This window comes from Dreissena polymorpha, chromosome 5, assembly GCF_020536995.1.
Source record: "Dreissena polymorpha isolate Duluth1 chromosome 5, UMN_Dpol_1.0, whole genome shotgun sequence".
NCBI classification, from domain to species: Eukaryota; Metazoa; Mollusca; class Bivalvia; order Myida; family Dreissenidae; genus Dreissena; species Dreissena polymorpha.
Window position 1 is genome coordinate 47,547,685 of NC_068359.1, and position 143,983 is coordinate 47,691,667.

Below are 143,983 nucleotides of genomic sequence, written 5' to 3' on the forward strand. Positions count from 1 at the left end.
TCTTATCATTTTTGCGCGGGGTATTACACAGTATATTACTAATGAAAATTTAATCGTGCCGAGAAGTTAAGATTTTATTCGAGAACTTATTAATATTCATCCAAACCACTTATGTGGTTACAGGTTGGGGAATATAACTGTGCATTTATAGCTAGGAGTAACATATATTACAATTATAAGACGTTCATTTAAAGGAACAAATTTTCACAAATAACACTTGTCTCAAATATCCTCAAATGTTTTTTATTATATAGAAATAGCAAATTCGGGAAACATTGACGAAATAAAGGAACATTTAAAGTTTTGAAGTTATGTGTTGCGTCATCATAACATGTGTATGAGATTAAAAGTGGGTATTCGCTGATGTGTTTATTGACTTATGTTAATTTTTAACATTAATGTTTCGGGTCAAGCCAGTACATCAAAGCTGCCGGTACAAACAGCTGCCTGCTTGAAAATGATAAGTAGTAGTAGTGTAATGTTTAATCTTACCCTCCAGAATTAGGGACGTTTAAACCCAGCTGTTAAATGTGTCCAAAGGACGCGGATGACCCCAATATCTGTTACTGGACACTTAACAAAGTATAATATGATAGACATAATGTGTATAGTTAACACAGCACATTTGTACATCTGTTAAATAGCCTACTACACAATTAATTACATGGACCTTCAAGCGAGCGGAATCCCATCATGCACAATACAAAAAGTAGACTTGAAGGTCTAACGAACATATTATATCAGTAAAATCATATAAGGACTATAAACAATCCTAAAGTGAACTTGGGGACCATGACCTTTAAGTGACAACAGAGTGGCTAGGGGCAACACACTGTCTTAATAAGAAGATATTTAATGCCAATCAATACGGAAATCCCGTCATGCATGATAAATGGGTAAAATACGCACATCACCGGTCCCTAAAGCGATACATAAATTTACCAAGACCTCTACAGTGCAGTGTGACGTTGACTTCAATCAACATTTTTATTGCGAAATAAATTTAAACGTTTCCTTCGTATGATAATTTATCAATAATGTATCCAGCAGTCACAATAAATTTAGTAATTGATCGGATACTAATATCTAATTCAAATATATCCAAATAAGGAATATGCATAAACTTAAAATATGTCTACTGATATGTCACTTAACCATTAACCGAGAGACATGTTTACATGTGATGATTATGTGTGCTATTTCGTTGCAAAAACCAAAGATGTTCAAGAAATTATTCGAATGGTCTGGGAATGTACGTTCACTATATACATATACGGAATATAAAAAGTGTCCACTGTGACCTTTAACTTCAAGTTAGAAACTTTTTGCAAAGAGCGACATGTCATCTTGATATTATAATCATTTGTGCCAATTTATTTAGAATTTTTTTTATGATCGAGAAAGTTTTGACACGGACACAAAACGTCTCAAACAAACACAGATATATTGACACATACGCAAGTACACATGGGTAACACTATGTATCCCTTCGGGGAAATGAAAAAGCTAGAATATTGTTTGTGTCTATTTGTGATTTAGTTACATAGATTAAAATATTTATTAATGATTATCAACGTGTTTTTGTGTTTTAAATGGGGTGATGCAAATAAGCAATACACCAAAATGTATATAACCCCTGTGATTTAAACACGGTCGAAACATAGTACCCATATTTCAACATGGTCAACGATGTTTGATAAACCATGAGTAACCTTAAAAGGACTGTTTGTATCAATGTTCAGCCATGTGTTATGACCCTGTCAGTGCCCGGTGTCCATTCCCATGGTTAACCGTGATACTTTTGGCCAGGATTGTTCATTGCCATGATTGTGATTAATTTTCAGCTCAAACTTGTTTCATAGGCTACTTTAGTGCCATGGTAATCCCTGGTTTGATTATTACTTTGAGACAAGGATTAATCAAGATAATTTTTAAAGTGCACTAAGGAATTTATATTTTATAATATCAACTAAAAACAACAACAATATTAAATATAATAATTTGGAAGATGATAATAATTCTGGTATTTGTAGTGGTTATGATAATGAGGTTGACAATTTTCATATACAATGTAATGATCATGTTATAAAATCTCAGATGTATGTAAAATATCTTGGTTCTATTCTAGATGCTGATTTGTCCGGTACTTCTATTGTAAATAATATCGTCAAGAAGGTTAACTCTAGACTTAAATTTTTATATAGACAACGTGATTTTTTAAATAAAAGTCTTAGAAAAAGCTTATGTAATTCTTTAATACAATGTCATTTAGATTATGTATCCTCTTCGTGGTATTGTGGACTCACGAAACAGCTTAAGCACAAGTTACAAATAGTCCAAAATAAAATGGTTCGTTTTATTAACAATTCCCATTGTAGGACATCACTTGTTGTATCGCATTTTGAAGAACTTGGTTTATTGAACGTTGAACAAAGATGCAAGCAACTTCAGCTTAACCACATCCATAAGATTTTCTACAATAAATGTCCAAGCTATATGAAAGACAATTTTGTCAAATGTACAGATGTCCATCAGTATGGGAATAGATCCCGATTTAATTTTTATGTACCTCAAGTTGATGGCTTTACTAGTTCTTCATTTTACTACAATGGTATTACGGATTGGAATGCATTACCCGATAATATAAAGTCCATCGAATCGAAATTTACTTTTAAGAAACTTGTTAAGACACATCTATTAAATGATATGAAGGTAGACGAGAATTCCATGTATTTTTACTTTTAGATTTGTTTTATTTTTATGTAATTCATTATTTTTATGTTTTTTATTCGTGTAAGTGTATTATCATGTCAACTTTTGAAAGATTCACTTCATTCGTAGAAGAAATCATGTGTAGGATCATGTCGATTATATATTAAGAACTGAAAAAAACAATATATTTATAGTCACGTATAAGATCTGTTCGACTAAATCCAGGGACCCCGTTGGAAATAAGCTTTTTCATGTTTACATGTCTAAGCTTTACGGGTTATCCTGTGTATACATCATGTCGTAATCTTATTTGGATCTGTGATAAATGGCACCACTCATGTAATGCATGTTTCTGAATATGATAATAATGCAATCTATATGTTACTTATTGCCTTGATTGCATTGAATTGTAAATTGCTTGACATGTATGCACAAATAAAACAAACAAAAAGATTATTATCACACAGCTGTTGTTGTATTTATGATGATAATGATAATGCCTCTTCCAAATTGTTAATTAGCAATATTCAGCTGTATACATTTTGACATCAGACTATGTTTAACCTGTAATATATGCAACTAGTAGTAAAATGTCAACTATGAATTGTGTAACTTATGAACCGCGCACTGCTTGGTTTGTATTTTATATGGTATAACTGAAAATCCTGTTAATGCATATGTTTCTGTTGATACACTCATGCGTTAGGATATCGATATATTACACGCCCATTATCAGCATAATGTGCTTGTTATGATGATGAAACAAATCATTTAAATTTTAAAATTACGAAACAAACAAATACATGAACTTATATATCTTTAAACTTGCAAAGACTCATGAACAAGATTGGTGAGCATGACGCGAACTAAGAAGGCGAGACATTTTGTGAAGTTGTCCTTTTTTTAGGAACGGTTATCAAGAAAACAATCCAAACAAGTGCCCTTTTAATTTTTAGTGTTCAAATAAAGGACCATGTAGGAAAGTGTTATAAGTTAATTTTTTTACATTTCTTTCATTGTTGAAACAATTATTTATGTTATTGGAACAAAGCAACAAACCCAAATATGTTAATAGAGATATGAGGGAACATTTTTACAAGACGTTATGAGGTTATTGATCTGCATACATAGTTTTATGTCAGTAGCCTGACAGTACAGCAATTAAATAAATGCCAAATTTCAGCTGCATCAACCTTGTTGTAGCAAGCGGTCCTTTATTTGTAGCGAAGAACCTATTGCCAATCAGTTTGCTTAAATAAAATTACTAGACACGACCCAAATATTGATAAATACACAACAGACACATAAGCAAACACAATTGTGGCCACCAACTTGGAACGGCCAATGCAAACCATTGTGGTTTGAAACCTGTTCTACAGGATTTTGTATTTGACAAGAAATTAAATTGAGTATGTTAACAGACGAAACCTTTTCTGTAACATAACTTCGACACAGTTTGGGCAAGTGCATCTGCACTTAGAAAAATGTCAATGTCTACGGGTTCCTTGTTTGCTTCTGGGCTCTTTCAACCTTCGATATTATATTCCATTTTATACAAATAGATTCCACATAATACGTTCGGCAAACCAAATGTAGTTGATGATTTATTATGAACAGGCATACATTGTTTAGAAACTGCCTTTAAAAAAGTGTAATGCTTCATCAGCTCGATTCAAGAAACTCTCAACCTATCACCGCGTGGCTTTCAATCTCATGTTATAGTAAGAATCTGTTAATTTATGTTAATTCAAATTATGTGTTCCCATTATCAAAACTGTGTGTATTCAAATGTATTCATAGGTTTATGGGGAAATAGGTTTATTAGCATTATATGAAGATTTGAAAAACCGCTTTAAATTATCAGTTTACATTGACAGATTTAAATACTAAAAGTATCAATTGAATTTATCACAACTAAGACTGTAATCTTAAAAGTTAAAAAGTGAAAGCTATTGGGCAAACACATATGCAAAAAAATGAACGAAAGAAATAGAATGTTTCAATGGTTGAGATGCTTTATTTTATACCTACTATCAGTAACATTCAGTTTTTCTGTTAGCCCCACTTGTATCCACAATAGCCGCAAGCTACTCAAGTCACTAATTGGATTTTTTTGAGTCTTCGATATAAGTAGAGTTTTTAGACAAAAGAGCAGTTTATGACATACTTGTTCTTTAAGCACATTTCTAGTTTTAAAAATGGCGACTTATTTAGATGTATGTGCACCAACAACTTACTTGTATGGCCTGATCGGTTTCCAACTATTCCCATGGTAACAAATTTGGGCTCCATTTCAATTTGAAACGATTGACCTTCCGTTTTAGCACCTCTCACATGGTAACAAAAGAAGTCCTTGTGGCGCTGGTAGCCATGGCAACGTGGGTGTTCATTCAGCTTAGCTGCGCTACCTACGGCAACGTAAGCCTCACTGCGGCAGACGTACAGAGACTGTCGTGGAGGGAATCATGGGACTTCCTGCTGCATCAGATGGGTTCTTGAGTTCAATGGTTTCAATCTAAGGTCTTAAACCTTCCTAAATATTTAAGTCCCAGTAAATAAACATAAAAAGATACTAAAAATTGTGTTTCTATCCATCATCGTGTACCGAAAATGAATACAAAAATACATATATTGTAATAGTTAGCATTATTATTTTCTGAAATACTGATTTCAAAGTTTCTGACAATTCAATGGCAGGTGGTGCATCTGAAGAAGTTAAACATGTACATTGGGTGTATACCAGTACTCATCTTCTACCCAGCATTTACGTTACAATATTTTTATGTACATTGCTTAAACAAATGTTTGTCAATGGAAAAAAGTCATGATTTGTTTTGTATGAGATGATGGGTTTTTTTAAGTTCCACACTTTTAAGCTCTTTCCCAAAGAGTGCACGCAAGACACTGTGGAACTTGTTTTAGTTAAAAGTGTTTCCTGTGCAAAACATCGACCAATCAGGATGTTTGTGCCCGTACCTTTGATTACCATTTGTGCAGTGCTAAAAATGAAATTTGAAAAGTTGTGTGACCAGTCCTTTTCACAAAAATTATGCGACACGGATAACTCCTGTCTTCATTTTTTATAATTTTTATTTCCACGCGTTTGAGTTGAATTGCATCATACAAATGTCAATTATTATATCACCCAATTGCACTTTCCTGTTCCTCTTAGTCTTATATCTTGTCAATTTCACGTTCCTAGTTTTGTACGAATTATTACAAATTTTTGGGGCTTTTTTACCCTTATGACTTGTCCACCTTGTAGCAAATGTTGGGCAAAGAAATATTGATTAAGTGGAAGCTTCAGTTATTTATGAAAGTGTCAAATGTTTACAATGTCTGTGTGTTTCTTGTCATTTTAATTGTGCAATGAGATTCGATTTCTATGTCTCAATGTAGTGGCAGGCAGAAATTAATGCGCTTGTCAATCTGTACGTCCAATCGAAACTGGGTTGTGCCGGGTAAAAAAAATAGTTCACTAGGTCAAAAAAAAGAAAAACCTTGTAAACACTGTAGAAGTTACATTTCATGCCAAATCTTCATGTTACTTTGTCAAAATGTTTGTCTTAATGATATCTTGGTTGAGTTCAAAAGTGGTTCCGAACCGTTGAAAAAATTGGCCGCCAGTGGGCGGGGCAGTTTTCCTTATTTGGCTATAGAGAAACCTTGTAAACACTCTAGAAGTCACAATTTTTGCCCAATCATCATGAAAGTTGGTGAAAACATTGGTTCAAATGATTTCTCGGACGAGTTCGAAAATGGTCGAGATCGGTGAAAAAACATGGCCGCCAGTGGGCGGGGCATTTTTCTCTATATGTATATAGTGGCAGTTTTCCCTATTTGGCTATAGAGAAACCTTGTAAACACTCTAAAGTCACATTTTTTGCCCAATCATCATGAAAGATGGTCAACACATTGGTTTTATTGATATCTCGGAAGAGTTTGAAAATGGTCGGGATCGGTGAAAAAACATGGCCGCCAGTGGGCGGGGCATTTTTCTCTATATGTATATAGTGGAAACATGTGAACACAGTAGAAGTCAAATTTTTGGCCCAATTTTCATGAAATTTGCTCAGAACATTTGTTTCCTTGATACGAGAGTTGAGTTCAAAAATGGTTCCGGTCAGTTGAATAACATGGTTGCTGGGAGGGGGGGGGGCAGTTTTCTCATTATGCCCCACCCCCCTTTCGAAAAAGAGGGGGTATATTGTTTTGCTCATGTCGGTCCGTCCGTCCACCAGATGGTTTCCGGATGATAACTCAAGAGCGTTTATGCCAAGGATCATGAAACTTCGTAGGTACATTGATCATGACTCGCAGATGACCCCTATTAATTTTCAGGTCACTAGGTCAAAGGTCAAGGTCACGATGACCCGAATTAGTAAAATGGTTTCCGGGTGATAACTCAAGAACGCTTATGCCTAGATTCATGAAACTTCATAGATACATTGATCATGACTCGCAAATGACTCCCATTGATTTTCAGGTCACTAGGTCAAAGGTCAAGGTCACGGTGACCCAAAGCAGTAAAATGGCTTCCGGATGATAACTCAAGAACGCTTATGCCTAGGATCATGAAACTTCATAGATACATTGATCATGACTCGCAGATAACCCCTATTGATTTTTAGGTCACTAGGTCAAAGGTCAAGGTCACGATGATCCGAAATAGTAAAATGGTTTCCGGATGATAACTCAAGAACGCTTAGGCCTAGGATCATTAAACTTCATAGATACACTGATCATGACTCGAAGATGACCGCTATTGATTTTCAGGTCACTAGCTCAAAGGTCAAGGTCACGGTGACCTGAAATAGTAAAATGGTTTTTGGATGATAACTCAAGAACTCTAAGGCTAGGTTCATGAAACTTAATAGATACATTGATCATGACTCGCTGATGACCCCAATTGATTATCAGGTCACTAGGTCAAAGGTCAAGGTGCCAAAAAACGTATTCACACAATGGCTGTCAAGGTCACGGTGACTCAACTTAGAAAAACTCAAGAATGCTTACGCGTAGGATCATGAAACTTTATAGGTACATTGATCATGACTCGCAGATGAATAAATGATGAAACTTGACCAGGATGTTGTCTGGACAATATCTAGGTCAAGTTTGACATTTGGTAAATATTGAATGAACCGACTCCTCTCAGGTGAGCGAACTAGGGCCATCTTGGCCCTCTTGTTTTGTATTAACACCTAAGATCCCAAAACGATACTGTGTGTTTATTTAACACGATACAAGTAGGATTATACATGATATATGCAATGCTGCACACGAACCATCCATTTCGTTATAAACTTCATGTTCGTGATCATTTGTCTTGAGTCACATAGTTAAAAAATCTTATTGTTGCGGCATAGTAGTTTATCCTGAAATATGTTTTCGCGATTCATGATTTTATTGTCGTAGTTAAATCCGTGAAAGTCGGACGACTTTAAAAGTCGGACAATTGACAATGAAACACATTATAAACCGTCCAGTTACAGACTTGTACATCCCCAGTAACACGCATTTAGTGACACCTAGTCACTCACTTTGAATAATACATTTGTACAGTAAAAAAATCAACATCATTTATGTCAACACAAAACCAACGATGTTGCACACACAGCTTATGACGATAAGCACATGATTGTTTCTACAAAGCGTGCAATTTGAATGCTAAGGTTCGTTCAGTGATTGTCATTGCTAAACGGCGATACGATTGTACATGCATTAAGATATTGTTTTAATGTTAAAGGAGATAATATTAATAGTTATATGGAGAATATCGGAAAAATAATTGCGTATTTGAAGAAATTTAAAGTGTCCGATACTAAACTACATATTTTGTATTTCAGTCAAAACTCAGACATGCGAAAAAAAAAAACAACAAGTCTCAACAGACCTCTTTAATATTAGACTTATATTAACTTATGCACAAGTTTTATGTTCATATTCAGAACATAAAGCAACTTAAATTAATGTGTTATTATTATTATTAGTAGAAGTAGTATCTAATAACAAAGAAATAACAAACAAAACAACAAACGAAGACGTTTATTTCGTATTTGAATTCGATTTATATCTAGTTGCAATAATCCAACTCCCAGCTATTGACCCTCCTGGTACGTATGTACTCATAAAAGCTCAGAGTATTCAAGAAGAACTAGCTTTATGTCTCGACTTTACTCTCCGCAAATTTTCTTAGTGGAGCCCTAATTAGGTCATCCGCTTAGAAATTTTGCATCAAGTAAAGTCGAGATATAGAGCGAATATTACTATGAAATAAAATCCAGTAACTTTCTTCCTAATATGGCTGGAAAGTGAGCGGAATAAAAAATAATAATACAAGTAATAAAGGGTACCAAACGACGAAAAACACCTGCCTCGGCATGGACGTCGCCATATTGTCTGTCACGTGACTACCCCGTCTGATATATGCCAATGATCAACGAACAATATATGGCTTTTTTACAAGTTTTTTTATCTGAACTCTATATTTTCTCAACTTCAGCAGGGCTCAACATTAATGGTTATCCTATTACGTTTGGGTGGCGGCAAGTTATTTAAAAACCTAGTCGTCTGGTCAGGTAGTTCCGGGCTAGTAGATTTTCAAAGTACTTGCCTGGCAAGTCAAGTTAGTTATCAGTTGAACATCGAGCCCTGAACAGTTTTGCATAATGTTCCTTCTTGATATTATTCATACTTTATATAACTTATAATAATTGTTTGAGAACAAAAAAGTCTAATATGATTTCATGTATTTCATACTTCATTACAGAAAAGTAAGATTCAAGGTGCTACAAATACAAAATGAAGTCTGCACTGACACAAAGACATGTCTCGAGACCAGCCATAAAGCTAAAGCTATTCAATGCAGCATTTTTTCCTTTTGTTTTATAATGACAATGAAACCAAGACCTGAACATTAGCTGATTTATAGCCAACGAACAATTGGAGTGTATGTATAGTTGTGTATTAAAGAAAATGAAGAAAATGCCATCAACAAGGATTTACTATACACAATTGAACAACACAAATGGTAAGTTTATAAATATTTAATATCCCTTGTATGTTTTGCGTTTTTGATAAATTGTATTACTTTGGTTGTTTTTATGCTCCCGGGAGGGTGGCATATAGCAGTACTTTGAACTGTCAGTCAGTCAGTCAGTCTCTCCGTCCGTCCCAAAACTTTAAAGGGGCCTTTTCACAGATTTTGGCATTTTTTTAACTTATTCATTTAATGCTTTATATTGATAAATGTAAACATTGGATCGTAAAAGCTCCAGTAAAAAAACAAGAAAAAAATTAAAAAAAGGAAAAGAACATTGCCCGGAGCAGGTTTCGAACCAGTGACCCCTGGAGTCCTGCCAGAGTCCTGAAGTAAAAACGCTTTAGCCTACTGAGCTATTCCGCCGATTACACATTCTTGAGTATTTTATACCTCATATAAGCAATCTTCGTAGTTTCACAAAATTTAACGACAAAAACAGAACTCTCCAAATTATTCAATCGTTTCGCGTTGCAACGCTTTATAATTTTTAGGTTTTAAAATCGTCAAAAGATGCATATAATGGCTATATTAGAGCATGGTTAATGTTCAGTATTACTGTTTCCTCACAAATATCATAACTAAAACGAAAACTTACGAATCTGAAACAACTTTTTTCAATTTTGTCAATTTACCAAAGCGTGAAAAGATCCCTTTAACATTGCCCATAACTTTTGCAATATTGAAGATAGCAACTTGATATTTGACATGCATACGTATATCTCATGTAGCTGCACATTTTGAGTGGTGAAAGGTCAAGGTCAGTGTTTCCTTCAAGGTCAACGGTCAAATATATGGCTTTGAAGCGGCGCAGTAGTGGGCATTGTGTTTCTGACAAACACATTACTTGTTTTTCATGTTTGTAGTAATTGTCTAATGCAAGTTAGACTTGAAAATACATACCATATACATATGGTCTATACAATTATTACTGGTATACATAATTAGGGATCTTTTGTAATTTGAAGACTATAAACTTAAATTGGGTGTTAACAGTAATCATTTAATAATGGCAGTGGCTAGCCCAACGGCCCCGTACGACTAGCTTATAGGCTAGCCGTATGGCCCCGAACGGCCAGCCTATTGGCTAGTCGTACGGCTCTGTACGTATAGCCTTTCCTTTAGAGACTGTCTAGCCGTACTTCTTAATTTAGTATAGAATTGTCATTGGGTGCTGTTAATCAGTAATAAGATTGTTTAAGCTCATAAAAGTACACATATTCCTCATCTGTTTCAGCTTCCTTTCATGAAATACGGTTTCTAATTTGATTCTTTAGTTAGACCACATTCCTAAGTAATGGATGAAAACTGTTTTAAAGAGTTGCAACATTGATATTATGAAATTCAATGACGGCAGCCGTCAAAGGGAGGTCTTAGAAATTGAATTACACAAATAATTCAATTTTCGTTTAGATTAGACAATTGATTAAAAGATGGTTTCATACATATTTTTAGTAGCGTTGTATTACATATTCTTTCTTGATTATACAATATAGATAACATATTTCAAGTATCGTCAACACATATAGAAGGTAGAACGGATAATCATGTTCAACATGAGCAATCAAGTGCGTAGATGTATAAACGAGGCGGGTAATCAAGTGAAGTTTGTATAATTTTTCGTGCATCACGCTTAGTGGTTCTTTTCAGTTACATGATTTAAGATATGAGCAATCTCATGTGTCATACATGCAATAAACGAAGACACGGATAAGCCTGTGTATTCACACTGTCTAATCAGCGCCTTTTACGTAAATTTTCCTTTTATTTGTTTTGTTATAAACTTTTATGATTGTGATGTCGCAATATTCATTGACTTAGTTAAGATTATTTACTATATATGTAATGTATGCATTTGATACTGAGGTTTTCTTCGCTGCATTGGGAAGAGGCCCTAGCCTATGGATTTTGGGAAGAAATTGCTCATTTAGGGAAGAATTCTCTCTAAAATTACTGCTTTGGGAAATGAAAAAGCTGATATTAGTTAGGATTTTGGGGAACACTGCATGATTTTCAAGAAATTTTCATTTGGGAAGGGGCCTTTTATAGGCCCCTGTTATATAAGGCTGAAAACCCCTGTGATATGTGCATGTACAATGTGTATTTATATACAGTACAGGCAATTAAACAAACGCCAATCGACGCGGTGTTCATTTCACTGTGTTCGCTTACCAATATGAACCCCACAATGGGTGTTCAGATCAAATGTCGCGGGGGCTGTTTTCGATAAGGCGAACACCGCGAATCACCGCGGACCCATAATCTCTACCGCGGTGTCCATTGTGTCCGCTAAAAATAATAATTGAACATAAAAGTATTGTATTGATCCCTTTCATTTAAAAGTGATAATGAATAATGTATTTCACACCCATGCTCATGACAGTGTTTTCTGTCTCTTTAAACGCCGCGTATAAAAGAAAACTGTGTACGCACCTAGCTGTATGAAACCGCACCTGGAAGAGTGATAATTGCGTGTTTGATTATGCAATTCACAGTTTGAAGCCATGCAGAACTCATAACTGATTGTAGTAATCGTATTATCCCGAGTCTCTTGATTCCCCGATACATACATGTCGACTGTCTCAATCGCATACATGCAACTTCTCCCATCTTTTTTCATTACTCGATAATCCCATATATGCCCGATTTCCATTTTTAAAAGCAAATTTAATATGGGTGTGTAATATAGACGATAATATTGACAAGAATGTCAACAACACAAACGTTGGCAATTTTGGAAAGTATCAAATAAATTTCAGCATATGATTCTATTTAAAGACTTGATGAAATAGGCATCCAATCGGGCCAACGTGCGTAAATAACTTAATGTGGTGTGCGCGCATAGTGTACAGTTCGTGTTCTGTTACAAATTTTAGCCACAAATAAATACATGTATATGCCTATGAGATTTTCGTGTCCAGTTTTTGTCTTCACAAAAAGCGCGCGAAAATAGGCATGGGTGTATTAATTTATACACACAAAACTGCGAAGAGCAGACAACATTGTAAAAGCTTCGTTGCGAAATTCCATTTAAGTATCGGGGTATACTGCAAATGATTTAGAATTGGCATTGCACATAAAGTGCCGTGTACAGCTCATGAATATTCTTGGACAACGACCAATGAACAGCCTCAGATATATTTAGATTTCATTCAACATGTATAAGCAGGGACCTATACAAACAAAGGGATTAGCAACCTCGCGATATCCCGTTACAGCACGCGAAATAAACCGGTGCGCGAGATTTGATAATCTCGATCGATTGGTCTCTGTTTAGCGATAATGCGGCTACACGATATCGATCGCGAGGGATTTCCTTATTGAGCGGGTTACGTTTTTTCGGATTCAAATTATATTATGTTAAATAAACAAGTACCTATTCGTTCAAGTGTTGCGTTGTTGATCTCAAAATCAATCATTAATTAGTCTAATTATTACGCAGTATGTCGAACGGGGACCCAATTATCGGACCCTTTGATGAATATTAATTGCCGGTTGTTTCGCCAGGGTAAAACTGCCGTTGTTTATCGCACGTTTGTGCATGTACAAAAGACCGGTCTTTTAATATAATTAAAGTTTTACCATGTTTTGTTTAAAATAGCAACATTATCAAGACATGTTAAGTGCAAACAACTCAAAATGTATAATTGTTCTTTTAACCTCCGAAAGTTTCGCATGTCATTTTAATATTCATCGACAGAGTCGCTCAGAACCTGTGCAGCTAAACTGACCTTCATGTAGTTGAAGGAAAGCAGATCGATTCATTCGATTGTGAGCGATCTCCCTCATGTATGGTGATAGTTTTTTCGCAATGTTCGACTTTTGTTTTTTAATAAACAAATACATATTTGTTCAATTTTGCCTTGTGTGTCTTGTAAATAAAAAATTAGTAATATTAACACGCAGTATGCTACACAGAACCCAAATACCGGATGCGTTGAAGAGTAACAATACCATTTGTTTCTCAGGGTTTCAATTGCCATTGTATATCACACATATGTGCTTTTAGCAAAGACCGGTCTTTTAATTACTTAAAAATGTTACTCTGCTGTGTAAAAAATATCAACATTATCAACGCCTGTCAATTGCGTACAATTTAAAATGTATATTTGTTCTTTATCATCCGAGACAATGAAGGTTCGCATGCCATTATATTATCCTGTTGGACTCCTTTTGAACATGATATCCATAGTAGTACTGAAAGTCTTTTCGTGATTTCGTGTTCAAGTATTGAATAAAAATCAGCAGAATTTGAAGGCAAGGCAATTCATAAAAGTCGTTTATGTTTTATTTCTCAGTATAAATCAGTAATCACGGAAACATATACATTAGTACATGCATGATAGGTAATCTTGGTATTATTTAATTTTAAGAGTATGTGTAACAATACATTCATGTTACTAAGTGTAATGAGCATTCAGTTAGAGAAAATATTTTAAAATAGCATGTGAAAAAATCACATGTTTGAAAAAGATTTTGCTCAACTAACTATTTGCAATGTGAAATAGAACTTAATAATAAGGCTAACAATTTTCTATTTATTATTTCAACAACAAAAGACTGAAGTTCCCCCTGACATGGTGATGCAGAAGATTTATTCAAAGCCTACAGCAATACACAAAAAGCTTATTAAAATTTAATACCAAATTATCTTGTTTTAACAAGTTTGTACAATTTATATTTATAATGAGTTATGGGAACAGAATTTTGATTAACATGATCAATGATCTAACAGTCACGTTTGAGTTTAGCACAGAAATTCACTGTTGGAATGTGTTCATTTATGAAAAAATGCAACAGTTTAATTTTATCCATTGAATATTTGAAACTAATTCAGATTGAATTTTCTTTTGTCTTAGGTAAGTCTGAATGCTTGTGAAGTTTGTTGTCGCCACTGCTTAATCTAGTAGACATGAATATAGTAGCATCATCTTAGTGCTGGGATGGTCAAGGTATGTCTCAGGAAAAGAAATGAATCAAATTTCCGTGTTGAATCAGTATCAGTATCCTTTGCATAGCTGTGACCACCCATGTATGTCAGCACTATATAAAGTCCACAATGTTTTTCAACCATTAACAGTTCTTAATGTGGAAATGACCTGGGTTTGTACGCCCAAGTTTCGCTGGCGTCATGACATTTTCCTTTGCAGGTTCAAACTTTTCGTCTAAAGAGCAAGAGACCCTCTTTTGCTTCTTTTCAGCGCACTGAAAAAAAAATTAATTTAAAACATAAGTATGGAAATATGCTCATTGAACCGTACGCAATTATACACAGGAAAAATTAACAACATGATTAATGTAGGGCTAGTATTGACTGATTCTAGCGAAAAAAGCTGCGACATATGTTGATCAAATTGATAGTGGTTATAAAATTAAAAAAATGACAAAAATCGTATTGTTTTTGAGCTAATACAACTTAGAAATTTGTAAAAAAAAATGCAAATTAAATTTGCACCACACAATGGATTGAAATGTAAAGTTTGAAAAGATATCAACATGATTAATATAGGGCTAGTATTGACTGAGCCTTTCGAAAAGAGCCACGACATATGTTGATCAAATTGATAGTAGAACAAATAAAAAAATGACTAAAATTGTATTGTTTTTGAGCTTGTACAAAATTATGATTTTGCAAAAAATGAAAATGAAATGTGCACCACACAATGCATTGAAATGTAATGTTTGTAAAGATACCAACATGATAAATATAGGGTTAGTATTTACTGAGCCTTTCGAAAAGAGCCGCGATATATGTTGCTCAAATTGATAGTGATAACAAAATAAAAAAATGACTAAAATTGTATAATCTTTGAGCTAATACAAAATTATGCCTTTGCAAATAATGCAAATCAAATTTGTTTTCTTATTTTTAAATTATCATTTATTTAAGTCTAACTTTAAGAAAGAATACGGGTATTTATCGTTTTTGTGTGAAATTGTCAGTATTTAGTCTTCCGACGATCTTTACTTTAATACAATGTAAATGGCCGCGTTCGGGAGGTTTGACGGCCAATCTATTTTTAGTAACGGAAAACCCCTCTTGTGATGTCACGCAAAAACCTCCTAAGTTTGTTTATGGATGGGTGCAAATCCCTTGATATATGGCAGAATTCAAACAATTATTTAAGTGTTGGGTAATTGTTTTATGCGCTTAAATTCTCCTCATTGATTACTATACACCCATGCAGTTTCATATTAAAATCTTGTAGCATATCTGAGATATAGCCCTAAAAAGTTAAACAATACAAAAACAACCAAGGGCAATAACTATACTGTAATTTAAACAAGAGCTGTCGGTAGGACAGCATGCTCGACTTTTCCCAGTTTTGATAGAGTAAAAAATGCTTGATATTGAAGCAAAAGGTGTATCAAGAAAGACAGCAAATGGCTATTTGCATTAGTGACAGTAAATAAAAAATGAAGTTAGGGTAAAATCAACTGTAGGTCACACATACAATATTATAAGAGATATTTTACTTATGTCTGGCATGAGTGTTTTACCCAAGTGTTCAATTTATAAAACTTCAACGGAAATGTCTAAGTTAAAAAGGGCATAACTTAACTAAACAAAATGTGAGCAGCTTAATAATACATACATTTTGTAGAAAGTGTTCAAAGTCTCAAAAATTTCAAGTCTGATTTAAATATCTTTGATAGTCTTAAAAATACAGAAATTAAACTATTTAAGTTACAAAAGGGTCATAATTGAAAAAAAACTGTTGAGAGAGTTATTTAACTAGAACCACACATGAGTCCTATCACCATAAGGTAGAAGCCCAAGTCTGAATTGATTATCTTTGATAGTATTCCAATTATTGAACATTAATGAAGATTTAACCCAATTTTTTTTGTTAAATAGGGGCATAACTCTAATAATAATGCTTATAGAGTTATGCAGCTTGACCTACATATGTGACATGTTGTCGTACACAATATTTTAAGTTAGAGTTAAATATCTTTGATAGTGTTAAAGTTTTATAAATGTAACAACATATTCTAAGATAAAAAGGGGCATAACTTTAAAAATATTGTTAGCAGAGTTATCCAGCTTGCTATCCTTATCAAAGTCTGAATTGATTATCTTTGATTGTGTTCAAATTACTGACCTTCATAAAAAAATTTACCCGAAATTATGTAAAAAAAGTGGCATAACTCTAAATATAATGCTGACAGAGTTATGCACCTTGACCATTGTCTTGTTGTCATTAAGAAGTATTCCAAGTTTTAGTTAAATGTCTTTGAAAGTGATAAAGTTTTAGAACTATAACAACATATTCTAAGTTAAAAAGGGCATAACTTTTAAAATATTGTTGACAAAGTTATCCAGCTAGACCTAAACAAGTGTCTTGTCCTCATAAAGAAGTTGTTCAAGTCTGCATTTATTATCTTTGATAGTATTCAAATTATTGAAGTTATTAAACATTTAACCCGAAAGTTAAAAAGGGGCATAACTCTAAAAATAATGCTGACAGATTTATGCACCTTGACATAAACAATTGTTTTGTTCTCATAAATAAGGAGTCCAAGTTTGAGATAATTATCTTTGATAGTGATAAAGTTATTTGACTTTATAAAAAACGTTAACCAACGCCGACGCCGGGGTGAGTAGTAAAGCTCTCATTTTTCTTCAAAAAGTCGAGTTAAAAAGTGTAAAGTTATGGTATCTTTTGCATGGCACTTCTCGTCATAGATATCAATACACCCATACAGTTTTGTGTCGAAGTCTTGTGTTTTATCTCAGATATAGCCCTGAAAAGTTACATCATAATAAAAAGACAAAGGGCAACAACTCCGTTATAAGAAAGTGTAGGATTATGGCTCATGTGCATGGCACTTCTCCGCATTGATATCTTTACATCCATAAAGTTTCTTGTTGTAATCTTATAAATTTTCTGAGATATAACCATGAAAGTTTTGTGACTGACGGACGGACTGACAGACTGATGGATGGACGGACAAAGCAAATTCAATATCCATCAGCCTTTAGCAGGGGATAATTATAATCGGGAAATTATATACATTAAATTTTTAGGGTCAAGCAAGAAGCAAATTGCACTAGACATCATAATAATTTGGGCAAAAAGTTTGTGAATTTGTGAAGATTGCTTCCCAGTATCTTAAACAAGCAAATATATCTAGTGACCATGAAACTGAGATCACATGTTAGCACATATCACTAACACTGTATTAAATAAAATACATCATCTTTAAGCTTGCGTTTATAAAAAAAAACACACCAAAAACAAGTGAAATAAATTATCTACCGTTATATTTCCAGTAAGTGGATTACACCAAATATTAACAGTATATTCACATTATTTTGTTATCATTATTTATATCATCAATTTTATTTAGTGTTTTTCTTTCGTTCATTTCAAATTAATCCCTTCAATTTAGAACTTGATGGGCTAAAATAACACGAGAGGCTTGTCAAGAATTGAGGTAAAGGTGTTCCAATTCTTGCTATACAAACTTTAATCCTAGCACCCAACTTACACTTTGTCGCCTATGTCCTCACACATCTTGAGTATCTCGAAGAGCAGTTTGAGCTTGCCAGAGAGCTCCAGCTTGTACTTATCTTCCTCCCTGACAAACTCCGCCCACCACTCGGAGGTGAGTTCCTTGGGGCCGCCGTACCCCATGTCAGCTTCGTCCATACACGAGGATCCCGCACCCTCCTCTGAAATAGGGAGAAAAGGGTAATTTATTGATATATGCCACTTCCGTTTGTTGTGCCTCCGATAATCATATTAAATAAAAGACCTTGCTAAATATATTAATCTTTAAGTCTTTTTTTCAAATACTAAGGTACTGATTAGCAGCTAACAGCATAAAACCTAAACATCCTGCCAGTAACTCTCCGGCTTTTCTGGTTTTATGCTGGTTGCATATGGCTATATCACTTTCTTTCTGAGTGGGAAAGGGTTAATTCATGTGCATAAAATGTCAACCCAGATAAGCCTGCGCAGTCCCCACAGTCTTATCATGGAAAACACAGTCAGCTTACATGGAAATTTGCCTTTCTTACTTTTGGATTTTTTTGTCGAGTCGTCGGACATTTCGTCATCATCCTCATCCGACGTGGTGGAGTCATTTATAAATCAGTCTTCAGCCTTACTGTCTTCATCCTCTATGAAAGAATCCTTGCTGTCATCAAACTGACGCTGGACAAAAAAAGTGTTCACAATAAGTTTCAACAAAATAGAATTAATTAATATCCAACTATAAGGGCTTATTCTCTCTCCAAGGGAAATCCAAATGGGACCCGAGCCTTTCTTGTCAGGAGTTTTATGTAGAATATCCCACCAGGGTACCAGGCGTGTTAATAACAAGGATACCACTATATTGGATAAGCATGTGTTGCTGATAACTCATCTGTTCTGACACTCCCACACTGAACACTGTCTTAAATAACTCAAAAATTTAACATATGCACACAATACATTTTCAAAAGATTTTACAAATAAATCTCATGCTTTCTATTTCAGCCTGGCTGTGGGAAAATGGGGCTTATTGTATGTACCTAGGCACAGGCTAATCAGGGATGACCCTTTCTGCTTGCATATTTTTTGATTGTTTAGAAAACAGTATAGCTTAGATATAAAGTGTCGTCCCTGATTAGCCTATGCACACTTCACAAGCTAATCTTGGACAACACTTTATGCACATGCTTTAAGCCATGTTTTTTCCAAAAGCGAGACTCATTTTTTATAAATTGTATGGTTAATTGGGCCACCTTATTCTCTTGTCGGATCTCGTCAAGTTTCAGCACCCAGGGGTGGGTCCATATCCTCATGAGGGCCTGATAGTCCTTGAAGAGTTGCGCCCCCTTGAATTTTGTGTCAGGGTTGGTGGTCACCCCTGACAGCTCCAGGTACTTTTCATACAGGGACATCTGCACTTTTGAGAGTCGCACGGAAATCACATACTCCATCTTGGGAGGAAGGAATTTTGTAAGGGCCGAGTAATCTTTCCTCCTCATAAGCCTTTTTTGCCTACAATGATTAATTAAATACTAATAAAATATACATAAAGTAAGCAAACTATTTTAATAATGGCACATGCAGAGTAGAGCATGAACCTGCTACTGTGTTTATTGTCACAAAAAATCTAAATGTTAGTAGCATTTTTTACATGCTAAATAAATAGCTCAGCCCTAAAATGCTTTATAGTTTGTATTCAAAATAATCTAGACTTTTTGGGAATGACGGATTAAACAGTAATTTATTCATCTTTTATTAAAAATGAATGAACACTGTGCATTAATTAGCTATAGAAAATTAAAGGTTCTATAAGAAGTTTATGTTCGTAACTATTTTACATCATTCAGTACCTCTGTACATGAAAGAATAAATAGAATTCTACATGCATTATACATGCTGCTATACATGTTATTTTGTTTACTGTAGGTAGCCAGAATATGTACATGTACTTGTATTTTATTTAGTTCAGCCATAAACATGTACACGTATTTTATTTAGTTAAGCCAAATATATTTGCATTTATTAAAATTTTCAGATAAGCCATAAATATATCAAGATTATTATATTTATAAGGTAAAGATAACAAACAGAGCAGATTGCTGCATTAAAGATGCAGGCTGGAAGCAGTACCGGTGCAGCAACATTCTCTTCTAATAAGCTTTGCTCAAAAAGAGGTCAAACACCAGTAATAAAGGCTTTTAAGCATTGTATTTATATTTTCCTTTAAAAATTTGCAAAAAATTACATACATGAAAAGGAAAGATGTTTAGACTTTTGTGTTGACCAGTCCAGAAGGGAAGGAGGGGGCTTAGCAAAAAAGGAGCAGGGCCAAGCAAACTATTTTGCTCTAGATCTTTCCATAATTTCTGTAAGCCATCAATAGAAATCAACATACTTTATATAGTACAGCGTTTTTTTCCCCAATTGGGAAAGTTTCCTGTACCTCCTGTACCTTTACCATCGGGAATTTTCGTGTCGTGAAATATTCAAATTAGAAAAAACAAAACGTGTCGCGAAATCAATGAATTTGGAAAAAAATGAGTCGCAAAAAATTGCTGATTGGGAATCTTTAAAATGCATCTTATCTATCATTAGGGGCTATATTCTGCATCACAAAGCATTTTAAGCTCTAGGTTTTAACAGAAAAACTACTAGTGATTATATGTTGACAATCATATCATGCCATGTGAAAATTGTGCTATTCCCACATCAGTGGGAATGTGCTGTCAATGGAAAGGCCCAAAGTCGCTCACCTGACATTCAAAGGAACTGACCTGTTCTGTGCAGCCCAAGATGTCATTAGAAAAATGTTCTTACCAACTTTCATGACAAGTGAACACCCTGGCAGCCACGTTTTTCAACAGACCAGAACAATATTTATACACATCCAAGATATCATTTAAACAAATATTCTGAAAACGTTTCATGAAGATTCACGAAGCCATATAAGAAAAAATGCCCCGCCCCCTAGCGGCCATGTTTTTCAAGCAACTGAAACCATTTTCAAACTTGTCAAAGATATCATTGGGACAAATCTTCTGACCAGGTTTCATGATGATCGGACAATAATTGTGGCCTCTAGAGTGTTGATAAGGTTTTAATATAGCTATATGTGGACAAATGCCACGCCCCCTTGGCGGTCATGTTTTTCCGCCAACAGGAACAATTTTCAAACTCATCCAAGATATCATTGGTACTAATCTTTTGACCAAGTTTCATGATGATCAGACAATAAATGTGGCCTCTAGAGTGTTGATAAGGTTTTACTAAAGCAATAAATAGCTATATAAGGAAATATGCCCCGCCCCCTGGTGGCAATGTTTTTAAAGCAACCGAAACCATTTTAGAACTCATCCAAGATATCATTGCGACAAATCTTCTGCCCAAGTTTCATGAAGATCGGAAAATAAATGTGGCCTCTAGAGTGTTAACAAGGTTTTACCTAAACCGTATATAGCCATATAAGGAAAAATGCCCCACCTTCTGGTGGCAATGTTTTTTAAGCAACCGAAACCATTTTCGAAATCGTCCAAGATATCATTGGGACAAATTTTCTGATCAAGTTTCATGAAGATCGGAAAATATATGTGGCCTCTAGAGTGTTAACAAGGTTTTACTACAGCCATGATAGGAAAAATGCCCCGCCCCCCTGGCGGCCATGTTTTTCAACCAACCGACATCATTTTATAACTTGTCCAAGATATCATAAGGATAAATTTTCTGGCTAAGTTTCATGAAGATCAGACTATAAATGTGGCCTCTAGAGTGTTAAACAGATTTTACTAAAGCCATATATAGCCATATAAGGATTGAGACCAATCTTCTGACCAAATGTTATGAAGATTGGAAATAAATTTGGCCTCTAGAGAGTTAACAAGGCAAATAATGACGCCGCACGACGGACAAAAGGCGATCACAAAAGTTCACCATGAGCACATTGTGCTCAGGTGGGCTAAAAATATTAAATACAAGCAAGAGCTGTGTTTGTGATACACAATGCCCCTTACTGCGCCGCTTTGAAGCCATATATTTGACCTTTGACCTTGAATAATGACCTTGACCTTTTACCACTCAAAATGTGCAGCTCCATGGGATACACATGCATGCCAAATGTCAAGTTGCTTTCTTCAATATTGCAGATGTTATGGCCAACGTTTTGTGACAGACACACACATACAATGACAGACAGACAGGCCAAAAACAATACAATACTCCCGCTCATTCAATCCAGGGGCATAAACACTCTAAATAAATAAACACAAAGAAAACTTTGAACGCAGGATCTACATCTAACTGTCATAGGCACTTAAATGAAGCAACATATCTCCATACGAATTAAAGGCATTGAGCCGAAATAGTGTTTTCACTTTTTAGAAAGAATGACCTTCCCCAACTGTTGCCAACAGCAATCCCTTACTAAGTCTGCATAATAGCCGCATACAAATACAATGTGAAACTCACATGTATCTGTAGAGCCACAGGATCAACTGGCTGCCTAAAAGGCAGGGATTCTGGGTCTTGTCGATTCAACTTTTCAAGAGTTGGCATCAATGCCTGGCGCAACTTGTCTGGCTTGAAAACTGAAATTACACAAAATTGAGTGTTTTGTTATGTATTCTTCACCAATTTCAGAAATATCCTTCACAAGATAACAGTTGATAATGTACCGCACTTGGCAGTTACATAATTTTGTAATATTAAAAAATTAAGTGTTGATGTATTTTCCGCATGGTCTTTTGCAGTAAATGAATCATGTAACCTCATTCCACCAAACAAAAAGGCCCTATGTTGCTCGCCTGAGAACCTAAGTAACTAAACAAATCTAAGCAGCTTTTGTGGTGCATGTATAACACATATGTCTTCTGAAATTGATTTTTACCTAGAAACATTTTTCAGCCCATCTTAGATAGATATCCTCAGAATAAATGTTTTGATAATGTTTTATTCTGACTATGCAAAAAGTGAGACATCCAAAGTGTTCACAGGGATTCCAAATTGTCATAAAACGAAAATGCCAACTGTGATTCATACTCACTTTTCTTTGACCTAGGAGGTTTGAGCTGTGCAGGTGAGGTTACTGGGGTGGTGCCTGAGGGCTTGCTGGTGTCCATCGGGTATGACTTCATGTCATCACTGGAGTCCAGGGGCTCCGTTTTGGGTGTGGACACCCCACCAGTGTCCAGACCGGTCAGCTCCTCTTTCACTGACCGCATACCAGGCTCCTGGTTCACCTACAAACATACACAAACATTCAGTTAGCTGATAGCTTTGGGGTGGTTCATTATCTGGCCTGGCATGCGTGCGCCCATGGGCTCAAACTGCTGAGTGTTAAGACCAGGGTTCATATGTGGTGGTATCGATGGTAGGTTTATCTGGAAGCCACAAAAACAATAATGTGATGTGTCTCAATTAATTCATCCCAATAAATATATGAAGAGTAGAAAGAGGATGGAAATAACGTAAATCAGTGCAAATTAATTCGAATACTTACAAGTGGAAGTGTGGTTTGACTGGATCTCGGCTGCATGGCAGTCATTCTGGGGCCAATACCAAGGGTTGCTATGCTGGTCTGGTTGCAAAACAGGTCACCAGGCAAGCTGGACGTAGGGTTAGCCCTTGGACCATCTGAAACATTTAAAGTACACAAACTATTGACTCCCCTGTTTACTACATCATTATATAAAGTTAAACCTTTTTTGGCTTGATTGCAAGGAAAGCCTTAGATTTATTTGAAACTTTCTCGTGTCCGTTTCCTGGGACTAGAACCAGTGCTTGGTGTCTTTGTGGGAGATCTAAAGAATGCTCCCACAGTTGGGATCCAACCCGAGACCTCCTGGCAGCTAGACGGACACCATATCCATTCCACCACGGTGACTTTAAATATCATATTAAGTTAAATACTTACCAATTTAAGTTTTGTAAAATGTGATTTTCAAACCTTTAAGGTGAAGAAAACAGCATAATCCACATAGAATTTCACAAAAAGTCTTCATTTTCAATCAGATCCTAATATTTTTCAATAATATTGCCATGTAAAGGAAGGAAAGAATCCAGTTTAAAACCTTTGTATATTATCCAATCAATAGACAGTACAATCAATTTTTGCTCTTTAAAATGTCAAACAAAACTCACAACATAATTCTTTACAAAACAAGCAAATTCGTTGAATTGATATCCCCCGCAAATATACTTCTGGACACAAAAGTATCATATTTTACACTCAAAAAGCATTTTTTTCAAGATACAAAGGGCCATAACTCCGTTATTAACAGATGGTGTACAATGCCATTTGGTGTGCATCATCCTCTTATCCATATACATACTCATACCAAGTTTCAATGAACTCCGCCAAAGCACTTCCAAGAAATGGCTTCGGACGGACGGAAAGACGGACGGAAAGACGGAAGGACGGACAATGCGAAAATAATATCCTTCCGCGTATGGCGGGGGATAACAAAAATATCAGAGCATAAGAAGCCCAACTGACTGGTTTGGGCAACAGGCCTGATTGGGTCCATACCTGGTACATCTGTCCCTGCACCCTGCTGCTTGTGTTGTTCCTTACGGCGACGGATACGCTCCTCCTCCAACTCTTTCTGGATTTTGTAGATCTTCTCCGCCAAAAATGGTAATATTCCTCCTGTTAAAACAGTCAAAATAATCACTCATTATGGTATTGTGAGTTTGTTTCCATGAAAGTATGATACATTGAGTAAATAGCTCTGTCAAAAGCGAGTTATAGCAATTATTTTACAAACATTCTTTAAAATGCCTGACGAACACTCTGAGTGGTCAGTAGCAGGAAATACTGATACAGTCTATATTATATTGGGTTAATGTGGATTAAATGTGCATTTCACCTTTGGTTCTGATACCCATTCTTTGGAATGTCTGATCATCGCTAAATTTTAACAAGAGAGTCAAGATCATTAGGGTTATAAATGGACTGCAATCTGGTGTCACAAAACAAATATCGAAGCTGTTGGCTTTTGGGGTTCAGAAAAAGTTGTTTTCTGTCATTATTCTATGTAATTCAATATTGCACTAATCCAAGATATCAATACAAAAAAATGTTCTTACCAAGTTCAACTAGAGATTTGTCACAGACGTGACGAATACCCCCACATGCCGCATTGACAAAGACTATTTTGCATTTTGTCTTCACAAAAAAACAGCGGACACCATGCTCAATGTTCAAAACGCACTAAGTGACCCCGTGACCTAGTTTTGGACCCGGCATGGTCAATCTTCAAACTTGACCTACACATCATCTAGATGCAACTTCTGACCAACTGTGGTGACGATTGGATGAAAACTACTTAGGGAGCGGACATCATGCTGAATGTGTTAAACGTACAAAGTGACCCCGTGACCTAGTTTTTGATCCGACATGGCCCATGTTCGAACTTGGCCTTAAGAACGTCTAGATAAAACTTCTGAACAAGTTTGGTAAAGATCGGATGAAAACTACTTGAATTAGAGAGCAGACACCATGCTAAATGTTAAAAACCCCACTCAGCGACCCATTGACCTAGTTTTTTGCCCAGCATGACCCATATACAAACTTGACCTAGACATCATCTAGATACAACTTCTGACCAAGTTTGGTGAAGATCGGATGAAAATTTTTAATTCATTTTAATTATTTAATACTCACCTGCTATCTATTAGCTTTCTCCTTTCCAAGGGGAATTACCTCATCCGGAATTTTAACTTGGAACCGGCCACCTCCATACCGTAATACAGGCCAGGTTAAACATAGTGCAATTCAACCTAGGCAAAAACCGGTAACCAACCCTCAATATTCTTTCAATATATATACCAAACATTAATCGAATAGCGGGGTATAAGGTGGGACTTACCGATAGCTGGTAAGTATTTAATAATTAAAATGAATTTTACTTCAAAAAATTGTTTTAATGTTATAAATACGTTTACCTGCTATCTTTTAGCTGATTTTGCAGCTGCAGAGGGAAGGTTCGTATTGGTTTCCCATCACAGTAGAACCCATATACTGGGTTATCAGCTAATGATAGCAAAACCCAAAACAAGGGTTATCAGCTAATCTCCGTTAGAACAGTATTCATTGTGACTTCTCGGACAGAATAAGTATGTCAATGTCGTAAAAGACACTACCGTTATTGAAAACACAACGAGGCCAAACATATACAAATTGTTTTGTTTGCACTGCAGAGAACGAAGGTAAAAATATGAAAAAGGTGGTCGGATTCCTCCAGAAAAGAGATTGGAGCACGTCAGAAAGTTGAGTGAGTTTAATATACGCCCATGAAACAGACAGAGCTCTTAATTTATGCAGGAATTAATCCTTATATTAGAGATAAGAGTAAACCTTCCTTAGTCGAGGCCCAAGCCCGGAAAATATAAACCGCAGACACATCTCCCCCCTTTTTCAGGGAAATAAAGAGTGTCTTTTGAGAACCTCGATTGGACTAACACCTCTGAGATGGAACTTCAAAGCCCCGATTGGCCATAGAAGTTTATCCTCATCTTCATGTCTACCAGTTTAAGAAAAACTTGGAAACTTGAAGATTTTAAGAAGCCATAGAGGAGTTGATATTAAGCAAGGAATCCTGGCTGTCACAACAAAATTAACGCGCCATCAGATCAAACTGAAATTGGTCGTATTCATCAGAAAAAGCATGAATTTCACTTCCCCGTATGGTTAAACCATTAGAGAAGGAAAACCGTCTTAAAATTATATTGGAGCTGTTAATAAGCCTGATGAAAAGGTTCATAGGAAGCGTATTAAGTAACCCAATAACACAAGCCAAATCCTCTTAAGAAAGTAAGGGAACGAAAAACATAGTGTTGAAGTTCCATAACTTGGATCAGTTCCAAAATAGGTAAGACAGCACAGAGTTGTGATCATTTACAAAAACCAAGGCATACGAAGGCATAATCTGTATCCTTTGATGGAGATGAGAACAAATTTCTTATCATCAAAGAAAAAGATGACAAAAACCTCTATGCATCTAGCAGAGTGATTAAGGTCATAAATATGCTCTCGAATACCCAGTAAAAGGAATTTCCAGAGAACCTCATAGAAAGTAACAAGGATTTCTGTAACAGAAAAACGTTCTTCTGTAGAAATTACTAAATAATGGCCAGACATGTATTAAGCGATATGTTTACACAAGTTTTATTTGAACAAGGTCGCCCATCTGATACACATCGGAAAAAAATGTTTATTAGCCGATTTTGTAATGTTTGTGTTTTAACGGTTCCTATCTAAGTTTTTTTTCCGTACAGACGAAATTTGATATGGTCACGATAATAATCGTGACAATGATGTAATTCGAACTACACCTTTTCCTCCCTTGTACAATTTTGATGTAGAGAGTAAGCATAAGTAAATCAGCTTTTTCATTTAAATATCAAATGAAAGGAATTTCAAGCCAAATTAATAAATTTATCTGCATTATTTTCTTTTTATTTCATTTAAGGAATTGGCCTAGAATTTTTCCACTTGTCCAGTCAGACCAGAAGATTCTTTTTAACTTTTTAAATTTGAATTAGATAACTGTAAATATCTGCCACTCAGCGATGAAATATTAAACCAACACCATGATCTATATACTCACAATTTATTGACAAGATGATTTCTGAGATCCTGTGTGACACTCTAATGCCACTGTGTTGTGCCGTTGTTTGTCTGTGCCACAATATGCAGCCCATCTGTGGCATTTAAACCACCCACAGCAGTGAGGGAGTTCAGGGTCGGATTGGAATTACCAACCTGCGCTGGCTGGCCTGGATTCAAACCTAGGTTCACTAAAACACACACACAATACTGAACCTTAGCAATGTCAGTCCAAATCAGTTTAAAAGCACAAATATTATTCCAAAGTCACCCAAACCCAATATTTCAAGGCTTAGACCCTTTTCCCAAGGCCTAATAAAACCCTGCTTATGCATTCAATATAACTATAAAATAAAGTTATTAAGATTTTTTCTATTCAAGAATCACAAAGTACCTTGATTATTTAGTTGTCCAGGCCTGGAGGTGGAAGCCTGTATCCCATTGAAGGTGAATCCTAGGGCAGCGTATGCCTTCTGCATCTGTGCCTCATTCATGTTTGAGGGGATTTGTGGGGTAGCAGCATTCACCTTCGCCTATGGACCAGTACTCACAGCTCACAGCTGGGCTAGCCTGTGCTGCGCCTAACAAACAACAACAATGTAGGCTTACAATACTTATCAACAACACTGCTTGATTAAAATGACCTCTTAACCCAAAAGCATATTTTGATTGTTCAAATATGAACACATTCTTGGCATTTATGCATAATTGGTTTCAGCATACAGTGTTTTTTTGTTACCATTTTGAATGGGGCCAGGTTCCTTTGGATTGGACGAATCAAGGCGTTTTGACTAAAATTGGGAAATTTATGTTGTTTTGCTTACAAATGCTCAACAATATAGAGTAAACAGGTCTTCAATATTATATTCACTAAGGTTCAATATAAAGATCTGGATTGGAACTAAATGTAGAGATCTACAAATTTTTTTTTATTGAAACCTTCAATTTTTTGGTACAATTTGGGAAGAAGATATACTTTTTCCCATCAGGAATGAGGCCCAATACTGGCCACGACTTTGAACGAAAATATAAACCTTGCTTTATTTGAAATCAGGAGTCACTTGACGAACTGCTCACAACTTTTAGGGAACATGATTTGCACACGTTTTTAATGTTTTGTAAATTGTTAAAATATTAATTTTGACTACGTACCAATTTACACGTATTTCTTAAATCAAACTGTACCTGCTGCTGCTACTGCCACAGGCTGTTTCTGGCGATCAGAGGCTTGCTTCAATGGTAAGCACACCGGACAGTCCTGTCGCAAGCAGTTTCTCCAGTGGGTGATTATCTGCCTTGATGAAGCACAGTGAGCAACTGCAAATAGATATTAGAACTCTATATGAGGTGCTTACTAGTGAAGCAAAAATAACACATATAACCTAAACTATAACCAAAGTTAACACTTTCTTAGTTGGGTCTTGGCTACCGTTTTTTCGTCAACCATCAATTTCAGTGTTAAGCGTTTTCTTGAAATTAAAATATGGCGCCGTTCGATGTGCTGATTGCATAATGACTAAATGATCATAAATAAGAGACTAACAATTACTAAGGAATTTGACAGTTTAAGTGTGATCATCTATTGTTTGGCGCAATAGAGGTGTGATAATAGCATGTGTTTCAAGCTCTTTTGCTGTTACTATGTATGTGCTATCGATCATATAAATAATTGACAGCTTTGACAAATTTTACGATACATGTCTAATGTCCTTTCAATTTGTAGGCAATATGAATTTAAATAGTGTCTTCTAAAATGCAATTGAAAACGTAACAAGCAAAGAGAAATTAAATAAGCAATGAAGACGATTAGTTCCATCCAAACGCATGGTAAATGTTTATACAAATACACTTTTATTTTTATGCGATAATCAGGACATCGCCGGGATGCATATTGTTTGCATGACTGAGTATGATGCAATTATCTGATTGCATTAAATCTAATTTTATTCTCATCTTTATATTGGTTGTTACAATTAAATCTGAACAATGCCCCATGAAACCACTGTTCATAATGCATTGAGCATTTTACACTTCTGAAAAATGGTGTATGTTTGTTTTTATGAAAGCAAGTATTGGCGAATGGAAACACAACCTTGCAATAATTTATGAATGAATGAGCTCAAAATGCAATGCGAATCCATTTATAACGCTATCTTGAGGCTTGGACCCCGTCATTCGCGTAATAATGGAGTTACAGCGTAAATATACAATTCACAGGCATCTTTGAAATCAATTCCTATAAGTGAGATGAACAGCAACATCTCACACCCAAAATTGTGTGCGGAACGCAAGATGAAACAAGAGGGCCTGAAAGGCCCAAATTCGCTCACCTGAGATAACAAGATATTATTTGGACAAATCTACTGAACAAGTTTCATGAAGATCGGAAAATAAATGTGGCCTCTAGAGTGTAAACAAGGTTTTACTATAGCCATTTAAGGAAAAATGCCCCGTCCCTTGGCAGCCATGTTTTTCAACCAACCGGTATCATTTTTGCACTCGTCCAAGATATTATCGGGATGAATCTTCTGACCAAGTTTCATGAAGATCGAACAGTAAATGTGGCCTCTAGAGTGTTAACAAGATTTTACTATAGCCATATAAGAAAAAATGCCCCGCCCATGGTGGCCATGTTTTTAAAGCAACCAAAACCATTTTCGAACTCATCCAAGATATTATTGGGACAAATCTTCTGACCAAGTTTCATGATGATCGGAAAATAAATGTGACCGCTAGAGTGTAAACAAGATTTCACTATAGCCATATAAGGAAAAATGCCCCGCCCCCGTGGTGGCCATGTTTTTCAACCAACCGGCATCATTTTTTACCTCGTCCAAGATATTATTGGGATAAATCTACTGACCAAATTTCATTAAGATCGGACTATAAATGTGGCCTCTAGAGTGTTAACAAGATTTTACTATAGCCATATATAGCCATATAAGGAAAAATACCCCGTCCATTGGCAGCCATGTTTTTCAAGCAAACGTAACCATTTTCGAAATAATTTAAGATATCAATATGACAAATCTTTTGACCATATTTCATAATGATTGGACAATAAATGTGGCCTCTAGAGTGTTAACAAGGTTTTACTATAGCCATATAAGGAAAAATGCCCCGCCCCCTTGCGGCCATGTTTTTCAACCAAACAGCATCATTTTCGAACTCGTCCAAGATATTATTGGGATAAATCTTCTGACCAAGTTTCATGAGGATTGGACAATAAATATAACCTCTAGAGAGTTAACAAGATTTTATTATAGCCATAATAGGAAAAATGCCTCGCCCTTGGCATCCATATTTTTCCAGCAAAGATTACCATTTTTGTACTCATCCAAGATATAATTGGGACAAATCTTCTGAGCAAGTTTCATGAAGATCGGAAAATAAATGTGGCCTCTAGAGTGTTAACAAGGTTTTACTATAGCCATATAAGGATAATTGCCCCGCCCCCTAGCAGCCATGTTTTTCATCCAACCGGCAAACTCGTCCAACATATTATTGGGATGAATTTTCTGACCAAGTTTCATGAAGATCAGACAATTAATGTGGCCTCTAAAGTGTTAACAAGATTTTACTATAGCCATATATAGCCATACAATGAAAAATGCCCCGCCCCTTGGCAGCCATGTTTTTCAAGCAAACGTAACCATTTTTAAACTCATCCAAGATATCATTGAGACCAATCTTCTGACCAAATTTCATGAAGATCGGACAATAAATGTGGCCTCTAGAGAGTTAAAAAGGCAAATGTTGACGCCGCACAACGCACAACGGACGACGCACGACGGACAAAAGGCTATCACAAAAGCTCACCATGAGCACTTTGTGCTCAGGTGAGCTAAAAACGTCAGCTACCTTGACATGACTTGCCATCACTACAAGTGGTCATGTGGTTAAGCACATTCTTCATAGTTCTGCAGTGTGGCAGGGTGCACGCCTCACCACTGCTCTGCTCACGCCGCTGACACATGTGTGCGTGAAGAAGCAAGACCAATTGGTTCTGGATAAGTTTGCGCTTCTCTGGATCTGCAGACTGGAGCTGGGCCCATTGTGTCTGGGAGCCAGCAGCTCTCTGAGTACTGGGTACACCAGTGTGGGCGACTGGCTGATTCTGGGAAATCTGCTGCTGAAAAAAAAACTTTATTGATGTTTATGCTGTATTTCACTTAAAATGGATGATAGACAACACACAAAAGAAACAAGAGGGCCTGAATGTCCCAAAGTCGCTCACCTGAGATAAAAAGAAATGACCTGTTCTTTGCAGCCCAAGATATGAATGGAACAAATGTTATAACCATGTTTCATGAAGAATGAACAACAAATGGCCCCCCTGGCGACCATGTTTTTTAACAGACCTGAACCCTTTTTGAACTCATCCAAGATATTATTAGGACACATCTTCTGACAAAGTTTCATGAAGATCCCACAATAAATGTGGCCTCTACAGTGTTAACAAGGCAAATATTCATGACACACAACGGAAGACAGATAATTGACAAAAGGTGATCAAAAAGTTCACCATGAGCAAAAAATATTATGCTCATAAAGATTGTCTCCATGTTTGAAGATGAAATTATTAAAACTAATTGAGTAAACTAAATCAAGATATGATAACAACATTTTTACTCAGCAACTGTCATTCAGATTGAACTAAAAATGTGACTTAAAGAATTCACAATGTTACACTATAAACAACTGTAGACATACAAAATCAAAGTGCTGAAGGCACTGCAGTTGTTCGCTTTTTGAACGTATCTAATATTCCTTACAGTCACCGGACATGAAGTTCGACTTTTGAACACCAATGTAATTTACTTTTAATTGTCTACAGTGGTGAGATTTTGAAAAAGGAGGGAAATGCCATTGATCAACAATCTCTAATAATTTTATGCAGGATTCTCACAAACTCCACTTATGATTACAAAGATGAAAAAAGAAATTCAACGTATATCTAAGTTGGCGCTAAGGAAAAGTCTGTGAGTCTAACAAAGAATGAACCACACCATAATTATAATAATAAATGTATTGGTATTAACGAGCTTTGTATTAAATTCTCAATCAAACCAAATAAAACAAGGGCTGTTTGTTAAACATGCGTACCTCCCAGTGTGCTGTCAGTTGTAGTGGCAACCATTGTGTGAATACGTTTTTATCACTGTGACCTTGACCTTTAACCTAGTGACCTGAAAATCAATAGGGGTCATCTGCCAGTAATGATCAATGTACCTATGAAGTTTCATGATCCTAGGCCTAATTATTTTTGAGTTATCATCTGCAAACCATTTTACTATTTCGAGTCACTGTGACCTTGACCTTTGACCAAGTGACTTGAAAATTAATAGGGGTCATATGCCAGTCATGATCAATGTACCTATGACGTTTCATGATCCTAGGCGTAAGCATTCTTGAGTTAACATCCGGAAACCATTTTACTATTTCGAGTCACTGTGACCTTTGACCTTGTGACCTGAAAATCAATAGGGGTCATCTGCCAGTCATGATCAATGTACCTATGAAGTTTGATGATCCTAGGCGTAAGCATTCTTGAGTTTCCATCGTGAAACCATTTTTTCTATTTCGAGTCACTGTGACCGTGACCTTTGACCTAGTGACCCGAAAATCAATAGGGGTCATCTGCCAGTCATGATCAATGTACCTATGCAGTTTCATGATCCTAGGCCTAAGCGTTCTTGAGTTATCATCCGGAAACCATCTGGTGGACGGACCGACGGACCGACCGACGCACCGACCGACCGACATGTGTTAAACAATATACCCCCTCTTCTTCGAAGGGGGGCATAACAATATTAAATATTTTTAGCCTGATATTAAATGCTTCATTTAATGCGTTTCCATTATTTTTATTTGATTTAATTTAATTTTTATTCATTTTCATGTACTGACATTAACGCGTAACTCCTCTACTCCACGGTCACCAATATTTTTATGAAAGAACCATCTACTGTAATGTTAATTCGTAAATTAACGTATTTTTTTCTAAAGTTTCAATACTTTTCATCGTGTGCATTTATTCCGATTTATATTTTTCACCCAAAAATACTTAATGTTCTGAATTCCACGTGTATAGTGAGTTACAGCACCTGGTCTGTTGCAACATGTACACTTTTCATGCCAATCGGGAACCCTCGGACAATTCCGCCATCTTTGTCACACTACCTGATATGTGGCTTGTCAAATTCACCTCGGCTGCCCGGGTATTCGCGAACGAAATAATTTTGATCCAAATAAACTAGTGCATGGTGGCAAATGACAACTTAATGTGCACTGGTAGGCCATTTAACGACAAATCATGTCTGGTTGCCCTTAAAAGGACAAGGTTACTCTGCAAAGGGAGTGCTGAAAACTAAAGAAGATCTCCTTCCCGCTCCTTGCGCGCTCCGCTGCTTGTATGGCCTCTAGAATCCACAAGCTGTCGATCCGAACCCCAGAACGGGTTCCTCAGCACGTTGAGCGTACTGGGTACCGCCGACCTTCGACACTTCCATTATCTTCATAGGGCCATAGCCTCGAAATCCTGGCCTGTATGTCTGCCACGCTCGTCCTCTACGCTGCCAGTTACTCTGTACCCGTCCCTCTTCCGGCGATGTAGTGAAACCATTTTTTTTCCTATGGACAATTACCATTTCGCTTAGCGATCCTTCGAAATTCTGGGATTCAGCGAAGTCAGGAGGAGAGGACGTCCGGGTCGAGGGATGACGGTACTCGCTTGATTAACAGAGTCGCCCTTCGAAGTCTTCAGGAAAATCTTCTGCGAGCGACTCTCCCCCCGATCGCGACGTGCATTCTCCAGCTGCTGACCGAGCTCTATTAATCAAATGAATATTTTATCATTTATCGAGTTACCTTGATTTTTTGTACAATCGCCATTTTCTTTTACATGTTCAACATTAATCGCGAGCTGACAGATTCAATGCCATAGGCGATTTTGTTGATTGGAGACGCTAAAATATAATATCGTGACTTTGAAATAGAGAAATATGCTTTAAATAATTTAATTAAACACAAATATTTAAATTATTGTTATTGATTTTTGTCACTTGTTTTTCGCATATTCATCGCTGAAATTTGTGTGATTAATTGCACCTGTTTCAAACCACACGTAAATGTATGTACATAAAAGTTATAATTTGTGTCCTCAATTTGCTTATTATGAGTATATTTTTTCACCATCGAAATATATGGTATTGAAATATTTGATTCACATGCAGTTTTCTTTTGACATGCATTTTGTTTCGACACATTCAGCTCATACTTTTGTAGCCGCGTCATGCGAAAATAGGTCTAACGCCGCGTTGGCTAGCGAAGCTAAAACCCTGTCTGCGCAGTTGCGCAAGGTTTCGTTATCTCATTATGTATCTCCCGACCTACTGCGGGATGTGCAGGCTGGACCATTGCTACGCTAGCCGCATATGGCATGAGACCCATTTTCGCATGACGCGAATCTATAAAAATATCTTTATTTCATATAAGTAGAACATCTTTGCACAATACTTTTCGATAGGATATTGAAGTCAAACTGTGTTATTTATAGCGAACTGGCAAATTTCGGTAGCATTTAAGTCTTTCAAGAACGACTGCCATACAGACTGAAGATTACGGTAAACATTTGTGGTTAGATAATGAAAAGATTTCCGTCTTATCATGACTCTTTATTTTTTTATTAGTTTTTGTGTCTCATCTTTAAAGCAATACTGTGTTATCAACGTTTATCGATAGTCCATTGTGTATTTCCGAGTCAAAATGCAAAGTATTATTTAAACATATATCAAACACACAATAATATCGAAAATGATCAACCCAAGTAGTTTTGCTGTTTTCAGTTGAGTTTTAGCGAAAGTTGATAAATAATGTCAGATTGTCACGAAATTCCCCCAATGAACTTCGTTTTACGTATCATTATAAAACAATAATGAATGGAATTCATATTAATATTAAAATAAAACGTTTTTCTTTAAATAATTTATACTTTTCCGTTTTCTTCCGTTTATCTGATAAGGAATCGGCCGATATTAATTAAGGTTAGTAACTAATAACCTCATCTGCGCACGTGAATGTGTGAATTTCAAAGTTCATTTAGAAGTTCTGCTGCAGATTTTACAGCCTTATCAGATCCCCCCCCCCGCAGTTCTACAAGAAAGCAGTCAAGCTCTATCAACTTAGTTACGCTAAAAACAAGCATAACCTTATAAACCTTATACTATTGCGTTGTTATCACCCGTGCAATTGGACTTTCCCCACTACACTTGTTTATCTTTTCCCGCATCTATTAATAGATTCTTGTTATATTTAGTTGTTTTTTTATATTCGGTTTTAGTGATTATGAACCATTTTTGTTGTTGTCTATCGTATCCCTGTAATTATTGTTGAACTCATGTTCAACGTTTTATAAATTGAGAACTGTGAACTATAGCCATATAAGGAAAAATGCCCACCACATGGTGGCCATGTTTTTCAATCAACCGAAACCATTTTTTAACATGTCCAATATATTATTGGGACAAATCTTCATACCAAGTTTCATGATAATCGGACTATAAATGTGGGCTCTAGAGTGTTTACACGGTTTTAATATAGCTATATAAGGAAAAATACCCCGCCCCCTTGGCGGCAATGTTTTTTCACCAACCGGAACCATTTTCAAACATATCCAAAATATCATTGGGACAAATCTTCTTACCAAGTTTCATGATGATCGGGCAATAAATGTGGCCTCTAAAGTGTTTAAAATGTTTTAATAAAGCTATATAAGGAAAAATGCTCCGCCCCCTTGGCGGCCATGTTTTTCCACCGAAACCATTTTAAAACTCATCCAAGATATCATTGGGACAAATCTTCTGACTAAATTTCATGAATATCGGACAATAAATGTGGCCTCTTGAGTGTAAAAAAAATGTTTAACTAAAGCAATATATAGCCATATAAGAAAAAAATGCCCCGCCCCCTGGTGGCCATGTTTTTAAAGCAACCGGAACCATTTTCAAACTTGTCCAAGATATCATTGGGACAAATCTTTAGACCAAGATTCATGATGATTGGACAATAAATGTGGCCTCTATAGTGTTAACAAAGTTTTACTAAAGCCATAAAAGGAAAAATGCCCCGCCCCCTGGCGGCCATGTTTTTCAACCAACTGGCATCATTTCTGAACTCTTCCAACATATTACTAGGATGAATCTTCTTTCATGAAGATTTGAGAATAAATGTAGCCTCTAGAGTGTTAACAAGATTTTACTATAACCATGTATAGCCATTTAAGGAAAAATTCCCCGCCCCTTAGCAGCCATGTTTTTCAAGCAAACGTAACCATTCTCGAACTCATCCAAGATATCATTGACACCAATCTTCTGACCAAATTTCATGAAGATTTGACATTAAATGTGTCCTCTAGAGTGTTAACAAGGCAAATTTTGACGCCGCACGACGGACGACGCACGATGGACAAAAGGCGATCACAAAAGCTCACCATGAGCACATTGTGCTCAGGTGAGCTAAAAAGCTATCTTTTTACAAGGATTAGGGAAAGAAAGGTGCCCGAAGTGACAAGCATACCAGAGTGCTTGTCAAACACTTTTCAACACCACCAGTTTGAAGCAGTCAGCAGGATATGCAACACACAAGTCAACAGTTCTGCAAAATATTGTCTGTCTTACCATGCAACCTTAAATAAAATCATGAATACACCATGAACATGTGGCGTTTATCATAAAGATATCAAGTGTTTCGGGGATTTTTCATCCAATTTTACATCTTGATGCAACAGTCGGTACAAAGAATACATGAACAACACACATTTGTTAAGAACAAAGAATTTAATTTTCAGAGACATTAATTGTTCAAAACAATATCTTCTAAAAGGTTAAAATAAAACATTAACTGTATATAAAACTAGAACGAACAGCTTAACAACAATGCATGAAATATTATGATGCCAATTAATAACTGCGTAATGAGGAATTTCGGTTCCAGTAGTTTTTATATATATTCGAGGCCTCGACACTAACTTTTTTCAACTAGCCCACTCGGGTAAGAAATGCAGAACCTACTAGCCCTGACCAATCTTTCATGTGCCCTGACCCAAGTATCATCAAAACATTTATATTTATCATTCAACTTGTATTTTCTTGTGCGTGGAGATGCGTAATAATGATTCAATCATTCTTATAAGCTTGCCTTACTAATGATAATGAATTCATCTACTTAAGACTAGTATTATATGATTCGTTGTATTCCAGCCATTTGTAATCTTCGAGCAATTTCGGGAGACGCGATCCCACAAGTAATTCCAGGAATCGGAACAGTATTGAGTTTCCTAGCCACCGACAGGATCTTCATTAAATTCCATGCGAAACCACTTAAACAATCCCCTAGTCCCCCTACACTATCGCTCGTATAACTGCACGTGGGTACTTTTCACTCGTCTGCGACGTCGATTATAATGTACACGGGCGTATATGCTAATCTTAAGAGTGTCTCGGATCGACCGGCGAATATCGAACTACCCCGCCTTGTGTCGAACAATATCATCAAATTGTCGATCGACTTGGTTGAATGCTGTAAACTGCGCTAAGTGGGTGACTTTTATTGAAAACTATTGCCGGTGTAATATTTCAATACAATTTACGTTAGTCGGCGTATTTCCAATAGCTCTTTAAAATGTCTTTTGGTACAAGTAAAGTAAATATTTTGAGATATTAATGAAACTTTTGACGAGGTGATATTGTATCTATTCATGTCGTAGGTCGATAATGTGCTCATGTCGATAGTCATGGAGTGAACTCGAATTTATCACGGAAATCGATTCTCTGAAAGTTTTAATTAACGAAGCAGCATGTTGAGGTTAACTCTCAAAATCGTTATCGTTGAATACGGAATGAGCATTTTTTGCTGAAGTTTCATCATATATACTCATGCATGCAGGTGCATATATGTTTTTTAAATAATTATATTTGCATGGATTTGGTGTGTATGTGTACAGATAGGACCAGATTTGACGCACGTATGTACTGAAGGTAATAACGGCCAGTCTAATTGCAAATTTTGTGTCTCTTACCTCGTAGAAGCATACCTTTCAGTGAGCATCGGACTCCGGATGTTGCAGTGGTAAGAAATGACAAATGCCGAGGCATCAAACATACTAGTATGTTAAATTCGTATATGTTTTCATACCAAATCACTCACCAACTGCATCTCAATAATGAAACCCAACCGTCGCATGTCAAAAAAAATATCACCACAATATGATTTTTTTTCAGGGCTAACTGATGTTTTTCATATTAACCTATATTTTATGTCCATTGTATGACAGACTAGTATAAATGTATTTCATTAAAAGTGCCGTTTGTGGCCTTTGCGTAAGCAAGGGAATTACGTAATAATTGTATGTCGTTATGTGTCGACAAGTTTTTTTCTGTGTGCGTTAAAGATCTCATGAAGTATGTATTGGACAAACTCTGCAGTAGATCTTTAGTATTCAAACAAGTGCATCTTCATTGGTTGTTATCAAAGAAACAAGCTAATAAAAGGGTTACTTAAAGCTAAAGCAGTCTCCCTTGCTCGAACGGTAAAACCTCAAAACTATCGAGTATTAAACACACTCCACAATACAGTTTTAATTATATTTTCTTCTTCTTTTATAATAATGGCTATGTTCAATACTGATACATTATGGCCATGCGTGGGGGTTAAAAAGAAATAGATTGATAGGTTTCCCGAGTTACTCAATCCACTAAGAAAAATCCTATCAACAGTGATACAAAAAGGTGCAAAACCTAACACCTTGAGCCCTTAAGACTGAAATATATACATATACAACTGTGCATGTGGTGAGAATATTAGTCGAGTTAAAAACAGGATAAAAGCAGAAATATGTGATCTAAGGAAGGAACACTGATGTAGACAGCACTGATTTAAATCCAGGGATCGTACCAGCGCTGACTACATAAGATGGAAGTGTGTTCCATTATACAACTGTTCTTGGAAAGAAAGAAAATTTGTGGTAATCAGCTGTACTTGGTGGTATTTGGTATGCCATGTGATGGTGATGGCGTGAGTGTCTAATGTATGGAGTGAGATAGTGATGTGGATTGACATCAACATGATTATATACTATTTTATAGAACAAAATGAGTCTAGCTTGTTGTCTTCTTGATTGCAAGGTATTCCAATTCAAATCCTTAATTATATTTGTGACCGTGCCCGGTGTCTTGCTGTAATTATTCGTTACAAATCTGGCGGCTTGACGCTGAACATTTTCAATTTTATCAATATCTTTCTGATGGTAAGGGTCCCACACACTAGAGCAATATTCCAAGGATGGTCTAACAATGCTGTTATATGCCACTGCCTTAGTTTCCATTTTAGAAGAATGAATGTTTCGTTTTAAGAATCCTAAGCTCTGGCTTGCTTTACTACTAATTTTATTTACGTGAGGTGACCAGTTTAAAGTTGAGCTTACTTCAACGCCAAGATAAGTGGCTTGGTTTACAACAAACAGAGGTTGATTGTGAAGAGTGTAGGCTGTTTTTAATGGTTTACGGTTTCTCGTAACATGCATGATCTGACATTTTTCTATGTTAAAAGACATCTTCCATTTCAGCTCCCACAATGATAGACTATCTAGATCTCTCTGAAACTGAATAGTGTCAGCCAAAGTTTTTATGGATCTGTACATGACACAGTCATCCGCAAATAGACGGACGTTTGACTTCACAGACGAAGGTAGATCATTCATGTAGAGCAGAAAAAGAAGAGGCCCAAGAACTGATCCCTGGGGTACGCCAGAAATTACAGAGGCCATGGTGGAAGTTTCCCCATCTACAACAACCTGTTGACTACGGTTACCAAGAAAAGCTTTATTCCAAGAGTGTGTAGTGCCCGTGATGCCATAATGGGCTAGTTTCAGCAACAATCTACCGTGATGTACAACATCGAAGGCTTTGCTAAAATCCATGATGGCAACATCCATCTGGTCTCTCTGCATGGTAGAAGCTTAGTCATGGATAAAACCCACAAGTTGGGTTTCGCAAGACCGCCGGGCTCGAAAGCCATGTTGGTTGTCCAACAGGATATTAAAGTTGTCAAGATGGTCTAAGATGTTACTAACAACGATATGCTCCAGCAATTTACAAGCAATACATGTTAATGAGACTGGTCTATAATTACTAGCTTGGTACTTTTCACCTTTTTTAAAAATAGGAGCTACAAAAGCCATGGACCAGTCAGAAGGGACAGAACCAGAAATAAGTGATTTGTTAAAAAGAATTGTAACAAGGGCTGTTTGTAAAACATGCATGCCCCCCATATGGGCTGTCCGTTGTACTGGCAGCCATTGTGTGAATACGACTTTTGTCACTGTGACCTTGACCTTTAACCTAGTGACCTGAAAATCAATAGGGGTCATCTGCAAGTCACGATCAATGTACCTATGAAGTGTCATGATCCTAGGCAAAAGCGTTCTTGAGTTATCATCCGAAAATCATTTTACTATTTCGGGTCACCGTGACCTTGACCATTGACCTTGTGACCTCAAAATCAATAGGGGTCATCTGCGAGTCATGATTAATCTACCTATGAAGTTTCATGATCCTAGGCATATGCGTTCTTGAGTTATCATCCGAAAATCATTTTACTATTTCGGGTCACCGTGACCTTGACCTTTGACCTAGTGACCTGAAAATCAATAGGGTTCATCTGCGAGTCATGATCAATCTACCTATAAAGTTTCATGATCCTAGGCATATGCGTTCTTGAATTATCATCCAAAAATCATTTTACTATTTCGGGTCACCGTGACCTTGACCTTTGACCTAGTGACCTCAAAATCAATAGGCGTCATCTGCAAGTCATGATCAATCTACCCATGAAGTTTCATGATCCTAGGCGTATGCATTCTTGAGTAATCATCCGGAAACCATTTTACTATTTCGGGTCACCGTGACCTTGACCTTTGACCTAGTGACCTCAAAATCAATAGGGGTCATCTGCATGTTATGATCAATCTACCCATGAAGTTTCATGATCCTAGGCGTATGCGTTCTTGAGTTATCATCCGGAAACCATTTTACTATTTCGGGTCACCGTGACCTTGACCTTTGACCTAGTGACCTCAAAATCAATAGGGGTCATCTGCAAGTCATGATCAATGTACCTATGAAGTTTCATGATCCTAGGCCCAAGCGTTCTTGAGTTATCGTCTGACAACCACCTGGTGGACGGACTGACCGACCGACCTACCGACATGAGCAAAGCAATATACCCCCTCTTCTTCGAAGGGGGGCATAAAAATAGGTGCAATTTCATTTGCACATTCCCGTAAGATTCTGGGTTTGATTTGGTCTGGCCCTGCGGCCTTGTAAGGATTCAGTTTGAGTAGGAGTTTCTTAACACCATTTACCGTAATATTAATTGATGGCATATTTTTATACGGGCTATTACCAAGATCTGGATACGAGCTGTGTGTGTCATTTGTAAAAACAGAAGAAAATTGTTTATTTAAGACTTCAGCTTTTTCCTTGGGATTAGATTTTAAGACCCCATCATCCCTCAAGGGTGCTACACCACGTGAGTCATTTTTAAAGCTTTTTATGAACCCCCAAAAACGTTTAGTTGTCCCATGTTTATGTCCTGTTTCATCACATATTATGTTGTTCATGTAGTCCCAGTAAGAGTTATGAATTTTCTTTTGTATTAATGATCTGATCTTCTTAATTTTTGGAAGTAAAGTGTAATTTTTTGTCTTTCTCATTTTGCTATAAGTCCGGTCACGTTTTTTCATTAGATTTTTAATGTCAGAATTCAGCCATGGTAGATGCTGCTTGCCAGAAACAGTTTTAGTTGGTATGTATTTTTCAACAAGAGTGTTAAGACAGACTTTGAATTTGTCCCAAAGCCTCTGGACATTCATATCATTAATATTGTTTACATCTATAAAAATTATTAAACCAGTTTTGATTTCCGACCAGTTAGCCTTGTCAAGCAGAAGTATTTTCCGTTTCTCTTTCCGATTTATTCTAGCAGAGGATAAAATATCAACAAAAGGGATGCAGTGATCACTTAAACCTGGAATGACCTTAACTGTTTCGGCTAAAGAAGGATAAGACAAGAAAAACAGGTAAAGACATTTCTTAGTGGTATCAGATAGTCTTGTTGGTTCATCAACTATTTGGTTTAATGAATGAGTATCTGCAAAGTTTAAAATTTTGTTACATTCTTCTGGGTGTGAAGCATTAGAGTCTACAGTTTTATTTTTCCAATTGATTTCCCCAAGGTTAAAATCGCCCCCAATTAGGGTTGTACTATTTAATTTATGAGTCAGACTGATGGTACGATCCAGCTCGTCTATACATGTAAAATCCCTGTCAGGTCGGTATGCACTGCAGTCTTTTTTACCATTTTGCTTTATATTTACCCAAATAATTTCAGATGAAGATTTTAATTCCACAGGAGCATGACTTCTTAATTTATTTGAAACCAGTACAAAAACCTCGCCTCCTGTCCTGCCTTTTCGATCATTTCTGTAAACATCGTAATCAGATGGAAACACTTCTGAATTTTTTATTTTAGGCTTGAGCCATGATTTATTACCCAGAACAACATCACGTTTTACAGTAGCTAGCATAGATTGGAAAGCTAAATTTTTCTTCTTTACAGACTGACAGTTTACAGTCACAATTTTTAAGTGATGTACATACTGTGATTTGTGAGTTGGTAATTTGTTGTGTCTCATAGATTGAGAGTTTGTAGTTATGCATGTGTGTTTACTGACTGGTGTGCTACAGTGTAAGGGTGCTTGCTGCCCAGGGCCTGGGGATTGCATACATGTAAGGACGGATGAGTTGTCTGTACTGACATGTGATAATGAATGATCTGATTGCATAGACTTTGTGTGATCAAAGAATGTAGAGTTAAAATGAAATACACCACAGTTTGTACATTGCCACGGTTCATTTGAGAGATCACAATTATACTGATATGTAAGTGAACGCATGCCCTGACATTCTGCATGAAACCATGTATAACATTCTTCACAAAAGACTCCTCTATCTGGATGCCATTTAACTGCTAAATTGCAAGTGCCACATAAGTCTGAACTAACTGGACCTGGATTTGATTCTGTATTATTTCCTAATAGGATGAGTAATACACATAAGTAGAATAAAGTGAGACGGTTCCTGCCAAAAAGTTGCCTCTTTTTTCTAGTGAGCAGACGTGAACACAGCCCGAAATACAACTTAAGATTTGGATTTGGGTTATGATGGTAAATTAACTGGAAAAATTGGTTCAATAAAGCAACTGCCTGCTTTGTCGGTATCTGTTTAGCAAAGTTTAACCATAGACTGTGACTGTGAAATGGGTCTGTCACTTCATGAATATTTTTCATGTAACTCGATGCAGGGTCTTCACTTGTAATATGAAGAGGGATGAGCAATAGCCCCAACACACACAGAGTATATGCAGACATAACTGTCTTCAGGTATCGTACAAGTACGAAAATTTGAAGGTCAAAGAAATTTTTTGAAGGTCGCGAAAATACGTGACAAAAGAACAAAGTGTGGGCCAAGATCTGTTATGGCAGTAAGAATGGAAAATACTGGCACACTCTGTGTAAGTTGCCTCAATACCTGATCTTACAAAGAGGTTTAGGGTTTCTCTGCTGAAAAGAATAGTTAGTGATTTTTTTTGTTTCTTAATAGAAATGAAAACCCCACGCAGGTTACACTCCACGATACCCACGATTTTATACAGATACTGTACATCATCTAGCATTCAATCAGTATCCATTGCGCAAAATAAAACAAATGAAGTCATAATAATGTTTATTTTGTTTTACATTATTTGCAATATCAGCACTTAACATGACATTACCAACATATCCGACATATTAACTACGACGGTAGCAATTTGTTCTTACATAGTGCACTGGTTTCTCTTGGAATCGGGTAAAAATGTTAAAAAAATAAATAAAGAAGTCCAAGAAGCCAGTCCACTGTACCACAAATAATTTGAACTGCTGGTAAATTTTGTACAGATATGAAAGTGGAATAAGATAAGATATATGTTATGTACAATGTTGACTATAAAATAACTTGAATGAATTATTTTAACAACATCCTATTCACACTGTCACACTGCTTGACACTTTGTTCAATGTTTGAGAACACATAAACAACACCAGGGGAAAATCTCTAGTTATAATTAAGGATATATTACATTATGAAACACATTCTATCTTCTATAAATTACTAAATGTTTGTACAAAGAATGATAATGAAAATACTTAAGTTTTGGTTTTATATCGTGTAGCGCACTTCAACACATGAATACGGTTGCTTTCAAGCCCTGCTATAATGTTTCGACAAACCGCGATAATTGATCATGTGGTTGTAACTGACTCACTTCATTGTCCGGTGAAAGCGAGTGCACCATATCAAGGCCTGGGTTCTGATCTTGAGGCACAGAATTGTGAGATTGTAACTGGGATAGCATCACTGAATCTGATGTCAGTTGAATATAGTATTGACCATGCATGCCAGGGTCCGGCGATTGGTTCGGAGGTATGTGAGGCGGCGACATCTGGGGTTGCCTAGGAGACGGATTGAGCTGTTGTCGAAGTGATGGTGTGGGCTGGGGTGAGCGCACTTCAGGTGCAGGGTGGAGGAGGGGGTCAGCGCACCTGCTGCATGATGTTGGAGGTCTGCTGGGACAGCATCTGAGGATTGACAGGCTGGTCCCGGCCATCTGCTGCTTGAGATGCTGCTGGACCTGGTGGATCATCAGGTGGTTTTGGTTCTGGAACTGCATGCCGTCTCCCTGGAACCTCTGCTGCTGCACATAATGGGACATCTGCGTTCATTGTTGGTTAAACGGAGGTGGCGGCGGGTTGAAGTGGCCCATATGTTGCTGTTGGGGCTGCCCCATATGCTGCTGCTGTGGTGGCTGGCCCATCTGCTGTTGCTGAGGTCGTATCCTCTGCTGCCACAGCATGTAATGTAAGGCTGACCGAGGGCCTGGTTCTGCTGCATGCCAGTCGTTGCATGCATCTAAGGGTTGTTGGGCCGCGGCTGCATCGGACTGGGAGCCAAACCACCAACTCCCTGCACTGGTAGATTCCTCTGCTTAATGAAAGCTGCCATCAACTGAGGATTTGATTTCAGGATCTGTATAACCTGCTGCTGTTTCTGTGGGGATGGCGGAGATTTCAAAGTTCGCATCAACTGCTCCAGTGCCTCATTGGGTGCCCTCTGGCTAGGCGGTCTCTGAATCATTGGCTGAGCCCTGTTCTGGTTCATGACACTATTCATGCCAGGTACACCATCTGTCATGCCCACAATGCATTGGTTCTGGACAGGCATTCGGGGCTGCTGCATAGCTCTTATCTGACCAATGTTGGGAGAATTTTGCTGCTGCTGCTGCTGGATGTTCTGGGGCAAGATGGACTGAGGTTTGGTCTGGGGCACTGGCTGTGGTATCTTCTGAGTGGGCTGAGGCCACTGCTGGGGAATGGTGCCTCCACCCATGTTCTTGCCTTTAGCCGTGCTGCCAGCCTGTCTCTGTGCGGCCTCCTGGGCCTGTTTAGCTGCCTGCGCCTGATGTAGCCTCTGTTGCAACTCTTGCTGACGCAACCTTTGCTTGATTTGCTGGCAAAATGGCACTTGACACTTCTGTTCATTACACTGTTTCGCATGATAGCAACACAATGCAATCAGCTGCTTACAGATAGGACACCCAGTGTTTGTCTTTCTCCTACACATTCTTGTATGCGCCACAACACGTTTTAATTTATTACAGATAGGCAAACTGCAGTTGGCATCCTTACAACCACAAGCATGAACTAGCGACTGATTACACGACTGAATAGACTGTTTGCATTTCTCTGCAGGATCTTGCTTGTCACCACCAGAAGACCCATCATCCAGGTCGAGACCCAGCCGGTCCGACTTGTGATTATGGTCATCTTTTTGGTAACAGTCGTTGCACAAGTCAAAGTCCTAAAAAAGTAGACACACCAGGTTCAGAAACTAAAAATCCAAATTGTGAACAACACTTTCACCAGTCATTTGTGATCGTTGACGTGTTGTTAGCAAAGATGTCTTGATTTACAATGATCTTATTACATTAAAAAAACAAGAGCACCCCATAACGGGTGCCACGCTCGGCTGCGGGTGCATTTTTTCAGAAATGAAAGCTTGTCAGATTTGTTTAGAGGTCACAGTGACCTTGACCTTTGACCTAGTGACCCAAATATGGGTGTAGCGTGTAGAACTCATCAAGGTGAAGCTACATATGAAGTTTCAAAGTTGTAGGTGGAAGCACTTTGATTTTAGAGCCAATGTTCGAAACCTTGTCAAAATGTTAAGGTTTATGGACAAATGTAAGTCGCTCACCGGAGAGGAAAGGAACTGACCTGTTATGTGCAGCCCAAGATCTCATTAGAACAAAATGTTCTTACCAAGTTTTATGACTAGTGAACACCATGGCAGCCTCGTTTTTCAACAGACCAAACCCATTTTCATACACATCCAAGATACCATTTAAACAAATATTCTGACAAAGTTTCATGAAGATTCATGAAGCCATATGAGACAAGAGGGACAAGATGGCCCTAGTTCGCTCAACTCAGAGGAGTCTGTTCATTCAATCTTTACCAAATGTCAAACTTTACCTAGATATTGTCCAGACAAACATACTGGTCAAGTTTCATCATTATTAAACCAACACTGTGGCGCATGGAGTGTTTATATTTGTGTAAGATTTGACCTGGTTACCTTTATTTTGAGTTGACCCCCCTAACCATACATCAAACTTTGCTTACAAAAATAAATATGACCAAGATTCATAAAATCTGAAACAAAAATGCGACCTCTAGAGTGTTTACAAGGACTTTGTATAATATAATGAAAATTTGGACAATCTAAGGGCAATAATTATGGCATTTATTATGTGATTTTGCTCATTTTTAAACTTGACTGAGATCTGTCAGCAATTTTGATAAAGAATGCTTGAGAAATAGGAATGCTAGAGTGTTTACAAACCAAATGTGGACGGACGGACGGTGGACAAAGATCAATCCTAAAACCTCACCTGAGGAATCAGGTGAGCTAAAAAGTGTGTTACCGATCTGAGCCATTTTTCAAATTGTCCGAGAAATCAATAAAACCAATGTAATGACTAAGTTTCACGATGATTAGGCAAAAAATGTGACTTCTATAGTGTTCGATCACAAGGTATCTCTCTAGTCACATAAGGAAAACTGCCCCACCCCCTGGCGGCCATGTTTTTTGCCCGATCGGGACCATTTGTGAACTCATCTGAGATATATATTAAATCAATCTGTTCAACAAGTTTCATGATGATTGGGTAAACAATGTGACTTCTGGAGTGTTCACAAGGTTTTTTACTATATAAATATAAGAAAACTGCCCCCCCCCCCCCCGGCAGCCATGTTATTTAACTGACCGGAACCATTTTCGAACTCAACTCTTGTATCAAGGAAACAAATGTTCTGACCAAATTTCATGAAAATTGGGCCAATAATGTTCACATGTTTTAACTATATACATATAGAGAAAAATGAACCGCCCACTGGCGTCCATGTTTTTTCACCGATCTGGACCATTTTCAAACTGGTCCGAAGTATCCGAGATATCAATAACACCAATGTTTTGACCAAATTTCATGATAATTGGGCAAAACTTGTGACTTCTAGAGTGTTACAAGTTTTCTATTTAGCCAAATAAGGAAAACTGCCCCGCCAACTGGCGGCCATGTTTTTCTACGGACCGGAACCACTTTTGAACTCAACCAACATATTATTAAGGAAAACATTTGGACCAAATTTGATGAAAATTGGGCCAAAAATGTGACTTCTAGAGTGTTCACGTTTTTACTATATACATATAGAGAAAATGCCACGCCCACTGGCGGCCATGTTTTTTCACCGATCTAGACCATTTTCGAACTCGTTCGAGATATTAATAAAACCAATGTTTTGACCAACTTTCATGATGATTGGGCAAAAATTGTGACCTCTAGAGTGTTTACAAGGTTTCTCTATAGCCAAATAAGGAAAACTGCCAAGCCCACTGGCGGCCATGTTTTTCAACGGACCGGAACCACTTTTGAACTCAACCAACAAATCATTAAGGCAAACATTTTGACAAAGTAACACGAAGATTGGGCATAAAATGTGACGTCTACAGTGTTTACAAGGTTTTTCCTTTTTTTGACCTAGTGACCTAGTTTTTGACCCAGCATGACCCAGTTCCGAACTCGATAGAGATATATTGGGACAAATCTTCTGACCAAGTTTCATGAAGATCGGACAATACATGTGGCCTCTAGAGTTTTTACGAACAAATGTGGACGGACTGACGACAGATGGACGGACGGACGACGGATGGACGGACGGACGACGGACAAAGAACGGTCACAAAAGCTTACCTGATTAATCAGGTGAGCTAAAAAATGCTCCGCTCCCTGGTGGCCATGTTTTTCAAGCAACTGGAACCATTTTCGAACTTGTCTACGATATCATTGGGACAAAACTTCTGAGAAAGTTTCATGATGATCGGACAATAAATATGGCTTTTTGAGTGTTAACAAGGTTTTACTATAGCTATATAAGGAAAAATGCCACGTCCATTGGCGGCCATGTTTTTCCACCAACCGGAACCATTTTCGAATTCATCCAATATATCATTTGTACAAATCTTGTGACCAAGTTTCATGATGATCGGACAATAAATGTGGCCTCTAGAGTGTTCATAAGGTTTTACTAAAGCAATAAATAGCCATATTAGGAACAACAACTGTCTCCATCGGAAGATATATGCCCCCGAAAAACGCTTTTCAAAACCTAAACGCAGATTTCGAAACCTAAACGTGGACCCTAAGTTCAAGTTCAAGGTCAAAGGGGTCAAAATATGTGTGCGTATGGAAACGCCTTGTCCATATGCACATGCATACCAAATATGAAGGTTACATACACGTTATGAGCATTTTTCAAAACCTCAACGCAAAAGTGCGACTGACAGACAGACGGATCGACAGTGCGACTGCTATATGCCACCCTACCGTGGGCATAAAAAAAGTTAAGTTTTGATATAGGACAATAACAATCCAACATGCACAACTTCGTAACAAAAGGAAAACAAAAGGCCCAAAGTTGCTCACCTGATATAAAAAGAAATGACCTGTTCTTTGCAGCCCAAGATGCCAATGGAACAAATGTTCTAACCAAGTATCATGAAGAAAGAACAACAAATGGCCCCTTGGCGGCCATGTTTTTTTAACAGACCTGAACCATTCTTTAACTCTTCCAAGATATGTCCAAATTTCATGAAGATTGGGAAAAAAATGTGTCTTCTAGACTGTTCACATGTTGTCACTATATACATATAAAGAAAACTGCCCCACTCCCTGGCGGCCATGTTTTTTCACTTATCACGACCATTTTCAAACTCGTCCGAGACATCAACATAACTAATGTTTTGACAAAATTTCATGATGATTAGGCACAACATGTGTATTCTAGAGTGTTCACAAGCTTTTTTACTATAAAAATATAAGGAAAAAGATCCCCCCCCTGGCGGCCATGTTTTTTACCGATCCAAACCATTATCAAGCTCAACTGTCCTATCCAGGTGTGGTAGTGCGGTCTCCTTTGCTTACGCAGATGAACCGGTCACAGGACGGTTACAAGTTATGTAACTTTGTAAGCACTTATGTAATGCGGAAATATTTATTCGACAAACTCTTATTTCCGGTGAGGATGAATATACTGACTGGCTGTAATTTATTTAACTAAAGGCGTTCATTCAGGGACGCCTAAATACACTCAAAGAATTTATTTATTAGTGAAAACCATGGCAGCTTTGACAAAAATAACTAATTTTTATTCCAAGAACTCGGAAAATGAAGAACAATGACAAGGAATGAAAAGTAAGAACAGGTACAAGCCAAGTCTAAAGAATCTAAGTAGCGTAACAAAAATGAACAACATAAAGCAAATACCTTAATGAATGTAAAAAGAAGTTCAAAATCTGTCAAAAAACCCTGATATAAATATAAGTTACTATTAGTCTAGAAAGTGCTTCAAAAATCTAGTTTACAAAATAGGTCTTATTTAATCTAAAGAACAATATTTATGGAGATTAGGAAACTTCAGTGAATCAAATGTAAAAATAAGAAAAATTTACTACAGTTATTGAAATAGAATAGAGTCTTTCTAATTTAGAAAATGCCAAATAAAAATAATCTAAATAATAAGAATAATTTAGAAAATAATGCCAAAATGTCTTGATGCTGGTGTTAAAAATAATTTAGAGTTTAATTATTTCAAAAATCCAACCTTTTTCATGAGCTGTTAACTTTTCAAGAAAGCATCAAGAGGTATTTAAATCAGCCCAAACGGCTTATTTTATACAGATCAGAAGAATTCAATGGCAGAGTAGTCAATTTTCCCTCAGAACATAGCATTTATCAATGATCAATATCTTCCCAAATTCCATAGCAGAACTAAAAATAGATTACTGAACCAGGTTAAACAAGGGAGATAAATACTGCATAAATACTGCAAAATCGCGTACATGTTGTCTTTCTTTCAGTTATCTCTTAGTTGAAAGGCTTATCATAAGTGTTAATGACTAAAACAGTTATGTTAACTATGAAAATATGTGTTATGAAAAATAACATAACACAGTTAATGTCACATAATATTGACATAATAAAACCAAACTTTACTACACAGGAAACCAATGTTCTAACCAGATTTGATTGAGCAAACTAGAAAGTTAACAAGATTTTACTATAGCCATATAAGGAAAAATGCCCCGCCCCTTGGCAGCCATGTTTTTCAAGCAAAAGTTACCATTTTTGTAATCGTCCAAGATATCATTGGGACAAATCATCTGAGCAAGTTTCATGAAGATCGGAAAATAAATGTGGCCTCTAGAGTGTTAACAAGGTTTTACTATAGCCATATAAGAAAAAATGCCCCGCCCCCTGGCGACCATGTATTTCAACCAAAGGACATCATTTTCGAACTTGTCCAAGATATCATTGGGATGAATCTTCTGACCAAGTTTTATGAGGATCGGACAATAAATGTGGCCTCTAAGGTGTTAACAAGATTTTGCTATAGCCATAGTTCTGACCAAGTTTCATGCAGATCGAAAAATAAATGTGGCCTCTAGAGTTAACAAGGTTTTACTATAGCCATAAAAGGAAAAATGCCCCGCCCCCTGGCGGCCATGTTTTTAAACCAACCGGAATCATTTTCAAACTTGTCCAAGATATTATTGGGATAAATCTTCTGACCAAGTTTCATGAAGATCGGACAATATATGTGGCCTCTAGAGTGTTAACAAGGTTTTACTAAGGAAAAATGCCCTGCCCCCTGGCGGCCATGTTTTTCAATCAACCGGCATTATGTTTGAAATGGTCCAAGATATTATTGGGATGAATCTTCTGACCAAGTTTCATTTAGATCGGACAATAAATGTGGCCTCTAGTGTGTTAACAAGATTTTAATATAGCTATATATAGCCATATAAGGACAAATGCCCCGCCCCTTGGCAGCCACGTTTTTCAAGCAAACGTTACCATTTTTGAACTCATCCAAGATATTATTAAGACCAATCTTCTGACCAAATGTAATGAAGATTGGAAATAAATTTGGCCTCTAGAGTGTTTACAAGGCAAATGTTGACGCCGCACAACGGGCGACGGACAAAAGGTGCTCACAAAAGCTCACCATGAGCACATTGTGCTCAGGTGAGCTAAAATATTAAAAACAAACAAGAGCTGTGTTTGTGATACACAATGCCCCTTACTGCGCCGCTTTGAAGCCATATATTTGACCTTTGACCTTGAAGGATGACCTTGACCTTTCGCCACTCAAAATGTGCAGCTCCATGAGATACACATGCATGCCAAATATTAAGTTGCTTTCTTCAATATTGCAAAAGTTATGGCCAAGGTTAAAGTTGTGTGACAGACGCACACATACAATGACAGACAAACAGGCCAAAAACAATATACCCCCGCTCATTCGATCCGGGGGCATAAAGACTCTAAATAAATTAACACAGAGACAACTTTGAACGCAGAGTCTACATCTAACTGTCATACGCACTTAACTGAAGCAACAAATCTCCATCCGAATTTAAGGTATTGAGCCAAAATATTTGTTTCACTTTTTAGTAAGAATGACCTTCCCCAACTGTGCCCAACAGCAAACCCACACTAAGTCTGCATAATAGCAACATACAAATACAATGTGAAATTCACAGGTATCTGGAGAGCCACAGGATTAACTGGCTGCCTGAAAGGCAGGGATTCTGGGTCTTGTCGATACAACTTTTCAAGAGATGGCATCAATGCCTGGCGCAACTCGTCTGGCTTGAAAACTGAAAGTACACAAAATTGAGTGTTTTGTAGGTATTCTTCACCAATTTCAGAAATATCCTTCAAAAGATAACAGTCGATAATGTACCGCACTTGGCGGTTAAATTATTTTGTAATATAATTTTTTATCTGTTTATAGATTATCCTCATGATCTTTTCCAGTAAATGAATCATGCAACCTCATTCCACCAAACAAAAAGGCCCTAGGTTGCTCGGCTGAGAACCTAAGTAACTAAACAAATCTAAGTAGCTTTTGTGGTGCATTTATAACAAATGTGTCTTATGAAATTGCTTTTTACCTAGAACCATTTTCCAGCCCATCTCTGATAGATATCCTTAGAATAAATGTTTTGATTAAGTTTTATTCAGACTATGCAAAAAGTGAGACATCCGAAGTGTTCACAGGGATTCCAACTTGTCATAAAAAGAAAATGTCCAACGTGATCCATACTCACTTTTCTTTGACCTAGGAGGTTTGAGCTGTGCAGGTGAGGGTACTGGGGTGATGCCTGAAGGCTGGCTGGTGTCCATGGGGCTTGACTTCATGTCCTCACTGGAGTTCAGGGGCTCCGTTTTGGGTTTGGACACCCCACCAGTGTCCAGACCGGTCAGCTCCTCTTTCACTGACCGCATACCAGGCTCCTGCTTCACCTGCAAACATGCACACACCTTCAGTTAACTAACAGCTTTTGGGTGGTTCATCATCTGGCCTGGCATGCGTGCGCCCATGGGCTCAAACCGCTGAGTGTTAAGACCAGGGTTCGTTTGTGGTGGGTTCGATTGTACATGTAGGTTCATCTGGAAGCCACAAGAACAATAATGTGATGTGTCTCAATTTATTCATCACAATAAGACTTATTAATTTCTGAATATAAATTAATAACATTTATTTTCGCGGAAACGATTGTTGTTTACTGGTTTCTATAGATACGATAACGGATTACTTTGTCTGTTTCGTTATGTTCGGATTGACTTGGTCGAGATCGTTAGTACAATAGAATTACGCAATTTCCGTACCACGTGATATGACGTCATGCCTCCTTTTGTAAACTGCCTGTGCTGGTGTTAAGATCGTCAAAACGTGAACAATTATATTTCGAGCGATCTTCGGAAATTCATTGAGGCAGAAAAAGGAAGCAAGTGGAATCAATGGAGGACTTTACCCTATTCCGAAACTCGATCCAGGAAGTATTTTTTCTTGATTTTGGGGAGATGTTTCGTGCTTTTTAAAGTTAAAGTTTTCCTTGCAATACAAACAACGAAGCAGGGTGTGGTGTTAGTGGGGAATCTGTTACTACATTACGTCTTGTTTTAGCAAATAATCTGGGGCGACCCCTGAATACGGGTCAGTAGCACGATTTACGGCGTTCAGCGCAAGATGACTTGGCCACGCACTTGCCAGTCTCGCTGAAACAACACATTGCGAGTGGCGATTATGTGAGCGCGCTTAGTACATTTGATTTATTTGCGAAATTATATTCAGAACATTTTAGTTTTAAATGGACACAGTATTTTTTTAACAAATAATCTTAGTTGATTACACAAAAAGCTTGTAATCAGTGTGTGCAAATAATCTGTTTGGCGTTGTTTTGGGCCATATAGCATGTTATAGCAACATATTTACTCGTTTTGATGTTTTGGTGCACATTTGTTTTCTTCTATCAAAGCAATTCTATTTCTCCTCACAGCAAATTTTGTTTATAAAAATTCTCTTCTCACAGAAATCTAATACTTCATTGTTCTAAGTCTACCTTATTACTAGCTTGTTTTCAGCGTGATCACAGTTTGTTATCATTTCCTAGCTGAAACAGGAAACTTAGTTTCCCTTACATCCCTCCTTTGCCTATATAGAAAACAAACACAAATTCTGTTTTTTTTGGTACTAGCCATTGGGACTCGCATACCGGCTAAATGACAAGGACTCGCATACCGGCTGATACTAGCCATTGGGACTCGCATACCGGTTGAATTGGTACTAGCCATTGGGACTCGCATATCGGCTGAATTATACCGGCTGGCTGAATTCGCATACCGGTACCAGCTGAATTACCCGGCTGTCCACTTATTATTATACTTAACACAATTATCATCATCAAACCTTCAAACACACATCACATTCTACAATCTTTATAACAGTCATCTTACAGTGACATTCTATGTAAATTTAGCCCACTAAATATATCAATTATTCAATTCAATATATAATTTCCATAATGTGAAATATAAACACATTTCAATAAAAATAAAATGTAAACCGTGCGAGTTCCCAAAGCTGAATGACAAACCTTCCAGAGCGCCTCTGGCGGCAAATTCATACTGAAGGGAAAGTAATTTTCGACTCATTCAATAAGATTTGACATTTAAACTCAACGAAAAAAGCAATCATTCTGAAACGCAGGTTTTCTGTACCAAATATGCCAACAGCATTTCTGCATGGTGTATATGAATCTTTATTTGTAGGCAAAAAGATAAAATCTTCAACAAATGCACTTAAGTCGCCAGAATTATCACATATAAGTGGCCAAAAACTAGCCGATTTCTATTCTGGCGCAACCGAAACGCCTTTCGCTTTACAATACACCATTTTACTCAAAACTCTGTGAATTAGAGTAACAGGAGGAACGTACAGCCCAAAAACATGCTTCAGTCAAATGTAAAAGCATCGATACCTGCAGATGTTGGGCACCAAAATCTACTAAAGAATGTTAAAAGTTTTGCATTATGCTCTGACGCAAAAAAATCTACATCTAAATTGCCCCATTTGCTTTGCAACATTTCAAATACATTCAAACTAATTCCCCAGTCATCCCTCTCGACAATCTTAGATAAATAATCTGCCAATCCGTTTTCTTCTCTTGGAATCCATTCAACTTCTAAATGAATTGAATTTGCTAAATCTTGTAAATCCTTTTTCATAGAACCTTTTTTTTTAATAACACTACAAACTCCTTGATTGTCTGTAAATCATTTAACGCGGTGACTTGCAAGCACAGCAATTAATGACTTTAAAACTCTATAAACTCCACAAAGTTCCCGCCAAGTAGAAGACATTTTAGTCTCCTCTGACGACCATGACCCATGCGCCACACCATTGACCGTCCCTACCTCATATCCGGCATAAGACACAGCAGATGCATCACTGTATACTACTTTTGAGTAAGCGCCAGTAGTAACAAGCAATTTTTTGTTAAGCAAATTGAGCCTTTCTCTCCAAAATGCCAATTACTCTACACTATCGATTGACAACTTAACGTACGCATTCCACGTGCACTCTTTCGCAACATCGATACTCAAATATCTAGTCATTATTTGAGCTACAGGGCCAATTACAATACACATAGAAATAATTTGACCAATACAACTAGCCACCTTTCTTACTGGCATATATTCAGAGCCCGATAAAATTTTGATGGTATTCTTAGCCTTGCTAATTCTTCTTTCAGGAATTCTTATTGAAAACTCTCTCATATTAATATTAACACCCAGCCACTCCATTTCCTGTACTGGTTCCCAGCTACATTTATCTACGTTAGGGATGAACCCAGAGAGAAGCAAATCATGCTTTATGTCAGATTCAAGATTTTTCGTCTCCTCATAATTATCATGTGTACGAAAACCATCATCCAAAAACATAATAACTCGTTGACCTTCGCCCCGCCACTTTGCTATAAGGGGCCTTGTAAGCTTAGTGAAAAAAATAAGGTGCTACACCCAACCCGAATGCATGCACCTTGAACCTAAAGTAACAAACTACACCATGATCATCTTCAAACGAAAACCCAAGGTAAGTTGTATGTTCAGGATACATATATCCACAAAATGGTAAGCAGAATGAATATCAAACTTTATCATGAATCCCCTTTCTTTAAGAAACATCAAACCTAATCTCAAATCCTCATATTTAACAGATTGTTTCCACATGTGTTTATTAACCCATCTCAGATCAAGAATGAGACGCTTTTTACCATGACTTTGAATGGAGACAGATAGTGGATTAACAACACGAGGTGGGACATCGGATTTTTCTACCAAATCCCGATCTAACAAATCTGTAATTGCTTTCCTAACAAATTCCCTATTATCACATGCTGATTTATTGTTTTTAAGCAATACGCTTTCAGGTAAAGAATAGTATGGAATCTTGTAGACATGTTCTATAGAATCAATTATAAATTGATTGGCGCCAATGTTTTTCCAAAATTGGATATGTTCCCTCAATCTATTTTTAACAATAATGTCTTTCTGACCTTGCTCGTAAATGAAATAATCATGGGTAAATCTGTCATCTTGTTCATAAATGTAATACTCATCTTTAAACACAGCACTTTCGATCGCGGGTGGGCTCGCCTCAGTGGCATCACTTCTTCCTGGCCTGAGCGCTTTCTTGCTGACATCTGGTAGTGGAGCACGTCCGCCGGAAGTGACCGAACTGTCCACACGCGAAGCATGACCCGAGCTGGGGACCCCATCCAGAGTAGCCACAAAAAGAACCAATCGACGGAGGTGTGGGCCTCTGTGGTAACGGGTACAGCGCGGGACGTGTCCCTACCTGTCCCTCAAGCAACTCGCGTACTGCGTCCAAGTGTCCATACATGACAGCTGGTTTTTTCTTCAACTTCGCCTGCATAGCCTTCTTTTTCTTTAGAGCTTTAGAATCCGCCCTATTGATTCTCAACTCGTCATCAGAGTCGCTCACGAGGGGGTTCTGTTCCTACTGTCTTCCAGTTTCCCACCGCCTTCTGATGGATCCGCTATCCTTATGTGTTTATTTCTCGTGTGAATTTTATTGGCAACCTCCGATAAAACTTCCTTTGCGTAGTCGCTTTTCTGGTTTTCGATTGCCCACATGCATTGCTTGATTCCTTCATGGGCATCACAATTGAATTCATATTGCTTTTTGTTTCCTTTTAATTTCCATTTAATGTCTTTATGTTCTTGTTTAGACGACACTGGTAAACTAACTTGCTGTTTCAAAGAAGTTATCTCTACTTGCTGTTTCTTTAATTCGAACAAAATTTCCTTCAAATTGCTATTTATGTCTTCCGAACACGTGTCTCGGTCTATATCGTCCAATGTTTAAAAAACTCTAGCATAAATTAACATGTATACCGTGCAAATTCCCAAAGCTGAATGACAAACCTTCCAGAGCGCCTCTAGCTGCAAATTCATACTAAAGGGAGACTAATTTTCGACTCATTCAATAAATTTCAAACATTGAAAATTATATGCATCTGCCGTTTGTTGGGGAGAACATTTGTCTGCAATGACAGCGACAATTTTGTGGAAACTAAAACCAACATGTATTTTAGTGAACAATTTTGTCTTGCGTGTTGTTGGATTGTTGACTTGGTGTATGAATTTCAATATTTAATTTAAAAGATAGTCTGCAGTAATGAAAAATATATGTGTTAAATAGAATTCTCTATTTTCAATAACAAGTTAAAACTCTGAGGTTTAAAAGAAAATTTCCCAATATGATTTTTTGAAAAGAGAAGTATATAATGTGTCATGACAGGTTTTGTTATTTTCTTGTTGGCAATGCTAGATGATAAATCTTTAAACGCTATACAAGTTACCAAGGCTTTTCTGGAAATTTGACATTCAAGAGCATTTTGAAACTTTTTGATAGCTCTTGGGGAGGTTGGTAGATTAAAATTATGTGTAGAATATCTCTTCAAGTATATTACACACTTGTCGTGAACTGCGATTAATTATACCTTGGTTGTGGATGCTGGATCCGATATCTGATATTGTTTGAGAGAGAGTTTGTTTGTTTAAGATTAAATGTGCTCTGTTGCTAGAGAGATGACATTTTCGGCTGTGCTTATCGGCTGTTTATGTTGTTAATGTTGATAAGTGTGGGTCTGTTTTCACACTGGTGTTAACTAATTCATATGTAATTGCATAGATTTCCTAACAAGAGCTGTCAGAGGACAGCGCGCTCGACTCATCGAGTGCTTGACAGTATAACGTAAGCCATCATGGAGAGGGGGGTATAATGTGGGTGTGTGGTCATTTAATAGATGATCTTTCAAAAATAAAGAAAAAAAGAAAAAAAAATGGGGGGGGGATTCTCGGGTGGGGCATGGGGATGGTTTTGGTGTAGTTCATTGTGGTATGTCAGGTAAGTTTTGTTTTGTCAAAGTATGAATCAATTGTGATCATGAATAAAGAAGTTATGGCAATTTAAGCAAAATTTATTAATTTGACCTTGAGAGTCAAGGTCATTCAAAGATCAAAGTAAAATTCAACTTGCCAGGTACAGTACCATCATGATAGTAAGAAAGTATTTCAAGTTTGAAAGCAATAGCCTTGATACTTTAGATGTAAAGTGCATCTAAACACAAACTTTAACAAAATATTCAAAGTTACTAAGACAAAAATGGGCCATAATTCCGTTAAAGAGCAACCCAGAGTTATGCAACTTGCCCTGTACAGTCCCGTTACGATAGTTAACGATTTTAACAATTCTGAAAGCAATAGCTATAATACTTTAGGAGTAAAATGGACCAAAACACAAAACTTAACCAAATGTACAATTATCCAAGTATAAAAGGGGCCATTATTCTGTCAAAATGCTTGATACAGTTTTCTGATCTTGTTTATAGATTGGGATCATGTTGGTAATGAAGCATGCAATATATAAAAGCAATATGTCAAAGAACATAGAAAATATTTGGGGTGGTATGCAAACTTTAACATAGATTTATCAATAATATTAATAATAATTCTAAGTGAAAAAGGGCCATAATTCTTAATCTGATGAAATAGAAAAATGATCTGAAATTGTAGGAAATTGCATTAATTATATATACCGGTATCTTAATGCAAAAAGTATAAACATAAAAATATTAACAACTCATGGGTTAAACATTTAAGCTTAAAAGATAGAAGAAATACCGTAGGAGAAAAACGTCTGGTTGAGCGATTATTGGTATTTAAGGTCCGAGTTAAATAGTGTGTACTCGCTGGTTGAGCAATTAATGTGCTTAAAGGACCGTGTTTAAAAAGTGTGAAATCGCTGGTCGAGCGAGTTAAAAAGCCACGTCAAAGGTTACCAATAGTTTGTCGGTCAACTCGTGGCTTTGGTACAATACCGCACCAGAATTTGTTGGGGATAAATTTGTGAAATTTATTGTGGCGGACAATTCTGTTTGCCGGAGGGTTGGATGGGCATGTGTACTTATTCTACAACAGTTATCTCTACAAGCTAACCTTAGCGACAATGACTCAACACATTGGCTCGAATGGAATCTGGGCTTCAGGCGTAGTATATCAACCTAACCCTTCCCGGTTATTCAAATTAATTAAAAGGTTAAACTTTAAAAACAGTAGCAATGCCGTAGGAAAAAAACTTGTATGTGTCAAATCGATGGTTGAGCGTGTATTAGTATTAAATGTCCGAGTTAAAAAGTGTGTACTGGTTGAGCGATAAATTGTCAAGTGACCATAGGTATAAAAAGTGGTATCGCTGGTTGTAAAAGGGTGATCACAAGTGTAGCGATCAAGTAAAAGTGTAATCGCAAGTGTAGCGATTGTTGTAAAAGTGTGATCTCGAGTGTAGCGATAAAGTAAAGTGTGATCGCAAGTGTAACGATCAAGTTAGGTGTGATCGCAACTGTAGCGATCAAGTAAAGTGTGATCGCAGCTGTAGCGATCATTGATATTAAGAGTCATGTGTAGCAATCAAGTAAAGTGTGATCGCAAGTGTAGCGATCAAGTAAAGTGTGATCACAAGTGTAGCGATCAAGAAAAGTGTGATCGCAAGTGTAGCAATCATTGATATTAAGAGTCCTGTAAATCATCCAATCTTTCGGGGCTCGTGGTTACCAACGGCTGTTTCTGGTTAACGCTGCGGCCATTATATCCCACTCTCTTACTTGCATAATATATTATATAGATCTGTTAGTGAATACTTTATATGTGTACATTCGATTTCATTTGTGTGATGTTTATTGGGAGGCAAAATATATTGCAATCGTGTCATTAAACTAGTCAACTGAACTAATGTGTTGTTTAATCGTTATCGTTGCAGTCGTAAAAGAAATATATGAAGCGTAGAAAGAGGATGGAAATAACATCAACCAGTGCAAATTAATTCGAATACTTACAAGTGGAGGTGTGGTTCGACTTGGTCCCGGCTGCATGGCAGGCACTCTGGGGCCCATACCAGGTGTTGCTATGCTGGTCTGGTTGCCAAACAGGTCACCAGGCAAGCTGGACGTAGGGTTAGACATTGGACCATCTGAAACATTTAAAGTACACAAACTATTGACTCCCCTGTTTAGTATATCATCATATAAAGTTAAACCTTTTTTGGCTTAATTGCATGGAAAGCCTTAGATTTATTTGAAACATTCTCGTGTCCGTTTCCTGGGACTAGAACCAGTACTTGGTGTCTTTGTGGGAGATCTAAAGAATGCTCCCACAGTGGGGATCCAACCCGTCACTGACCTCCTGGAAGCTAGACGGACACCATATCCATTTCGCCACGGCGACCTCAAATAGCATATAAAGTTAAGTGCATACTAATTTAATTTTTGTTAAATGTGATTTTCAAACCTTTAAGGTAAAGAAAACAGCATAATCCACATAGACATTTCACAAAAAAGTCTTCATTTTCAATCAGATCCTAACATTTTTCAATAATATTGCCATGTAAAGGAAGGAAAGAATCAAGAATCAAACCTTTGTAGGTTATCCAATCAATAGACAGTATAATCAATGTTTGCTCTTTAAAATGCCAAGCAAAATTCACAACATAATTCTTAACAAAACAAAAGTATCAGAGCATAAGAAGCCCAACTGACTGGTTTGAGCAACAGGCCTGATTGGGCCCATTCCTGGCACATCTGTCCCTGCACTCTGCTGCTTGTGTTGTTCCTCATGGCGACGGATACGCTTCTCCTCCAACTCTTTCTGGATTTTGTAGATCTTCTCCGCCAAAAAATGGTAATATTCCTCCTGTTTAAACAGTCAAACAATTACTCATTTTGGTATTGTACGTTTGTTTCCATGAAAGTATTATGCATTGAGTAAATAGCTCTGTCAAAAGCAAGTTATAGCAATTATTTTACAAACATTGTTTAAAATGCCAGACGAACACGCTGAGTGGTCAGTAGCAGGAATGACTAATACAGTCTACTTTATATTGGGTTAATGTGGATTAAATGTGGATTTCACCTTTGGTTCTGATACCCATTCTTTGGAATGTCTAATCATCGATAAATTTTAACAAGAGGGTCAAGGTCATCAGGGGCATGATTGGAATTATCTTTGAAATTGACTGCAATCTGGTGTCAAAAAACAAATATCAAAGCTGTTGGCTTTTTGGGTTCAGAAAAAGTTGTTTCCTGTTATTATGCTATGTAATTCAATATTGCACTAATCCAAGATATCAATACAAAACAAGGGCTGTTTGTAAAACATGCATGCCCCCCATATGGGCTCTCCGTTGTAGTGACATTGTGTGAATATGTTTTTTGTCACTGTGACCTTGACCTTTGACCAAGTGACATGAAAATCAATAGGGGTCATCTGCCAGTCATGATCAATGTACCTATGAAGTTTCATGATCCTAGCCATAAGCAGTCTTGAGTTATAATCTGGAAACCATTTTACTATTTCGGGTCACCGTGACCTTGACCTTTGACCTAGTGACCTGAAAATCTATAGGGGTTATCTGCGAGTCATGATCAATCTACCTATCAAGTTTCATGATCCTAGGAATAAGCGTTCTTCAGTTATCATCCTGAAACCATTTTACTATTTCGGGTCACCGTGAACTTGACCTTTGACCTAGTGACCTCAAAATCGATAGGGGTCATCTGCGAGTCATGATTAATGTACCTATGAAGTTTCATGATCCTAGGCATAAGCGTTCTTGAGTTATCATCCGGAAACCATTTTACTACTTCGGGTCACCAAGACCTTGACCTTTGACCTAGTGACCTCAAAATCAATAGGGGTCATCTGCAAGTCATGATCAATGTACCTATGAAGTTTCATGATCGTAGCCATTAGCGTTCTTGAGTTATCATCCGGACACCATTTTAATATACCAGGTCACCGTGACCTTGACCTTTGATATAGTGACCTGAAAATCAATAGTGGTCAACTACCAGTCATGATCAATCTACCTATCAAGTTTCATGATCTTAGGCATAAGCGTTCTTGAGTTATCATCCGGAAACCATTTTACTATTTTGGGTTACCATGACCTTGACCTTTGACCTAGTGACCTGAAAATCGATACGGGTCATCTGCGAGTCATGATCAATGTACCTATGAAGTTTCATGATCCTAGGCAAAAGCGTTCTTGAGTTATCATCCGGAAACCATTTTAATATTTCGGGTCACCGTGACCTTGACCTTTGACCTAGTGACCTGAAAATCAATAGGGGTCATCTGCCATTCATGTGCAATCTACCTATGAAGTTTCATGATCCTAGGCATAAGCGTTCTTGAGTTATCATCCGGAAACCATTTTACTATTTCGGTTCACTGTGACCTTGACCTTTGACCTAGTGACCTGAAAATCAATAGGGGTCATCTGCGAGTCAGGTTCAATCTAACTATCAAGTTTCATGATCCTAGGCCTAAGCCTTCTTGAGTTATCATCCAGAAACCATTTTACTATTTCGGGTCACTGTGACCTTGACCTTTGACCTAGTGACCTGAAAATGAATAGGGGTCATCTGCGAGTCATGATCAATCTACCTTTTAAGTTTCATGATCCTAGGCCTAAGCATTCTTGAGTTATCATCCGGAAACCATTTAACTATTTCGGGTCACCGTGACCTTGACCTTTGACCTAGTGACCTCAAAATCTATAGGGGTCATCTGCTAGTCGTGATCAATGTACCTCTTAAGTTTCATGATCCTAGGCCCAAGCGTTCTTGAGTTATCATCCGGAAACCACCTGGTGGACGGACCGACCGACAGACCGACATGTGCAAAGCAATATACCCCCTCTTCTTCGAAGAGGGGCATAAAAATGTTCTTACCAAGTTTAATAAAGACTGGACTATAAATGTGACTTTTAGAGTGGTAACAAGGTTTTACTATTACCATAAAATGAAAAATGACCCACCCCCTAGCGGCCATGTTTTCAACTCACTACAACCAGTTTCAAACTCATCGAAGATATCATTAGAAAAAAGTTCTGACCAAGTTTCAGGAAGATTGGACAGTAAATGTGCTTTCTAAAGTGTAAACAAGGTTTAAATAAAGCCATATAATAAAAAATGCCCCGCCCCCTGGCGGCCATGTTTTTCAACCAACCGATTTTTTTTTAGATTTCATCCCAGGGGGTTGCTGCCGATCGCCAATGTCGCAACTTGCAGCATATTTTCAATTTGTCGCGACAATTTTTTTGTGCGGCGAATTTCATAACTGACACTGTAATTGTAGTCTGTGCTAATCTTTATAGCAAGAAATCTCGTCTGGCAAATTACTGAAGCATATTTAGTCATCAAATTGCGTACAAACAAGACCCAGGGTCATTGATAGTTATCGCTTATTGCCCCTTTGTTAAAGATAAAAGTGACAACCTGTGTAAGATTATCTTTAAAATTAAACATACTTTTGAATGCGGAAATGCGTTTTCCTTTTATTTCAAAACAAGGTTAATCAACACATTTTTGGAATTGATTTCTAATTTTTTAACAGTCATCAATCATGATGAAATTTAACATGAATAAGAGTGCAAAACTGTCACAAGATACGCCCGTTTGAAGGTTTTGGACAACTTGATAACTTTACCATTTGAGTGACACCATGCTTGAAATGCACTAAGTGACCCTATAACCTAGTTTTTGACCCGGCATGACCCATATTTGAACTTGACCTAGATATCATTTAAACACAACTTCTGACCAAGTTTAGTGAAGATCGGATGAAAACTACTTCAATTAGAGAGTTGACACCATGCTAAATGCTTGAAATGCACTAAGTAACATCGAGACCTAGTTTTTGACCCGGCATGACCCATATTTGAACTTGACCTTGATATCATCTAGACACAACTTCTGACCAAACCTGGTGAAGATCGGATGAAAACTAATTCAATTAGAGAGCGGACACCATGCTAAATGCTTGAAATGCACTAAGTGACCTCGTAACCTAGTTTTTGACCCAGCATGACCCATATTTGAACGTGACCTAGATATCATTTAGACACAACTACTGACCAAATTTGGTGAAGATCAGATGAAAACAACTTTAATTAGAGAGCGGACACCATGCTAAATCCTTGAAATGCACCAAGTGACCCCGTCACCTAGTTTTTGACCCGACATGACCCATATTTGAACTTGGCCTAGATTGCATCTAGACACAACTTCTGACCAAATTTGGTGAGATCGGATGAAAACTACTTCAATTAGAAAGCGGACACCATGCTAAATGCTTGAAATGCACTAAGTGACCCCATGACCAAGTTTTTGACCTGGCATGACCCATATTAAAACGTGACCTAGATATAATTTAGACACAACTTCTGACCATATTTGGTGAAGATCGGATGAAAATTACTTCAATTAGAGAGCGGACACCATGCTAAATCCTTGAAATGCACTAAGTGACCCCGTGACCTAGTTTTTGACCCGGCATGACCCATATTCGAAAACATTTTTATTACAACTTCTGACCAAGTTTGGTGAAGATCTGATGAAAACTATTTGAATTAGAGAGCGGACACAGTTGTGGATGCCGCCCGCCCGCCAAGGGTGAAACTATAATACGTCCCTTTTTCAACGGGCATATAAAAAGGGCAGACAGTAGTTATTTCAACAAAAACAGATCTTGTTTGGAAGGAGGATTAAGCGCTTTGCAAGTAAAGTGTTTTATTTATATCGTCATGTTCGCGACCCAATGAAACTGTCAACAATGCTGTCAATGGTAAATGACTTGAAATAGTGTTATTAAATAGAGTCTGAGATTTCCTATCATAAACAATCATAATGTAACATTTCAATCATGAGAATTAAGTTTATGTTTAATGAAAATGAAGCCTATTTTAGAGCTTATTTCTGTGATTTATGTTCAAATAGATAAATCTGAAATATGTTTGCAGCCTACTGTTACATAAATGTTAAAATTATATGATTATTTTGGTCACCTGTTTTGTTTATCATATGGAAAAAATTGTTATTTGTTTAAAAATAAAGCGTATTATTACTTATTATGTTACTTCTTGTTATTTGTGTAATTCTAGGAAATCATAGCTATTAAATTAATAATATAGTCAATGACATTAATTTAGTTGTAAGGTTTCATTAATGATTGTTCTTAATAATAAGGTCAGATTAACAGAGGGTTTTAATATTGCGAAAAAAAGGCAACAACATTTTTAGGCCAGTGAAACCCCTGTATCCAAGATATCATTGAGACAACTATTCTGACAAAGTTTCATGAAGACCGAACAATGAATGTGGCCTCTAGAGTGTTAACAAGGTTTTACTATAGCCATAGAAGGAAAATTGACCTGCTCCCTGGCGGCCATGTGTTCAACCAACAGAAGCCATTAACTTGTCCGAGGTATCATTGGGGCAATCATCCAAGATATCACGGAGACAAATATTCTGACACAGTTTCATTAAGAGCGGACAATAAATTTGGCCTCTAGAGTGTAAACAAGGATATACTATAGCCATAATTGTAAAGCCATATTAGAAAAATTCACCACCACCTGGCGGCCTTGTTTTATAGCAACCGCAACCATTTTCAAACTCGTCCATGATATCATTAAGACAAATCTTCTGACCAAGTTTCATGATGATCGGACAATAAATGTGGCCTCTAGAGTGTTAACCAGGCTTTACTATAGCAATATAAGGAAAAATGCCCCGCCTCCGCGCGGCCATGTTTTTCAACCAATCAGAACCATTTTCAAAATTGTCCAAAATAATATTGGGACAAATCTTGACCAAATTCATAAAGAATGGAAATAATGTGGCCTCTGTTAACAGGGCAAATGTTGACGCCTCACAACGCACAACAAAGGCGATCACAAAAGCTCACCATGAGCACATTGTAATAAGGTGAGCAAAAAAGACACAAGAGGGCCTGAAAGGCCCAAAGTCGCTTACCTGAGATAACAAGATATTAGTAGGATAAATCTTCTAACCAAGTTTCACAAAGATCGGAAAATAAATGTGGCCTCTAGAGTGTTAACAAGGTTTTACAATAGCCATATTAGGAAAAATGCCCCGCCCCCTTGCAGCCATGTTTTTCAACCAACCGGCATCATTTTTGAACTCATCCAAGATATTATTGGGATGAATCTTCTGACCAAGTTTCATGAAGATCGGACAGTAAATGTGGTCTCTAGAGTGTTAACAAGATTTTATTATAGCCATATAAGGAAAAATGCCCTGCCCCTCGGAAGCCATTTTTCAAGCAAACATAATTATTTTCAAACTGATCCAAGATATCATTGAGATCAATCTTGTGACCAAATTTCATGAAGATTGGACAATAAATGTGGCCTCTAGAGTGTAAACAAGGTTTTACTATAGCCATATAAGGAACAAGAGCTGTCTCCATCGGAAGACATATGCCCCCAAAAAACGATTTTTCGAAACCTAAACGCAGATTTCGAAACCTAAACGCGGACCCTAAGTTTAAGTTCAAGGTCAAAGGGGTCAAAATTTGTGTGCGTATGGAAAGGCCTTTTCCATATACACATTCATACCAAATATGAAGGTTACATCTGAAGCGACATAGAAGTTATGAGCATTTTTCGAAAACTAAACACAAAAGTGCGACGACAGACAGACGGACAGACAGACAGACGGACAGTTCGACTGCTATATGCCACCCTACCGAGGGCATAAAAAAGTTCAGTTTTGATATAGGACAATAACAATCCAACATGCACAACTTCATAACATAAGGAAAAAAAACTCGATGATTCAAGGGCCGTAACTCAGGAGTATCCTAGTCAATTTGGCTGATTATCGAACTTGACCTAGATCTTATGACCCTACACATTTTCATGAAGTGTGGCGGAGATCCTATGAAATTTGCTCGAGTTATTGAGCGGAAACGAGAAAAAAATGCAATTTTTTCGATGATTCAAGGGCCGTAAGGGCCGTAACTCAGGAGTTTCCTAGTCAATTTGGCCGATTATCGAACTTGACCTAGATGTTATTGCCTTACACATTTGTATGAAGTGTGGCGAATATTCTATGACAATTGCTCGAGTTATTAAGCGGAAACGAGAAAAAAACGCAATTTTTCGATGATTCAAGGGCCGTAACTCAGCAGTGTCTGGGTGAATTCGGCCAATTATCAAACTTGACCTAGATGTTATTGCCTTACACATTTTCATGAAGTTTGGTGAAGATCTGATGACAATTGCTCGAGTCATTGAGCGGAAACAAGAAACAAGAGCTGTCAGAGGGCAGCGCGCTCGACTATTCGAGTGCTTTACAGTATAACGTAAGCAATCATGGGGAAGTTGTTCATATTCAATAATTTATTAGATGATCTTTTAAAAATAATCAAAGGAAAACAATAAAAAAATAATTTTTTTTGGGGGGGAAGGGGGGGTGAGGGGGGGGTATAATGTGGGGTGTGGTAATTTATTAGATGATGTTTTTAAAAATATATTTTTTTTTGGGGGGTAGGGGGGGCCAGAGGGGGGTATAATGTGTGGTTGGGTAATTTATTAGATGATGTTTAAAAAAAAAAATTGGGGGGGGGAGAGGTGGGGGGGGAAGGGATTCTGGGTAGGGGCGTGGGGTATTGTTTGGGTTGAATCCATTGTGGTATTCAGGTAAGTGTTGTTTTGTCAAAGTAATAATAAAATGTGATCATAAATAAAGAAGTTATGGCAATTTAAGCAAAATGTTCAATTATCTAAGTGTAAAAGGGGCCATAATTATGTCAAAATGCTTGATACAGTGGTCTGCTCTTAATTATAGGTTGGGGTCATGTTGGTTAACAAGTATGCAACATATAAAAGCAATATGTCAAAGGATATAGGAAATATTTGGGGTAATACGCAAACTTTAACATAGATTTATCAATAATATGCATATTCTAAGTATAAAAGGGGCAATAATTATGACAAATGCTTGATAGAGTTGTCTTCTCTTGTTTATAGATTCGGGTGATGTTGGTAAACAAGTATGCAAAATATGAAAGCAACATGTCAAGGGACAATGAAAATAAATGGGGTAGTACGAAACCTTTAACATTTGCTGCATATTCTAAGTGGAAAAGGGGCCATAATTATGACAGAATGCTTGATAGAGTTGTCTGCTCTTGTTTATAGGTTTGGGTCATGTTGGTAAACAAGTATGCAAAATATGAAAGCAATATGTCAAGGGACAAAGAAAATATTTGGGGTAGTACGAAAACTTCAACATTTGCACGCAGACGCAGACGCTAACGCCGACGCCGGGGTGAGTAGGATAGCTCCACTATATATATTTCATATATAATAGTCGAGCTAAAAAAACAATTTTACTATGATTCAAGGGCTGTAACTCAAGAGTGTCTGGGTCAATTTGGCCGATTATCGAACTTGACCTAGATGTTATTGCCTTACACATTTTTATGAAGTTTGGTTAAGATCTGATGACAATCGCTTGACTTATTGAGCGGAAACTAATCCCAACGGACTTACTGACTGACTAACTGACTAACTAACGGACGGTGCGATTTTAATATGCCCCCAGAACCTATGTTCTGGGGGCATAAAAATGCCCCACCCCTGGTGGCCATGTTTTTAAAGCAACCAAAACCATTTTCCAACTCATCCAAGATATCATTGGGACAAATCTTCTGACCATGTTTCACGATGATCGGAAAATAAATGTGACCTCTAGAGTGTTAACAAAGTTTTACTATAGCCATATAAGGAAAATAGCCCAGCCCCCGTGGTGGCCATGTTTTTCAACCAACCGGCATCATTTTTGAACTTGCTCTTCCAAGATATTATTGGGATGAATCTTCTGATCGAGTTTCATGAAGATCGGACTATAAATGTGGCCTCTAGAGTGTTAACAAGATTTTACTATAGCCTTATATAGCCATATAAGGAAAAATGCCCCGCCCCTTGGCGGCCATGTTTTTCAAGCAAACGTAACCATTTTCAAACTCGTCCAAGATATCACTAAGACTAATCTTCTGACCAAATTTCATCAAGATTTGACAATACATGTGGCCTCTAGAGTGTAAACAAGGTTTTACTATAGCCATATTAGGAAAAATACCCCGCCCCCTGGTGGCCATGTTTTTCAACCAACCGGCATCAATTTCGAACTCGTCCAAGATATTATTGGGATAAAACTTCTGACAAAGTTTCATGAAGATTGGACAATAAATGTGGCCTCTAGAGTGTTAACAAGATTTTACTATGGTCATATATAGCCATATAAGGAAAAATGCCCCGCCCCTTGGCAGCCATGTTTTTCAAGCAAAGATTACCATTTCTGAACTCATCTAAGATATTAGTGGGACAAATCTTCTGAGCAAGTTTCATGAAGATCGGAAAATAAATGTGGCCTCTAGAGTGTTAACAAGGTTTTAATATAGCCATATAAGGAAAAATGCCCCGCCCCCTGGCGGCCATGTTTTTCAACCAACCGACATCAATTTCGAACTCGTCCAAGATATTATTGGGATGAATCTTCTGACCTAATTTTATGAGGATCGGACAATAAATGTGGCCTCTAGAGTGTTAACAAGATTTTGCTATAGCCATATAAGGAAAAATGCCCCGCTCTTCGGCAGCCATGTTTATCAAGCAAATGTCACCATTTTCGAACTCGTCCAAGATATAATTGAGACCAACTTCTGACCAAATTTCATGAAGATTGGACAATAAATGTGGCCTCTAGAGAGTAAACAAGGCAAATGTTGACATCGCACGACGGACAACGGACAAAAGGCGATCACAAAAGCTCACCATGAGCACGTTGTGTAATAAGCAAACTAAAACCATTTTCAAACTCATCCAAGATATCATTGGGACAAATCTTCTGACCAAGTTTCATGATGATCGGAAAAAAATGTGACCTCTACAGTGTTAAAAGGTTTTACTATAGCCATATAAGGAAAAATGCCCGACCCCATCGTGGCCATGTTTTTAACCAACCGGCATCATTTTTGAACTCGTGCATGATATTATTGGGATGAATCTTCTGACCGAGTTTCATGTAGATCGGACTACAAATGTGGCCTCTAGAGTGTTAACAAGATTTTACTATAGCCATAAATAGCCATTTAAGGAAAAATGCCCCGCCCCTTGGCATCCATGTTTTTCAAGCAAATAAAACCATTTTCGAACTCATCCAAGATATCAATAAGACAAATTTTCTGACCATATTTCATGAAGATTGGACAATAAATGTGGCCTCTAGAGTGTTAACACGGTTTTGCTATAGCCCTATAAGGAAAAATGCCCCCCCCCCCTGGCAGCCATGTTTTTAAACCAACCGGCATCATTTTCGAACTCGTCCAAGATATTATTGGGATAAATCTTCTGACCAAAATTAATACAAATTGGACAATAAATGTGGCCTCTAGAGTGTTAACAAGATTTCACTTAAGTCATATATAGCCACATATGGAAAAATGCCCCGCCCCTTGACAGCCATGTTTTTCAAGCAAAGGTTACCATTTTTAAACTCATCCAAGATATCATTGGGACAAATCTTCTGAGCAAGTTTCATGAATATCGGCAAATAAATGTGGCCTCGAGAGTGATAACAAGGTTTTAATATAGCCATATAAGGAAAACTGCCCCGCCCCCTGGCGGCCATTTTTTTCAACCAACCGGCATCATTTTCGAACTCTTCCAGAATATTATTGAGATGAATCTTCTGACCAAGTTTCATGAAGATCAGACAATAAATGTGGCCTCTAGAGTGTTAACAAGATTTTACTATAGCCATATAAGGAAAAATGCCCCGCCCCTTGGCAGCCATGTTTTTCAAGCAAACGTCACCATTTTCGAACTCATCCAAGATATAATTGAGACCAACTTCTGACCAAATTTCATGAAGATTGGACAAAAAAGGTGGCCTCTTTAGAGTAAACAAGGCAAATGTGCCATATAAGGAAAAATGCCCCGCCCCCTGGCGGCCATGTTTTTAAACCAAACAGCATCATTTTCGAACTCGTCCAAGATATTAATGGGATGAATCTTCTGACCAAGTTTCATAAAGATTGGACAATAAATGTGGCCTCTAGAGTGTTAACAAGATTTTACTATAACCATATATAGCCATATAAGGAAAAATGCCCCGCCCCTTGGCAGCCATGTTTTTCAAGCAAACGTTACCATTTTTGAACTCATCCAAGATATCATTAGAACAAATCTTCTGAGCAAGTTTCATGAAGATTGGAAAATTAATGTGACATCTACAGTGTTAACAATGTTTTACTACAGCCATATAAAGAAAAAATGCCCCGCCCCTATGGTGGCCATGTTTTTCAACCAACCAGCATCATTTTCGAACTCGTCCAAAATATTATTGGGATAAATCTTCTGACCAAGTTTCATGAAGATCAGACAATAAATGTGGCCTCTAGAGTGTTAACAAGATTTTACTATAGCCATATATAGCCATTTAAGGAAAAATGTCCCGCCCCTTGGCAGCCATGTTTTTCAAGCAAACGTAACCATTTTCAAACTCATCCAAAATATCATTGAGACCAATCTTCTGACCAAATTTCATGAAGATTGGACAATAAATGTGGCCTCTAGAAAGTTTACAAGTCAAAAGGTGACGCCGCACAACGCACAACGGACCACGGACAAACGGCAATCACAAAAGCTCACCATGAGCACGTTGTGCTCAGGTGAGCTAAAAAAATGACCTCAGGGAATTTCAGAGACCAATTAAAAAATTGTTATTTTTTAAAATCAAGTTTTAAGACATACAATAGGGAGCCCAAAGATTACCATATGCACTGCACATGTTAACTTAAAAGCTGTTAACCTAACTGGCTATTTAAACAATTGTACAACTTACCCCTATATTTTCATTTCAACACAACAAAGACTTCTTTAATATTTTTGCTGAATTAATTAGTAGTGTGCTCAATATACATACTCTACTATTGGCTTCTTCATACATGTCCCCTTCCACTTTTCTTGCATATGCAACAAAATTGTTCATCCTTCTGTCCTTTATTGCAGCTGGATCTGGATTGGGGAATATTGCGTGAACCCTGAATAAAAATAGCAACTTTATAGCTAAACCAGTCATGTCAGAAAGTGTTGTAAACAGGGCTTGCACTAAGAAATAAATTTTGGAAGTCCTGACTTCCTGCCCTTTACTTATGGAAGTCCCACTCAAAAATGTTGGAAGTCCAAACAACTTTAATGTTAATGTTGACGGAATGTGATTTTAATGAGAATTTATTGTTTTTAGAATGAACATAGTAAAATGATAGAAATAATAAAAGTTTTGAAATTAACTTGTTTTGTCTTTTAAGTCGAGATTGTTTGCACAAACTTATACCCTGATGTTCCAAACTTCTCCCTTTTTTTAAAGCCTAGGGTAGTCTCCGCCTTGTTGTATGATATATCTAGTTACTTTCACAGAATTAAAGTGACCCAAAATGGATGGGAAGAGTTTGTTATTTGAATTTGATTACTGTAAATATCTGCCACTCGGCTTGGAAATATTAAACCAACACCATGATATACATATACTCACAATTTATAGACACGATGATTTCTTAGATCCTGGGTGACACTCTCGTGCCACTGTTTTGTGCCTTTGTTTGTCTGTGCCACAATCTGCAGCCCATCTGTGGCATTCAAACCACCCACAGCAGTGAGGGAGTTTAGGGTCGGATTGGAGTTACCAACCTGCGCTGGCTGGCCTGGATTCAAACCTAGGTTCATTGAAACACGCACACAATACTGAACCTTAGCAATGTCAGTCCATATCAGTTTCAAAGCACAAACATTATCCCAAAGTCACCCAAACCCAATATTTCAAGGCTAAGACCCCTTTTCCTGCTTATGCATTCAATATAACTGTAAAATAAAGTTATTAAGATTTTTTCTATTCAAGAATCCCAAAGTACCTTGATTATTGAGTTGTCCAGGCCTGGAGGCGAAAGCCCGTATCAAATTGAAGGCGAGTCCTAGGGCAGCGTATGCCTTCTGCATCTGTGCCTCATTTATGTCGGAGGGGATTTGTGGGGTAGCAGCATTCACCGTCGCCAGTGCTGCGCCTAACAAACAACAACAATATTGGCTTGCAATACTTATCAACAACAATGCTGGATTAGAATGGCCTTTTAACCCAAAAGCATATTGATTGTTCAAATATGAACACATTCTTGGCATTTATGCATAATTGGTTTCAGCATACAGTGATCTTTGTCACCATTTTGAATGGGGCCAGGTCCCTTTGGATTGGACAAATCACGGCGTTTTTACTAAAATTGGGAAATTTATGTTGTTTTTGTTTTGCTAAAAAATGCTCCAAAATTGTGAATAAACATGTGTTCAATATTATATTCACTAAGGCTCAATTTATTGAGCAGGATTGGAACTTAATTTAGAGATCTAAATTTTTTTATTGAAACCTTCGATTTGTATTTTTTGGTTCCATTTGGGAAGAAGATATAATTTTTTCCATCAGGAATGAGACCCAATACTGGCCCCGTTTTTGATCGAAAAAATTTACCTTGCGTTATTTAAATTCAGGAGTCACTTGACGAGTTGCTCACAACTTTTAGGGAACATGATTTGCACTCATTCTTCAAATGTATTAAATGTTTTGTAAATTGTTAAAACATCAATTTTGACAACGTTCCATTTTACATGTATTTCTTAAATCAAACCTTACCTGCTGCTGCCTCTGCCACAGGCTGTTTCTGGCGATCAGAGGCGTGCTTCAATAGAATGAACACCGGACAGTCCTGTCGCAAGCAGGTTCTCCAGTGGGTGCTTATCTGCCTTGATGAAGCACAGTGAGCAACTGCAAATAGATATTAGAACTTCATATGAGGTGCTTATTAGTGAAGCAAAAATATCACATATAACCTAAACTACAACCAAAGTTAACAATTTCTTAGCTGGGTCTTGGCTACCGTTTTTTCTTCAACCATCCATTTCAGTCTAAAACGTTTTCTTGAAATTAAAATAAGTGCTGATTGCATAATGGCTAAATGATCATAGATAAGAGACTAACAATTACTAAGTAATTTGACAGTTTCAGTGTGATCATCAATTGTTTGGTGCAATACAGCTGGGATAATACAGTCGAAACTGACCTAACGGCCACCTGAATTTACCGGTCACCTGCAGACAACGGTCAGTCTGGAATCCCCCGACGAAAAACACTCTATATAACACATGAATTTAACGGCCACCTGTCCATAACGGCAAACAGCCACTATATTCCACTCCGAAATTCATGTTTGACCTGAAATCAACCGTCACGCGAGTCGCGAAAATTAAAAACACAGCACATCCTTTGTCCGTCAATTTTGCGGTCTGATAGAGGTAATTGCCTTGAGATTATAAAAGTTTGTGACACGTTCAAAGTAATTATCGCTAATTAAATGACCGCTCATTAGTACATTGTACTTACAACATTGAGTATCGATTTGAAAATTACATTTTCGGATCATTTTTCAAAAGAGCGAATAAATTTTAACAAAATTTTTGCGTCGTTTTCTTTGAATTAGAACGGTACAATTACACCGTACTAACGGTTTATGACAGGGAATCCGCTTTTTAGACTTGTACAGACGTGACGTCAACGGCACGTGACAAGCTTTATTTACTGAATGAACGAGATGCATGAGTAAACAATTATACCAGCGTTGATAAAGTCATTGCTTTAGTTTAACAATATGAAATGAAATCAATCTTTAATATATTATTCTGTATTATTCAATGTACACACGTAAGTAATTTCTGTTATTGTGCTTAGTAAACGGCAATGAGCCTTTGTTTTACACTGTATGCAAACTACTGGGTGGGGTAACGACATAGCAATACTACCAACTGACAAACCATTTTAAAATTATGATCCGAATTCAACGGTCACCTGTGGACAACGGTCACATAAGTCATTTCCATTGACTGACCGCTGTTCTCAGGTTTGACTGTAGCATGTATTTCAAGCTCTTTTGCTGTTACTATGTATGTGCTATCGATCTTATAAATAATTGACAGCTTTGACAAATTTTACGATACATGTTTAATGTCCTCAAATTTGTAGGCAATATGAATTAAAATATTGTATGCTAAAATGCAATCGAAAACGTAACAAGCAATTAGAAATTAAATAAGTTATGAAGACGATTAGTTCCATCCAAACGCATGGTAAATGTTTATACAAATACACTTTCATTTTTATGCGATAATCAGGACACCGCCAGAATGCATATTGTTTGCATGACTGAGTATGATGCAATTATCTTAATGCATTCAATCTAAATTTATTCTCACGTTTCCATTGGTTGTCACAATTAAATCTGAACAATGCCCTATGAAACCACTTTTCCATAATGCATTGAGCATTTTACACTCCGAAAAATGGTGTATGTTTGTTTTTATGAAAGCAAGTATTGGCTTATGGCAACACAACATTGCAATAATTTATGAATGAATGAGCTCAAAATGCAATGCGATTCCATTTATAACGATATCTTGTGGCTTGGACCCCGTCATTCGCGTTATATTGGAGTAACAGCATCTTTGAATTTAATTCCTATAAGTGGGATGAACAACAACATCTCATTCCCAAAATTGTGTACGGAACGCAAGAGGAAAAAACGTCAGCTACCTTGACATGACTTGCCAGCACTACAAGTGGTAATGTGGTTAAGCACATTCTTCATGGTTCTGCAGTGTGGCAGGATGCACGCCTCACCATTGCTCTGCTCACGCCACTTACACTTGTGAGCGTGAATAAGCAAGACCAATTGCTGCTGGATAAGTTTGTGCTTCTCTGGGTCTGCAGAATGGGGCTGGGTCCCTTGTGTCTGGGAGCCAGCAGCTCCCTGAGTACTGGGTACACCAGTGTGGGCTACTGGCTGGTTCTGGGGAATCGGCTGCTGAAAAAAAAAACTTTATTGATGTTTATGCTGTATTTCACTTAAAATGGATAACAGACAACACACAAAAGAAACAAGAGGGCCTGAAAGGCCAAAAGTGGATTACCTGAGATAAAAAGAAATGATCTGTTCTTTGCAGCCCAAGGTACCAATGGAACAAATATTATAACCAAGTTTCATGAAGAATGAACAACAAATGGCCCCTGGCGGCCATGTTTTTCAACAGACCTGAACCATTTTTGAACTCATCCAAGATATTATTGGAACAAATCTTCTGACAAAGTTTAATAAAGATCCGACAATAAACGTGGCCTCTACAGTGTTAACAAGGCAAATATTCATGACGCACAACGGAAGACAGATAATTGACAAAAGGTGATCACAAAAGTTCACCATGAGCAAATAATATTATGCTCATAAAGATTGTCACCATGTTTGAAGATGATATTATTAAAACTAATTGAGTAAACTAAAAAAAAGATATGATAACAACATTTGTACTCAGCAAGTGTCATTCAGATTGAACTAAAAATGTGACTAAAAGTATTCACAAAGTTTCACTATAAACAACTGTAAACATACAAAATCAAAGCGCTGAAGGCACTGCAGTTGTTCGCTCTTTGAACGTATTTAATATTCCTTACAATCACCTGACATGAAGTTCGACTTTTGAACACCAATGCCAATTACTTTTAATTGTCTACAGTGGTGAGATTTTGAAAAAGGGAAAAATGCCATTGATCAACAATCTCTAATAATTTTATGCAGGATTGTCACAAACTCCACTTATGATTTCAAAGATGAAAAAAGAAATTAAACGTATATCTAAGTTGGCGCTAAGGAAAAGTCTGTTAGTCTAACAAAGAATGAACCACACCATAATTCTAATAATAAATGTATTCGTATTAACGAGCTTTGTATTAAATTCTCGATGAAATCAAATTAAACAATATTAAATATTTTAAGCCTGAAATTAAATGCTTCATTTAATGCGTTTCCATTTCATTTTTATTCATTTTCATGTACTGACATTAACGCGTAACTACTCTACTCCACCGTCACCAATATTTTTATGAACGAACCATCTACTGTAATGTTAATTCGTAAATTAACGTATTTTTTCTATAGTTTCAATGGGTCAATACTTTTTTATCCTGAGCATTTATTTCCATTTATATTTTTCACCCTAAAATACTTAATGTTCTGAATTCCACGTCAATATTGAGTTACAGCACCTGGTCTGTTGCAACATGCACACTTTTCATGCCAATCGGGAACCCTCGGACGATTCCGCCATCTTTGTCCAGGGCCCTCAATCTGTCAAATCCACGGCCGAAATTCGGCCGCATACCCCCCCCCCCTGAAAAGTATACTTTTTCCCCTTTTTATAGATAGATGTCTCATGATTATTATATCTCAATTCTATTTTAATTGAATCTTTTCAGACATACTAAATTATGAAATAAGCAATGAATATAGTGCAAACATGTACAAATGTAATAATTAGAGAGTAACTCAAAAATCCCCCAAAAAGGGAAACACCGCAAAAATTTCCCCTGCTATGGGTAGCGACCTGCTTCCCCTAAAATGGATTGAGGGCCCTGTTGTCAGAATACCTGATATGTGGCTTGTCAAATTCACCTCTGCCGCCCGGGTATTCGCGAACAAAATAATTTTGGTCCAAATAGACCAATGCATTGTGGCAAATGACACGTTAATGTGCACTGGTAGACAATTTAACGACAAATCATGTCTGGTTGGCCTTAAAAGGACAAGGTTACTCTGCAAAGGGAGTGCTGAAAACTAAAGAAGATCTTCTTCCCGCTCCTTGCGCGCTCCGCTGCTTGTATGGCCTCTAGAATCCACAAGTGTCGACCCGAACCATAGAACGGGTTCCTCAGCACGTTGAGCGTACTGGGTACCGCCGACCTTCGACACTTCCATTATCTACATAGGGTCATCGCCTCGAAAAATCCTGGCCTGTTTCTCTGCCACGCTCATCCTCTACGCTGCCAGTTTCTCTGTACCCGTCCCTCTTCCGGCGATGTAGTGAAACCATTTTTTCCTACGGACAATTACCATTCCCTTTAGCGATACTTCCAAATTCTGGGATTCAGCGAAGTCAGAAGGAGAGGACGTCCGGGTCGAGGGATGACGGTACTCGCTTGATTATCAGAGTCGCCCTTCAAGAAGATCTTCTACGAGCGACTCTCCCCCCGATCGCGACATGCATTTGACTTTTCGATAGGATATTAAAGTCAAACTGTGTTATTTATAGCGAACTAGCAAATTTCGGTAGCATTTCAGTCTTTCAAGAACGACTGCCATACAGATTGAAGATTACGGCAAGCATTTGTGGTAAGATAATGAGACAGTTTCCGTATTATCATGACACTATATTTTTGTAGTCTTTGTGTCTCATCTTTTAAACAATACTGTGTTATCAACGTTTATCGATAGTCCATTGTGTATTTCCGAGTCAAAATGCAAAGTATTATTTAAACATATATCAAACACACAATAATATCAAAAATGATCAATCCAAGAAGTTTTGCTGTTTTCTGTTGAGTTTTAGCGAAAGTTGATAAATAATTTCAGATTGTCACGAATTTCCCCCAATGAACTGCGTTTTACTTATCATTATAAAAAAATAATGAAATGGAATTCATATGAATATTAAAATAAAATGTTTTTCTTTAAATATTTTTTTACTTTTCTGTTTTCTTCCGTTTATCTGATAAAGAATCGGCCGATATTAATTAAGGTTGGTAACTAATAACCTCATCTGCACACGTGAATGTGTGAATTTGAAAGTTCATTTAGAAGTCCTGTTCCAGATTTCCCAGCCATATAAGATCCCCACCCCCCCCGCAGTTTTACAAGAAATCAGTCAATCGCTATCAACGAAGTTACGCAATAAACAAGCGTAACCTTATACTATTGGGTTGTTATCACCCGTGCAATTGGACTTTCCCCACAACACTTGTTTATTTTTGCCCGTATCTATTAATAGATTATTGTTATATTTACTTGTTTTTTTTTATATTCGGTTTTAGTGATTATGAAGCATTTTTGTTGTTGTCTATCGTATCCCTGTAGTTATTGTTGAACTCATGTTCATCGTTTTATAAATTGAGAACTGTGAATATAAACCTTATACTATTGCGTTGTTTTCCCGAATCTTTTGATAGCCTCTGATTATCAATGACCTATACTGCGGCATTAAGACGCAGCAGAGAGTGGACTATTTTAATCATTCATAAACAATCTCTTCCGCGACACGTATAATACAAACATTGTTTATTGCTTCTTTTCTATATAAGCTCCGTTAAAAAATATTCCATTTAACACGATATTCACAAAATGTTTCCATTTGTGAATGAATACAGTTGAACAACTTTCGGCAACGACATTAGCTGTTCGCTATGCGAACAACTAAAAAATACCACCCCCTGAGAGCCTTGTTTTTAAACAAACATGAACTATTTTCAGACTCACCTTGCAATTATATTTTCGATTAAAAAATCAATAAATCCATTTTAAAACACACATCTTTGATAATCACACGACACAATTCAGACCTCATCAATAAACTGTGTGCCTCAAAAATTATATCTTCCCTTACCTATGGTGCCACACATCAAAGTAATAGCACAACAAGGTATCAAGTTGCTGATCTAAAAATAGAACAAGGTTCACTCAGAGATGTGTATTAATTTGTGCTCTTAAGGCAGCTGATAAGGGTCAGTTGGAGTAATTAAGTGTGCATTAATGATTGGAATTCAAACATTTACATGTAAAGCTATGAACAGTTTTTTCTCCCTTAAGTAATTTTCTGTATAATAAATATTAATACATTAAACTTCGAGAATATTTAACTAGAGTGTAAACAAGGTTTTACTATAGCCATATAAATAAAAATGCCCTGCCCCCTGGTGGCTATGTTTTTCAACCAACCCAAACCATTTTCAAACTCGTCCAAGATATAATTAGGATGAATCTTCTGACAATGTTTCATGAAGATCCAACAATAAATGTGGCCTCTAAGAGTGTTAACAAGGTTTTGAAAAAGCCATCTATAGCCATATAAAGAAAAATGCCCATCCCCTGGAGGACATGTTTTCAAGCAACCGGAACCATTTTCAAACTCGTCCAAGATATCACGGGGGCAAATCTTGAGACCAAGTTTCATGATGATTGGACAATAAATGTGGCCTCTATAGTGTTAACAAGGTTTTACTATAGCCATATAAGGAAAAACGCCCGCCCCCTGGCGGCCATGCTTTTCAACCAACTGGCATCATTTTCGAACTCGTCCAACATATTATTGGGATGAATCTGCTTATCAAGTTTCATGAAGATTTGACAATAAATGTGGCCAAGATATCATTGGGACAAATCTTCTTACCAAGTTTCATGATGATCGGACAATAAATGTGGCCTCTAGAGTGTTTACAAGGTTTTACTATAGCTATATAAGAAAAAATGCACAGCCCCCTTGGCGGCCATGTTTTTCCACCAGCCGGAACCATTTTTAAACTCATCCAAGATATTATTCGGACAAATCTTCTGACTAAGTTTCATGAAGATCGGACAATAAATGCGTCCTCTAAAGTGTTAACAATGTTTTACTAAAGCAATATATGGCCATATAAAGAAAAAATACCCCGCCCCCTGGCGGTCATGTTTTTAAAGCAACCGGAACCATTTTCAAACTCGTCCAAGATATCACGGGGGCAAATCTTGAGACCAAGTTTCATGATGATTGGACAATAAATGTGGCCTCTATAGTGTTAACAAGGTTTTACTATAGCCATATAAGGAAAAACGCCCGCCCCCTGGCGGCCATGCTTTTCAACCAACTGGCATCATTTTCGAACTCGTCCAACATATTATTGGGATGAATCTGCTTATCAAGTTTCATGAAGATTTGACAATAAATGTGGCCTCTAGAGTGTTACTACGTTTTACGATAGGCATATAAGGAGAAATGCCCCGCCCCTTGGCAGCCATGTTTTTCAGACGTAACCATTTTCGAACTCATTCAAGATATCATTGAGACCAATCTTCTGACCAAATTTCATGAAGACTGGACAATAAATGTGGCCAATAGAGTGTTAACAAGGCAAATGCTGACGCTGCACAACGGACGACGGACAAAAGGCGATCACAAAAGCTCACCATGAGAACATTGTACTCAGGTGAGTTAAAAATATAAAATATCATTTTCTATGATCACTCATGAATTAAAATCGATATTCCACCAAATCCAACTAGAGCTTTGTCACAGATGTGACGAATACCCCCACATGCGGCATTGAAAAAGAATATTTTGCATGTTGTCTTAAAAAAAGCAGATGCCATGCTCAATGTTTAAAACGCACTAATTGACCCCATGACCTAGTTTGTGACCCAGCATGGCCCATGTTCGAACTTGACCTACACATCATCTAGATACAAGTTCGGTGAAGCTGTGATGAAAACTACTTGAATTAGTAAGCGGACACCATGCTCTATGTTTAAAACGCACTAAGTGAGACCGTGACCTAGTTTATGACACGGCATGACCCATATTCGAGCTTGACCTACACATCATCTAGATACGACTTCTGAGCAAGTTTGATGAAGATCGGATGAAAAGTAATTGAATTAGAGAGCTGACACCATGCTCAATGTTTAAAACGCACTAAGTGACCCAGTGACCTAGTTTATGACCCGGAATGACCCATATTCGAACTTAACCTAGACATCATCTAGATACAACTTCTAACCAAGTTTGGTAAAGCTGGGATGAAAAGTAATTGAATTAGAGAGCGGACACCATGTTCAATGTTTAAACCGCACAAAGTGATCCCGTGACCTAGTTTTTTACCCGGCATGACCCATATTAAAACTCAACATAGACATCATCTAGATACAACTTCTGACCAAGTTTGGTGAAGATCGGATGAAAACTACTTGAATTAGAAAGCGGACAACATGCTCAATGTTTAAAACGCACTGAGTGACCCCGTGACCAATTTTTGATCCTGCATGACCCATATTATAACTTGACCTAGATGTCATCTAGATACAACTTCGGACCAAGTTTGGTGAACATCGGATGAAAACTACTTAAATTAGAGAGCAGACACCATGCTGAATGTTAAAAAAGCACTAAGTGACCCCGTGACCTAGTTTTTGACCCAGCATGACCCATATTCGAACCTAGACATCATCTAGTCACAACTTCTGACCAAGTTTGGTGAAGATCGGATGAAAACAACTTGAAATAGAGAGCGGACACTTAATACGGACTGACAGACAGACCAACAGACCGACAGACCAACCGACAGACAAGTTCACTCCTATATACCCCCTAAACTTCGTTTGTGGGGGTATAAAAAATATCCTGTATATATTCAGAAACTGCATACGGTTATCAGAATACCAATTTTGAATGCAATTCCCATCCCTACTATACACTAATTAAGAGGCATGTTGAAATAATTTTATAGAATCTGAGATAATGCCCTGAAAACTGACATCATATAATAAAAAAATATGGCAATAAATCTGATTAAGGAAAGTGCAGGGTTATGGTTCTTGTATAGCACTTTTTGTTGATATATAAACATTACTGAAGTTTCATGTTGAAACCTTACATAGCTTATGAGATACCATGTATAGCCTCAAAGGTTACATCAAACAAAAACAACAAAGGGTAATAACTCCTTTTTAATAAAGTGAGGTTTTCAGGTTATTATGCATGGCACTTCTCCTCATTTATATCTATACACTCATGAAGTTTCATGTTGATATCTTATACAGTTTCTGAGATAAAGCCCTAAAAAGTTTGTGACAGACAGACGGACGGACTGAAGAAAAACGCCAATTCTATATCCCTACAACTTTGTATTGATCACTCACGATGTTATCAAGAGTCAGCCCCTCCTCCTCGTCACTAACCACGCCCTCCACCTGGCTCACATCCTGGTATGCGTCGTCACAATGCTCATCATCGTCAAGGAGACACACTCTGCCCGTCTGCTCATCATCCTCATCGCTGTAAGAGCTAACAGCCGCTAGGAAACTGCCGCCAGCCCAGCTGCGTGCTTCATGGCTGCTGAAAAAGTTTAGTTTCAGTTTAGTTTTCAACCCATTTCTTCTTAAAAGCATCAAAAACAGAAGGCTTATTGTAATGACCTTAAGTCTTTTTACTTGGTAGACCCAGTACTTGGGAGTACTTTGTGTCTTTTTAGGAGATCTTAAGAACGCTCCCACAGTGAGGATCAAACCAATGACAGCCCGTTTTCTAAGCTGAAACCATATCCACTACGCCACAGCGAAATAGAACATTGTTATCATAAAATGTGAATCGCTTTTCTTGAAATGCCAGTACATGTATTCTGTTTGTAAACTTTGAAACCCTTCTACACAGTCATTTTTTTGCTGTAAGCTAAAAATGTAAGGAAAAAAATAAACAAGAGGGCCTGAAAGGTCCAAAGTCGCTCACCTGAGATAACAAGATATTATTGGGAAAAATCTTCTGACCAAGTTTCATGAAGATCGGAAAATAAATGTGGCCTCTAGAGTGTTAACAAGGTTTGACTATGGCCATATAAGGAAAAATGCCCCGCCCCCTGGCGGCCATGTTTTCAACCAACCGGCATCCATTTCGAACTCTTCCAAGATATTATTGGGATGAATCTTCTGACCAAGTTCCATGAAGATTGGACAATAAATGTGGACTCTAGAGTGTAAAACATGATTTTACTATACCCATATAAGGAAAAATGCCCCGCCCTTAGCAGCCATGTTTTTCAAGCAAAGGTTACCATTTTTGAACTCATACAAGATATAATTGGGACAAATCTTCTGACCAAGTTTCATACAGATTGGACAGTAAATTTGGCCTCTAGAGTGTAAAACAAGGTTTTACTATAGCCATATAAGGAAAAATCCCCCGCCCCTGGCGGCCATGTTTTTCAACCAACCGGCATCTTTTTCTTTCTCGTCCAAGATATTATTGGGATGAATCTTCTGATCAAGTTTCATGAAGATCAGACAATAAATGTAGCCTCTAGAGTGTTAACAAGATTTTACTATAGCCATATGAGGAAAAATGCCCCACCTCTTGGCAGCCATGTTTTTCAAGCAAACGTAACCATTTTCTAACTCATTCAAGATATCATTGAGACCAATGTTCTGACCAAATTTCATGAAGATTGGACAATAAATGTGGACTCTAGAGAGTTAACAAAGCAAATGTTGACGGCGCACAACGGATGACGCACAATGGACAACGCACGCCGGACAACGCACGCCGGACAAAAGGCGCTCACAAAAGCTCACCATGAGCACAACGTGCTCAGGTGTCTACATGACATAACTTGATGAAAACTATTTTCTTCTTACCAGATAACTTGCACATTCTGAAAACAGGTACTTTAAATGCAAAGATTATTTAAAATCATTTTGAACAATTTTCCAGTCACTGTTAGGCTAATAACAATTGGTTTTGCTTCACATGTTTTTATAACATGTTTACATCAATCAAGCTGAAAACTCTACCTGTCTAATGCACCATTACTGACCTAGTCTGTGAACTGTCACCACTTGTCTGGCTGGACACCAGATCCAGCTCGCTGTCGCTTTGGGGGCTACCATCGAAGGCTGAGTGTGGCTCACTGGAGTCTTGCCTGGACACAGGCGTTACTGGCCTTGCCTTCACCTCTTTAGTTGGTGTTACCTGTGTCTGAGTATAACAGTTGCGCTGCATTCTAGGAAAACTGGGCTAAAAGCAAGTGCCTAAAGTGTTGTCCCACATTTGCGTGTGCAGTCCGCACTGGCTTATCAGAGACGACACTTTCTGCTGTTATGGATTTTTTTATATAGTAAGTCTCTTCTAAAGTGAAAATCCATTTTAGGCGGAAAGTGTCGTCCTTGATTCGCATGTGTGCACTGCAACAGCTAATCTGGGATGGCACTTTACGCATTAAGCCCATTTTCCCAGAATGAAGTGCAATTAAACTTCTTAGGTTTAATTCAAAATTTCATACTTTTTGCATATCTCCCCAACTCCCATACCTCATGTGTTACATAACTGTGCAGTTACAGTGCAACTATCTTTATGTTATCAATACATAGATGCAATGGAAATATAGCAGAAAACCCTTAATATGACAGCCAAAATACGTTATACATAATGACGAAATATCAGGACTTAAATGAGGCTGATTTTATAGCCATTATTGGGTAACATTCCAATTGCTAAACATTATAATTTCTTTCCAAAACTCCATCCCAAAAATTCCCAATTGATGGTTAACCTTTTAAATATCTTGGAAGTAAAGACTATTAACATTGCTGTTACAAGTCTACTGATATGTTTTTGTTAACTTGACTGTAATTTTATGTATCAATATTAATAATTCCTCTGATTTTATTAGTCACACTTTCATCCAAAATAAGGTGAATTTAAGGTATAATCTATAATTTCTAGCCTATAACAGTGGTGAAAAAAGACTTGATATTTCTATCAAGATACACTAAAATACTACATAAAAAGGGAGTACATTACATTGAGTGGGTTACTCCATGGAGGGGCCAGACATCCTATACCCTTTCCCACTCAGAAGCAAAGTGAAAATGGCTATGCGCAAACAGCATAAAGCCAGAACAGCCTGCGAGTAACTCGCAGTCTGTTCAGGTTTTATGCTGTTTGCTGCTCATCAGTATCCAAGGGATGGAAATGAAGCCTTTAAAACTTTAATTTAGTAAGAAAGTTATTTAATTAAATTTAACTTTGTATTGGACTACAAATGTGTCAAAATACGTTTCTAAGTGGGAAAGGATTAAACTAGGCCTTGACCAAAACAAAACATGTGGGCTCATACACACCTCCTCCTGACCAATGGTCTTCGCTGATTGGCGCGTGCTGCGTCTGGTCGCGACCACAAGCGGTGTGCTAGCCTGGGATCGGCCCTGCCCTCGACCCCGGGTCTGTTTCGTACTAGACGGGCTACCCTGTGAGGAGCTGGCGGCAGTTTTCTGTTGCTTGGCTGGGGACCCGAAGTCTAAGCTCTCCACATCACTTGTAGACACTGTAATATCAGGTATTTCAGTAAACAGCAGGGCCCCTATTCAACAAAGTATTCTTAGACTTAGGAATAAAGAAAAGTCTTAGAACCAAGAAAAATACCTCAAATTTTGCATATATGCAGGCTAAAAATAGTGCTTATATCATTAACATATTGTTCTTAGGTAGCACACCAAGGAAGGAAGCAGAATATTCTAATTGGCCACGGTGAAAAAGTGAAATATAGGGAAAGGGTAGGTTGCAATTTCAAATTTGAGGGTAATAGGTCTTATTGTACCCCCAAATTGCATTAAATCCTAAGAATATGACCATTTTCAAATGCGAAACTGGACAACTGCGGTAGGCATATTGGATTTTGGGTTACTTTTAAGCTGGAATCACTAGTAGGGTCGACCTGTGAATTATTGCGCAAAAACCACTAGGAAACATGCTATTTATTCATGGTTTGATGGGTTGTGCTATGTTTTGCGTGTAAAAATATCATTCCAAAAGCAGGCTATCATTACGTTTCATTCGTCCCTAGTCACTTTCGTACATGGTAAAACGTTGATTTTGAAGCCTCTGTTTGCGGCCTTGCCATTCTTTCATTTTTAGTCCCCTACCGGTTTCACCGGAGGGGACTTATGGTTTTGTATCCGTCCGTCCGTCAGTCCGTCACACATTTCTGGATATTGCGATAACTCTAAAAGTTCTTAATATTTTTTTATGAAACTTGGAATTTGGATAGATGGCAATATGGACATTATGCACGTCATTTCTTTTTGTTCCTACGTCAAAAATTGTGGTTGCTATGGCAACAAACAGACTAGAAATACTGCTGATTTTTTTTTCTGGATCCTGCGATAACTCTAAAAGTTCTTAATATTTTTTCATAAAACTTGGAATAAAGATAGATGGCAATATGGAAAACATGCACGTCATTTCATTTTGTTCCTACGTCAAAAATTGTGGTTGCAATGGCAACAAATAGACCAGAAATACTGCTGAAAATGGTGTGTTTTTCTTGATCCTGCGATAACTCTAAAAGTTCTTAATATTTTTTCATGAAACTTGAAACACGGATAGATGGTAATATGGACATTATGCATGTCATTTCATTTTGTTCCTACATCAAAAATTGTGGTTGCTATAGCAAGAAATAGACTAGAAATACTGTTGAAAATGGTGTTTTTTTCTGGATCCTGCGATAACTTAAAAAGTTCTGAATATTTTTTCATGAAACTTGAAACATGGATAGATGGCAATATGGACATTATGCACGTCATTTCATTTTGTTCCTACGCAGGGGTTTTTTACCTTATATAACAGACGCCGAATATCGGCGTCTTCCCCAAGCAATCTAGGCTACTTTTTCCCCCTTTCCGGACCGAAAAATTCCCCAAGCGGAAGCTTTTCCCCTCCATAAAACAGTTCAAAACGATTGAATTTTACAACAAATTCGCTCGAAATCGTACAAAACAACGTTTGGTACCCGTCCAATTATGGTTCCCAACCCGTACACGCCGTTCTGTACTGTATAAATGTTACGACAATGATTACCTCCCTTGGCCGATTTACGATAACTGTCAATTCGCTTTACGTTAAATGTCACCAAAAAAGGCAAAATGTCGCATAACTGGTGAAATTACCGCAAAAAGCCCCACAAAATTGCGAATAACACGGTTATTTCAGCTTTCTTTACAAAAGTAAGTCCACTGCAGCAGTCTGTGGCTAGATTGAACTTTACCGGTACGCAGTTGTTTACCACTATCGACAAAGCGGGTGTTTGGGGGCGGTAGCCCCCGATACTAAGGAAATATATAGGATAAAAAGGATTATAAGGTGTTGCGTTAGTTGTTATGTGTTAGGTGTTAAGGGTTAGGGTACGCTGTTTGATGTTAAGTGTTGCGTACTGGTAAAGTTCAATCTTCCCCAGTCTGTTCCTGAACGGTCTGAAACTGTCACAGCCAGTCCCTATCAAGGTCATCTCAGTCTGGCACAGCCGGCCACAGTAAGTCCCTGTCATGAGGTGATCACTTTGACAAAGTCAGTCATTGTCTGTCCCAGCCAAGACGATCAAGGGAAATGCCTCTGTGAAATTGTGTAATAACATGTAAATTAACCACAAATATTGATGTATGAAGAAAATAACAGTCTTTTTTGTTTTTTTAACCCAATTAACAGTAAAACTAAGACCTAATAAATGATTTATTTGATTAATACACTTACGGTAATGCACTTTTGGTAAATACTCTTTTTTTAAACCATGTACGAAAGTTTATCATTCATTTAAACACAAAGAACATGTGACAACATTTCCAAAACAAAATACTACTGAATGTTCAAACCTCTAGGTTTTCTCTTCTGAGTTGCTCGTGTTCTGAGCGTGCCCAGTGCCCTGGTTCCCACTGCCTGGCCCTCACTGTCCCCACCTCCTGGTTCCCGGCTATAAATGTTCTGCCATCCAACATCGCTCCCTTTAGATGGTTTGCAGCAGGACTCCAGCAATGCATTCAGCCTTGCTTGTGTCTAAAAGATGGAGAAGGTGACTACTAGTACTGTCACATATGGGCATAGTTAAAAAGGTCTTGCGATTGTTAACACATGTAATTTTCAGGAAAAAACTAAAGCTTTGTCACAGACGTGATGAATACCCCCACATGCCACATTAACACAAAATATTTTGCATGTTGTCTTGTTTAAAACGCACTAAGTGACCCCGTGACCTAGTTTTTTACCCGACATGGCCCATGTTCGAACTTGACCTACACATCATCTAGATACAACTTCTGACCAAATGTGATGAAGATTGGATGAAAACTACTTGAATTAAAGAGCGGACACCATGCTGAATGTTTAAAACCGCACTAAGTGACCCCGTGACCTAGTTTTTGGCCCGGCATTACCCAAGTTCGAACTTGGCCTAAAGATCATCTAGATAAAACTTCTGACCAAGTTTCGTCAAGATTGGATGAAAGCTACTTGAATTAGAGAGCGGACAACATGCTGAATGTTTGAAACGCACTAAGTGACCCCGTGACCTAGTTTTTGACCCGGCAAGGCCCATCTTCGAACTTGGCCTAGACATTATCTAGATACAACTTTTGACCAAGTTTGGTGAAGATCGGATGAAAACTACTTGAATTAGAGAGCGGACACGGTTCACTCCTATATACCCTCCTAAACTTTGTTTGTGGGGGTATAATAATATAAACTGTTTATCATTGAATGTGTGAACAGGTAAAGGTAACAAATGCCATTCAGAATTCTTAAGAGATTATCTTTTAACTCTTGTATTCAGTGATGTTAAAACAGTATTTTGCATATTCTTTTTTGTTAAGGGAATAGATGTATTAATAGAAGATTTTACTATTGCCATATGAGGAAAAATTCCCCATCACTGGCGGCCATGCTTTTCAACAGACCAGAACCATTTTTAAAGCAATCCAAGATATAATTACAAAACATGTTCAGACCATGTTCAATAATGACTGGACTATAAATGTGACTTTTAGAGTGTTAACAAGGCTTTACTATAGCGATATAAGGAAAAAAGCCCCACTCCTAGCAGCCATGTTTTTAAAAAAACTGGAACCCTTTTCAAACTCAGCCAACATATTATTAGAACAAATGTTCGCAGCAAGTTTCATTAAGATTGGACAATAAATGCGATTTCTAGAGTGTTAACAAGGCCCCGCCCCCTGGCGGCAATGTTTTTCAACCAAACAAAACTATTTTCGAACCCGTCCAAGATATCATTAAGACAAATCCGACAATAAATGCGGTCTCTAGAGTGTTAACAAAGTTAACTATAGCCATATAAGGAAAAATGCCTTGCCCCCTGGCAGCCATGTTCGTCAACCAACCAAAACCATTTTCCAACATATCTATGATATAATTGGAACAAATATTCTAACCAAGTTTCATGAAGATTGGACAATTAATATGGGCTCTACAGTGTAAACAAGGCTTTACCATAAAATCAGAACCATTTTCAAACTCGTCCAAGATATCATTGGGACAAATCTTCTGACCAAGTTTCATGAAGATCGGACATTAAATGAGGCCTCTAGAGTGTTAACAAGGCAAATGTTGACGCTGCACGACAGACAAAAGATGATCACAATAGCTCACCATGAGCACATAGTGCTCAGGTGAGCTGCATTAGCAGAATCACAGTGCCAGACAATCAAAAGGTAGTAACAGCAAAATGTCCAACTATCTCAATCAACACATTTTTCCCAATTACTGTTACCAGGCAAAATGGGAAAAATGAGCGTGAAAACCCCTGAAATTGGAAAAAATCGCGACATGAAATCTTCAGATTGGGAATTATGAGCCTTTTTTATTGCTTGGTACTCAATTCCACAAACCCATCTTAGTTTTATTTAACATGCCTTTTTATCAAATTGTCAGATTCAGTGCTCATTTAATTTGTTCACCTGCAGATAATGCATTTTTTTAAAGAAATTGAGGAAACTTTCCTTAATTTTGGGAATTTTTAAGACGGCAATGGGGAATTTTGTACTTATCTCTCAATTGGGAAAGTGCTTTCTTTGGGTACTCAATACAGAAGGAAAACAAATTGCTGTCAATAATGACCTCTGCCAAAGACGCATCGCTTGGGGCTTTGACATTAGCATAGGCAGCTTCCGGCTTCAGATACGCTAGTAACTCTGCCACCTCTGTGTACGAGGAGTGGAACGAGTAGCAAGTGCGGTATAAGTTGTATCCTATCTTCTTCACGATCCTGTCAAGAGAGACGTTCTTGAACTGCGTGAAGTACATCGTCGTGGGTAGAATCACTAGAACCTTGTATGCGTCGTGCTGGTCTTTACACAATTTTAAGTAGTCCTCATCACCCAATGTGCACTGTGAATAGATAGTGGAAGGTTCAATATGATCACCCACTATGCAATATTAATAGATGGAGTATGGTTGGTATGTTCACCCACTGTGCACTGTGAATATACCTTACCATGGATTCAAAAGCTTGTCATGGGCACTACCAAATATGCTTGAAAACAAAATCAAAATAGTCAAAAATCTACAAAAATATCTCTGAAACTGATCCATGCTCCTTTATGCTGCCATTTGTCAATATATGGGAAAATTGGTTCGAATAAATTTATTATTCAAGTGGCATAACTCCCTGAAAATGAAATGGAGCTGAACGAGATGACAATGTACATATGCCCGCCCTGTTGGGAAACTGCATTAAAGGTGTCATCCAGTTTGGATCATTAGTTACTTTAAACGGAAACATTAAATTCATTAGACAATCCCATATTACAAATCAAAGGGTAATCACTGATGTCACCATGGCATAGTGTATGTGGTGTCCAACCGGCAATAATGAGTTCATAGGTTTGATCCTTATCTGTGATTACTCTCAAGATTTTCCACACACAATAGCAAGTAACGGTTCAACCCAGAAAACTTACTGGAGCATCTTACTAAGCCTAAGACTTTTGATGCAATCAAGCTAAAATAAATAGACTAAACATTTCAGTATACTTTTATCTAGCTAGAAACCATCATACTTTTTGTTTAAACCTATTTATTTTAGCTTGATTAAATTGAAAGCCTTAGGCTTATTAGAGCGCTCTTAAGTGCATTACCTGGGCCTAGTAGTCACTAGGCGGACACCATATCCATAACACCACGGCAACCTTTTAATAATACTATTTGCAAGATTATTACATGGCGGGGGGTGGGGGTGTAGGGGGCTATCAATTCAGCTGTTTTGTGCTTCAGTATTTTTGTTTGTGTCTGACTCTACATGAAGGGGACACTTACATATTTGTCACAGGCATGTAACTGTGTGCTGCGTCCGTCAGCTGTGAAAAGCCCGTCCATCTCCTGAATGGTGTTATACAGGTCGAACTTCTGCTGCCTCACATGCACCTGTACACAAGGGAAAAACATCATATGATATAACCTAAGAACTATGAATTCATCATGAAATTATTTTCAGAGTTGAACACACAACTCCTGTATCCGTTTATACAGGGATATATCATAACTGACAAGCCCTAACTTGTTCTTTTGGAAGACAAAATATCTGAAAATCTAACAGCCCAGCCCAACTTTTAGTGGCCAATTACATATCAGCAAGAAAGTTATTAGCGTTTATTTGGTATTAATATTCCCTCTATCTCTACTTTACTTGCTGGGAAATTTCTTAGCGCAATAACCTTATTACAGCCTCAAGAAAATTTACGGGCAGTAAAGTCGAGATATAAAGCGTATTTTAATAAAAAATAAACGCCAGTCACCTTTTCACTGATATGGTTGGAAATTGAGCGTCATTTAAATATTAAACAAAATCAATAAAGGGTATAAAACGTCGAAAAATAATTGACTAACACACTTACCCCCTTTGTAATTGATCACCCTGCTGATATACAATTCTGTCATTTTTTTTTAACTATTTAACTGCAGACAAAAAACAAACAACTAAGCCTTGTTCTGGGAAAACTGGGATTCAGGCATATATGTTATGTGTTGTCACAAATTTGCCAATCAGGGACAACACTTTCCACGTACACTAGATTTGTTAATAAGTGGCTTCCTTTAAACGAAAAATACTACAAAAGAGAAAAGTATCGTCCCTGATTAGCATGCGCGGACTGCACTTTACACACATGCATTAAACCCAGTTTTTCGAGACAGAATGTGGCCGCAATTATCTCCGTACATTCCTATTCAGCCTGGTAGCCACATTAGTGAGCAGGGGCTCATGTCCGTACTGGGCCCGCAGGCTCATGTACACCACATGGCCGGGACTCTTGGAGGTCCACTCTCGCACCGCCTCGGTCACTGCATCAATACACTGAGCCCGACTGGGAATGTGCAGTGAGGTTGGGGATAGAAAGGTCGTATCTACGTATAGGCTTTTAATTTTCTTGACTCTGCAAGAGAAGTTCTAATTGATGTTACAAGGCATGTCAGCAAATTCTATCCATTTGTTACAACTTTAACATTAGACATCCCCCCAAAAAATTAACAAGAGGGCCAAGATGGCCCTAGTTCGCTCACCTGAGAGGAGTCAGTTCATTTAATCTTTACCAAACGTCAACCTTGACCTAGATATTGTCCAGACAAACATCCTGGTCAAGTTTCATCATTATTGAACAAAAATTCTGGCGTATGGAGTGTTTTTGTTTTTGTAAGATTTTACCTGGTGAATTATATTTTGAGTTGACCCCCCTTACCAAACATCAAACTTTGCTTACAAAAATAAATATTTTGACCAAGATTCATAAAATCTGAAACAAAATTGTGACCTGTATATATATATATATAATATAATGAAAATTTGGACAATCTAAGGGCATTAATTATGTGATTTTGCTCATTATCAAACTTGACTAGAGATCTTTCAGCAACTTTCATAAAGAATGCTTGAGAAGTGTGCATGCTAGAGTGTTTACAAACCAAATGTGGACGAACGGACGGCTTACAAAGACCAATTCTAAAACCTCACCTGAGCAATCAGGTGAGCTAAAAAGTGTGTTTCACCGATCTGAGCCATTTTCCAACTTGTCCAAGAAATCAATAAAACCAATGTATTGACTTAGTTTCACGATGATTAGGCAAAAAATGAGACTTCTATAGTGTTCGATCACAAGGTTTCTCTCTAGTCACATAAGGAAAACTGCCCCCCCCCCCCCCGGCGGCCATGTTTTTTGACCGATCGGGACCATTTGCGAACTCATCTGAGATATATATAAAACCAATCATTTCACCAAGTTTCATTATGATTGGGAAAAAAATGTGACTTCTAGAGTGTTCACAAGCTTTTTTTACTATATAAATATATGAAAACTGCCCCCCCCCCGGCAGCCATGTTATTTAACTGACCGGAACAATTTTTTAACTCAACTCTCGTATCAAGTAAACAAATGTTCCGATCAAATTTCATGAAAATTGGGCCAAAAATGTGACTTCTAGAGTGTTCACTTGTTTTCACTATCTACATATAGAGAAAAATGCCCCGCCCACTGGCGGCCATGTTTTTCCCCGATCTGGACCATTTTCTAATTCGTCCGAGATATAAAAAAAAAAATCTTTTGTCCAACTTTTATGATGATTGGGCAAAAATTGTGACTTCCAGTGTGTTTACAAGGTTTCTCTATAGCCAAATAAGGAAAACTGCCCCGCCTACTGGCGGCCATGTTTTTCAACGGACCAGAACCACTTTTGAAATCAACCAACATATCATTAAGACAAACATTTTGACAAAGTTACATGAAGATTGAGCATGAAATGTGACTTCTACAGTGTTTACAAGTTTGTTTTTTTTTACCTAGTGACCTAGTTTTTGACCCAGCATGACCCAGTTTCCAACTCCATCGAGATATCATTGGGACCTTCTTCTGACCAAGTTTCATGAAGATCGGACAAAAAATGTGGCCTCTAGAGTGTTTACAAGTTATCTCTCTAGCCAAATAAGAACAAGAAACCATCAGAGACGGGTGATGCTCCCCAAAGTTTTTTTTGTCACAATATTGCACTATATATTCAGATAAAAGGAAATGTCTTGAGGGGCATAACTTTGGATAAAATAATAAGATGGATGGTTTAGCAGCTTAAAAATTTCAAAGGGCCATAACTCTCTAAATAAATCATCTAACCAGAACCCAAAAATAACATGCGCATCTCCTCAAGGTAGTTAAGCTTCCCATAAAGCTTCATTAAATTCCAGTCAGTAGTTGGGGAGAAATAGCTGGGACAAGAATTGCATTACAGTTTATAGAAAATTTCAAAGGGCAATAACTCTGTGAAAAATCATCCAACCATAACCGGCTAATAATATGCACATCTCCTGTTGGTAGTGAAGCTTTCCATAAAGCTTCATTGAATTCCCGTAATAAGTTGCTGAGAAATAGCTCGGACAAGAATTGCACTATATGCAGTGCTCCAGATAACATGCGTAAAGGCGTAAAAACGAATTAAATTTCTTAAATAACGATTTAGATTTAAAATCTTTGCGTAAAGTTACGCATTGAAAAAATAAAACACGAATTCGACATTTTCGAACGTGCGTAAAACTTCCAGTAGCAAATTATATACGGTAAACATTTCATCCCGGCTCTGACTCGTCTAGGCGCTCAATTTAAACTACAACTTTAAGCATTCTATACATAGATGGTGACGTCACTACGTTAGTGTCAGTAAGACCGATGTGACACAATGCAACTTTAAGTCAACGTCACTCCAGCGTTTGCTGTGAGAAAGGGCCACACCTAAGAACGGTCTAAGGCCAAACGGTCTCGATTCTGTTCTCCTGGTATTGCAGGCGAGTCATTACTGTTGATTGTACCTTTTTAATTACACTAATTTTTATACACAAGTAATATACAATATACCTATTAAAAATGTCATTAAAATTTAATGTTAAATATTTATTTTTGATATGACTTTAACGGCGACCAAAAATGCCTTTATGACCTAAGCCGAAGTGTCAGTTACCGTTTTAAATAAAAAAATCAAAATGGCCGACCGAAGCGGTGTATCGAAGCGTGGAAGGCAAAAAAAGCAAGATGAGCAAGATAGATGTGGGGTCATTTGAGCCAGAAAAAGCTGTCCGATTATGGGAAAGCAAGAAACGGGGTGGGAAGCCAGGCTTTTCCAAGACTATAAACCAAAATGTTGGATTGTTGCTGTGTTAAAAACAATGAATAAAAATTATTTGGTAATATAGTGTTAAGAATTAATTTTATAAATAGGGGGTAAAATAAGAATTAATTTTTAAAATAGGGAGTAAATAAGAATTAGACCAAATTTTTATCTGGAGCTCTGACTATATGTACAATGGAAAATTTCAAAGGGCCATAACTCTGTGACAAATCATCCGACGAGAACCGGCTGATAATATGCACATCTCCTCTTGGTAGTAAAGCTTCCCTTAAAGTTTCATTGAATTCCGGTCATTAGTTGCTGAGAAATAGCCCGGACAAGAATTGCACTATATGTACAGTTAATGGAAAATTTCAAAGGGCCATAACTCTGTGAAAATCACACGACCAGATCCGGCTGATAATATGCACATCTCCTTTTGGTAGTGAAGCTTCCCATAAAGTTTCATTGAATTCCGGTCATTAGTTGTTGAAAAATAGCCCGGACAAGAATTGCACTATATGTACAGTTAATGGAAAATTTTAAAGGGCCATAACTCTGTGAAAAATAATCCGACCAGAACTGGCTGATAATATGCACATGTCCTCTTGGTAGTGAAGCTTCCCATAAAGTTTCATTGAATTCCAGTCATTAGTTGCTGAGAAATAGCCCGGACAAGAATTGCACTATATATACAGTTAATCGAAAATTTCTAAGAGCCATAACTCTTTGAAAAATCATCCGACCAGAACCGGCTGATACTATGCACATCTCCTTTTGGTAGTTAAGCTTCCCATAAAGTTTCATTGAATTCCGGTCATTAGTTGCTGAGAAATAGCCCGACAAGAATTGCACTATATGTACAGTTAATGGAAAATTTCAAAGGGCCATAACTCTGTGAAAAATCATCTGACCAGAACCAGCTGATAATATGCACATGTCATTGTGGTAGTGAAGCTTCCCATAAAGTTTAATTGAATTCCGGTCATTAGTTGCTGAGAAATAGCCCTGACAAAAATTGTGCACAGACGGACAGACAGACGCACACACACACACGCACGGACAGAGGAAGCGACGACTATATGCTCCCCCAAAATAAATTTTGGGGGAGCATAAAAACTGCCCCACTCACTGGCGGCCATGTTTTTCAACAGACCAGAACTTCTTTTGAACTCAACCAACATATCATTAAGACAAACATTTTGACAAAGTTTCATGAAGATTGGGCATGAAATGTGACTTCTACAGTGTTTACAAGGTTTTTCTTTTTTTTGACCTAGTGACCTAGTTTTTGACCCGGCATGACCCAGTTTCGAACTCAACCGAGATATCATTGGGCCAAAGCTTCTGACCAAGTTTCATGAAGATTGGAAAAGAAATGTGCCCTCTAGAAAATACACTGTATTATTATGAAAACATTAATAGTCAAAGGGGAGTAACTACTGTAAACTTAAATGCAATATTTAGAAGAGTTGTCTCACATGTAACATGACCTTAATTCATGATTGTTTACAAGCTTTTTACTATATAAATTTAAGGAAAACTGCCCGTCCCCCTGGCAACCATGTTCTTCAACGGACCGGAACCATTTTCGAACTCAAATCTCATATCAAGGAAACAAATGTTCTGACCAAATTTCATGAAAATTGGGCCAAAAATGTGACTTCTAGAGTGTTCACATATTTTCACTATATACATATAGAGAAAAATGCCCCGCCCACTGGCGGCCATGTTTTTTCACCGATCTGGACCATTTTCGAACTCGTACGAGAAATCAATAAAACCAATGTTTTGACCAACTTCCATGATGATTGGGCAAAAATTGTGACTTCTAGATATTTACAAGGTTTCTTTATAGCCAAATAAGGAAAACTGCCCCGCCAACTGGCGGCCATGTATTTCAACGGACCGGAACCACTTTTGAACTCAACCAACGTATCATTAAGACAAACATTTTGACAAAGTTACATGAAGATTGGGCATGAATTGTGACTTCTACAGTGTTTACAAGTTTTTTCCTTTTTGTTACCTAGTTTTTGAGCCGGCACGACCCAGTTGCAAACTCGACCGATATTTCATTGAGACGAAGCTCCTGACCAAGTTTCATGAAGATCGGACAATAAATGTGGCTTCTAGAGTGTTTACGAACAAATGTGGACGGACGGACAGACGACGGACAAAGACTGGTCACAAAAGCTCACCTGAGCAATTAGGTGAGCTTAAAAGATGGCCTTTACACTGCTTTGCAACTATTATTTTCAGTCACCAATGGTTCTTGAAACTACCTTACAATCTTACATGGAAAATATAAGCTTGACAGTTTGACATAGATATGTAAAATGTTTAACCCTTTACCACTTAGATATGTATGTAAACGTATTTGTAGTACCTTACAAAGTTACATTTAATTAAAGGCCTTTCTTACTAGATTCAAGTTGTAAAAGCTTCATTTCCAACCCTTCCAACATACTGCAAGTTACTTGCAGGCTGTTCTGGTTTTATGCTGTTTGCACATAGCCATTTTCAATTTGCTTCTTATGATGGAAAGGGCTAAAAAGGGCTTAATCTTCATAATCTTCAACAATTATGTTCAATAACAGTCACAAAGTGGTGATAAACTTGCTCCTTCAGAAAAGGCACAAATAGTTAATGAAACCAAAATTCCAAATATATAAGAGTAAATACCGATATAAACAATGAGAAACAATAGTCTACCCACCTCTCTCCAGAACGAAGATGGACCATTTGCTCAATATCAAAATGCTCCCAGCGAAAATCTCCCGTGTACAGCACAGTACCTTCCTTGCCTTCCAACAGAAACCTGTCAGAGAAGACAAAGCATGGTGATGTTGATGTGTATAATTGCAGTGTCAACCTCATTCTAGCAGAATAGTTCTTTATTAATACATTGAAGAAGCATACATTCTTATAGAAGTCTACTAAGATGCCTTAAAGGGACCTTTTCACGTTTTGGAAAATTTACAAAATTAAACAAAAATGTTTCAGATTCGCAAATTTTCGTTGTAGTTATGATATTTGTGAGGAAACAGTAATACTAAACATTTACCAACCCCTTAAATAATCACTATATTCATCTTTTGACGATATAAAAACCTGAAACGATTGAATAATTTGGAGAGTTCTGTTGTTGTCGTCATATTTTGTGTCACTACAAGGATTGCTTTATATATAAAGTATAAAAATAATGTATAAAATGGCCGAGTGGTCTAATCCATAAACTATTTCTCTAGGGTTCAGTGATTCCAGCCCAGTGGAGGGTTACTTTTTTTCTTTCTTTATTTTTTTTTTAATTGTAGCTTTATTTATCCAATGTTTACATTAATCAATATAAAGCATTAAACAACAAACTTCAATACATGCCAAAATCTGTGAAAGGGTCCCTTTATTATTTTTTCCAATAGTGTAAACAACTACTTTTTTCGTGAAAATTGGTACAAGCCATTAGCAGACAAAATAACCTTCATTACAAAAAATAATTCAAAATCATTTTACATACAAACAATGAATCTATATAATTATTGAAAAAGAACAAATTAAAAAACAATATCTTAATATAATATTTGCAAAAAAACAAATTAAAAAACAATAACGTAATATAATATTTGCAAATTCCAACAAATTCCAAAACAAACATCCCCAGTTAGGCACTCACATGACACTTGCTGGACAGTGAAAGGCAGGAAGCAGGGTGACTGTGATGCATTCATTCTGGAATATTAACAATAAATAAAAATAATTAATACACATCTGACCCAGATTGGAACTTGGGTCTACATGTCAAGAAAAACATTCTGAACAAGTTTCATCAAGATTGGATAAAAATATGTAGACTCTAGAGTAGTGAAGAGCTAAATTTTGATAACTGATAACATAGAACAGGAGAGAACAGATGCCAGACAGAGTGACCGCAATACATTGTAGGTCATCATGAGAAATTCCTTCTAAATTGGGCTAAAAAGGCTCAATAAGCTGTTTCAGATGTCTTTGTTCATTCACATTTAATCAAATCTCCATGAAACTTCACATATATGGGGTCCATTATTAATGACGGTTATTATTTCTGTCCAATACCTTACATTAACAAGGGCTGTTTGTGAAACATGCATGCCCCCCATATGGGCTCTCCGTTGTAGTGACAGCCATTGTGTGAATATGTTTTTTGTCACTGTATGTCAATGACCTATGAAATGTATCCAATAGTGCAAAAACCAATCAGGACCTATACTAATCAATTATATCCATTATATGATTGAGTCTTTGATTTTTTGGATTCCTTTCACACATTTTGACTTATTTGACAATATGTGAAACGTGCACACAATTTGTAATGTTTTATTTATTAATGGTAATGAAACATGTTATTTATAGAAGTTAACTCCCCTAGTCAATGACCACCATAGATAGCAATGCAATCTGATTAAAAATAGCCAAGGCTAGTGTTGTGTATTGGGCAAATGTATACAAGTGCAACTTGACCACATGACCAGTATCATGTGTTTACCACACACAGAAGTCAGTTATGTAATAGACCATTAATTCCGCTCCCAACTTTGGCCACTTGCCAAGATACTGACCAGTATCAGATGGGGTTGTGAAACTGTGTAAACAGTGAACACCAGTCCATGTAATACTGGCCTACCACTTGTACTAGTTGATTTGGAGTTAATACAGTAATGCATGTACAAATGAGACACTAAGCTCAAAAGTTAATTATATGTGCCTCTGAAAACTAACCAGAGGAGTGGGTTGAAATTTACAATCTTTACTTGGCATTTGAGGAAATCTGAACTCTCTGGGTTTGGATAGAACATCCCCAAATTAACTTTTATTTACACTTTTGTTATTTTTGTTCAATACACAAATATTAACCTAACTTTACAAATCCTGAACAGTAAAGGAAACTAAATCTAAGTTAATATTTTAATATGCTTGATCCTATTTATGTATTAACATTGTTTTATACATACAAACTGTGTTGCTGTTTTTCAATTAACAAGCAGATTAAAAAGTATTCATAAAATGAGCGATTTTGGCCACATATATTTGACCTCTGACCTTGAAGGATGACCTTGACCTTGACCTTTCACCACTCAAAATGTGCAGCTTTATGAGATACACATGCATGCCAAATATGAAGTTGCTATCTTCAATATAGCAAAAGTTATTGCAAAATGTTAAAGTTGGCGCAAACGGACAGACCAACAGACAGACCAACAGACAGGGCAAAAACTATATGTCCCCCACTACTATAGTGGGGTGATAAAAATTATAAACACAAAACACAATACAGAACCTGTGACATGCTGAATTATTACAATTGCAACATAAACATGTTTTATAATTGATTCTTTTTTTATTCAATTGGTAGATTGAGACAAAAACATTTTCCTGACTTTCATGATTTTCAAATACGTTTATTAAGACTCACTGAACTCCAGAATGAGCATTGATGTGCACTTTGCATATTAACTAATGGGTCAACTGAAATATACACAATGTTGCACATGGTTTAAACAACTAATGCACAGAATACCTTACTCACATGGTCATATAGTGGTTCTGGTATTTCTATTGTTGTTGGTGTGTTGATTGGCAGACATTTCTGAAAAGTTAAAAATTTCCAACTTAATTAAATTAAATTTACAATTTTATGTAATATATTGTGGAGTAGACATATGTTTTTAGGAAATATATACTAGTAGTTAATGTCGATTATTAGATTTATGATATAAAAGAAACATGGAAAAAAACTTATTAGTGTGGTACGATTGAAGAGCATTGTGCGAAAATAGGTACTATGCTATTTGCAGCCAGCAAAGCTCCAGACCAGCCTGAATATTTGTGCAGTCTAGTCAAGAGCTTCTCTGTTTGCTACAAATTCATGCAAGGTTTCTTGGTCTCACTAGCTAACATTATGACAGAAGCATATACCGGTATTGAGCTACACTGTTCTGATTTGTCCTAAAGGCCAGTTTCCCACCATGCGGCTCATTTAGGCAAAGGTCAAATAAAAGGCATGTGAATGATACTACCAAAATAAATACTATACTAAATAAAAGTAATGTTAGTGTAAAGCATTAAATCTTTTTTGTAAAATTGTATCATAATATGAATTTGGCATAACATTTTTTTATAAGAAAAACTCCTTATGTATTATAAAATTGAGTAGCATTCTGGGAAGAGTGGGCTAAATGCATATGAAAAGTGATCACTTTGCCTTTTGATTGTGTTTTTTGTTTAAAGGGAGTCTCTTATTAGTGAAAAACTCAATTACAGCACATTAAGTGTCTTCCCTGATTATCCTGCATTAAATGCAGAGGCTTATCTGGGACGACACTTCATGGACATGCATTAAGCCCTGTTTTCCCAGAGCGCCACTCAATTATTATCTGTTATGTGTAACATCAAGCTGAGCTAACAATGTATGGCTTCAGATGGCAATACTTTCGACTTGCTAGCAGGAGGGCTTCTGTTACTTCAGAACAATACAAAAACACTCCAGTGCTGAAATGAACACACCAAAATACCACAACTGCTAAAGAAACATATTTCTAATTTGTATGTGATGAGAAAGTAACAATACATTATTATAATTCAAACATAAGTAACCATTAAAATGGAACAATTGCTTGTTTTGGGTTTTTAAAAATTGTTCTTTTATATTAAAAATTTAAGAAAATTCCACAAACTCTTACTTAGATTTTAGTCGACGAAAGAATAATGGCTCCCCCAATCCAACTGTGTGATCTACAAATAAAAATGTGAGTTCAATAAAAATGAAAGATTAAAAAAAATATATATACAGTTTTTTTATTTTTCATAAATTTTCAATTAAAAGATTTAATACATTTATATATGACTAGTATATAAAAAGTGTAACTACAGATTACAAAAAGATTTTCCTCTGTACATGTACATATTTACCCTCATGTAAATGAGACAAAAGGTAAACTGTTGACTGCAAATTTTTGCTATCAAATCTATCCAATGACAATCTGTCAAACTCTTTCATACGTCCTCCAAAACAACTCATGATCTGAAAATATCAAAATATATTGTAAGAACATGTACAGGAATATGATTCTAAAAAACGATCATTGACAATAATTATATTAAAATTGCTGTGGTGTTTACATTTTCATCTTCATCATGTTTAGAATATGCTTTTTTTATTGTACAATAAATCTATCATCAATAAAACAGAAAGAGGTTCCCGGGGGGGGGGTCGGCAATGGCCTTGTCAATGAGAGAGGTTTAAGATGAACTTTATTATTTCACTAGGCAGTCACAAATAACTTCTGTTCAAGATATTGCTAGATCAACACATTTGCATGTAAACAAAACCATTTGCATGTAAACAAAACAAAGTATTTTTGTTAACTTTACAATACAATACCTAACTAATCTTTTTTTTATAAACAATTGAGTGATAAAGTGTGCAAATAATGAGCTCAGATTATATTTTTTAAATATTTGTTTCGGTTGTCCCATAAAATGTAACTACCATTAATTACCAGCCCTGAAGTTAAGTCTTAATATGAAAATAACAGGAAAACAGACATGGTGCATGTAGATGACAGCAGACTTACAAATTTCATGCCTAAAGTAAATAAAAAAATACTCCTGTTTTTGTTTCGTAATATTTAAAAAAAAGGAACTGTCAAACTATTTTTGGTTCGAGGTAGTTTTTACATAAAAAGAAATCTTTCTGAATGGCAAACACTCAACTGCAAGATCACCAATATATGAGTCTTGTTCTGAGAAAACTGGGCATAATGCATGTACGTAGTGTTGTCCCAGATTAGCCTGTGCAGTCCACACAGGCTAATCAGGGACAAAACTTTCTGCCTTGATTGGATTTTTGCTAAGAAGAGACTTCATTTAAATGAAAAATGTCATAAAAGCGGAAAGTGTCATCCATGATTAGCCTGTGCAGACTGCACAGGCTAATCTGGGACTACACTTTATGCACATGCATTATGCCCAGTCTTCCCAGAACACGACTTGTATTATAATGCAATGTTTCAAGTTGGCTGCATGGCTGGTTGAAACACACATGTGTTTAAATAACAAATAATTCATTAAAAAAATAATTTCAATCGTTCCTTTTGTGAAAAGGTTCAATTCTTTGCGTACTATTGAAAGAAAGTGTCCTTTGTATGTGTGTTTAAAGGCTAACTACACCACAAGGATACAGATGAACAGTACAGTGCAAAACCTACATGCAACAACATCTAAATTTGACAATGTGTTGTTTTATCGTGTAATTCAATTCATCTTTATTTTTAAAGGTCCCAACGTCTACTTACTCTTCACTCTTCCAAAATGTGTTGAATAAACCGTAATTACTCTAAGTTTTCGGACACTCTAAGTTTTCGGACTACCCTTTTTCAGCCAAAATAATTATTTTTCGTAACTCTATATTTTCGGAAGTACAGGTTCTCATCCATAATTAATGACTCCAATTTTTCGGACAGTATATTTTACAGCGCTATTTTACTAGATTTCTGCCATGTTTTCGCTTATCAGGGACTCTTCGATCATTGAGTTTTACAACCAGATTAAGTTCATAAAACCTGGCATAGAATGCCCTGAGAGCCATGGACCATTACAATTGCATTATTGGGTAGATTACCATATATACCGGTAATAAACATTAGTTTCGACCAACAGAAATGATATAGTATTCAGGAAGCAATATGGCTGTTGTTTTTTATAATGTTTCTTTATACCATTTCAGGCGAGAGATTGCAAATAAGTGAAGTTGTATCTTTATTTAAAGCAGAGAAAGGAGAGTACAGCACAATAAAATTATTGCACATTTATTAATTGGTTTTATTTCAATATAATAATTGACAAACAAATATAACATATATGTCTCTAAATTTTCAGACACACATACTTTTTGAATATTTTTTGTACCTAAATTTTCGGACACGAAAAAAATAATTATTTTAAGTGTCTGAAAACTTAGAATAATTACAGTAATGTACCAGCTTAACAATTTGAAGTAATTATTCTGCAACTAAATTATTGCATGTGTAAATATTTTTTTGTATTGAAGAGAGGTAGAACAACAAAGATAAACACAATTAACACTTGATTCGGTTTTTATTCACAGTTATTAAATGTCTGATAAAAAAATAACAAAATGTCTTCAGACATATCCATTTCATCATTTTCAGTGTCTGTGTCACTGACATCCAGGTCTGACATTCAGGTACGCTTTTAAAGGCCGTCTGGAAAAAATAACGTTATAGCACTGGTGATTAAAATTTTCCACACAAACACCTGTAATAAAGGAGATGCAATTTCAATTTCAAACTAATAATCTTACCTATATACTAGAAGTAGAACGTGTAGAACAAGAAGGCGACTTTTCTGACCAAATGTCTGAGTCTTCTGAATCTGAAACAACCCTTGAAGCTGAGGTGCTACTGCTACCTGACGCCACATTGGGTTTGCCGCCAAAAATTCCCATCTTTTGCCTCGATGGCCGGCATACATGTACCTAAATAGAAATATGATACGTATTTGAAATTGGTATCAGGATTTATTCCTTGACAGATAAACTATACTTGTAAGTTAAAACATGAAATTTAATTGTACGGTTCAAAAATTGTTTTTTTACTAAATTAATGATATACACATACCAACCAGTCAGCAAGAACAGGTTCAAGATTAAACTCCTCAATACTAGGAGACTGTTACTGACATGATTTTGAAGCTGGGTTCCCACTGCTGATCAGATCAACTCGATCAAGCTGATAAAGCGGTCGTGTGCTGGTCTGGTTCGGTCGGCATGAGTGGTCGGGGCGGTTGTGTAGGTCGGCATTGGTCGGGCTTCCTACCCGATATTTTTTGATAAGTAAAAAAATATCGAGTAGCGGTCGAGTAGGAAATGGATTGAGAAGTGCTCCGGAAGTGGTCGTGTATTAGTCGAGTAGAAGATTGAGTTGATCGTGAAGCAATCGTGTGGCGATCGGATTGACATCTTTTACACGATCTGTACCCAATTCGCTCGACCCGAGTTATTTTAGATCGCAACACGATCCACTCGACCTCTATTCGATTTGATGTACATATTTGCTAGACTGCTACCCGACGGCTACTCGACCGTACACGATCATTTTGAGAAAACACATTTCCTCGATTAGATATAAATTATCCTAGTAGAATTAAATTGCAACATCATTGCAAATGGCGGACATAGTGTAACATTCAACCCACGTTCAATTCAAAGCTGACGATTCAAATTACAAGCAAGTGTCATTCAATAATGGAGAAAGCATTAACTGGATTTAACATACATTTGATAAGGTTTGTTAATCCAGATAACAACAAGGAAAATTTGGATTATTTAAGTTAAACAGGTAAGGCATTATTAAGTGCACATATTTCGGACATGTATAGTATTCGGATAAACAGTAGTAGATTTACTAGATCTTCAGAAAATCTTTCACTTCTCCCTATTTTTAAGGCCTAGGGTAGTCTCTGCGAAACGTAACTTAGAAATTGATGAAAATGAATCTGATCAGAAAACAAAAAAAAACCAAAGCAATTGAAACACCGCATTGTGCGATTCATTGACATTGATGACTTTTTGTTGTTGACTATTTTAATTGCTTGTGAATAAAGCAAAATAAAATTTATCCCTTGTATGATATATCTAGTTACTTTCACAGATGTACAGTTACCCAAAATGGATGGGAAGAGTTTGTGATCATTTACACAGTTGACATTCCCTTAACATCACCATTTAAGTTGTTTGGACTTCCAACATTTCTGATTGGGACTTCCATAAGTAAAGGGTAGAAAGTCAGGACTTCCAAAATGTATTACTTAGTGCAAGCCTTGATGCATTAAACTATTCAACAAATTGTGCAGCAAACAAAGATTCCAATATCAGAGGGTGGGGATTTTTTCATGGCTCTTAGTAAATTTTTCTCTCATAGAACCCGATTATATATATTTATTTGAATATATTGGGCTCCTGGGCCGATATACTATCCAGGGTACTTTACTTCCACCTGTGGACGAACCGTTATTAGCGAAGGTTACGTAAAAGGTGGCTCTGATGCTGTGCTAGAGATAAGTGTGAAAGTCACCGCAATAAGCAACGCTTACATGTCAATTATTTTGATTCTAACATAATTTCATTAATAAGTTCTCCGCGATTTAATGATTATAAATGAGAAATATATTAACCTAACATTTTTCACTTTTCCGCGAAAACGTGACGTCACCACAGCAATAAACATCAAATGACGTCGTCTTCATTCATAAACAGTGCGAGGACAATCAAAGTGACGTCATACTTTTACATACATACATAGATTTTTTAAAAGCCGTAAATTTGATCATTTTTATTTATTTTATCATAATGATCAATCAAGAGACGCCGATTATTTACTTAGAAAATTTCCAGTTCCGGGTCGGATATTGCGCGCGCTGATACCAAGTTATGGTCGTTTCGTGCCACTACCAGTTCGTGCCACTGATATTTCTGTTGAAAATGGGTAGCGTTTCGTCCCACTGATAATATATAGCCGGGTAGGTGTGAATAATACCGTATAGGTGTGAATCAAAACGGAAACTTTTGCACCTGTGATGGTCACCTCTGTGCCATGTAAAAACAACATTGTTTAATTTCAAGATTATTTATTCAGGTTAAATGTATTCTACATGCAAGTTTTCATAATTTAAGATTTATTTTTTAATATAATAATTTAATAAAATGTATTTAAGTTTAAGATTTATTTTAAAGTTGTCATATAGATAATATATAGTACATTAACAATATCAATATGGAATACATAAATGAAATAAAACATTATCACGCCACAAGATATTTTTCTTTTGAAGATCTTTTTAACATTTGTACACATATATACACACAATAAAACAGCCTATAGCAAATATAGTACACTACACGTTTTTGTATCAGATTTCATAAGATATATTTTATTTTAAGATTTATTTAACATTTTTTACACAAATATATACATATATACAGCCTCTTAAACACATAGCAAATATAGTACACTAGACGTTTTTTTCTTCAGATTTAACAAAATATATTTAATTTTAAGATTTATTTAACATTTTGTACACAAATATATACAAACAATGAAACAGCCTCAAGCTTATACACTAAACGTTTTTTTTTTCAGATTTCTTTCTTCAAACCTCGTCTTCGTCATGAAGCAATGCACGCGTGTCATTTCAAATAATTAGTTAATTGATATAATATCAATTCAATAACCTGCTTCAAAATCAAGCATGAACCACTCGACGCGGCAAATAAAAGATAGTTAATTAGTTTACTAATTGACCATTAAAGGCCTGGGTCGCTAATTAATTGTTTGCACGTCGCTACTATAACATTGGAATGCCTTTAGCGGCACATACAACTAATTAATAGTTTGCGAGTTGCTAGTATTAGTAAAACATAAGCTTTTCTAAAAGTAAATGACCAACATTTTATTATTTCTTTATTGAAAATAATTGTTTTATTGTTCATTCATGCTTTCTAATTATTTTTAAATGTAATACATAAACATGATGCATAAAATAAAACACTTCAAGTTCATGTTTTATATTTATTGGACACAATGCACATGGTGCCTAAAATAAAAATAACAGCACTTCATGTTATAAATTTATTGAGCATACATGAAATGCACATGGTGCATAAAATAAAAACGACAGCATTTTATGTTATAAATTTATTGAACACAATGCACTATGCAAACTTATTATAATAATAATAATTGCATAATTGGCAAAACATGCTTTTGGCAAAATAAATAATATCATAAATACATATACACAGTGAGATGAATATTAATGACTGAAACACAAAAACGGTAAAATAAACAAGAAAATATAATTATTATTGTTAACACTGTTGTAATTTGCTACATCAATATACACCCCATTATGATTCACACCTATACGGTATTATTCACACCATTCTGGCTATAGAAGAAGAAGGCAAGGTTAATCGACATTGTTTGCATTAACCGAATGAGGAAATAACAAATTGCAGAATAAATGTTACTTCAGCACATGAACTTAAAATTAACATATTTTATAATGCAATCATATATCTTACTCGTATATGGCTGTGAACACATTAGCTAAAGAATTATATTCGAAGATCATGTTAAACTTTAAAGCAAAAAACATTCACTCCGATTAATCGCATAAAATATATGAATTATAATAATCGCAAGGACAGGTTACACACTACAAGAATTTAAAGTTGTTGACCGAACGAAGAATTCATTTTACCGCTAGAATCAATCTCTATATAATCCATTTTCATCATTAATATTTTAGACATCTGTCGCTTTGACAATCTCCTTTTATTGTAATTTAACAGTTACATACTGTGAACAATCTGCATATGGATTGACTTGAGACAGTTTGTCTCTACATGGATAAGGTCATTCCTGGGCAACCGCAGGCAAAGGGTTGCGGTTGAAGGTCAAATCTCCGATAAATTGCACGTGTTATCCGGTGTCCTACAGGAGTCTGTTGTTTTACCCTGTCTGTTTCTGGCATACATCAATGACCTGCCAGAAACTGTCAAAAGTAAGACAAGGTTATTTGCGGATGACACAATTAATAGTCTACCTAATAATTCTGGGACAGACAGACGCAAACCGACTTCAAGAGGACTTACAGAGACTTGAAGGCTGGGAGCGGGACTGGGCTATGGAGTTCAACCCGAACAAGTGTGAGATGCTAAGGATCACCCGTAAAAAGAATCCATCGTCTTCCAATATACACTACATGATAAAACCCTAAAATCCACCGAAACTGCTAAGTACATTGGAGCAACTATTTCAAAAGATTTAAATTTGACCCATCACAATAATAAGATGACCTCCAAGGCAAAAACTCTCCAAGATTCATACAGAGAAACATCAAAACTCAAAATAAGAAAAAAAAACACAGCCTACTTCACATATGTTAGACCCCAACTAGAATATTGCTCTGTAATTTGGCACCCTTGGCAGAAATAAAGAAAGTGTCCAAAGAGCTGCGGCTAGATATGTTTGTAACAACTATAACTTCCAAAGTAACGTAACCCATATGTTTAATGATCTCGGTTGGCCCACCCTAGAAAGCCGCAGACTCCAAACCTCCCTCATCTTAATACTCTATAAAATTCAGTATAACCTTGTTTACGTTGACCATGACCACCTCACCCCTACCCGTAACTTGAACTTTCTGATCCCTCATTCCCGTACCAGGTGCCACCTAAACTCCTTCTTCCCCAGAAACCTAAGGCATTGGAATAGTCTCCCATGCCAGGTCAAGTCCAGTCCAAGACTAGATATCTTCAAAGATAGGCTGGTGACAGCTACAACCTAGCCACCTAACTATGTTTTTAATCTTGCACACTTTGAACATTCATCTTTTAACCTGCACTAATATCTTATTTTTAACACAGTTTTCTTGACAGCGCCTCCCAGTTATAGTCAGAATTAATTGCTCGAGAGTAACACGTAGACGTAGTTTGGAGTAAGCTGCACAAGCATTAGCATATGTCTATCCGTACGTAGTATATCGGCCCTCTTAATGAATACATAATTTCACAATTTTGGAAGAGAACAAATACAAACTAAACACGCATGTGTTACATATCAATCTATAGGTAAATGTGTACTCTTGGACATAACATCGAAAACTGCATTTAAATCGGCATTGTTTTGACAAAATACTGGCTAGACTTAATTAGCGCCCTGTAGTAATCGGTATGATGTACAATTGTTCTCATAATGTCGGCCCTTCTGATTGGTGCTAAGGTTGGTAACTATGCGCATGTGCTTGTTCTAAAAATAGTATCTTAATAGAAAAACGAAACTCGTGCTCACCCAAGCAAAAAAAAAGATGTGAATGAATCGGTCTAACAAATCGTAAACAAATTAGTGATTTGTTCACGATTTGGTACCGATTGAAATCACATGCAAATGAGCTAATGAATCGCCAATCAATCGTAAACAAATCGTGCTAATAAATCGGGATAAAATCAACTAAATAATGAATCGGTATTAAATCGGGTCTATTGAATTGGTACCAAATCGCTAATAAATCGTAAATAAATCGGTATCAACATGTAAACAAATCAGAAACAAATCGGTCTGATGAATCGGTACCAAATCGGACTTATGAATCGGTACCAAATCAGTCTAATGAATCGGTATCAAATCGGACTAATGGGTCGGTACCAAATCAGTCTAATGAATCGGTATCAAATCGGACTTATAAATCGGTACCAAATTGAATTTTAACAGTACATATAAATATACATCTTTAAATATTAAAATCATTCCTTAAATAATATAATCTGCTGATTAATGCACATACGACAGAAAACAATCATTACTAGCCAGTACGAAATGTTCCGCCCGGAATTGAGACGGAATTTTATTGACAGATCCGCCTGGAAAATTGTTGATTCCGCCCGGAATATAGTGGTTACAAGAAAGAATGTTTTCCAGGTGGAAACGAGGCGGAGACGGGGAGGAAATGGGGCGGAATTTGGGGCGAAATATGCTAATGAGGCGGAAAAGATTTCCGGGCGGAAATTATTTTTGCATGCTGACACGGGGCGGTATTTGGGGCGGAATATGCTAATGAGGCGGAAAAGATTTTCGGGCGTAAATTAGACTGGGATGGAAATTTCCGGGCGGAATTTATTTCCGGGCGGAAATGACAGGAGAATATGTGAAAGATTCCGAGGGGGGTGGTATTATGAACTACTCCGGTATATACATAGCTCCTTAAGCTGCTGATGGATTGACGGATATTAAGTGGTCACAAAAGCTAAAAAAAATATAAAAAAAATAACAAAAACAACATGTACCCTTCAATCTTTTTCCAGATACAGTCAGTCATAAAACAAACATTTTTTGCAGATGACACAACATACTTCATTGATGGAACAATTAACTCATTCACTGCTTTAATAAACGCAATACAAGACTTTAGTGAAATATCTGGCTTAAAACTAAATACCCAAAAATCAACAGTTATGCGTATTAATGGTTCACTAAAACATTCACTAATTAAATTTAAGAAATACAAAATCTTTATCTGCATGGACCTCTGATGGAGCTGACACACTTGGTTTCTATTTCACAAATGACAAAAATCTTGATTATATGGCAAAAAACATTCAATAAGATATAGACACCTTTTACTGCATTATGTCTTTAATATACTATGAAATTACTTCAAATATTATAAACTGGCTTGAACATTCATATTAAATGTTATTGGTTTTTAAACCATCTGCCAAAACAGATATCACTGTAAAACAATATAACTATAATAAACACAGCATAATATAAGAAAACAATACAAAGTAAATATTCTAAGAAACAAATCTGTTTAGTAGTTCGGAGCATTTAAAAAAGTTCCATCACTCAATCGCTCTTTTTTTACACACTGAATGTTGACTTCCACATTTTACTTAATTATTTAAGAATGTTCATCAAAGTTAGATTAATTCATCATATTATTAAAACTTCAAATTGAAAAAGTCCAATCATTGCTTTGAAACTGCATTTCAAATTTTCAAGCCAGTAACAGGTCTTGCAAACACCGCGCTGTTATTTTCAAATTTCTGACACACAAGAGTTTGTCTTATCAGGCTGTAGTATCATATTACCCCATATTACTCATGCATTCTTTGTTTACAATTAACTAGGGGAATGTCTTAAAACAAAACACTACTGATAAACAGGGATAAATGTACTGCATAAAATTTTCACAACAATTTTCAACTTGCATACAGCCCTTAAACAAATTTGCTCTGCGACCCTTAATTCATAGATGTTTTAAATACATAGTAGATTTACATGTACTTTAAATGTTGTAAGGTAAATTATCATAACAAAGTGATTTAATTATAAGGTCTTATAAAAATAAGCTTGAGCCAAAAATATATAAATTTCATTCAGAACAGTATTTATCTTAGTTTATTATATTCCTCCAAATTTTAAGGAGTGAAAACTTGCAGCTGAATTTATGGATTACATGTAGTCCTTTTTTCAAAGTCATTCCAGCCTTAAATTTGTGTCATTTCAAGCTCATTTCAGCCTTTTTTTCATGGGCTAACTATTGTATGAATTGAATATTAATGTTGTTTACCTTGTGTATGGCAAATGTTTCCTACAATAACCATTTAGAAACTGAAATCAGAACTCTGTTTTTTAATTATCTTAAGTCCCATTTTGATTTTTTATCAATAGTTTTCCAAGTCCAACATTGAATTGTATTGTAGATGCTTCGGACATTATTGACATGTGTGTATGTGTTGATGTTGACAACAAAGTTTGTTTTTCTGTTGAACCAAACAAGTACGAGAAAAATTTGTAGACCTGTATGATACCGGTATTAAAATGGCTGGGTGCAATGTTTTTTTGTTTTACTTTAATTAACATCTGCAATTAAAAAAATAGTACATTGAATGATTGAAAAAAAAATTACTTTCAAAATAAGACTTTTGTCATAGCCTGGAAGTCCGCATCTATTGTCCTAGCCTGGAAGTCCGCATCAGCGTTTCTGCTTGACTATGAAAAAAGGTCACACCAGCTAGCATTTAGTCAATGTATGCATTATTTAAGAAAAAATAAATATGTCCTTCAAGATTTGTGCATATAATTTAAATCATGAGTGCGTAGAATGCACTTACAAGTAAGTGATTTCATTTGCACATCAAAACTATTGCCCATATTTTATTCTGCGATAAAATATAGGGAGACAAATATTATTTCGATTCTAACCAAGATGATACAGCACTCTTGTTCATCTTTCAGAACATCAAGACATATTTGAATTGAGCATCATTTGAGTACAATGAATCGTTAATGAATGGTATTGATTAAAATATATGTTTCTAATGAATGTATTGAAATCAGTGTATTATAATGTCAAGTATAATGCATCGGCAATAAATGGTACTGATGCCAATTTCTATTTCATATCAATCGTAAACAAATCGTGTTTATATAATGAATCGGTAATAAATCGTGGGCGGGACTTTCTTCATGGTGCACGATTAGTTAACGATTGATTTAATCATTCGTATTGAAATCATACTAATAAATCGGAAAAGTACTATTTGTTCACGATTTGTTCGCGATTTTCATACGATTTATTGTTGATTTTTTTTGGTTTGGGCATGTTGTTCTTAAAATATTTTTACATTTTATTCAAAAATAAGCGGCATATACAACATTTGAGCAAGCTTCTAATTAACCATCAACAACGTAACATAATTGTGTGAACTACGTAATTTAAATATCATCGAAATACCCTGAAATAAACATGACCTACTTTCCACTGAACACCGGAAATCATGAGAATGATCGTCGTAATAGTCAGCGATAACCATAAAATAAATTACAACTTCTAAAAATTGACAAAAAACATACTTTTCAGCACTTCTTGCGGGTTGTTTTCGGTAAAGTCACGATATTATGAGGAGAGCCGATACTATGAGAATAAGGGATAGTGGTAATGATACATGCTACAATAATACTGAAAAAGATTCAGTTTTAGGGGTAATATGAATGTCCCTAACGCTCTATTATTCAGACATTTCACTAAAATAATGAGTTTTGTTGACAAAGACGTGGTGCTTACCGGTAATCTTTTTTTTTTGATATCCCTTATTCTACAGGGTCTGCTTTAGAGTTTATTTTTTGTTCTGTTGTTTTACCATTCTTTCATCTCTATGAGTGAGGATTCGAGTGGGGGAGGCTATTCGTTGATCATTCCATCAGGAAACTTGTGTGTACTCTTTTAAATAATTTCTGTTACTGTCAATGTCAAGGTAATTTTAGGTAAAAGGTCAAATGTTAGAAAGACTCTTTACTTAACTTTTACTAGATGGTTGGCTGTACGTCAGAACCAGGCAGCTTATATGAAGGTGATGGTCAAGTCAAAGGTAAAAACAGCAATTTCTTGACAAAGCTCTGTGCTATATCTACGTGAAACCGGTTTGAAGGGTTAATTATTGTTTAAGATCAGTGACATCTGATGGCTGTATATGTAAATTTAAAACATACACTTACTCGCACTTCTAACGCAACACTGTTAACATTGTAACTTCTTAAAACGGCTCAAGAAATCAACATGATATTGTATGTATGTTGTTATCCGTTGTTATCCGAGGTCATCTTTGCATTCAAATCATTCATCCATGACGCGCTTACTTTTCAGGACACACATGGATGTATGTGTAAATTATTGAATTTTATTTTCTTATGGCATTCTGATCGAATTTGTTTTTAGTTTAAACACTAACTGATTAATCATTTTTGTGAGGATTTGCATATTGTTGTAAAGAAACGACCAAAGGCCATGCGCGCCCGTTGGGTCCTTCAACGCACTCATTATTTGTAATGTGTTTATTTTCCTCAGGTATTCATCAGATGGAATTGGTTTTCGATGAGCTACATGTGTTAACCTGTCATAAGAGCAATCAGTTGACATACCTGATACTGAGAAAACTGACACCTGAATACTTTTTTGTGCAAGTGCAAGTTATTTTTAAGTAGCTATTTAATGGTGTACATGGAAAGAAAATATTTTTAGAATCTGTTTTTTATGTGTTGTTTAAATACCGGTACTTGATTAATGTCGGATATGCATTTAAATTTGATTTCAATTAGATATTATATAATTAGTTATGACCGACAGATACACATAACAGTTTATTTACGTCTCACCTTTGCAAAAAATGACATATATATTCACAAAGCCACTCATAACAGAGTTAAGAGAGACGAACATTTTGAAATCCCTTAAATATAATTGTATGTGTATGTGCAAAATACAATTTATAAAAAGCAATATATACGGTGTTCAATTGAAACATAATCTTACTTCAAATATCACGACAGGCTCTGGCACTGGATTTATTGAAATGTTCACATGACAATACAAACGATAATTTTTGCGTTGTACTTAAGAAATTAGAACTAGAATTTACCAACTAAGCTATTTCTATTAAAACAATTCTTATGTTTGCATAATTCGGACATGTTATAGACGTATACGATGCGTTCAAATTTAAATGATATAACATAAAATTAAATAATCAAATTTATCAAATACTGTGATGATACACAAAACAATATATGTCATCCTCTTTAATTGAAATAATTTTTAAAGAAATAGAATAAAACAAGACAGCTTAAATCACTAATAAAGGCAAAAGTAAAATTTACATTAATAAAATATAGCTAATTTAAACTTAAGCACACCCTCACATTGTTTATTAAATACATTCTTATTTCAGCTATTGGCAAACATTCAAAACAATATACATTCTACATGTATAAATATTATCACCAAAGAGAAATTGCACAATCAATACATTTCATCAACTTAAATGTATATGAAGAGAAAATTACATAAAAATATAACATTTCAAAATATAAGTTTATTTAAAAACTAACAATATAAAATATATATGTATTACTATTATCACCAGAGAGAAATGGCACAATCAATACATTCAATCAATTTAATTGCATATCAACAGAACATTACGTAAATCATAACATTTCAAAATATAAGTTCATTTAAAAACTACTTTGTGGTTCAGAAAAAGAGATTTTGACAAGTTACTTTGCTATATAAGTGTATATCGCGTATTTGACCCCCTGGGTGCGGCCAGTTTTGACCCAAGGTCATGATTAAATGAAACTTAGTAAAGGGCGACAAAACCATGTTTCATACCATATCTGAACCTTGTGTTGTGGATGTGTTGTTTGCTAATTTCTATTATAAAAATGCTAATTTCTATTATAAAAAGAAAAAAAATATTTCTTAAAAGAGGGGCATTGCTTTTGTTATTTTTAACAAAGGTTGAATATAATCGCACATGCACAACTTCATAATAAAAGGAACAATAACGGAACGTTTGAATGCTGTACATTTACAAGTTGAGGAGAACTTCTATGGACACATTTTCGTCTACAAACAGACAGACAGACGTCCTTGGTGTTTCTAGTATATCCATCGTTAATGTATATGGGAGAGTAAATTGTCCTTGTATTGTACAAAGATGTTTATGTAAATAAAACATAGATCTAACATATTTTAGAAAAAAATATCACAAATCAAACAGGAAATAAAGCTACAACAGTATAAGATAAAACTTAGTTAAGATAGTCGCATGGGCGTGGTGGATATAGGATGTCTGCCAAACATTCTCGAGATCGCTCCCAAAGGCCCTTAGTAATGATTCTAATCGGACTCGAAAGTGTCGTAATAAGTAAAAGGCTTTAGATGCAACCAAGCGTAAATAAACAGGTCTATTCTTAACAATTGTAAGTAATCATTCAATACACTATATGCATTGACAGCAGAAACTTGCACAGATTAAATTATCATACATCTATGGGAAAGACGTTATGAGGAAACTTCACCATAACATGTTAATTTTAAATCGCTATGATTAATGACATATAATTAATACACGTTACAGGAATAAACATTTACCTGGAAGAATGTATGCATTCAATCATTAAATGATAATTCAATTTGTAATAGTTTGGCTCTTGATTAGACAATGGTTTTAGAACCGCTATCCAGGTTTGCTATTTCTTTTTATTTGTGCATTAATTAACAATTTCGATCTTCTTTACTTTTCTATGGTCATTTTTGTCTACAAAATATTTAAGTACTTAACATTAAGTCAAAATTTACGATCATAAGCACGTTTTGAAGTGACAGTTCGCGGAATATATATATATGGGCAGAATCGTAAGTAAACGTGTTTTTATTGAGAATATCACTGAAAATCCGTTTGAAATCGGTTTAAAACAAACAATATAGCGATTTTTATTTTGGGGTCGAGTACGGTAAAGTACGAAAACGACCTAATTAATATTCATGAGTCGATTAATTTAAACCTAAACAAACAAAATTGCGGATACGGGCGAATTTATCGGAGAGAAGGTAAGAACAAATGCAAATACATCTGTTACAGACGGAAACTGAGTAGCAACGCTACTTTTTGCTAAATCTATGTATTTATCTTCCATATGCTAATTATGTTTAGCGAAAGCTAAATAAAGATATAATTTGCATAACTCGCGATGCTTCAATGATTTTCGCCTATTGAATGTATTTATAATCATTTATATATTATTTTATCGATTCAAAACCGATTTTAACCAGGTTTTCGATGTCAACCTCGATAAAAATATATTTCAATGAATTTATGTAAAGTTTATTTCTCGATGTACGAATTAGATGCAAAACAACGATCTATTCAGCGAACTGTCACTTTAATGTATAACAACTTGTTCACTGATATACAACATACACAAGGTTAATTCACTTTAAAAAAGAAAAAAGTTTTTTTTGCAATTTTCTTATAGCATTTTATTAAATATATTGACAGCTTTAATCATTAAAACTAAATAACACATTAAAGCATAAAATAAACATAATTATTTTATATTTGGTATATCTCAATATTTCAATATATGAACAGGTACAATTGAGTATGCCAATAAAGGTGATTTTTAAATATGGTCTCACATTTTCTTCAATTATTACATCAAGTTAAAAGTATTACTAGTATATCTATATGCAAGCAGATGCTTAGGATAGTGCAGTTGGAGCGGACTACTGTGGGCGCTGACAAGTGTCAGCTGTAAATAAGATTTATCGTAGTGAAATAAATGCAAACTTTGTTTTATTTATATTCTTCGGCATTTTCAATAATCATTATTTCACTGATAATAAAACTTATTCCATCATCTCCATTGTGAGCATGTACAGCTGCCAAGAAACTGCCTCCAGCCCACCTGCGTCCTCCAAATGAATGGTTAACTCCAATACTATTTTTTCATAATGTATTCTGACTTAATATTTAATCATGTATAATTAAGTTGTTATTTTAAAATCTTAACCATGTAAAATCATGTTCATATATTATTGAATTCACATATATGTATCTGGTATGGTGTTGTTGCAAGCAAACTTTGACGAAATCTTTTAGTACAAACGGGGAATAATCCTTGCTGTACACTTGGTGGAGAATGTCAAAAGATTGGCTGAGTGAGGATGTTTACTTGTTGGTGGTTACGCAGAAGCATAACGGAATCAAGTGGATACTTTGGAAGCAGTAGGACGACCTCGACTTTGCCGACGATCTGGATCTCACACCTAACAACCTTTGCTTACCTGTGTTAAGGTTTCTTTATCTGGTTCAAAATCATCACCAGTTAAGTCAACAATTTCAATAAGATCATCATCAGTTTCCAGCTTTTGCTTCACTTTGGCATCACTTTTAGTTGGACCTTCAGCATGTTCCTCTGCATGATTACCAGTTTTGTCAAGGTATTTACTTAATTCATCAACAGCTGTAATATTTGCATTTTCTCTTAAACTATTAACATTGTCTTTCATTTGCGTTTCGTAAACAACGGAAGTGCTTACTTTGTTTGTTTTATCTGTTTGATTTTCCAGTTCTGTTGTCATAATGATGTCTTTTTCGACCCTTTGAGCATCACATGTTTCCACAAGATCAATGCTTTTTTGAGAGTTTCCTAATGTTAAGTATATGTCTGAATTTTCTGTATCTAAACCATTGGTAGTGTCACTGTTTTTCTGCTGAGTAGACTTTTGCCCTTGACTTCTACTGTTGATGCTTTCATGTTCTTTTGTGTCATCTGATGGCTGCGACTCATATCCTGAAGTTGAAACATTGTATGCTTAGTTTACAATCATCTTACAATAAACAAGATGCCATGTACCCTAAGGCGCTCACCTGAGACCCTAAGGTACTAAATTATTCTGGCAAGGTGGAATTCAATATAACAAGAGGGCCTGAAAGGGCCAAAGTCGCTCAACTGAGATTCAAAGGAACTGACTGTTCTGTGCAGCCCTAGATGTTATTAGAACAAATGTTCTAACAAACTTTCATGACTAGTGAAAACCCTTGCAGCCACGTTTTTCAACAGACCAGAAACATTTAATGATGATTTTCATACAAAACCAAGATATCATGTAAACAAATATTCTGACAAAGTTGCATGAAGATTCATGAAGCCATATAAGGAAAAAAACAGAAGTGGTCTTACTTATATGTTTTTTTTATTACGTGTGTTGTAAGTCAATTTACAATATTTGTCTGTTTTACTTCATGTCTATTGAAAAGCCTAGTTTCGTGTTTATAATATTAGTTTTATTACTAAAAAACAATACAAAAATATTTTTGAGAGATTAATTCAGATACCATGAATGATTCCAACTTGTTTTTATTTTTCATTATCATTGTAATTGTTATCTAGAGTTTTCTTTTTCATTTATACGAGTACTGTTGTCATGTTATTGGACGTGCGTTTAAAACTAAACCGCATAATGCGAAAACGGGTCTTATGTCTTATGAGTTCAGACGAACCTGCGCATTCGCCTTTGGAAAAAGACCCTTTTTCGTATGACGCGGTTAAATCGACATATCGATTAGAGTTGCTCAGCCGCTAAAATACTTACAAATTAATTACTGAAGTATTAAGTAATTTAACTTTTATAGTGATCGTTCAACTTATCCATCGTTAACATGTTATTGCGCTTTTGAAATTACACAAACTTTGAAACTGTATTATTTGATGTTATTAAGTTATGTCAATGGACACAACTCTGAAATTATATTATATTATGTTATTGTGCTATGTATTATGGGCCGGAGGCCTTGATCTACTAACTAAACTGTTCTATTCTGTTCAAGGAAAAATGCCCCATGTTTTTGAAGCAACTGAAACCATTTTCGAACTTGTCCAAGATATCATTGGGACAAATCTTCTGACCAAGTTTCATGATCAGACGATAAATGTGGCTTCTAGAGTGTTAACAAAGATTTGCTATAGCTATATACGGAAAAATGCCACGCCCCCTTGGCGGCCATGTTTTTCCACCAACCAAAACCATTCTCGAGCTCATCCAAGATATCATTGGGACAAATCTTCTGACCAAGTTTCATGAAGATCGGAAAATAAATGTGGCCTCTATAGAGTGTTAACAAGTTTTTACTATAGCTATATTAGGAAAAATGCCCTGCCCCACGGCAGCCATGTTTTTCAACCAACCGGCATCATTTTTGAACTCGTTCAAGATATTATTTGATTGAATCTTCTGACCAAGTTTCATGAAGATCGGACTATAAATGTGCCCTCTAAAGTGTTAACAAGATTTTACTAAAGCCATATATAGCCATATAAGGAAAAATGCCCCGCCCCTTGGCAGCCATGTTTTTCAAGCAAACGTAAGCATTTTCGAACTCATCGAAGATTTCATTGTCACAAATCTTCTGACCAAATTTCATGAAGATTGGACAATAAATGTGGCCTCTAGAGTGTTAACAAGGTTGTACTAAAGCCATATATAATTATATAAGGAAAAATGCCCCGCCCCCTGGTGGCCATGTTTTTGAAGCAACCGAAACCATTTTCGAACTCATCCAAGATATCATTGGGACAAATCTTCTGACAAAGTTTCATGAAGATCGGAAAACTCTCAGCTAGAGAGTTAACAAGGTTTTAATATAGATATTAAAGGAAATATGCCCAGCCCCCGACAGTCATATTTTAAGGCGACCAATAACGAACCTGACCTGCTCTGTGCAGCCCCAAGATATTAGAACAAATGTTCTGACCAAGTGTCATGAATAGTGAAAACTATAAATGTAACGTTTAGAGAGCAAACAAGGTTTTTCTATAGCCATATTAGGATAAATTCCCCGACCCCTGGTGGCCATGTTTTCCAACAGACCAGAACTATTTTGAACTGATCCAAGATATCATGTTTTTGCTATAGCCATATAAGAAAGAATGCCCCGCCATCTGGCAGCCATGTTTTTTACAGACCCAATCCATTTTGGAACTTGTCCAAGATATCACTGGAACAAATCTTCTGACTAAGCTTCATGAAGATCTGACAATAAATATGGCTTCTAGAGTGATAATAAGGCAAATACACGTTTTGACGACAGGCAACAGGAAATCACAAAAGCTCACCATGAGCACCATTGAGCTAAACAAGAGCACCGCATAACGGGTGCCACGCTCGGCTGCAGGTTCATTTTTTAAGAGGTCACAGTGACCTTTGCGTTTGACCTAGTGAACCGAAAATGGGTGTGGCGTGTAGAACTCATCAAGGTGCATCTACATATGAAGTTTCAAAGTTGCAGGTGGAAGCACTTTGATTTTAGAGCCAATGTAAAGGTTTTAGCACGACGCCGGCGGACGGCTCACGGCGGACGGCGGACGATGAGCTGGCTATGACAATACCTCGGGTTTTCTCCGAAAACAGCCGAGCTAAAAATCAGGTCAATGGGTGCTTTGTAGTTCATTGGCCAGTTAAATGAACATTTCACCAGTATTTAATATGACTTCACCAGACCTCGTGGCAATAATAGTTTTAGGAACTTTGCAGAGACTAGCACAGTAACGACATTGCTTACTGTTCATGTTGATTCCCTTCTTTTCGTTCTCATAGTCTTCCCACGCTGCCTTCTTTTCATCCTCCGTCAGTTTCTGTTCCTCGACATTTTCCAGAAGAGAATCATGCTCGTGGAATGTAACGATCCACTCTTTGTTTGTTGTACTTATCTCAGCCAACATGTGATCCTAAACATGCAATTAAAACATATTTATAACATGTCTTAGTTTTTTATTTCAAGCAATTAATTTTTTTCTTTCACTGAGCATCTCTTTTCAATATTCATTTCATCGTTTCTTTTCCCTTTTTAAATTCCTATAGTGCCCTTATTTACAAAACACAGAAATAAAGAACATTGAGCATAAGAGAATTAAGTAACCCAATATACGCAAGAAGAAAATTATCACTATCAATAATATTTGCAGTGAAAGAGACAGTTTATAAGCAATGTTGCTGCGCTACTGACCATTGGTTGCCTAATACCTTATCTAAATTCGGACAACTGCATTTGGTTGTTGGTGATTACTTGCCGATGTTTTCAATGGACTTTGGATTGGGGTTATTAGTAATAGTCATTTAATACAGGAGTTAGTCAATAAATGCAGGTGATGCCGACCTAAAGTCAGACTGTTTTTATTCAACTAATTTAAATAATCAAGCACAGACCTTTGGCAAGATGGGCAGAGGTCTCTCCTTCCTGTTGGGATCATCCAGCCGATCAGGTAAGAAGCGGTATAGCTCCTGAAGGTCGGCCGCCGTGAAGTGACGCTCTATCTGGTGCTCATCCACGACTCTCTGCGACAGCGACTGCTTCGTGACCTGCCGCTCGTATATCTTCTCTTCCATTGTTCCCTGAAGTGATTTAAGGCACAGGCTTTGTATAAACTTGACGGCTTATTAGAATAACTTTTGTTCCTTTAAATACAGAATAATCCTTTGAGACGTTTATTGCAAGGTTCGTATAAACCTGAAATTGCCAGTTGTGGAACAGTGCCGCTGTTACAACAGTGTCACAACCCTGTTTACACACTAAATGACAATCTATTTAATTATTCCACAAGTTAATCATATTTAGGATCTAATTTAATTAAAGTGGGTCTTATTTAATAATTTACCTCAGACTATGTCAAACATAGATCAAACTACGAACAGAAAGAAGAACTAACCTGTGCTAGAAATCTGTACACATACACTGGCTTGACTTGTCCAAATCTATACGCACGGAATATTGACTGAATGTCGTGGGAGGGGTTCCACGAAGCATCGAAGATGATGACACGATTGGCCGACACAAGATTTATTCCCAAGCTTCCAGCCTTCGTTGAGATCAAGAACAGACGGGCTCTGAAACATGCAATATGGTTCAATGAAGGTGAAGTATTTATTCCATTTTCAAAAGCGATTTCATATTATAATGCACCCAACAAATGAGAGATTACATTTGTTATTTTGCAAGAGGTCATCCCTAACTGGCAGATCATAATTGATTTATTAAATAATATTTAAAATAGGAACATTGCTAACACAAAAGGGGATGGGATGCTTCAAAGTTAACTAGCATTTCTATATACATTATTATTTTACGACTGCATCGATGACGATTTAACAACACGTTAGTTTAGTTGACCAGCTTAATGACATGACTGCAATATATTTTGCCTCCCAATAAACATCACACAAATGAAATCGAATGTTCACGTATAAAATATTCACTAACAGATCTATATAAAATATTATGCAAGTAAGAGAGTGGGATATAATGGCCGCAGCGTTAACCAGAAACAGCCATTGGTAACCACGAGCCCCGAAAGATTGGATGATTCACTCGTGGAAGCTGGCTGCTAGAAAATTATGCCTACCGGAGGTGGACGAGCACACGTTGAATTACCGATGTGAAGTAATGACGCTATAGTAGCAACACCGTTTACTCAAATAAAAAAGCTCTTGCTCATCAAGCGTCCAGGGCAGGAAAAAACATTTTCTTGATTGGGCTAAACTTAGCTCTACCAGTCGCTTGACCATTAATCGCTCACCCAGCCATTATACTTTTACGCAACACTTCTTATACCAATGCACACATCAATAATTGCTACATTTGCGATAACACTTTTAAATGACTCTTTTAATATCAATGATCTCTGCACTTGCGATCACACTTTACTTGATTGCTACACTTGTGATCACACTTAACTTGATCGCTACACTTGCGAGCACACTTTTACAACAATCGCTACAATTGCGATCACACTTTTACTTGATTGCTACACTTGCCATCACACCCCACAACCAGCGATACCACTTTTTATACCAATGGTCACTTGACTATTAATCGCTCAACCAGTATACACTTTTTAACTCAGACATTTATTAATGATAGAAAATAAGCTAAAACAAATTTGTTAGTATTCTATTGCATCAATAGCTTAAGGTCCTTAAGGGAACCTCTCAAGTTGCTTTCCTGGGAGGAACCAAGTTGGAATCATTGGGGAAGATCTTACGAACGCTCCTAAAGAAGGGCTAAAACCTGAAACCTAACAGTCACCGAGTTCAACATATCCACTATGCCACAGCGACCTCATAATTCAACATTGTTCAAAAGTTGACCTGACGGACTATTTAGTGCTAAACATGACTGGAGAACCTTGAAGAGCAGAAATTTATGGCAATTTTGTTTTTAAAAATGTTACTCAGCAATAAAATTTTCATAAATAATGTAAGCAATATTCAACAATAGTGTCTCTAGGCACCATTTTAAAACATTGGTTGAAAACAACACTATGATTTGGAAATGTTGACTAAATAAATGGGACTGCTGACTATAAAGAAAGGGCCAAGACATGGCCCGAGTACTAAATAATAGTAACAGAATATGAATCCCGCTCTGAGAAAACAGGGTTTTATGCATGTGCGTAAAGTTTTGTTCCAGATTAGCCTGTGCGGTATGCACAAGCTAATTAAGGACGACATTTTCCATTTAGACTGGATAAGGGACTTCCTTTAATAAAAAACTCAACAACAGAGAAAAGGTTTTCCTCTGATAAGCCAGTGCAGACTGCACAGGCTAATCTGGGACGACACTTAACGCACATGCATTAAACCCCGTTTTTTTCCACAACGCGGCTTATATATATGACACATTCAGATTGATGTCAACAACTACCTTAAGTTTTCTGGGTCATTAAACATATCTTGAGATGCTTTTCTGTGAATAGAACTTGTTGAGCCGTCCATGCGGAAATAATCACCACCCTTTGTCCATGACTTGCCATATTGAGACAGCTGAAAAAAAAATCAGGTTTATTTACAGGAGCATTTAAATGAGAAATAATTTTCTTCAACTGAACTGGCGCTGAATAAGATTGTTTTACTCAACACTCTATTTAAATGTAAATGGCATTTCAGACATTTTTCTCAATAAAATTCATTTATGTATACCTATGAAGCAGTTAAAGTTTTGTTTTCTTTATAGGGAAAATATGCTGTACGGTGAACAATAAAACAACTTTTTTAAAAAGTAAAATTCATTTTAATTATTAAATACTTACCTGCTGTCTAATAGAATTCTCCTTTCCAAGGCGAATTAACTCATCCGGAATTTTATTTGGTAATCGGCCACCTACATACCGTAATTCAGGCCAGGTTAAACATAGTGCAATGCACCTAGGCAAAAACCGGTAACCAACCCTCAATATTCTTTCAATATATATACCGAATATTAATCGAATATCGGGGTGGAGGTGAGACTTACCGATAGCAGGTAAGTATTTAATAATTTAAATGAATTTTACTTTAAAAAAATAGTTTTAATGTCAAAAATACATCACCTGCTATCTTATAGCTGATTTTGCAGCTGCGATGGGAAGGCTCGTATATATTTTCCCATTACAGTAGAACCCATTAAAAGGGTTATCAGCTAATGAAAGTGTAATCCAATTTAAATCACAATCTTATGAAATATTTGTTATATTTAAATTTTCATTTTAACTTATTTAATAATTTTAACTAATCATAATTAATAAAGTTTTAATTAATTTCAATTAACAAAATTTTATAATTACTATTGCATATTGTTTAAAATAACTATTGCATATTGTTTAAAATAACTATTGCATATTGTTTAAAATAACTATTGCATATTGTTTAGAATAACTATTGTATATTGTTAGAAATACTTAAGGAATTATGCAGTCCGTATTACGCATTAAGCCCGGGTTTCCGACACACTACATTTTGTGCCAGGTGAGCTACAAACTCTTACATATTGAAAACTACCTTGATGTACTATAAGAAAACAGCTTAGTAAGCTAAGAGAGCGAGTAGCAGATTCCAACCTAAATTGTTTCCCAAATTTGGAACATACAAGTACACAGTCGAAGCTTCGAGAAAGTTCCATGACTAAGGGTTAGCAGTCTTGACCCGAATAAACATAAAAAAGCAGGTGAATAAACGTACCACGTGAGACCACGTGGGATCACGTGGGAAACGTATTTGGAAAAGTCTGATCAAATTTCAAAAAGCAGCCACCGAAAGAATATTTAAGAAAATGCTGTGCGGGATTCAAGTTCTGTATTTTCGGATATTCTTTCAGAATAAAATGGGCTGTTTACTTCACCGACTTCCTTAATTATTTACATTTCTTAAAACTCAAAGAATGGTAGCGTTAAACGCAAATTGAAATTGAAATATGGCAGAAACAACATTCGTTAAGACCATAAATCAAAGAACGAATAGAACTGTTAATTACTAAGAACTAAATAATGTATCGTACGTAAATGAAGATCCCGTAACCCATTACATCAAATGGTTATGATGAAAACCTCAAGGAACATAAAATTATAGGAAAAGCGCGTACGATAATAGCAAAACCCAAAACAATGGTTATCAGCTAATCTTTGTTAAAACGGTATTAATTGTGACTTCTCGGACAGAGTAAATATGTCTGGCGTAAAGAAGACACTACCGTTAGTGAAATCAAAACAAGACAAAACACATACATATCGTATTGTTGGCACTTCAGAAAACGAAGATAAAAAGATGAAAAAGTTGGTCGGATTCGAAAAAAAACAACCCAGCTTGGAACATGTCAAAAAGTGGGGTGTGATTAATATACGCCCACGAAACAGACAGAGCTCTTAATTCATGCGGTTAGATCCTAAAAAGAAATGAATCCTTAGATTAGAGATAAGAGTAATCCTCCCTTTGTCGAGGTCTGACTCCGTTAAATAGAAACCGCACAACATCCCCTCCCCCGTTCTTTTAGGGAAATGAAGAGTGTCTTTTGAGAACCTCGAATAGACTAACACTGCTGAGATAGAACTTCAACGCCCCAATTGGCCATAGAAGTTTATCCTCATCTTCATTTCTACCCGTTTAAGAAAAACTTGGAAACTTGAAGATTTTTAGAAGCCATATAGAGGAGTTGATATAAAGCAAGGAATCCTAGCTTAAACAACAAAGTGCAGACGACAACTGAAATTGGTCGTATTCAACAGAAAAAGCATGCATTTCACTTCTCCGTACGGTAATAACCATAATAAGAATGAAAACCGTCTTAAAATTATAATGGAACTGTTAAAAGCCTGATGAAAAGGTTCATATGAAGCTTATTAAACAACCCAATAACACAAGCCAAAACCGTTTAAGAAGGTAAGGGAACTAAAAACATAGTGTTAAGTTCCATAGTTTGGATCAGTTCCAAAATAGGTAAGACAGCACAGAGTTGTGATGACTTACAAAAAACAAGGCATACAAAAGCATATTCTGTATCCATTGATGGAAATAAGAACAAATTTCTTATCATCAAAGAAAAAGATGAGAAAAACCTCTATGCATCTAGCAGAGTGATTAAGGTAATAACTATGCTCTCGAATACTCAGTCAAATTTTTTTTAAGAGTACCTCATAGACAGTTTTGATGGAATTAAAGTAACACGGATTGAAGCTCTAACAGAAAAACGTTCTTCTGTAGAGATAACTAAATAGTGGCCAGACATGTAGTGGCACATGTTTGGATCAGTATAAATATGTCTCTCTGAGATATGATATTTTACCTGTGAAGAAGTTTTCTGAAAATAACTGTACAGGAGACTTAAAGGGCGTAGAACCATAATCCCATGGTTCACTAAGTAGATACCATGAAAATATGACAAAAACCCACCAAGATATTCCAAAAGTAGAATAAACGTAAGTATCCAGTTTATGTGAAGTGGAATAATGTATAACAATCGCACACGCTGCTGGATCGATTTTTGTGAACTGCATTCACGTTGTTAGCATTTACAATGCGATATACGATCGCGTTTCGCTCATTACAAGCGTTAGATGAAAAACAACGTTCCTCGATATTATTTTTCAGCTACATGCACGCCATTTGCAAAAACACTGCCGCGCATGCGCAAATCACATTTCATTTCAACCGAACGGAAAACAAATTCGACAGAAAGAACTGCAAGACAAAAAGTCCAACAGGGCGTTGAGACGACCTGGTATGTATAAAACGATAGAGAAAATTTGATGTTCTTGCAAAGAACGAATCAGTTCCTGGTTTCCAGATACAAGGAGTGATAATATGTTCACCTCTGTGTCTGGAACTAAACCACGATTAATGTGTGTTAGCTGAAACCATCACAAAGGAGTCGTGAAAATGTGTTGTATATGAAAAACAGCTAAAAAGAATGCTCGCTTTTTAAGATATTGATGTGCAGGTGATATTCATTAGGATACCACATAATTGAGAATATCAGGATAAGTTGTTATAGGTGATCGTCCCTAACCTTCCCTGTTCACATCTGTGTAAGATGTAAGGAAGGTTGTGGTAGAATAAACTATACTCATGCCAAGATAATCTTCTAGTTTAGACACTACTGAATAGTGGGAAATAATGATGAAAAGATGGAAATCCGTGTCATTGAATACTCCCGAGATTAAATTCAATAAACTTAAAAACAAAGGTGAAACGGACGTAAGAAAAATGTCTCAGCAGAAAGACCGGTGACCGAACCGGTAAACACCGACCGGTGGCCGGAACCATTAGTCAAGGATGGGTGGGGAAAGAAATTACGGCTAGCCGAACTTTCCTTCTCCCAACAGACTTGAAAATTAGTAGAATAGGAAAGTGTTGAACACTTATAAGTTTATGACCTATCTACAGTAGCCTCTTTCTTGAACCAATAAAAGGCGCCTTTAACATCCTGGATAATAAAGGTCGTGAAGTCATCGATTTGCGAAGTACGGAATATGATTGAAAGTGGTACCTCCGGCATCGGAGGTGTGGTGGCAGAAAAAAGTGAAAACCTCAGAAGTAACATTAAGGGGGTCCACCCTTGCTGGTAGAATGCTTGGAAGTCTTAAATCTGGCTTGATTAAGCCATTTACTTCAAGACTCCTAACCAGACGAAATCTGAAAGAATTACGACCAGTTATAGGAAAAACGGCCTGTTATGGCCAGAAGTGTAACAGAAGAAGAACTTTAAGAGGGAAAAGTTGTTCTTTCTAATAAAATTGTCTCCAACAAGGGAATCTTGAAGATTAAAAGAGAAGATGAGGTCCCTCAAGATCCTTAGCATCTTAGATCTGAGTTCAATAGCTCCCAAGCCATCTACAAGACTGTAGCCGCCATGCGGTCAATCTGGTAGGCAATCTTATGTATCAGAACTCTCTCAGTTAGTAATTCTCCAACATAGAGTAAAAAACTGAGATAGTAGTAGAAACAACTGGCATAGGAAGCGAAAGTATGATAATGTCAGAAATTTTGTTGATTCCAGTAACTTGAAAACATGCACTGTCGTAGGAGCAATAGAAAAGCAGAAGTCGACACGAAATGTGGTCTTGCTAATCCTGCTAGAGTCACGTATGTGTCCCAACTGTTCCATGACTGTGACTGCAAAGTCTGTAGCCGACATATAGGTATTTCATAATCTTCTAGTATTAGTAGTTAATAACCAGCACCAGAATGGATAGCTGGTCAGGAAAATCAACCAAAGACCAAATCAGCGGAGATGATTTGGTAACCAACGGTCGCCAGTAAAACATCAGTATTGAAAAACACAAAATGTCATGTAGATTGTTGAATGCATAAAATATTGTATTCAATGCAATCATAGCCAGGGGTATACAACTAGATAATGTAGAAGATACCCGTGATGCTATAAAATTAACCGATGATAACACAGTGTAATATCGGTGATTGGTAACGGGTGACCGAACCGGACCGGTCAATGACCGGTAACTGTAGCCAGGTGAACGGACCAGTCATAATATGACCGGTGACGCTACCAGTTAAAGACCGAAATATGGTGGAATCCATATGGTCTGACATCAATGTCGAGAACTGATCGGAAAAGAAGAGCGTGCCAAAAATCCAATCCGATAGCGATGATACATCATTGAAGCAGACGACGAAGATTCATTCGATGACGATGAAGAGGAGGAAGAATAGTCCGATGATGATAATAAAGACGAGGAGAAAAAATAAGCCGATGATGATGAACGACTACTTATTCTGACCGGTGACCAGTGACCGGTGATATGACCGGTGAATGGTGACCGATGTCCGTTGATCGGACCGGTATAATATAACTTCGTCAGAATGGAAAATCTGGTGCAGAAAAATGACCATCCACGAAGTCATCTGATAATGTAGACCGGAAAACAACGGTAGATTATCAGTATTAATAGGCATAAAGTGTCCATTGTAGTCGTAGAGGAGAAATGAACACCTAATCTCGAAGCCTGAAAGTTAAACGAACTAGTGTTTGTTTACAAATACGGTTCGGTGACTGCAACATGTGTGGATGCCATAAGGAAACCATCACACGTGGAATGTAGACATGACTGGACAAGACCGGTGACCGGACCGGACCGATGACACGACCGGACCGGCCGGGCCGGTCAGACGTCGAGCAATGTAGAAGCAAAGGTCCGTGATCAACGTCCTAGGTGACGTACCGGTCATATGACCAGTGTTGTCACCGGATGGTGACCAAAGTATGGCGGTGGCAAAATGGTCAGAAATTGGCCGTCGGGCAGAGACCGGCGTATGGGGACGCCATTTGGTCTGATGTTGACAGACTGTTAAACTTAATAAGCTCAGTACGGTCGCCATCTTGCCCTGTACCCGGTAACTGATGCTGCAACTTGTCATCCAACTTGTCTGCGAAGTCAACGGGTTTTTATCAACTCTTGCATCTGCGACCATCATGTAGTCGATTATATGAAAAACGAGAGCAAAACATATTCAACAATAAACTGGAAACAGACCAGATAATCATACGCCACATAAAATCATTATTTGCCCATAATGAAAATTATAATAACACTGCCGTGGATCATAAATTAAACAAAAGTTTAATTCAAAAGAGTTGAAAAATAAAATGACCATCAATTAGATTTTCATACAGAACGTTAAAATCATTAGTGCACACAATGGAAAATGATAAACAATATGTCAATGAATTAGAAGAACACGCTTTGCACGATCTCGTAACACATTAGAAGATCACGCTTTGCACGTTCTCGCAATGTATTAGAAAAATACGTTTTGCACGTGCTCGTTCGCGCCTGAAAACACCCAGCATGGTAGAAATAAACCATTGTTCGATAAAAACAAGCATGGCTTACCTTTACAAATGATACAAAAGTCCATTAAATCCACATAAATTAATCCGAATGAGAAGTGAACAAATAAATAACACAATTTATCTATTCAAAACCCCAATCAACCGGGAAGCGGACAACGACAACGAGCGAGGCATGGTATTGTAATGCGCATTGGGGGGGGGGTGGGTTAGGGTGTTAGGGTAATGGTTAGGGTTAGGGTTAGCCTTAAACCATACCTTAACTCTAACCCGACCCCTAATCCTAATCCTAACCTTACCATAACCCAGGATTATCTCCCCTATACCATGCCTCGCTCGTTGATATTGTCATCTTCCCAATTCAACCAAGTGAAATAAATTGAAAAACTATTTTCAATTCAGAGCCGTAAAAGACACGTATTCACATGGTCGATCCGGAAAGAATATTGAGGGTTGGTAACCGGTTTTTGCCTAAGTTGCATTGCACTATGTTTAACCTGGCCTGCATTACGGTATGGAGGTGGCCGATTCCCAGATAAAATTCCGAAAGAGTTATTCCCCTTGGAAAGGAGAAAGCTATAAGATAGCAGGTAACGTATTTATGACATTCAAACAGTTAATAAGTATGTTTGAATATAATCCCTCTGTATTTTAATGCAAAAACACAGCTAAGTCCTTCTCACCAGTTAACCAGTAAAAAGTGCACAAACTTACGACAGCTACTGATAACTGCTACACTTAAATCAAGAGTTACAGAATGGCCAACGACAAAGTTTAATGATCAATCCCTGCACATGTTGTGTGGCCAAGCCAGGATTCGAACTCCTGATCCGCACACCGACAATTCTGAGCTCAAGCGAGATGGCCTGGCCTTACTAAGATCAACTAGAGGTTTTTAACAAACATGATTTCTGCCATTGCAAGACTTTGCCAGTATTGCTTGCCTTAACTATTTCAGGCGGACTGACTGTTTCACAGGGACACAACCAACAGACAGTCATTCCAATATGGAACCCCACAAACTTTGTTTGCGGCAGGTATAGTGTACACACTATGTATATCTAACCCTTTCTTTCAGTTCCTTGGCCGTCTTGTCCTCCTCACTCAACTCCTTGCTGGCCCCTTCACCAGCCCCTATCTTCGACGAGGAGGCCCCTTCACTTCCCCCAGCCGCAACCTCCACTGGTTTATCTCCCGCTTTCCCGTCCTTGTTTCCAGCACTGTCTCCATCGCTGCTGGCTTCTGGCTGATTTACTTCATGTAACTTTGCCAGGACATCCTCAATGATGTCAAGGGAGAGAAGGCTTTGACTGAAGACTAGCCTGTAACAACAAGTATGCCTTGAAATACAAAATGACTTAATTAATACTACTAAATCAGCTTTTGCTAACTAGATTTTTGTATATATTAGCCAGATTTTGGGCGATAAATATTGATTGGAACTTTATTGTTCGTATTTAAAAAAATAGATTTTCGTATCATTTGAAAATTTTGATAAATTTGATTTGAAATCAGTTCATAATGACAATCTCGAATTTGTTCACTTTATGTATCGGTTTAAACCAAAAAATTTGTTTCTACACCACCAACAGAGCTTTGTGACCGGATACATGTATACAACAGAATTACTGATTTTAAAACACTATGGAGCACCAGTCTTGCAGATGATTTTAAACAGATACATTTTCAGCAAACAACAGTCACACATTCTTTTACTCTTCATATTGAAACACTTGTCCATAGCCCAGGCCAAGGAAAACAAGCTAATTAGTTAAATTGATATCCCCCCGCCAAATAAAGTTTGTTTATGGATGGGTGCAAATCCCTTGATATATGGAATAATTCAAACAATTATTTAAGTGTTGGGTAATTGTTTTATGCACTTCAATTCTCCTCATTGATAACTATACACCCATGCAGTTTCATATTAAAATCTTGTAGCATATCTGAGATATAGCCCTAAAAAGTTAAACAATACAAAATAACAAAGGGCAATAACTATACTGTAATTTAAACAAGAGCTGTCGGTAGGACAGCATGTTCGACTTTTCTCAGTTTTGATAGAGTAAAAAATGCTTGATATTGAAGCAAAAGGAGTATCAAGAAAGACAGCAAATGGCTATTTGCATTAGTGACAGTAAATAAAAAATGAAGTTAGGGTAAAATCAACTGTAGGTCACACATACAATATTATAAGAGATATTTTACTTATGTCTGGCATTAGTGTTTTACCCAAGTGTTCAATTTATAAAACTTCAACGAAAATGTCTAAGTTAAAAAGAGCATAACTTAACTAAACAAAATGTGAGCAGCTTAATAATACATGCATCTTGTAGAAAGTGTTCAAAGTCTCAAAAATTCCAAGTCTGAGTTAAATATCTTTGATAGTCTTAAAAATATAGAAATTAAACCTACTATTTAAGTTACAAAAGGGTCATAATTGTAAAGAAACTGTTGAGAGAGTTATTTAGCTAGAACCACACATGAGTCCTGTCACCATAAGGAAGAAGCCCAAGTCTGAATTGATTATCTTTGATTGTATTCCAATTATTGAACATAAATGAAGATTTAACCCAAATTTCTTTGTTAAATATGGGCATAAATCTAATAATAATGCTTATAGAGTTATGCAGCTTGACCTTCATATGTGACATGTTGTCGTACAAAATATTTTAAGTTAGAGTTAAATATCTTTGATAGTGTTAAACTTTTATAAATGTAACAACATATTCTAAGTTAAAAAGGGGCATAACTTTAAAAATATTGTTGACAGAGTTATCCAGCTAGCTATCCTTATCAAAGTCTGAATTGATTATCTTTGATTGTGTTAAAATTATTGAACTTATTAAAAATTTTAACCCGAAATTATGTTAAAAAGTGGCATAACTCTAAATATAATGCTGACAGAGTTATGCACCTTGACCAACACCATTGTCTTGTTGTCATTAAGAAGTATTCCAAGTTTTAGTTTAATGTCTTTGAAAGTGTTAAAGTTTTAGAAATATAACAACATATTCTAAGTTAAAAAGGGGCATAACTTTAAAAATATTGTTGACAAAGTTATCCAGCTAGACCTAAACAAGTGTCTTGTCCTCATAAAGAAGTAGTTCAAGTCTGAATTGATTATCTTTGATAGTATTCAAATTATTGAACTTATTAAAAATTTAACCCGAAATTCTAAGTTAAAAAGGGGCATACCTCTAAAAATAATGCTGACAGATTTATGCACCTTGACCTAAACAATTGTTTTGTTACCATAAATAAGTAGTCCAAGTTTGAGTTAATAATCTTTGATAGTGATAAAGTTATTTGACTTTATAAAACACTTTAACCAACGCCGACGCCGGGGTGAGTAGTATAGCTTTCATTTTTCTTCAAAAAGTGGAGCTAAAAAGTGTAAAGTTATGGTATCTTTTGCATGGCACTTCTTGTCATAGATATCAATACACCCATACAGTTTTGTGTCGAAGTCTTGGGTTTTATCTCAGATATAGCCCTGAAAAGTTACATCATAATAAAAAAAGACAAAGGGCAACAACTCTGTTATAAGAAAGTGTAGGATTATGGCTCATGTGTATGGCACTTCTCCGCATTGATATCTTTACATCCATAAAGTTTCTTGTTGTTATCTTATAAATTTTCTGAGATATAACCATGAACGTTTTGTGACTGACGGACGGACGGACTGACAGACTGATGGATGGACGGACAAAGCAAATTCAATATCCATCAGCCTTTAGCAGGGGATAATTATAATCGGAAAATTATATAGATTAAATTTTTAGGGTCAGGCAAGAAGCAAATTTCAATCGACATCATAATAATTTGGGCAAAAAGTTAGTGTGAAGATTGCTTCCCAGTATCTTAAACAAGCAAATAAACATCTAGTGACCATGAAACTGAGATCACATGTTAGCACATATCACTTACACTGTATTTAATAAAATACATCATCTTTAAGCTTGCGTTTATAAAAAACACACCAAAAACAAGTGAAATAAATAATCTACCGTTATATTTCCAGTAAGTGGATTACCCCAAATATTAACAGTATATTCACATTATTTTGTTATCATTATTTATATCATCAATTTTATTTAGTGTTTTTCTTTCGTTCATTTCAAATTAATCCCTTCAATTTAGAAATTGATGGGCTTAAAAGAATACACGAGAAGCTTGTCAAGAATTGAGGTTTAGGTGTGCCAATTCTTGCTATACAAACTTTAATCCTAGCACCCAACTTACACTTTGTCGCCTATGTCCTCACACATCTTGAGTATCTCGAAGAGCAGTTTGAGCTTGCCAGAGAGCTCCAGCTTGTACTTATCTTCCTCCTTGACAAACTCCGCCCACCACTCGGAGGTGAGCTCCTTGGGGCCGCCGTACCCCATGTCAGCTTCGTCCATACACGAGGATCCCGCACCCTCCTCTGAAATAGGGGGAAAAGTGTAATTTATTGATATATGCCACACCCGTTTGTTGTGCCTTCGATAATCATATTAAATGAAAGACCTTGCTAAATATATTAATTTTTAAGTCTTCTTTTCAAACACTAAGGTACTGATTAGCAACTTACAGCATAAAACCTAAACATCCTGCCAGTAACTCTCAGGCTGTTCTGGTTTTATGCTGGTTGCATATGGCTATATCACTTTCCTTCTGAGTGGGAAAGGGTTAATTCATGTGCATAAAGTGTCATCCCAGATAAGCCTGCGCAGTCCCCACAGTCTTATTATGAAAAACACAGTCAGCTTACATGGAAATTTGCCTTTCTTACTTTTGGATTTCTTCGTCGAGTCGTCGGACATAACGTTATCATCCTCATCCGACGTGGTGGAGTCATTTATAAATAAGTCTTCAGCCTTACTGTCTTCATCCTTTATGAAAGAATCCTTGCTGTCATCAAACTGACGCTGGACAAAAAAAAGTGTTCACAATATGTTTCAACAAAATAGAATGAATAAATATCCAACTATAAGGGCTTATTCTCTCTCCAAGGGAAATCCAAATGGGACCCGAGCCTTTCTTGTCAGGAGATTTATGTAGAATACCGTACAAGGGTACAAGGCATGTTAATAACAAGGATACCACTATATCGGATAAGCATGTGTTGCTGATAACTCATCTGTTCTGACACTCCCACACTGAACACTATCTTAAATAACTCAAAAATTTAACATATGCACACAATACATTTTCAAAAGATTTTACAAATAAATCTCATGCTTTCCATTTCAGCCTGGCTCTGGGAAAATGGGGCTTATTGTATGTACCTATGCACAGGCTAATCAGGGATGACCCTTTCTGCTTGCATATTTTTTTTTGTTTAGAAAAAGTATAGCTTAGATATAAAGTGTCGTCCCTGATTAGCCTATGCAAATTCTACAAGCTAATCTTGGACAACACTTTATGCACATGCATTAAGCCATGTTTTTTTCCGAAAGCGAGGCTCATTTTTTATAAATTGTATGGTTAATTGGGCCACCTTATTCTCTTGTCGGATCTCGTCAAGTTTCAGCACCCAGGGGTGGGTCCATATCCTCATGAGGGCCTGATAGTCCTTGAAGAGTTGCGCCCCCTTGGTTTTTGTGTCAGGGTTGGTGGTCACCCCTGACAGCTCCAGGTACTTTTCATACAGGGACATCTGCACTTTTGAGAGTCGCACGGAAATCACATACTCCATCTTGGGAGGAAGGAATTTTGTGAGGGCCGAGTAATCTTTCCTCTGAAAATTAATTAACAGTAATTTTTCAAGCGAATAAACAATAAATACCTTCAAACGCAAAATTTGTTCAAAGAGCGAAAGCATGACTTATTTTTTTTTTGGGGGGGGGGGGGAAGGGGGAGGAAGTTACAATATATTATATTAGCTTATAGGGAACATTAATCAAGCTGTAATCATTTGAAGAAATTTGTTTAAGAAATTTTGATTTTGATGCAGCTTTTATCAAGTTCTAGTTACTTATAAGATCTTTTTTATTGGTGAAGTGCTCTTCACATAACAATAATAATCTGAAAGTATCTAAGGTTATTCAACCAGAATATGTACCTCTTCAGAATGAAAAATGATACATTTCATTAACATATACCATTACATTAAATTGACATAAAATAGTGCATTATACTAACACCACATTAACATTATCTTCATCCACCACTTACCTGGACACACCCTGCCAGAAGTTTGTGGAGGATATGGGCGCGACGTTTCATGACCTTCACGTCCGTAGGGGTGGAGTCGCTACACTGTCCGTTTGTGATCGGGTTGGCAAAGCGGTTGTAGAACTCCTTCCTGGTACCGAGAAGGCTGGGCTTGACAAAGCTCACCATGCAGTGGTCTGTAACAAGGGATACATAACATGACGCATGCAAAATGGTCATTGTTTCAAGTACATCTTCTAATCCTGTTAATTTAAGACCTTTCTTTCTAGATTCAAGTTTTTGTGTTAAAGACTTCATATCAAACCCTAAGATACGTATGAGCAGCAAACAGCATACTACTTGGTTAGACTGCAAGTTACTTGCAGGCTGTTCTGGTTTTATGCTGGGTGCATATAGCCATTTTCACTTTGCTTTGAGCGGAAAAGGGTTGAAAACTAACATTCTCCAAGGTTATTCTGTAAAGGAGTGCCGGTGAGAACAATCCTTCGGCGTGACGTTATTGTGTTCATGGCCTTGGAGAGAGAGGTCTTGTCATTCTTCAAGATGTGTCCCTCATCACACACAACAAGGTCAGGACCTGAAGAAACACGAGTTCCTCAATAGCCAAAATAGCTTGAAAGAAATGCAAATAAAAACAATTAAGGTTTAGTAGATCATCAAATGGGATTACGGATGAGGAATTCATATGAAGACTTCCTGTAAAATGAAATATTTTAATATTTTTATTATCTACCGGGTGGTCCCGTATTCTATTTCTAAATGGAACATATTCATAGAATCTTTCAGAAACCAAGAACATGTACTTCCCAGGCAAGGGACTCAAGAGTGTGTATAAAAGCTCACAGCTTTCAATGTAATAAAGCTATACAATCTACAGCTTAACATTAAATTAAATATTTTCATATATCACCTAATCTTAAATAAATGTGAACTCAAGCCTACCAGGGTTAGAGAGCGCCTCAAAGAATATTTTCTTCTGCTTTTCGTTTTTGCAGTGTGACCCCTTAACAAGATTCCTGTACATGTCATAGCCGAGAATCATCACCCCCCGCCCTGCCCTCGTGCCACTCATTCCAGCATCTGGGCACGCTCAAAGTTCAGTTTCACCCGCGACATCTCGTACACCTGATGAGAAAAACAGCCATCAGCAACTTTAACTTTACCACCTAGATACTTATTTTCACGCATTTGTAGTCCCTAAGAAAGTTAAATTTAATTAAAGACCTTTCTAACTGGATTAAAGTTTTAAAGGCTTCATTTCCAACCCTTAGATACTAATGATCAGCAAACAGCATAAACATGCCGTTCTGGTTTATGCTGTTTGCACATAGCCATTTTCACTTTGCTTCTGAGTGGAAAAGGGTTAAAAGGCTGAAAAAATAAATGTTCACTTGTATACTTTATATTTTGCTAACATTTGCTAAACCATTTTAAACTCTCATGTACATACCATAATTGAAACTTTTATGCATACAAGAACCTCGAATTTTACAAGACTTTTAAAGCTTGATGGACCACTTATAGCATTGCTCACTATTTTTAAATTGTGGTCAGTTTGTTTAAAGATAGTTTTGACTAAATATGTTGTAATGCCAATTTTAAGTATAAAATAAATTGATTATAAATGAAATTGAATATTTCATTTAAAAATCACTTCGTTTATAAAATTTCTTAGGAGCCATTTGAAAAGGGCCTTTGTTTTCCATGGGACAGATTTCATTTTACTACCTTTATCTTAAGTCAGCTATGCAAATACCATACCTTGATTTCAAAGTCGACGTCGTCCAGCCAAATCTGGAACTCGTTGACCCAGTTAGGCAGGTGTTGAGTGGACACACAACAAGACACTTGTACATCTTTGTTAGCTTCACGTTGCTTAACATGGTATGTACAAAAGTGATCACCTGAGGAAAAAGATGATCCGAGGTCCATTGATTTATTAACAAAATAAATCTGAGATCATACAGCTTATGTTTATGGTTGTTCCACCAAAAAACACTGTAAGTAAATATATGTTGGGAAATATTGAAAGATAACGATCATTTCACTTTGGGTTAAGTGAAGCTGTAACACATAAGAATTGAGCAATAATTTTGAACTCATGGCAGTGTTTTTGCCAAGTCCCATGCAATGAGCCAGGATAACAAGCCCTCCCCTAAATCGCTAGAGAATGGTTCCTAACTTACAGTGTTTTGCCAGTCCCATACAGTGAGCCAGGATACAGCCCCTCCTAAATCGCTACAGAAAATGGGTCCAAACTTACAGTGTTTTGCTCAGTCCCATACAGTGAGCCAGGATACAGCCCCTCCCTAAATAGCTACAGAGAATGGTTCCCAACTTACAGAAGTGTTTTGGCCAATCCCATCAGTGAGCAGGATACAGCCTGCTCCCTCTTCCTTCTTCAGTATAACCAATCTTTCCACACAGCAGTTGTACATGAACCGCACAGCTGGGAAACAATAAGTCAACTTTATTTAGACATAGAATTTGATAACATGTTTGACAAGCTTGAAAATCTACTGAAATGACTGTGCCAATCTTACATTAAATTTACCAAATATGCCCATGATAACAAAATCTTTTTGTCAACAACTTATTCTTCAAATAAACCCAACATGATAACGAAATTGATACTACTTAGATATAGTAACACAAAAGAAAAAAATGAGGTGGATATCAGGATAAATAGAACTTAAATTGAGATGTTGAACAATATAAGAGCCAAAATAGAAGAGTAGTCAATTATATACTCAGTCTACAATATTGACATCAGATAAAACAACAGAAAGTTTTTGTCAACACCATACAAGGCATCTTATAAGTTTAATTCTAGTAATCGCAAACTAACCTTCCACCTGGTGGGGCTTCAGTTTCCTAATGAGGGTCCTATCCACCTCTATGAGTGGCTTCTTGTTCTCGTCCATCTCCAGGACGCACTTGGTCGTCACCAGAACCTTGCGGGGCGACCCAAGAATCTTATCGTTGGTGCTAGACGTGTCAATGGCCTGCTCCGCTCAGTGCCCTCTGGAATGTCCCCTTCCTCCTCCGCCCTTCCACCTGTATGTAAGCGTTGTACTGGAATGAATGATGCAAATATTCACGGAAATTCCTCAGATTCACAAACATCCTTGACTCCAAGGCCATTTTATTTGTTTAATAGTAACACATTTTTAACAAGTTGATCTGAAATTGTCCTTGCAGTATAACTTAAGATTTCCCTTTGTAAATACAGAATATGACCTTCCTTTTTCAAATATTTTTTAATTTATTATAACAATTCTTAAGTGGATTTTTTGGTATTTATAACTGGATATCAGTAAACTGATACAGTCTTTCACTGCTACCATACCTCTTTCTGCCTCTCCTCAATACGTTTTCTCCGAGATTCCTCTGCCTTCTGAGCAGCCATTGTCTCGTCTGCAAGCTTCTTCTGACCCTGAACCTTCCTGATCTTACGACGCTTGAGATACCCGCCAGGGTCTGGGACGTCCTCTTTGTCTGTCCCAATGTCGTCTTCCTGAATTATTAGAGAATAATTTGTTGAGGGTTTTTAAAGGTGTGATCATGCATCGTATTGATACTAAGTAATAAGTGCTTGTTAAATACAGAATAATAGCATCTTTGTGTGCAAATGGACTTATGAACGTAAAATACTGCCAAGATCACCACAATATTTATATGTACAAGAGTAATATGAGGAAATAGGTATTCAGTTGCCTTGAAAATATTGTCATTGAGCAAACTTATTTATTTGTAAATGTTTTTAAACAATATCACATATTCTTAGTTTGTTTAATGTGCACAACAGCAACACTAAATTATGTGAAACAGATGAAACAAGAGATGTGTTTGTCAGAAATACAATGCCCCCCCTTCTGCGCCGCTTTAAAGCCATAAATTTGACCTTTGACCTTGAAAGATGACCTTGATCTTTCACCACTCAAAATGTGCTGCTCTATGAGATACACATGCATGCCAAATATCAAGTTGCTATCTGAAGTGACATAGAAGTTATGAGCATTTTTGGAAACCTTAACGCAAAACCTAAACGCAAAGTGTGACGGAAAGACAGACATACATCACTGTACGCCATTCTTTTGATCCTGCGCCGTTTCTTGTCCTTGGATTTTCTATTTCCTGTATATGTGTCCTCATCTGAGCTATCTTCTGCCTTACGCTTCCCTTTGCTGCAAATTGCACAATTAACAAAGTAAATGCATAAAACAATCATCATACGAAAATTCAACCATTTTGTACCTTTTGCAAAGCAGAGCATTTTTCTCAATTCATCACCAATAAAATGGTGAATAAATTGTTGGCGATAACATATCTTACCAACCCTTATGGTTCCTTACCTTTTTCCTTTTTGGCTCCCTTTTTCCCATTTGCCTCTTCTTTGGAATTACTGTCTGAAATATTGGCATCTAAGATTTTGCTTTTGAATCGCTTCTTTTTCTTGGGTGTCACAAAGTCCGAATTGTCACTGATGTCGTCTTTAAAACTTTGATTTCTTTCCTTTACTCTTGCCCTCTCTCTGATCACCTTTCTTTGGAGTGCTCAGTTTGGGGAATGACATCTCTGCAATAGAAGTAAAAAGACCATCGTCAATACTTTGTTACTACATGGACAGACTTGCAATGAAATTCCTGAAGTACGTTTATTGCCTTGTACCAGTACCAGTACCATCTTCATTTGGTGATCACGTGAGTGTTTGAACATTATGTCTTCATATATTCAACAC

The 143,983-nt window shown here is 36.8% G+C and overlaps 5 protein-coding genes and 1 long non-coding RNA gene across 7 annotated transcripts; all 6 read right to left on the reverse strand.

The window, feature by feature from the left end:
• Positions 1 to 18,421: 18,421 nt before the first annotated feature.
• On the reverse strand, positions 18,422 to 94,146 carry LOC127831203 (histone acetyltransferase p300-like). Its single transcript, XM_052356194.1, has 20 exons — positions 94,078 to 94,146; positions 93,177 to 93,284; positions 91,980 to 92,249; positions 89,726 to 89,906; positions 87,200 to 87,402; positions 85,894 to 86,093; positions 84,227 to 84,422; positions 77,047 to 77,317; positions 75,097 to 75,228; positions 74,327 to 74,476; positions 74,227 to 74,255; positions 73,951 to 74,165; positions 73,342 to 73,459; positions 62,080 to 62,233; positions 61,381 to 61,514; positions 53,725 to 53,920; positions 53,153 to 53,271; positions 19,491 to 19,749; positions 18,783 to 18,918; positions 18,422 to 18,434 (listed from the first exon to the last, which is right to left on the reverse strand). The coding sequence occupies exons 1-18, from the start codon at positions 94,144 to 94,146 to the stop codon at positions 19,636 to 19,638; spliced, it is 2,859 nt and encodes a 952-aa protein (XP_052212154.1). The 3' UTR covers positions 18,422 to 18,434; positions 18,783 to 18,918; positions 19,491 to 19,635.
• On the reverse strand, positions 45,126 to 45,783 carry LOC127880856 (uncharacterized). The gene has a single exon (XM_052428305.1). It carries the CDS (start codon positions 45,704 to 45,706, stop codon positions 45,206 to 45,208), a length of 501 nt encoding a protein of 166 aa, XP_052284265.1. The 5' UTR covers positions 45,707 to 45,783; the 3' UTR covers positions 45,126 to 45,205.
• Positions 45,904 to 46,711, reverse strand: LOC127880855 (CREB-binding protein-like). Its single transcript, XM_052428304.1, has one exon. It carries the CDS (start codon positions 46,612 to 46,614, stop codon positions 45,904 to 45,906), a length of 711 nt encoding a protein of 236 aa, XP_052284264.1. The 5' UTR covers positions 46,615 to 46,711.
• A 6,540-nt stretch (positions 94,147 to 100,686) lies between the features above and the next one.
• LOC127880857 (uncharacterized) lies at positions 100,687 to 104,015 on the reverse strand. The gene is made up of 5 exons (XR_008049793.1): positions 103,947 to 104,015; positions 103,718 to 103,769; positions 103,442 to 103,526; positions 102,565 to 102,624; positions 100,687 to 100,730 (listed from the first exon to the last, which is right to left on the reverse strand). It is a non-coding gene; the product is annotated as an uncharacterized LOC127880857 (long non-coding RNA).
• Positions 104,016 to 116,748: 12,733 nt separating this feature from the next.
• Positions 116,749 to 141,146, reverse strand: LOC127880852 (transcriptional regulator ATRX-like). 2 transcript variants are annotated; one of them, XM_052428300.1, is made up of 13 exons: positions 141,004 to 141,146; positions 140,185 to 140,367; positions 139,682 to 139,819; positions 139,243 to 139,418; positions 138,566 to 138,805; positions 137,858 to 137,957; positions 137,326 to 137,509; positions 134,147 to 134,402; positions 126,667 to 126,785; positions 124,673 to 124,850; positions 124,173 to 124,358; positions 123,529 to 123,694; positions 116,749 to 120,760 (listed from the first exon to the last, which is right to left on the reverse strand). In XM_052428300.1, the coding sequence occupies exons 2-13, from the start codon at positions 140,312 to 140,314 to the stop codon at positions 120,234 to 120,236; spliced, it is 2,400 nt and encodes a 799-aa protein (XP_052284260.1). In that variant the 5' UTR covers positions 140,315 to 140,367; positions 141,004 to 141,146; the 3' UTR covers positions 116,749 to 120,233. The 2 variants fall into 2 exon arrangements, with proteins under 2 accessions (XP_052284260.1, XP_052284258.1); XM_052428298.1 differs by having other exon boundaries at positions 137,858 to 137,993.
• A 467-nt stretch (positions 141,147 to 141,613) lies between these two features.
• Positions 141,614 to 143,818, reverse strand: LOC127831204 (transcriptional regulator ATRX homolog). Its single transcript, XM_052356195.1, has 5 exons — positions 143,745 to 143,818; positions 143,321 to 143,429; positions 142,592 to 142,759; positions 142,091 to 142,317; positions 141,614 to 141,691 (listed from the first exon to the last, which is right to left on the reverse strand). Exons 1-4 carry the CDS (start codon positions 143,816 to 143,818, stop codon positions 142,240 to 142,242), a joined length of 429 nt encoding a protein of 142 aa, XP_052212155.1. The 3' UTR covers positions 141,614 to 141,691; positions 142,091 to 142,239.
• Positions 143,819 to 143,983: the final 165 nt, after the last annotated feature.

Excerpts from the sequence above, each read along its gene's own strand:
- LOC127880856 (XM_052428305.1), bottom strand. The coding sequence starts at position 45,706 with ATGTCCCATTATGTGCAGCAGCAGAGGTTCCAGGGAGACGGCATGCAG.
- LOC127880855 (XM_052428304.1), bottom strand. The coding sequence starts at position 46,614 with ATGTGTAGGAGAAAGACAAACACTGGGTGTCCTATCTGTAAGCAGCTG.
- LOC127831203 (XM_052356194.1), bottom strand. The coding sequence starts at position 94,146 with ATGAGCCTGCGGGCCCAGTACGGACATGAGCCCCTGCTCACTAATGTG. Across the intron at positions 92,250-93,176 it reads TACATGCCTGTGACAAATAT|TGCACATTGGGTGATGAGGA; the intron begins GTAAGTGTCCCC and ends ATCTATTCACAG. Across the intron at positions 84,423-85,893 it reads GGTGACAGTTCACAGACTAG|CAGCCATGAAGCACGCAGCT; the intron begins GTCAGTAATGGT and ends AAACTTTTTCAG.
- LOC127880852 (XM_052428298.1), bottom strand. The coding sequence starts at position 140,314 with ATGAGTGGCACGAGGGCAGGGCGGGGGGTGATGATTCTCGGCTATGAC. Across the intron at positions 138,806-139,242 it reads TTCTGGCAGGGTGTGTCCAG|AGGAAAGATTACTCGGCCCT; the intron begins GTAAGTGGTGGA and ends ATTAATTTTCAG. Across the intron at positions 124,851-126,666 it reads AATGACCCAGAAAACTTAAG|AGCCCGTCTGTTCTTGATCT; the intron begins GTAGTTGTTGAC and ends TGCATGTTTCAG.
- LOC127831204 (XM_052356195.1), bottom strand. The coding sequence starts at position 143,818 with ATGTCATTCCCCAAACTGAGCACTCCAAAGAAAGGTGATCAGAGAGAG. Across the intron at positions 143,430-143,744 it reads AGTAAAGGAAAGAAATCAAA|CAAAGGGAAGCGTAAGGCAG; the intron begins GTTTTAAAGACG and ends TGCAATTTGCAG. Across the intron at positions 142,760-143,320 it reads AAAGAATGGCGTACAGTGAT|GAAGACGACATTGGGACAGA; the intron begins GTATGTCTGTCT and ends CTAATAATTCAG.